The sequence below is a fragment of the Hyperolius riggenbachi genome, chromosome 2 (genome assembly GCF_040937935.1).
Source record: "Hyperolius riggenbachi isolate aHypRig1 chromosome 2, aHypRig1.pri, whole genome shotgun sequence".
In the NCBI taxonomy this organism is placed as follows: Eukaryota; Metazoa; Chordata; class Amphibia; order Anura; family Hyperoliidae; genus Hyperolius; species Hyperolius riggenbachi.
The window spans coordinates 253,030,582-253,150,136 of NC_090647.1; the positions used below are offsets into that span (position 1 = coordinate 253,030,582).

Here is a 119,555-nt window from a genome sequence, read left to right on the forward strand (position 1 = left end):
TGTTTGATATATTGTTAGTAATGGGAAAGAGCAAAACTTTTAAAATTAAAAAGCTTTGTTGTTAAAGGGAACCTGAATTCTGCCTCTTTTCCTAGGGCTGTTGAGCTGTGTGCTCAGCAAGCAGTTACCAGGCAGCACTGGGCAGTAAGAGTTTGAGAGGCATTTTACTGCCTATCAACAGTCCATGGAAAAGAGGCCTTAGGAAGTATATGGAGGCTGCCTTAAAGGGACACTTAAAGGGAACCTGTACTGAGTAAAATTATTTAAAAATAAACACGAGGTAACTTCAAACGAACATTACATAGTTACCTTGCCATCAGTTCCTCTCAGAAGCTCACCATTTTCTTCTGACAATGATCCCTTCCAGTTCTGACAACATTTTGTCAGAACTGAAATATCAGTTGCTGTCAGTTATTTATCAGTTGCTGTCAGTTATAGCTGAGAGGACAACTGCTGTGCCAAGTAATGTCTATGTTTCCCTATGGCTCAAGTGGGTGATGTTCGAGTTTAACAGTGTGCTGACCAGGAAGCAGTTATAGGGTAATGGCCATTTTCAAAATGGTGGACAAAGAATTCCCTTGATCACAGTGGACAAACAGGACGCGGGAAAGGAGAAAGATTGAGGAGTAGACTACACAGGAGGTAAGTATGACTTGTGTAGGTCTGTTTTTACTTTTAATTTTCAGTTCAGGTTTTCTTTAAAGTGAACCTCCGTACTAAAAATCTACTCAGCAGAACTGAAAAGGCTTGGTGTTTCTTTAACAGTTTCACAGCATCAGAACTTTGTTTTTCTTACCAAAGCATCATTTTTAGCTGCATTTTTACCTAAGCTCCACCCATCAAAGAAAAAAAGCCCGGGCTTTTTTTCCCTGATGCTGTGCAAAGCATGATGGGATTTCCTATGTTGTTATTCACATTGCCTAGCAACTGGGAGGGGTGATCAGCACACAGGACAGTTGGAACTATGTCTCATGCTCCGTCACCTCCTCTCAACCAAAAAGATGGCTGCCCTCATGAAATCAAACATTTGCCTGTTCTTTTAAAACAGTGTGGGTAAGAGATTATATTACCTATCTATTTTAATTAACATAACTAATGTAACTTAATGACAGTATGTTTGTTTAGGCTGGAGTTCCTCTTTAAGCCAGAAAAAAAAAAAAAAGACAGTTTTACTCACCTGGGGTGCCCTCGCAGCCACTCGCTAATCCTCTGGTCCCCCACTGCCAGCCAGTTTCGTTTTTGCCGACAGGACTGGCCACGCAAAGCTTTCTCCGTATTCCCGACTGCAATTAGCGCTATTGCGGGGCGCAACGTGTACATTACATGTAGCCGCATATCTATGCGTTGGTAACGCGGCAACGCGTACAGAAATATGCGTTGCCGCATTACCACCGCAAAGATATGCGGCAACGTGTATTTTTGTATGCGTTGCGGCCCACAATAGCACTAATTGCAGTCGGAAATGCGGAGGAAGCTTTGCGTGGCCAGTCCTGTCGGCAAAAACGAAACTGGCAGGCAGCGGGGGACCAGAGGATTAGCGAGTGACTGCAAGGGCACAGGACTGCTGCAGGGGGCTGGTAGAAACCCCAGGTGAGAAACTTTTTTTTTCTGGCTTAAGTGTCCTTTTAATTATTTCCTGTTCTACAATACCAGTTGCCTGGCTGCCCTGATCTATTTGTCTGCAGAAGCGTCTGAATTACACCAGAAACCAGTGTGCAGCTAATCTTTAAAAACAAAAACAACCAAACATGAACGGATTGAATACATTGAGCAGGCTATACATAATTGATAAACGAGTGCATTCAAAACATGTATCTGCTTGTCAGCCACTCCTGTTTATGTGCAGGGCGCTTGCAGCTGGCTTCAAGCAACCAGCATTTGTGGCAATCACTGCATGTGCATCAGAGCCAGCTACTGCCAGCCCTGGACGCAACATGCAGCAATTTTTTTTATCGGCTGCAACTACATAACGTGTCAACCGCCAATATGCTTATGCTTGCAAATACTCCTATTCGATTACATTATTTTGCAACTAGAAGGCGCTTGACCCCGGCATTTAATGCGCGGTTTAGCCATTCGTCTAAAAAAAATCCTAAACCATGTGTTTCAGGCACAGACTCAGCCACTTGTCATTTCCTGCACAGCCTCAGCGGGCAATCCGTTCCAGCTATGCCCAAAGAGAGACACTGTGTGCTCCAACACAACATAAAGAGACTCGGCCAGCCCCAACACAGCATATGGGCTGGAACCCACTGCAAAACGCAATCGCTAGCGTTTTGTATGAGCAGTGATTTCATGAGCAATTTAGGGAGCGTTTTTAAAAAGTGTATCAATTTGCCAGCGGTTGTGTAGCGATTAGCGGTTTCTGATTGGTCATTTCCATTAACATTCATTTTGTTGTTTTGTGTGCAGTAACTTTAAATAGCTAGCAAAATCGCTCCGTGCAGGTTTTGATGAGCGATTATGCCAGCGATGATATACTTAACATTGAAGCGCTAACGCTCTTTTTTTGGTTGGGGGGGGGTTAATGCAATAATAAGAAACATATACTTGCATAAAAGATAACTTAATTTAATTTTAATTTCAATTAAAAATTATTTTTTTTCATACAAATCAGACATTTGCAGTTTGACACTTAAAATATTTATGGAGATTTACACTAAATTTTGGTCTTACCTGAATAAATATATTGGATTCTCACTTTTGGAGCATGCTGTAAATGTGGTTACTTTCTCCCTTACTGGGTACCAGCCAAACAATTTTCACTTTAACCCGGCCACAAAAAGGCAAGTCCAGCAGCTTATCAGAAATATGACATAGTTACCAGCGATAATGTCAGTCAATGTAGTGAGAACCTATAAAAGTTGATAAACAAATCCAACAAAGTTACCCATTATAGTAAAATTCCATATTTTTCGGACCATAAGATGCACCTAGGTTTAGAGGGCAAAAACCAGGGAAAAACAAAATATTCTTAACCTGGTGCGTTTATGGTCCAGGGGCATCTTGTGGATGTTCTCACCCCATTATGGGCTTCTTGTGCCCCCCCTTGTACCTCCCTTTGTCCTCTTCCTATCCCCCTTGTGTCTCCGAGTCCCCATTACCTCCTCAGTTTGTGCCCGTGTCCTCTGCTTGTCCCCGTGTCCTCAGCTTGTCTCCCAGTGTAATTAGCAGCATACGTACAATCTGATTGCCCCCCGCTGTGTAGTTAGAGGCAGCCATGTATAACCCGATAGTCCCCGCAGTGTATTCGCTGCATCAGTACAATGCCATCGCCCCCCGCTGTGTAATTAGCAGCCATGGCACACCCGATCCTAAAAGTCCGCGCTGCTCAGAGACCTCTCCTATGCGTCATTCTTCCCTCTAGTGCTGGCTTTTCATGTTGTGTCATTACAGGCGGCCGGCACTAGGGGAAACAGCCAAAAAGAAAGCAGCGCGGACTTCTAGGATCGGGTAAGCCATGGCTGCAAATTACACAGCAGGGGCGATGGCATTGTACTAATGCGGCGAATACACTGCTGGGACTATCGGGTTATACATGGCTGACACCAACTACATAGCGGGGGCCTAATCGGATTATACCGATACTGCTAATTACACTGTGGGGGGATGGGGTGTTGGGGGACGGCGGTTACACATGGCTGCCACTAACTACACAGCAAGGGGGGGGGGGGCAATCAGATTGTACGTATGCTGCTAATTGCTAATTACACTACGGGGGCGGAAACAAGCAGGGGATACAGGAGGACAACGAGTGGACTGCACAGGGAGTCCCCGACATTGCGGCGGTTCATATCGGTGGGTGTTCGTAAGTCGGGGACTCCCTGTTTTCGGACCATAAGACGCAGTGACCTTTTCCCCCCACTTTTGGGGGAGAAAAAGTGCGTCTTATAGTCCGAAAAATACGGTATGTAGGAATAAAGTAGAAGCCAATTCGTTTTTTTCTTCTACAATCTATAACCGTGATGAATCACAAGGTCATCAAGAGCAGCGAGTACTCCACATAGGCAAGTGCTGAAGAGTTATTCCTCCTGCTTTAATAAGGTCTAAGAGTTGAACCTGTGTTTCCATAGTGACACGCAATGTCAATGTTGTGCAAGGCAGCTTCCATAAAGATTTCATTTACAGCACCTAACTGACTTTGATTCAAGCATGGTGACTCATCCATGGCTGTAAGTAATAACAGTTTAATTGGTTTCCGTCATATGGCTTTAGACAGAACAAGAGGGAGTTCTGGGATTAACTGCTATACAGGAACATGTGAATCTGGCACTCTTACATACGTCAGTGTTACAAAAGTGTTGTATTCTATATTGTATGGTATAATCAGTTCAATATGGGACATGATTCAAGCACAGATTGATGGTATTCTGACAAAACAAAAAGCAGAAGCTAAAAAGATCAATCATTATTTAATCGATGGATAAAAAGAAACAAGGATAGCTATAACATTTCACAGCAAACGATGACAATATAAAACAAACTTAAAGAGAAACTCCAACCAAGAATTGAACTTTATCCCAATCAGTAGCTGATACCCCCTTTTACATGAGAAATAGAATGATTTTCACAAACAGACCATCAGGGGGCGCTGTGTGACTAATTTTGTGCTGAAACCCCTCCTACAAGAGGCTCTGAATACCGCGGTACTCCTGGCAAACTGCCACAATGTAACAATGTTCACAGACAGGAAATGGCTGTTTACAGCTGTCTAACAGCTAGAAACAGCTAAATAACCTGCCCACAGTAACAATGTCACCATGTAATAAATGTCAGAATGTGAATCAGGGAGAGGAAAGATTTTACAATGAGCAAACACTGACTAAATCATTTATACATAATTATTGTAAAAATGAAGCACTTTTTTTATTACATTATTTTCACTGGAGTTCCTCTTTAAGGCTAGTGCACACCAAAAAGCACTAGTGTAATCGCAAATGCTCAGGGCTTTTTTGAATTATTTTTCAGAGCAATTTTTGGTGTAGCTTTTTTTTATTACAGTAGAGCTGGAACTAAACAGCTTATGTAACAAAACCGCTTAGAAAATCGCTCTGTTCTAAAGCTTTTCAGAGCGATTTTCCACTTTCCTATTCTTTACATTGAGGCTGAATCGCCGCAGAAATGCTGCAGGACCCGTGTTTTTGGGAGAAAATCACATCGCTCTGGTGTGGTCTATCCCATTCAAATACATTAGCAAAATGCTTTTCCAAGCGCTGACTTTTTTTTAAAAAGTGTGCACCAGCCCTAAGACAGGAAATGGGAAACAAGTTTCTATGTCCTAGCTCACTAATATAAAAGAACACACAGGTTACAAGTGGAAGCAGGTCATTAGTTTGAGCAAGGCTGTGGAGTCGGAGTTTGAGTCACGGAGTGGGAGCAATTTTGGGTACCTGGAATCGGAGTTGGAAGATTCATAAATTGAGGAGTCGGGAGTCTGATGATTTTTGTACAAAATCCACAGCCCTGGTAAGTATTAGGCTAAGGAGTCTGAGTCGAGGAGTCTGAGCCATTTTCGGTACCTGGAGTCTGAGTCGGTGGTTTCTTAAACTGAGGAGTCGGATGATTTTTGTACCGACTCCACAGCCCTGGGTATGAGCACCAGCAATCAGCTACAAGATAGCCAATGCTGGCGCTAAAGGATTTTTGAATCATGGAGCTTGGCTGTTATATAGTCAGTTTCATTTCAGTCACTGGTTGGATTTGCACCAGGTGAAGATGAAAGGTGAGTTTCACAATGCTTTTGGTCTCATTGAGAAAGGTTAGTACTAGACTGGGTAGGGAAGAAGTTCAGGTTCTGTATCAAAAAAGAAGTTGGGGTGGGAGGGGCTTTATTAAACTTGATAAATAGCCAAATTGAATTTGGCTTTATGATTATCTACAGTAGCAATTTTAGTTTAAATAGGTGAAACCGGAGACTTTTTTGTCTTTAAAATGCATAGAAAATACAAAAATTCCTCAGTAAAAAAAAAAAAGTGTCATAAGCAGTGAAAGTTATCAAAACTGTTCCAGTGCATAATAGGGAAAACAAATCTAGGTGAAAGATGGTTAAACCCACTGAAAGAAAGTGCAAATCTAAAGTGGGGCCGCAACAACCCAATAAAGTAGAAATGTTCTTACACTGGGATCCACTGGGAGGGATTCTGCAGCACTTGTCAATTGCCAAAGTGCTGCAACAGTGAAACCGTATAGGGGTGGTTCTACTGTCCATATGTAGCATCAGTGACTGCAGAGTTAAATCACAATTGCTGCAGGAATCCCGGAGAAATTCAGGAAATTGCAATTTCCAGTAAAGCTCTAGTAGAGGGTCCCTAGCCTTAGGCAAAATTAGCCTATTAATCCTTTGCAAATCTTTAGTAGTTGGTGAGCAGTGTGCTACACACTCTCATAGTCCACATTCTAGAAAAAAAATGATTTTCTTTTTTTTTTTTAGAGGCAACATCCTATATATTTTTATTTCTGTCTAGAAGGAATAAGGGTACTTACCGGTATATACCCACATAAAGTAAATCTATCAATGCCCCAAACACACATAAGGACAATCAATGGATGGGTACATGGTATTTGTAGACTATGCTGGCAGCATTTCATTTGTTCCTTCCATTGCAGAACAGGCTGAGGTTCCCAACATTTAGCTCTGCCCAAGCGTTGGGCAGCCCCATATCTCATAGCTGCAAGAGCTGAGCAGCTCAGTGCAAGTCAAACTGGACAGGTGGTCTGCAGGCCTCAGGTATACACCTAATATATTGGGGAGTCACAGACAGTGGCAAGAGGTACACCACACCTCCAAAAGCAATTTCATGCAGGGCATAAGCATGCACTCTGGGCTCAACCCTTGATCTGGGACTTTATATCTCTGAGCGGTTTTTATTTCTCATAGATGTGGTCATACAACAGATGAAACTATGCTGTATGACTTCAAAGTCCCAGATCGAGTGGGGTTGAGCCCGAATTGGATTGTTTTGGCCAGATTAGTGTAAGCATACCTGTAGTAAGAATGATATGGAGGTTGCCAGATTTATTTTCTTTTAAACAATACTAGTTGCCTGGCATCCTGCTGATCTCCTCTGCCTCTAAAGCCCCATCTACACCATACAATTTTTTGTCCGAATAGGTTTGATTCAATCAGACGTGTCCGATTGGGATTCTATTTGATTCAATTTGCCATTGTTTTGCAATGGCAAATTGAATAAAATCCCGATCGGACATGTCGGATTGAATGGAATCAAATCGGACAAAAAAAAAAAATTGTATGGTGTAGATGGGGCTTAATACATTTAGCCATAGACCCTGAACAAGCATGCTGATCAGAGGTTTCTGACTGGATTAGAAACATATTGATTCCAGGGCCCATATGCAATTCAATTTTTCTCCTAAGTTTTCTCCTTGGAGGATATTTGTTTATCTTCTGTTTAAAATAACTTTTCAGAACCTTGAAGTTGAAAAAGTACCAAAAAGTGTGCGACAAAGTACTATCAAAATTATTTAGAGTATTTTCTTGCATGTTGGCAATTTAAAGGGGAACTGAAGAGAGAGTTCTATGGAGGCTGTCCTGTTTATTTCCTTTTAATCAATACCAGTTGCCTGGCAGCCCTGCTGGTCTATTTCTCTGCAGTAGTATCTGATTAAAACCAGAAACAAGCATGCAGCTAGTCTTGTCAGATCAGACTTATAAGTCTGAACCACTGAAACACCTGATCTGCTGCATGCTTGTTCAGGGGCTATGGCTAATAGTATTAGAGGCAGAGGATCAGCAGGGCTGCCAGGCAACTGGTATTGTCTAAAAGGAAATAAACATAACAGCCTCCATATACCTCTCTCTTCAGTTCCCCTTTAAGATACATTTTATTGACAAGATGTGAAAATATCACCTTGAAGAAAACACCAGAGAAAAAGTTAATTGCATATAGGCCCAGTGTGCGATACAGACGCTACTAATGCTAGAAAAATTAGCATGAAGCCAGGCAACTGTTATTGTTTTAACCTGCTGGGTGTTCTGATTTCTGCGGCCGCGGGAGGGTTTTTTTTCGGCCGATTTTTTTTCCCCATCTCATGTAGCTAGCCTAGCGCTAGCTACATGATTCTCCCCTTCCTGCTCACTCCCTCCCACCCTTCCGATCGCCGTTCTCTGAACGGGATTTCCTTTAGGGCTTCCCCCGTCGCCGTGGCGACGAACGGAGTGACGTCACAGGGATTCCCGTTCCACCCCAAAGCGCAGCCTAGCAGCGATTGGCAAGGCTTGCGCATGGGGTCTGCAGGGGGCCTCTTTCGCGTCGGATCGGTGGCGAGCGTGTAGGACACGTAGCAAGCAAAGTGCTTGCTGCGTGTTTAAAAAAAGAAAAACTATTCAAAATCGGCCCAGCGGGGCCTGAGCGGTGCAGTCTAGCGTCTCTGGACGAGATCAGCTCATCCAGAATGCTAGGGAGGTAAAGGAAATAAATATGGCAGCCTCCATATCAATTTCATTTCAAGAGTCCTTTTTGCAAAGCACTGCTGCATGCATTTTGTGTGGTGCAGACCCAAAATACACAAAAAAACAAAAAACAAACGACAATGCGTGCATAAAAATCCATATGTTATTAGTGTAAACTTAGCTTTACTAGAGCTATCATAATGGTTTGATCAGCCTGTTAAAAAGGTTTTGCCTCCTATCTACTTTTTTGCATACATAAATCAGAGTTTAACCCTTGCAATAAAAAGTGGACACAAGGAAACTTATTACAGATATTATTGAATACTTCTGTCCCACCAGTTTTATCGTAATGCTTGTTTACAGAATATGTAGCATAACTTTATGTAGTGGTTTGCAAGACTAATGTGTTTCTGGTCTGTTTTTTCAGTTCTAAAACATTACTTTATGTATATTGTATAGGCATTTCAGTTTTCTCCCCAGAAACTTTTTCCAGCCGGGTATCATGAAAAAGTAGCTGGGTGGGGGCGCGACAGGGAATGCATGGCTGGCGCAACTCTGCTAACAGCAGAGGAGGAGACAAGCCAAGGACAGCCGGGTGCTAACCAAAATTAGCCGGGTGCAGAAAAAGTACAATTTCCCCTATGCTTACAAATTCTGGAAAGAAAGTCATCAGGATTTCAGTTGGAGAAATTGTATTCACTTTCTGATCCTTTCGCAGTTATTAGAAAAAGCAAGAGGAAATTCTGCCCAACAGGGACATATACAGCAATACTCAACTCAGGGGTACCAAACCTTCTCCATTAGCTACAACTGAAAAAACATGTTTGTGGTGGAGTTAGGCTTTTAACATGTATCGGTAATTAAAAGCCATTTTCTGAAGAGTACCAAAATCAAAATATAAGTGAAATAAGGTATATTTTATGTGTATACAAAAAAGGTGAGCACATCATAGGTCAGTATCATTTAGCTTTGCCTTGGCTTGATTTTTTTGGTCTTAGTTGAACAGGAGTTCTGGAAGTCACATCCAGTGCAAGGTTCTTATGTTTTACATCTATTTCTTTCAGAGATACTTGCAGTCTCTTTGATGTTTGAGCCATGAACACAAAACTCTCCATCAGATCAATGATCCCATGTTCTCTGCAAATTCTGTCCAGTCCGTCAAACCAAGAGAGAACCTTTTCCATTTCCGCCTGCACAGCTTTCTGCTCCTCCAGTTCAGCTAGAAGTGCCTGAGTCACATTTTTCTCTGCCTTGTACTGACTGTGCAATGCCTGTACTTCACCCTGGAGAGCCTCAAACTTCTCTTTACTGTAGGAGTACTTTGCATGCACCACATCCTCAGGCAGCAGAACATTCCTGGGAATCTTTAGCACTAGTTCTAAAAGACATTTTTCCAGCTTCTCAAATAGGTGATTAAAGCGTTCAGTGATGAAGAATAAGTACTTTTTTGTACTCTCTCTGATATCAAAGCGATCTATTCCACACCCTGGGAATTTCTCTTTTTTCTTCAGGATGACACTTTCCACAACAAGCAACATGTCAAATAGATAATCTTGAAATGAAATGTACAAGCGAAGTATGCAGGTTTGTGGTGTGAACCCAAAATACTGAGTTTCATAAAACAATGGAGAAACAGACGTCATTTTCAAACCTATAAGACAAAAAAAAAATAAAATAAAAATAAATATCTGTAAATGCAACAGAAAAAAAAAATTAAAAAAGGAGGAAAAACAGCATATAATTTTAAAACAACTACTACAAATGTAAAATATCAGAATCTCTCAGTGATGTGACTGTTTTGCCCTTCCCTTGGTCCCATCACTAATGCCAATAGACAAAACAAAACACTTTAAGTAGACCTGAACCAAGTAAAATCATTTAAACGGAGGGAATTGCTGGTCATTTGTGACTTGCTTGTGCATGGCTGCAACATGTGGACAGAGGAGCACACTAAGTATTCCTGCAACGCCCAGAGGTTTTGCATATCAGAGTATGAGTAGGGTGCACAGCAGCTTCCACGTCAACTGCAGGCTAGAACAAGATTTTCACTAGTATTTTTTATATAATGTATATTATGGAACTGACATGTATTACACATTAAAAAATCCACTTTAAGTTGTCAAATTTCTATGGCCTCAGAGCTGTAAATTATTAAATTTGTGAAACCCCTGTAGAAACTTCAACTTAAAGTGGATCCGAGATAAAAACTTTTACTCATTGCATAATTGTGTTCCTTTCATATAGTTTATAGGGCATTCCTCAAGCCAAATACTTTTTTGTTTTGTTTCTAATTCCCTATAAACTAAACAAGCCTCGCCCACAGCTTTTCAGAGTGCCTTGCCATTTTCAGACAGTAGCAAGGGCTTATGGGAGCTCAGTCTGGGCAGGAGGAGAAGGTGTTACTAGCCAGAGATTTCAGAGGAAGAGGGAAAGAGGGAGGAGGGGGAATTAGGTTTTCACAGGCTAAGGGCTGGAGATGCATATCAGCTTGCCTGTGTATAATATTTACAAACAGAACATGGCCGCTGTCATTGTATCACAGGAAGAAATAATCATAATCTGCTGAAGCTGTTTGCAGCTAGATTTGCTGTGTAAACTATTATTATTATTATTAATAAGTATTTATATAGCGCCAACATCTTCTGCAGCACTGTACAGAGTATATTGTATTGTCACTAACTGTCCCTCAGAGGAGCTCACAATCTAATCCCTATCATAGTCGTATGTATGTATGTATGTATGTATGTATGTATGTATGTATGTATGTATGTATGTATGTATGTATAGTGGTTGGAAACTTCCTGGTTATAATCAGAGACCATTACCATGTTTACTGCACTTTTTCTTATGTTCTGCCGTCTGCAAACATCTACAAGTTGCATTGCAATATGCATCCTCCCAGTGTACCACACTCCATTTCACCTGCTCTGCTTTCCTCGCCTTACTCAGCTTCTCATGAACTGTTAGCTCTCCTGAAATCTCTCTGCAGGTCACACTCTCGACCTTATATTCACTAAATCCACCACCATTGCAGACCTTGACATCGCACCCTTTCCACCCTCAGACCATCACCTTCAACCTCCTCACGGAAGGCACCTCCAAATTACCCACCCACCCACCCAGTCGATGGCAGCGAGACCTACGCAAGCTCAACCCTAGTGTCCTTGCTGACCCCCTCCATGCCCTCTCCTCCACTCTCCCCACCTAACCTGTCCTAATCTTGCTTCAGCTCAGTATCGCCAAACTCTCTCATCAGCCCTAGAGAAAGCTGCTCCACCAATTTTTCGCCGCAACCGACCCCCTAACCCCCAACCCTGGCGCACTACCCATACTCGCAAACCTCCAGAGGAAAACACGCGCCACTGAACGGAAATGGAGAAAAACTAGACTTAACCAGGATTTCCTACAGTACAAGACCAACCTGCTGCAGTTCCACACTGCCCTTGCTCATGCGAAGCAGGAATACTTTACCAAGCTCATCGGAGCACAAGCTTCCAACCCCCGGCGTCTTTTTTCCACTTTCAACTCCCTGCTTAAACCCACCCCCCCACCCTCCGTTTCCTCCCTCTCTGCCACAGATTTAGCCACCCACTTCACCAACAAAATTGTCTCCATCCGCCAGGAAATATCCAATCTCCAACTCCCACCTCCTCCCAACCAACTCCTCCTCCACCCTATCCTCCCCTCACATCCTTTACTCCTACTACCACCGAGGAAGTCAACCACCTACTGCAGACTTCCCATACCACTACTTCCCCCCCCCCTTGACCCCCATCCCTTCTGATTTACTCCAGCCTCACTTCACGGAATTGGCCCTAGTCCTCACTACCCTGTTCAACCTCTCCCTATTCACAGGCACCTTCCCCTCAGACTTCAAGCAGGCCGCTGTACTACCCCTGCTCAAGAAACCCTCCCTCGACCCCTCGCTACCCTCCAACTACCGTTTTATCTCCCTCCTCCCCTTTGCCTCAAAACTCCTTGAGCGTCTGGTTCACAAACCCCTGACCCAGTACCTCAATGCCAACTCACTGCTAGATCCACTCCAATCTGGATTTCAGCCTGCCCACTCAACCGAAACTGCTCTCACCAAAGTGGTCAACGACCTTGCCTTAGCTAAAGCTGAAGGTAAATACTCCATTCTCCTCCTCCTTGACCTGTCAGCAGCTTTTGACACAGTAGATCATCCCCTACTCCTCCAGTCCTTGGGCATTCACGATCTTGCCCTGTCCTGGCTTTCATCCTACCTCTCCAACCGCTCCTTCACGACCGCCTTCAATGAGTCCTCGTCCACCCCCAACCACCTCTCGGTGGGAGTCCCCCAAGGTTCGGTCCTTGGCCCCCAACTGTTCACCCTATACACATCCTCCATTGGCAAGGTTATCTCCTCCATAGGTTTTAACTATCATCTGTATGCAGATGACACCCAGGTCTACCTCCACACCCCTGACATATCCACCACTACCATGGACAAGGTCTCCTCCTGCCTATCAGCCATCTCCTCCTGGATGTCCACTAGGTTCCTGAAACTAAATCTAGACAAAACGGAATTTATGATCTTCCCACCACGGCCATGCACAAACCTCCTAGATGTGCAGGTCACTGTTAACCACACTACCATTCGCCCTACCTCTCAAGCCCGCTGTCTGGGTGTCACCCTGGACTCCGCACTCTCCTTCACTTCCCACATCCAAAACCTCACAAAGTCCTGCAACTTCCACCTTCGTAACATCTGTAAGATTCGCCCTTTCCTGACTTCTGCCACCACCAAACTCCTCATCCATGCCCTCATAATTTCCCGCCTTGACTACTGCAATGCCCTGCTGTCTGGTCTCCTTATGACCCGAACAGCCCCACTGCAGTCCATCATGAATGTGGCAGCCAGAATTATCCACTGCTCCCATCGCTCCACCACGGCAGATCCCCTCCTAGAATCCCTCCACTGGCTTCCTATCCAGTCCAGAATCAGATTCAAGATACTGTGTCTGACCTACAAATCTGTCCACAAAACCTGTCCAACCTACATTTCCGATCTTACTTAGAGGTACACACTTAGCCGCTCACTCCGCTCTTCCAATGAACTTTGCCTAACCGCCCCCCGCATCACCCAGTCCCATGCACGCCTCCAGGACTTCCTTAAGAGCTTCTCCAACACTATGGAACTCCCTACCTCCACCCATTAGGGCAGCCCCCTCCAACATCTTCAAGAAAGCCCTCAAAACTCACCTTTTCACTCTGGCCTACTACCCCTCACAAGTGCTCTAAACCTACAGCTGAACTCTGGTCCCCTACCATTCGTGTCCTTACCTCTCCCTCTAGATTGTAAGCCTTTGGGCAGGATCCTCCTTTTGTGTCCTACCTGATCTTGCACCTCCATTACTGTGAACCCATGCTATGCATCTGAGTGAACCTAACTTGCCTAATCTCCATGCTCCATCCAGTGACTGACTAAGCATTACCTGGTACTCATACTTTGGTGTGTGATCTGGTTTTCTTGTATTCCTGTATTGTCATATTGCTGTATGTCACCCCTAAATATTGTCTGTTACCTAAATTAATGTTCAGCGCTGCGTAATATGTTGGCGCTTTATAAATTCAATAAATAATAATAATAATAATGTATGGGAAGCCAATTAATTTATTTGTATGTTTTTGGGGTGTGGGAGGAAACTCTGGTGCCCGGAGGAAACCCACGCAGACACGGGGAGAACATACAAACGCCTTGCAGATAGAGCCCTCGCTGCAAGGCGAGAGCGCTAACCTCTACGCCACCGTGCTGCTGCTATCTAATCTTTAGATAAGATATATAGACAAGTTACTTGTTTTAGTTAGTTTTTCATCTCAGATACGCTTTAAAAAAGGCATAGTTTATAGCTAACTAGATTTCTGCAAGAAAGTCAATATAAAATTGCAATACCTTAACACACTAAAAAGCCATCGCACTGATATCTAAAGTCAGTGATGACCCATTTTGGTCAGAAAGAGGCAGACACTACTCAAATAAGCTGTGAGCATTATGTAAACTGGTCTCTGAGCCTTTGCTGCCACCTGCTGGAAGCAAATCATGTATTACTTTGGATTGGATTTCAGGCTAGGCGCTAAACACTTATAAAATAAAGGGTATTTTACTTTGAAACCGCCATGCTACACTTTTTGAATGTACCCATGTGTAGTGTATAGATTCTCATTTGTATAGAGGTTTTGTTCTGCGATGTTGCAACCTTTTTCACTTGTAAAAGAAGTTTTGGAAAACTTGCACATTTTAATCTCTCTTGTACTTAACCACTTTGTCCTTTGCTACAGTATATCTACGTCAGCTGTGGCACCCTCCAAGCCACAGCGACGTAGATATACTGACCTGCTTGCAGCCCTGTTGTGCAGGAACAGGTGCGCTTCAGAGCGCACCTCCTGGCACTAACAGCTGCAATACTAATTGGTGAAAGGGAAAATGTTCCCTTGTAGCCAATTAGTGACCCTACCGCGGATGAACGATCACCGCTGTAGCAAACAGCGTGATCATTCATCTCCCCCCCTCCGTGGTCGGATCTGCTAAAAAAAAAAAAAAATGATAAAGCAGCCCGACTCACCTTTTCCTGTTCCAGCGATCAGCCTGCAGCCCGAGCCTCAGATCCCCGCTCTGCACGCAGCCCTGTGATGCTGAATAGCCGGGTCCCGGCTTGATGACGTCATCAAGCCGGGACCCGGTAACCGGCATCACAGGGCACAGTGCAGAGCGGCGATCGGAGGCTTGGGCTGATCGCTGGAACGAGATAAGGTGAGCCAGGCTGCTTTCTTATTTTTTATAGCGATCTGGCCACCGAGGGGGCTGCCTGGGTGTGTGGGGGGGGGGGGGGCGGCATCTGGCTGGGTCTTATGGGGGTGTGTGGACCCTTGGTGGGGGGTAAAATGTGCAGCTGGGGGGGGGGGGGGATAAAGTATGAGGGGCCACATATTTTTTATTTCAAATGTATAATTTTATACTGGGGGCAGTTCTGGCTATAATGGTGTGGGGGCCCTAATCCTGGGTGCACCTGCAAATCCTGAGGGCGCATCTGGCTATAATGGGGGACCACTATTCCTAGGGACACATGAGGGGCAGCAATCCTGGGGATACATCTATCTATCTATACTAGGAGGTGCCAAACTCAGAGGACACATTGGGCTATACTGGGGGTGACTGATATTGGGGACACATCTGGCTATAAGGGGGGGGGGGGTCTGATACTTGGGACACATTTTGCTATCAATACTGGGAGACATAATACTAGTGACATGTTTTTATCTCCTGTGGTACTTTTTATTTTTAAACTGGAATTGATAAAAACTGAGAAAAAAATGCATTTTTTTCATTTCCCCCCTTTTCTTCCCATTAAAATGCATAGAAAACTTTTTTGGTCTAGGGATAAAATACCCGCCAATGAAAGTCTAGGTTGTCCTGAAAAAAACGATACCTAGATCATTTAGGTGTCACGAGTAAGGCTAAAGTTATGGCTGATTAAATAGGGACATAGCTAAAACGTAAAAATTGCTCTGGTCAATAAGGGGAAAACAAGGTCTGGATGCGAAGTGGTTAAAATACTTCAATAAAATGATTTTGGAATAAAAAATAAAAAAAAAATAGAAACTATATAGTAATAACTGATTCACAATGTGGACACTCAATGCATAAACTGGATAATAGAGAGAGAGAGCAGAGACGCAGTGGTACTTGTGCAAGGTCTAAAGATTCACACACACCTTAGATTAAAGTGAACCCGAGGCGGCCGATAAAAACAAAACAAAAAAATGGGTACTTATCCATTAGCCGGGCGCATCCGGCAGGTGGCGACAAAACTCCACCAGAGTTACATCTTTCCCTACTATCCATGTCGGCCTGGAGGGGGAATAGTAATTAGCGCCACCTGCCGGATGCGCCCGGCTAATGGATAAGTACCAAAAAAATGATATACTCGCCTAGATAGTGTGAAGCCTCTGATAGCCCTGAGGCTTCCCATATCCTCCTCGCCACCACTGTTGCTGTGCACAGACACTGGCCATATCACACAAGAGCTTGTCAGATTTGTTCTTGTGGCTGCGCTCCCCAGAATCCAGAGGCATCCCTCTAAGGCTAGGTTTACAGTGGTCAGTAGCATAATGCAAGTGTTATAATAATGAGTGTGAACTGCGATGGAGACTGAACATAGACAGTAAATCAAAGCCTGCATGCAGCGAATTAGAATAGCGCGATCAGTTACAACACAGTACTATGAAAATGCCCATAGAGTTTATGGTAAGTGAGATGACATGCAGAATTATACTGCAACACAAATAAGCACTGCAAACTAGCCCTTAGGTAAATACTCTACTACATGGAAGTGGCAATACTGGCAAATTAAAATTGGATGTGTGCACAAGCCTCATCTGCAAACCACTACACCAATGGACCCATCTGGGGGCGGTCCCACTTGCAGCATTTTGGGAGCGATCATCGGTAGCGGTGGATAGAGCGCCAAATAGTGGTGAAATCGCTGCACTTCCATGATCCAGGAAATCACAAGCACGTTGCAATTGCCACCAAAACGCTCATAGTGGGTCCCTAACCGTAGGGTTCATTCACACTGTAGCTTGTTTTTAGAACACGTTCAATGTGCAGTGACATTCACTCACAGAAAGCTTAATGCAATGTGATGCACCACGATTCCAATAGTGCTGCATACCGCATTTCTCTCCTTTTGTGCTGTGTCAGGTATGTAAAGCAATAAAACTGCTTTTGCAATGTGCATATAAAATGTAATTTGTGTTTTTCTGTGTATTTTACCTCTAAAATATCTCTTTCACGTGTGAGGACATTTCCAGTATCAGCAGACAGGAACCTCAAGCTGCAGATATTAAAAATAGGCTTCAATGTAATATGTATGAAAACGCATGGGACCTCATTAAAGGAACACTATCGATTCACATATTTTTTTCAATTGACACAGGAATTGTTTGGGAAGTGCTGCTAAGTACTGGTGTATACATTTTAGTAGCAACTTCTTTGTTTACTGTTAGCAAAATACTTTCAATCTTTACTGACCAAAACTGCTGACTGAGCCATGAGGAGAGGGGAAATTCCCCTCATACTTGATCAGTTAACTCTATGGGCCTGATTCACAAAGCGGTGCAAAGTGTTTGCACGCCTGTGAAAAGCCCTTTATCACCACGCCTAAACTCAGTTTAGGCGTGATAAAATGAAACTCGCACGCAAACTTTTGTGCGCGCACTTCGCGCGATGTGCCCATTAAACCCTATGGGCGCTGCGCGCAGAATTGCGAGCGCAAAACTTTGCGCGCGGGACTTTGCGCGCGATAAAGAGCAAAAGCGGTGCTAACTCAGCAGTGCACGGCTTATCACGCCTAAAGTCTTTTAGGCGTGATAACGGAGTTATCACCGCTTTGTGAATCAAGCCCTATGTGTAACTGTGTGTGACAAGAGAGAGAGAGCTCCCAACAGCTGCAGGTTCTGTGTCCTGTGTTTCTGACTGGCCTGTCTGAAGAGAGCAGAGGAAATGTAACTAATTGTAACAGCTTTTCATACGGTTTTTGCTTTCAGTTTGATATTTGCTCTCTGTAGTCTGATATACAACTCTGGCTGTGCATTGAAGCAGACATCCCTTCTGCAATTGATTTGTCCCAATATAGCTAAATCCTACCCTCAATAAATTACAGCTTTTGCCTCTGATATTTAACATGAAAAGTAGGAAAATGTTTACACAGCTACTTAGACATTATTTGCACACTGTCATTTTAGAATACTTGGGTATCGATAGTATTCCTTTAAGTTCCAGAGATGTACAAGGGTGAAAGATGTGAGCAATCCATGTTACTTGTGGAACAGGTGCCTGGCAATCTGACCAAGTTAGAGATGGGCAACAAGATGTGAATAATTCCGGTCTGCATGTAAACTTTAATGTAACGCAAATTGTATGCAGCTTGGAATTAGGCCAACAAAACTATATAGGAAGCGCAATTGATTAGCCCATTTACAGCCAATCTTCACAAATGTAACCAGTGCTCATGGCAAGTCGGATACATTTTAATTATGGATACATAAAATGTAGCGAGCACACAAACAAAGGATGCTTGCTCTTAAAATCCAATATGAAGGGGGGGACTAGCACTGCAACGTACATGGATGAAAGGAACAAAGTAACAACCCAGGTTTTTGAACTGGTATTTCATCTCCCCTTTCAGTTATGCAAGTTCCAGCAGAAGTCCCCTTCTTTACAGCAGCTATAGCAGAACAAGTGTTCTTTGTTTTCTGTGTGTGCTCCTGATAAAACACTATGTTAAAATTGTAGGAATAGTAGTTTGTGCACCAGGCCACTTCTTGAGAAATTGTTTAACCTCTTGAGGACCGCGGTATTAAACCAGGCCATTTTTTAATAGTGCCACTGCAGCTTTAAGGCTATGGATAAAGAAGTTACAGGTGACTGGCACTCGAAGGAGACTGGAGGTGGCAGTCGGAATTTGGTTACCGAGCAGACTGTGCTCTCTACCTGGTAAGATATCACGATGTGTAGCGGAGAAGAAAAGCAGGTCTGGCACCAGTCTCAATGCTTCAGTGAAATTTTATTCCAACAGGTACAGTCTAGTAAGGCACATGGAGGTACAAAAAGACGGCCTGACAGCCGTTTCGCAGGTCCCCCTGCTTCGTCAGAGGCCAATAGTGGGGGGCACATACCTAGCTCCATATATATAACATTGTATAGCCATAAACTCACCCCCGTCTCGCTGCACGTCGCGGCCGTATGGGATCCGCCCCTTCCGGGTACTCCCAGCCGCTGCAGCAGCCAATCGCAGAGGTGAACCCGCCAGCCAAGGCCAAGCTGCAGGGCTGCGCAGCACACACAAGTGATTCCCCCCCCCCCCCCCTTTTCCCCCCACCAACAGAGCTTCCTATTGGTGGGGTCTGATCATCCCCTCCAGTGTTTTGTTTGTTTGTTTTTTAAATAAAAAGGTGTATATATATATTTTTTCTTGTTGAATACCCCGCTCACCCCCCCCCCCCCCCTGCTGGTCAATCATTGTGATCGGCTGTCATAGGTTTCAGCCTATGACAGCGGATCACCGCCGACACTCTGGAGGGGACAGCTGTGTCACACGGCTGTCCCCAGTACAGCGCTGCCTTAGATCGCAGCGCTGTACTGCCCTAACAGACGGCAGTTTTGTCGTTTAACAGTCTCTGAGCGGCGATCGCCGCACGGAGACTGAAGGCGGGGCGGAGCTCTGCCCCCCGAGCAGGAGGTGCGCGCGATCTCCTGCTAGCCCCATAGAAGAGGACCGTTCACGCCAATGGGCGTGGAGCAGTCCTGGGGCTGCCGCACTGCTCACGCCAATTGGCGTGGAGCAGTCGGCAAGTAGTTAAAGGGAACTCTAGGTCAGAGGGATATAGAGGTTGTCATTTATTTCCTTGTAAACATTGCCAGTTGCTTGGCAGTACTGTTGATCTTTTGGCAGTGCGAGTCAAATCCCTGGAAAAAGCACATGGCTAATGCAGCAAAACCTGAGTCAGCTGAGTCAGAGTACCTGATCTGCTGCATGCTTGTCCAGGGTCTATGGCTAAAAGTATTAGAGGCAGAGGATCAGCAGGGCTGCCAGGCAATGTGTATGGTTTAAAAGAAAATAAATATGGCAGCCTCCCTATTCCTCTAACCTCAGGTTCCCTTTAATGCTTTTTAAAAATAAACAATTTCTCTTTGCAAACTACAGGATGGTTTTGTTGTTTTTACCAAGTACCTCCTGCCCCCCCCCCAATGAAACATACTTTATACACTGACAGCAAATTGCTACATTGGCACGCTTTATTAAAATTATCATCCCTGTGCTTATCACAAACTTTGAATTCCATAGTGGAATGCACATGGTTTTATTTCCTATACACATCAATATGCTTGTCGCACCACTTGCGATGACATGGCAGTTTGCTCGCATGCACGGACCACTTCTTGCCCTACAGGGAGTACGTCACTGAGCGGGGGGATGGGTGCATGCGCACTATGGAGGGCCCTGTCACCACACCGTAGCACAGAGTCATATAATTACTGATCTCTACGGTGTGGGGATGCAGCTACAGGCACTGTCACCGCACACGTGTAGAAGGGCCCTTAAAGAGAACCCGAGGCGGTTTTTACTAAAGATTGATTGGACAGAGGCATGTTCTCTGCACAATGACATGACTGTGTCCTATTGCCACTGCTAGTCCCCCCGGGCTCTGCTGTCCTCCCTGCAAAATAGCGCCAGGCTAGAGACAATCTGATTGTCGCTAGCCTTCTGTTTACCTGGAAGCTTGTCAATCAGTGTCCCCCTCCGCCTCTCCTGCATCCTCCATTGAATGGCTCCCTGCCTCTGTCAGCTGCCTCCAAAATAGTACTTCCTGGGTCGTGGCTTAGCTTCCGATTGGAGAAAGCTGAGAGGCGGGGAGCCATTCAGTGGAGGAGGACAATGATTGCCAAGCTGCAAGGTAAACAGAAGGCTAGCGACAATCAGATTGTCGCTAGCCTAGCGCTATTTTTCAGGGGGAACTGGTGGCGGCAACAGAAGGACACAGAGGCATGTCATTGTGCATAGAACTCTCTCTATGTCCTATTATCTTTAGTAAAAACTGCCTTGGGTTCTCTTTAAATAGACTAAAATTATGCTGTGTACACATGCTGAAACTCAGCCAAGGTGGGCGATAATGACCTCCTCTACCGAGAATCCAGTGTACACAGCAACCCCCGTGACGCCTCAGCCAGCGATCAGCTCCGCAGAGAGCATTGTTCTCTCCACTCATCCGCCTCCTGCCAATATGCATTCCTTGTGTGCCCCTCCATCTGTAAAGCCTCTGCCTTGCAATGTCACCTGAGAGGTTGATTTCCAATCCCTGACAGGCTACATGCCTCATACGTTTGTATGAGGCTTTAGGACTTATTTCCACTAGGAGCCGCGACCATTTGATTCAGCTGCGGCTCCTGTTCTGCTGCATTGCCACAGCCTGGATGGAACAGCGACAGCTGACTCAGTCCCAACTCAGACAGGAAGTGACTACAGTGTGACCCTCACTGATAAGAAATTCACCTTTTTATCTCTTTATTGCTCTCAGAAGCCATTTTCTGCTAGGAAAGTGTTTTATAGTTGGAATTTCTTATCAGTGAGGGTCACACTGTAGTCGCTTCCTGTCAGTCAGACGGTGCTGCTGCCACTGTGTGCGTGCCCGCATTCCCGTGCACGTGAAAATAGTGTGGGGGGGGGGGGGGGGAGCACACCATAGAATAAATACACCTTTATTTCCAAATACTATATTGTCACCATACTTTGTACTAGGGACATAATTAAAATCTTATGATAACCAGAACAAATAGGCAGATAAAATGTGTGGGTTTTATGCACAGTAGCAGTGTTTATATTACACTATTTCTCCAATTTCATCCCCTATAGTTTTATTTTTTCCTTGTTTTTCCCTTTAAAATGCATAGAAAAAGTAATAATTATTGAAAACAAATAACCCCAAAAAGCCCAATTGGTGGTGAAAAAAAACAAGATACAGATCATTTAATTGTGATTAGTAGTGACTAAGCTATTGGCAAATGAAAAGAATGAGCACTGAAAGGGGAAGGGAAAAAAAAAAAAAAAAAAAAAAAAAAAAAAAAATCGCTCGTCCATTAGGGTAAAAACCCCTTTATTATTAATTAGATTTATATAGCACCAACATATTACGCAGCGCTGTACAAATAATAGGATTACAGACAATGATAACAGGGGTGACAGAACAATACAGGTAATAGACAACAGATACAACAATACAGGTAATAGCAATAAGATACACAACACAATGCAGACAGTAGTACAATGCCAGATCATAAACTGGAGTGGTAGTGGTAAAAATTACCAGTTCCAAATTCTGGGTAAAGTGCACATAGTCAAGTATGATACACAAGGGGAGAGCGCCCTGCCAAAGGCTTACAATCTAGAGGGAGGGGTTGGGGACACAAAAGGAGGGGGTGTAGCAAGAAGTTATTGGCAGAAAGGATTAAGGCAGTGTTGAGTTGATGTAGGCCTCCTTGAAGAAGTGAGTTTTTAATGCTTTTTTTTTTTTTGACGGTGTTAAGGATGGGAGCGAGCCTGATGGGCAGTGGGAGAGAGTTCCACAGGATGGGGGCAGCTCTAGTGAAGTCCTGCAGTCGTGCATGGGAGTGCGAGATACGTAGGGTGGTTAAAAGGAGGTTGTTGGAGGAGCGAAGTGGACGGCCAGGTGTATATCTGCTGACCAGGTCAGAGATATTAGGTTGGGCAGGACTTGTGTATGGATTTGTATGCCAAACATAGGATCTGGAAACTGATTCTGAAGTGAATTGGAAGCCAATGAAGGGATTTGCTTAACCAGCTGAGCGGTCTGGACGAGCTCAGCTCGTCCAACACCGCCAGCGGCTGCCGCTCAGGCCCTGCTGGGCCGATTTTAATGAAATAAAAAGCAGCACACGCAGCCGGCACTTTGCCAGCCGCGTGTGCTGCCTGATCGCCGCCGGAGCAGCGGCGAAAGAGGGTCCCCCCAGCCGCCTGAGCCCAGCGTAGCCGGAACAAAAAGTTCCGGCCAGCGCTAAGGGCTGGATCGGAGGCGGCTGACGTCAGGACGTCGGCTGACGTCGATGACGTCACTCCGCTCGTCGCTATGGCGACGATATAAGCAAAACAAGGAAGGCCGCTCATTGCGGCCTTCCTTGTTTATTCTGGGCGCCGGAGGCGATCGGAAGATCGCCTCCGGAGCGCCCTCTAGTGGGCTTTCATGCAGCCAACTTTCAGTTGGCTGCATGAAATAGTTTTTTTTTTATTTAAAAAAAACCCTCCCGCAGCCACCCTGGCGATTTAATCAGAACGCCAGGGTGGTTAAGGGAGTAGTGGAGACAGAGCGGTGGGAGGAGCAGATTAGTCTGGCTGCTGCGTTCATGATGGATTGTAGGGGGGTGATGCGGTTTTGAGGAAGGCCTGACAGGAGGGAGTTGCAGTAGTCCAGGCGGGAGATGATGAGGGCATGGACAAGTAGTTTGGCAGTGTCTGGGGTCAGGAAAGGCCGGACCTTTGGGGTGAAGTAGTTAAAACCAAAAACAAATTCCACCCAAAACAGCAATTAAACTGCAGCTTAGGGCTTGCAGAGAGCTGACACACACTGGTACCTTTACTTACAGAAAACTGACTTACTCGTGGGCACCTCCGCCAGATCATGTGCAGTTCACCGCTCAACCGCTTTCAAGTACAACCACCGCTAGTACAAAACGATAGCACTACACCTCAGCATCTATAGACGTAGCCTCGTCCAGCTGTCGTCCATTTTCACCGTGCCGCTATGTAGCTCCTCCCAACACGTTTCATTGTCATAGCAACTCATTATGGGCTACGGAGAGGCGGATACGACATTTACGTCAGTAATTCAACTTAAAAGGTAAAACTAATATTGCACGCAAAGCAATATATTTCAAGCCTGTATTTGTTATAATTTTGATGATCATGGCTTATAGCTTATGAAAACCCCAAAATCAAAATCTCAGACCATTAGACTATTGTGAAAAGGGTCAATATTTTAGGGTTTAAAGTGTCAGACTTTAATCATCTAATTAATCCAAAACACCTGCAAATGGTTCCTAAGCCTTTAAATGGTCTCTGTCTGGTTCAGAATTACTGGCATAAAATGAACCTTTGCATGATATTAAAATTTTGAGTTTCACCTGTATCTCCCTTTACTCACAAGTCTGCTTGCCCTTTACACAAACATTAGAACAGTTACAAGGTAACATAATGACACTGCATATGGGGGGGGGGGGGGGGGGGGGAATATGTGTGTAACAGGTGGGTTTGGGCTTATGCTCCTAAAGGTGGCCATACACTGGTCGATTTGTCATCAGATTCGACCAACAAATAGATCCCTCTCTGATCGAATCTGATCAGAGAGGGATCGTATGGCTGCCTTACTGCAAACAGATTGTGAACCGATTTCAGCCTGAAACCGTTCACAATCTGTGGTGGTGGTGGTGGTGGTGGTGCTGCCGCCGCTCCCCCCCCCCCCCTGCATACATTACCTGTTCCGCCGGCACGGCTCCCCAGGTCTCTGCTGTCTTCTTCTCCGCTCTGGTCTGGTCTCCGGTATGCTTCACTTCTTCCTGCCCGGCAGGAAGTTTAAACAGTAGAGCGCCCTCTACTGTTTAAACTTCCTGCCGGGCAGGAAGAAGTGAAGCATGACGGAGACCAGACCAGAGAGGAGAAGACAGCAGAGACCTGGGGAGCCGCTCCGGCCGGAACAGGTAATGTAAACCCTCTGTATTGCGTCGGTCGTCGGGCATTCGAACGCCACCATCGATGCCGTATATCAGCGGGAAAATCATTAGGTGTATGGGCCCCTTTAGACTATCTAGTATACACTAATCTGTAGCTTCATCTCCCTTTACACACAAAATTATCTCCCTTAATACCAAAATTGCATAATGAGCAGTCGTATAAATAGTAGAAGTATAAATCACTGCATTAGCCATTCCAGTTCCATTGGCGGACTTATTCTGGCCACTGGATCCGGTGAGCTGTGAACTAAAGGGGGCACTCATTGTTGAGAACATTGAGGTTTTGAAGTGCAGACAATTGAGCGCTGTTGATCCCATTATTTATAGTGAATAAAGTATAATTGGTGTGTAGTACATAAATTCTGTATACAACGGGCAGAGCATAGGAAATATAGAATATAGCTAGCTAGATGTAGACAGTATATAGGTGAGGTAGCATGTGGTATCTAATATATGGCATAGTAGTTAGGTACATACCATGTGTCCCCTTAAAGGACTTACGCGCCCAAATCAGTAAAAAAAAAAAAAAAAAGTCTGTACCTGGATGAAGTTTGAAGGCACGGAGGACGCCATCCGGGCAGCTCCGCCGGGTCCCCGCTGCTTATCCTCCCCCCGGCCGGACCCTGACCCCAAGGCCCGGGTTGGGCTCTCCTGCCTCCTCAAATATGGCCGCCGGAGGCCACGGCTGCACAGACCGCATTGACGCGAGTGCGGCTGCGCAGCTCTAGGGCCTCCCCCCCCCGATCAACGCTACGTAGCTCGTAAGTCCTAAAAAAATCCGCCAGGGGGCAGCAAAGTAGTGTTTTTTTTTTTTTTAAAAAATTTCTTCATGTAGTGAGACAGCGGCGGCGATCGGAGATCCCGTTCAAAGAACGGGATCTCCTGGAGGGCTTCCCCCGTCGGCATGGCGACGGGCGGGATGACGTCATCGACGTCAAAGGGGACTCCCATCCACCCCACAGCGCTGCCTGGCACTGATTGGCCAGGCAGCGCACGGGGTCTGGGGGGGCAGCCGCGCCGCAAGGAATAGCGGCGGATCGGCGGCGATCGGATGCTACACGCAGCTAGCAAAGTGCTAGCTGCGTGTAGCAAAAAAAAAAAAAAAATTATGCAAATCGGCCCAGCGGGGCCTGAGCGGTGCCTCCCGGCGGCATAGCCCGTGCTCAGCACGGGCTTACTGCCAGGGAGGTTAAAGGATACCCGAAGTGACATGTGAGATGATGAGATAGACATGTGTATGTACAGTGCCTAGCACACAAATAACTATGCTGTGTTCCTTTTTTTCTTTCTCTGCCTGAAAGAGTTAAATATCAGGTATGCAAGTGGCTGACTCATTCCTGACTCAGACAGGAAGTGTGACCCTCACTGATAAGAAATTCCAAGTATAAAACACTTACCTAGCAGAAAATGGCTTCTGAGAGCAAGAAAGAGATAAAAAGGGGAATTTCTTATCAGTAAGGGTCACACTGTAGTCACTTCCTGTCTGAGTCAGGACTGAGTCAGCCACTTACATACCTGATATTTAACGCTTTCAGGCAGAGAAAGAAAAAAAGGAACACAGCATAGTTATTTGTGTGCTAGGCACTGTACATACACATGTCTATCTCATCATGTCACTTCGGGTATCCTTTAATTCTCCAGATCTCTCTGCCCCTATGACTATTATCACTCATAATGTGAAAGGCCTATATGCCCCTCAGAAGAGACGTCTTGCATGTCAGTATTATAAGAATGCCAAAGCTGATATAATCTTTTTACAGGAAACACACTATGTTCACAAAAAGGAGCCTAAATACTGGCATAAACACTACCCCAGGCTTACTACGCTACCGCCCCTCAGAAGAAGTGTGGTGTGGCCATAATCCTTCATAAGAGACAACTTTGTTGTGCATAAAACTCTCAGAGAACGTGAGGGTCGTTATCGGATTATAGTTGGGGACTCAAATGGGTTACTGCTTACTCTGGTGGCTGTCTATGCCCCCTCTGAAGGGCTTTGCCCCTTCCTCTCTAAATTGACCTCTAAAACCTTATCCAACAGAGCTGGCAAACTCATAATGTCCGGAGACTTTAATGCCTCACTTGATGGAGGCCAAGGTCGCTTTTGACCCCCCCCCCCCCGAAGTGCTTTCTTAGATGACTGTCTGATACGGGTACCTGGGACTTCTGGAGAGCGCTTCACCCTGGGGAGAGAGGGCACAACTTTTAATCTCACCCGCACGACACATACTCACACATAGATTTGGTCCTCATGGATGCGACCCTCCTCTCCAAGGTGGTCAAAGCGGACCATTCCGAGATCTCATAATCAGACCATGCTTACATAAGCGTGCAATCATCCTCCTCGACACCTAGACACAAAAGCACGTGGCACATTAATGAATCTCTACTGGTAGACCAGGAGATTCAACTAAAAATAGCCTCTGAAAGCACCTCTTTATTTAGTATTAATCGTGAAGGGGACGCTTCTCAGGGAATCCGGTGCGCAGTTCACAAAGCCACTATTAGAGGGGAGCTGATCAAAATTTCTTCCACTAAAAGTAGATTAGCGATGGCAAGGATTGTAGAGCTTAAAGAGAACCCGAGGTGGCATTGCATTATGTTACTGGGGCACAGAGGCTGGTTGGGCACACTAACATCAGCCTCTGTTGCCCCATCGTGTGCCTCAAAGACCCCCCTGCTCGCCGCTATACTCCCCGCAGTGCTGGCGACACGCAGGGCGTCGCCAGCACAATGTTTACCCTAGCGCTGTCTGTCAGCGCCGCTCCCCCGCATCGCCGCTACCCGCCCTCGTCCCTTTCCTCCAATCAGCGGGAGGGAAGGGACAAGGGCGGGTAGCGGCGATGTGGAGGAGGCGGCGGAGCGGCGCTGACAGACAGCGCTAGGGTAATCATTGTGCTGGCGACAAGCTGCGCGTCGCCAGCACTGTGGGGATATAGCGGCGAGCAGGGGGGTCTTTGAGGCACACGATGGGGCAACAGAGGCTGGTGTTAGTGTGCCCAACCAGCCTCTGTGCCCCACTAGCATAATGCAATGCCACCTCGGGTTCTCTTTAAAAACGAGATCAGGCGGATGGAGCTTCAGCATGCTAAGGTGATGCTTTCAGTGTCTCTCTCAGAGCTAACCTCACTAAGGACCGAGCTGAAATCACTCCTATTCCAAAAGGCTGATAGAGCCATGCGCCTGACCTCTCAAAAATTTTATTAAAAAGGTGATAACCCAGACACAATGTTAGCTAGGAAGCTGAGTAACCGGCTCACCCTGAACAGACTTCACCCTATTAGAAATAGCTTGGGTACTCTGACCCACGACTCGTCCTCCATAGTTCAGGAAATTCAGAAATATTATGCCGGCTTGTACGATGGCTCCACTACGGATAAACTCCTCACCCCAATAGCAAAGATACAGGAATATTTAAACGACGTCCCTATCCCTAAGATTGCTACTAACAACAGCCTAATCTTAAATCACAACTAAATAGGTCCCATCAGTTATCAAAAAACTCAAGTCATCTAAGGCCCCTGCCCAGATGGATACACCGCTTCATACTACAAAGCCTTTAAACAAGCATTAGCTCCCGAAACTGCTGTCCTTTTATAATAAAATCCTGAGGGGGGGGCTTCTATAGTCGCAATACCTAAACCTGCTAGAGACCCAGCCGAGGTAACTAACTATAGATTTATCTCCCTCATCAATATGGACGTCAAGATCTTCTCCAAGATCTTGTCAAATAGATTAAATCCTCTGCTGCCGAGTGTTATCCATCCGGACCAGACAGGCTTTGTTTCAGGTAGGCAGAAAACAGATAATGTTCGTAGGATCATCGGTCTAGTTGCCAGGATGAAGCACGGTCGAGCGCCTTCTCTGCTCCTCTCTTTGGATGCGGAGAAGGTGTTCGACAGGGTGGACTGGATATATCTCGGACTGATCTTACAAAAATTCTGAATCAGGGGTGAATTTTTTAACGGGATGAGATGTCTTTATACTAATCCCACGACCACAGTATGTAACATCACCTCTTCCTCATTCCCTATTAAGAATGGTACAAGGCAGGGGTGCCCTCTCTCCCCTTAGTTGTTTGCTCTATGTTTTGAGCCACTGGCTATCAGCGTTAGGCGCTCTCCGGACGTTACTGGGGTAGTAGTTGGTAGGTCGGAGTTTAAAACAGCCCTCTTCCTGATGATACCATTTTTACTCTATCTAATCCCCTGATTTTGATCCCGAACTTGTTTATTGAGATTGAACGGTTCTGTGTCCACTCAGGTTTCAAAATTAACAACACTAAATTTTAAAGCGATCCCCTTTGGTCATTCTGAATCACAACAGGCCTCCCCCTCCCACTCCTTTGGCTTTAAATGCAGACCTAACGGCTTGAAATATCTTGGGGTTACGATCTCGCAGGATCTCTGAGACTTCTACAAACTTAATTATGCACCTATGGTTAAGAAACTTCACAGATTACTTGAGGATTGGCAGCAGTACCGCATCTGCTTGCAAGGACGTATTTATGCAGTTAAAATGACATTACTAACTAAAATATTGTATCTTTTTAGAGCCTTGCCTGTTAAGATAATTAGAAGAGATGTGGACATGCTGCAATCTAGAATTACCAATTTCATATGGGAGGGGCGCAGACCCCGTATTAAATATACGAACCTGGCCCGCCACAAACTTCAGGTAGGTCTGGGTGCTTCCAACATCTTATATTACTATTATGCTGCAAGACTATCTCAGCTCTTCCAATGGTCCTCTCCTAGAGGTACAGTCAGATGGGTAGACCTAGAGCAAGAACTCATCTCTCCCTTCCCTATTAAGTATCGTTTATGGACCCATAAACTCTGTTTAGGCCCAAATTCTACCTTCTTCCCAATAAATGAGTCCTTGATGATTAAAAAATTGTTGAATAAGGTGCCAACTCCAAGGGGTTCTTTTTCTATTTTGGAATCTTTGTTTTACAATGAAGACTTTTCACCTGGAGTTTGTGGTCTGGCGGATATGGAGATCTAGGGGGATTCACACTATCAATGACGTGGTGTCTGATGGGGCCTTGATCTCCTGGCCTCAACTCAAAGTTAAGTATGACCTGCCAGACTCATAGGCGTTCAGATTTTTAAAGCGTGCGTGCGTGGTTTTTTTTTTTTTTTTAAGTTGCAGGATTTACACAGCCCAAGTATCATTACAATGCAGCGAGAGCTTTTCTTATTTTTATTTTTTTTTTTTAACATCTAAAAGTGTGAAAGAAGAAAAATACACTATTTTCTGCATGATAATGTCAGTAATCTGTAAATAGACTTATTTTAACTGAGAGGTTCAGGTTCCAAGAAATGTGTCATCCTGCGGCCTTCTGAAGACTATGGGCTGGGTACACAGAAAGCGTTTTTGGTAATGTTTTCAAAACCACTGCCGCCTGTGAAAGCGCTTGGCTAATGTATCTCAATGGGATGGTGCACACCAGTGGCTTGAGGTTTTTAGCAAACCGCAAACGTGGCTCCTGCAGCATTTTTGCGATTTGCAGATGCGTTTCTGCCTCAAAGTATAGGAAAAGCTCAAACCGCTTAGAAAAACGCTAGATCAGAGCGGTTTTCCAGGCGTTTTTGTTACAGAAGCTGTTCAGTAACAGCTTTACTGTAACAATATATGAAATGTGCTACACAAAAACGCTCGGCATGTTTAGAAAACCTCTCTAAACATGCCTAGAATTGCTCTGAAAATCTGCTTCAAAAACCTCTATAGAGTTTTGTGGATGTTAGAGGTTTTTGGTGTGCACTGGGCCTATGTGAGTGAGGCACGGAGGCAACTACGGTAAACAACAAGAAATATTACAAAGAGCTATCCAGCAACCCAATGGAAAAAAAAAACAAGAAAGAATTTGATCACCTATTGGATGAGCCAAGAAGGGTGGTGTTTTCTCATAGAGAAAAACTCATGGTACAAAAGATGGTAACTTGCACCTTTTACCTATTGCCTAAAGTGCATGAAAGTAAAGAACAGCCACCGGGGGGGGAGGGAAACATCGTCTCCAACATTGCGAGCTTAGTTGAAAAAGGGTGCAACTTTATTAATTTGTGTTTTCTTGAAGGAAGACATTTGTTCACTTGATTTCTACATAAAACACTCCTTGAACCTCATAATCAAACTAAATCATGACTGTTACCTCAGGTACTTCACTGATCTAACTTGATGTGAAAACCTTATACACAAATATTAGCCATCAAGACACTTGCAGTGCCACTCGATTCTTCCTTTCGACCACCACAGTGAGATCTGAGTTTATTGAGTTCCTACTGGAAATGTTCAACTTTGTCTCATCTTACAACTACTTTATGCTTGACGGTAGGTTCTATCTTCAAACCCATGGAGTATCAATGGGGTTGCGCAGCACCTGATGCACTGTGTGGCCACGCACACTTACATCTGACGTTTCTTGCATCCAGCTGAATTTTGATTGCATAATCTTACCACTTCTATGTAATATGAGAGAAAGAGAGACTACCTAGCCTTGTGCATGTGTTGCAGATTTGCCTCACCCCGATTTGCTCTCTGTAGATACAATAGGACTACAAAAATTGGTTGAAGTATAAACTAAAAAAAAAAAAAATATGTCCACAAATGGACTCCAGTGACCTATTGTTATTGAAGTCCCGTTGTAACTACTACCACAGGAGTCTATCGAAAGTGGTGAGGAAGAGCAGTGGAGGGAGAGGTGGAACACAGGCTGGATCGTGAATGAAGAAAGTACGAGTCTTTTATATAGAAAGGGTGTGGCTTTCTCTGGCAGGCTTTTTAACAATGCACATAGAGAAGCATCAAATTTAGGCAGCAGTCACACTTATGCCAACAGCAACTACTGTGTATCAGCAGTTACCATTGTGCCAGCAGCAGTGGAGCTAGTCTAGTCGAGGGGACCCAGCGGGAAACCTCACTCTAGGTCCGCTCCCCGCAATAAATCGTGGCAAACCTCACAAATCTGGTCACGACCACCGATTAGTTTGACACTAAAATTGCACACTAGGACTCTTGCCTGCTGCTGTTTTTTGAGCACAGCACTCGCTATAGCTAATGTCTCTGCTTGTGTAACTTTGCTAAATCTATTAGGTTGGTGGCTTGGATAATGTTGCTTGCTGGGTTCCCTCAACTAGATCAGCTCCACAACAGTTACCAATTACCATTGTGCCAGCAGCAGTTACCATTATATGTGCAGCAGTCACCACTGTGCCAGCAGCAGTGACCATTGCACCAGCAGCAGCTGCAAGTTACCATTGAGCCAACAGCAGCAGTTACCATTGTACCAGGAGCAGCAGTTCCCATTGTGTCAACCGCAAAAAAATGTGCCAGAAGCAATTACCATTGTGCCCACAGAAGCAATAACTGTACCAGCAGTATCAGTTACCATTATGTCAACAGCAGCAACCACTGTGCCAACAGCAGAAGCAATCACTGTGCCAGCAGCAGTTACCATAGTACTAGCAGCAGCAGCAATTACCATCGTGCCAACAGCAGCACTTACCGTAGTGCCAAGAGCAATCAATGTGCCAGCAGAAGCAATCACTGTACCAGGAACAGGAGTTACCATTATGCCAATAGCATCAGTAGTCACCATTAATCCAGCAGCAGCAACCGCTGTGCAAAAAGCAGAAGCAATCACAGTGCCAGAAGCAGCAACGGTCACAGACCACCACTGTGTCAGTAACAGCCACCACTGTGTCAGTAACAGCCATCACTGTGCCAGCAACAGCCACTGATTCACAGCAATTACCACTGATAAGTTAGGCCACAGTTACAGAAATTGTCTGCTTCTCATCAGCTGGCCCACTCATTCTCTTCATCAATATTACTGAAAGGTTCTAAAGCCTGCTGCACACTTTCAATTGATTGGACAATCAGTAACCAATTTTACCTCTATTACACTACAAACAGGTGGCAAAATTGGTCAATGATCATCCTAAATTTGACAAGGTATGTGGCATGTGGGTGGATGATGCAGGCTCAGTTGTTCCAAATTCACATATTAACATTAATGTGGCTGATTTTTACCTGTAATTTGTAATCTATGAATACACTACCGTGTCTTAAACAATGACGGCATATAACGTTTACCTGGATTGGTTTCCGTCTTTGATCAATGTATAAATTATGAACTTTCTTTGGTTATGTGCCACGTCTATGATGATGGGCCCTTTGGGTGTGTTCGGGATTGGACTTTTTGTAAATTGACAAATTGTTCAATACAAATTATCTTTAAAAAGAAAAAAAAAAGTCAGCAATTGGCCAATCATAACTGAAAGCGTGTACCAGGCTTTAGCCTCATTTTTAAAGGACACAAAGTGAAAGGTATATGGAGGCTGCCATACATATAATCCCGTGCCAGGCTCTGAGAAAGAAAAAAAAAAAAAAAAAGGAGCGGTAATCCCTAGCCTAGCTCAGGGTAGTCACTAGGAGGTATTAGGAAGCAGAAGGAACGCAGTGGCAGTTGTAACTCACCTCCTATGCAACTAGACACTCTTCCAGATCTTGGAGGCTCTTGATGCCTGGGATGAGATCGCCATTTGTCACATGACTACAGACAGCGATTTCATCATAGAGATAGAGCACCACCCGGAGGACAGGAGGAGAAATTGCAGTGCTGGATCCCGGGGAGGTGTCTTTGTGCAGGGCTGCTACAGATCTCTCTGTTACTATTTTTGTTGCTAGTCTAGTTTAGGGGACCCAGCAGGAACCCGCATAGGGAACACAGCACACTACAGTATGAAGCAGGTTTACTACAACCTATCGCCAATCACATTAGCGGAATTTCCTAAGAGGTTTTCTGCTGGGTCGCCTAAACTTAGACTAGCTCCTGAATTTTCCCTGCTTCTAGGGTCTAAAGGCATATGAAGAAAATTGTTCCGCTTTTAAAAACCTAAAATCAGGGAAGACTCATATCACCAGGGAGGTAACTGATACCAGTTGCCTGTCAGCCCTGCTGATCTATTTGGCTGCAGTAGTGTCTGAATCACACCGGAAACCAGCATGCAGCTAATCCTGGCAGAGTCTCCTCCTTCTGAATTGATGAGGAAGAAGAGGATTCCACACTTTGCACACTAGAAGTACCTGCTTTATCAGAATCACCTGATGCAGGAATTGATTGAACAGTTTGAACTGAGGAAGCTTGAGCAATTAAATTATCTCTCAATACAACATAAGTATTATTGAGTTCTGATTGAAAAGTGTTAAACATCACTTTAAAAGTATCAGCATTTTCCTGATTAACCACAAAAGCAGTACATGAATGGCAAAGGGGTTTCTTATAAGAGGAGGATAATTTATTTTTACAAATACCACACTTGGCAACATGGGGAGTCTTTTCTATGGCTTTTATAGAAACAACCACCTGAAAGACATAACACACAAAAGGAATGGCTATCAGCAACATCCTAAAAAGATATGCATAGGATGGCTACATATAGCCTTTAGACTTACTCCAGATAGTGGTAATGGAGGAAGGTCTGCGCCCTGAGAGGAGAGTTCACTCATGGTCTCTAGAGGCCTCAGTAAGACCATGTGCACTGTGAGGCCTCTGAATTTATAATGGCTTAACGCAGGTACTCCCTCCGGCGTCCTGGTGTACCACACTTCCGACTTCCACTGACGTCACATCCGACGGAAGTGATGCAGATGCGGGCAATCTCCGCCCGCTCCAGGCCAACGAGAATGCCGCCATACTAGGCCCAAACAGCAGGGTCTGGTGGTATGCAGATGGGCGCCTGGCAGCGATACCACACGCCAGACACACGGGCGCCGCTGCCTCACCTGCCTCCCCAGGATACACCGTTCCAGCTGCCCCTGGAGGTGAGACAACAGCTGCACTTACCCTTGGACTACTCGATAGAGCCCAGGAAGACCTGCTTCCTCCTATCCCAAGGGACAGGAAAGCATTGAGAGGTGGGAGTGTCCTTTTTAAACTGATTGTGCTTCCTGTCCCTTGAATAGGCAAGGCAGTTTCATGGTCTCTGTCGTGGAGGATGAGTGGAACCTACCAATATTTTATCTCAGCCACTCTTGATAAATGTTCCCAAAGGGCCCGTTTCCACTAGGAGCAGTGCGATGTGGCTACATAGCCGCATCGCACCGCGGGTGTGCTGAAATACATGCGCGCCAGTGGAAGAGTTTCCACTGCGTGCATGTTGTGTGGTGTGGTGCGGAGCGATCTGAAAATCTGCAGCATGCTGCAGATTTTCGCACGGCCGCAGCTGCGTCCCATCTCTTCAATTCACTTCCGCATTGGGAGATGCGGAAGTGATATGATGCGGCTAGGTAGCTGCATTTGCATCACTTACTAGTGGAAACGGGCCCTAACCCTGTCCTCAATGCCCACCAACACTACTTGTTTTGTATAAAGACACAGAGGTAGTTAATCAGCTCTGCTGCAACACTAATTACCCCACCTGTGATTGTGTGTGGTTTTCTGCAAAACATGTACTGTTGGTGGGCCTTGAGGACAGGGTTGGAGAACTCTGATTAAGCTCGGTTCACATTAGCGTTGTTTTACAGAACCGGACGGATCAGGCCAGCTGGATCCGGTGAAAACTGTCCGTTTTACAGCCAGTGTGTTGTAAAACGTCCGTTTTCATTGGTTCCTATATGCTGCAAAACCTTCCGGTTCCGTTCCGCTGAGCAAAATGGTCCGGAAAATTGGGTCCTGCAGCATTTTTTTTTTGTCCGTTCCGCGGATCCGTACGGCCGGTTCCATTGGCAAACGCTAATGTGAACTGGGCCTTAGGTGACACAGCAAGAAAGACCATAAGGAACAGTTCTCCAACCACAGCAGCGTCTACAACCTAAAGCATTCTAATTGGCCGAATAGTGTGGGTGTATTATTACCACAACCTATCTAAGACCTAGACATTCGAGATGGTACCGTCCACCCAAATCAGTTAGCAGAATTTCCCTATGGACTTTCTCGCTGGGTCATCTAAACCATACTAGCTCCGCAGCCCCTCCATGCACTAAAACTGAGACTAGTTTAGTTTAGGGGACCAACAGGAATCCTCATAGAGAAACCGCTTCCTGCTCGCAGCAGTCTGGTTGCGTCGACTAGTTTATGAGGAATAGGGGACCCAGGGAGCAACACAAAGTCCTTGGTTCATAAAGCATTACCGCATGAGATAATGCAGAAATAAGCTGATTTGACCGAACACTTAGGCTGCATTTTCACTTGTGCGGTGCAAATCGCCGCGGTAAAAATTTGCATGCGGGTCTATGCGAATTTCGCATGCAGGTCTATGCGAATTTTCATGCAAATTCGCATGGATGACGATGTATGCGAAATTAACCATGGCAGTGCTGGTGTGATTTTCCATTGTTTCTATGCGAATTCGCATGAAAATTCGCATACCCAAACCGCATGCGAATTTCCTATTAAATACATTGTATGCGATTCGCATAGTGGTATGCGGTATACGAATTCTGATGACTCTTTCATGCGAATTTTTTCTGCACAGAAAAACGCAAAGGAATCCTGACAAGTGAAAACAGTCCCATTCACTTGTATTGCTATGCGAATTTGCATGCGAAAACCGCATGCGAATTCGCGATAGTGGAAATGGGCCCTCAGGAAAATGTCAATTCATAAAGGCTGTTGCCACATGGAAAGCTGAAATAACCAGCAGTGAGGGTAAATTACCGACTTGTGCAGGAAACACCTCAACACGTCAGTAAATGTCAATTCATAAACACTAGAACATGCAGTAAAGCTCAAAAACATATGCGATAATTACCGGCTGCTCTGGTGTGTCGGAAACAGTGCAGAGACTGTGCGGGAGTTGTGACTCACAGAAGCAGAGAGGTATAACCTATGACTGACAGGAGCAGAAAGCAAATAGAAACAGTCACGGTCTCCTGCAAGTCCCGCTGATCGGATGCCATAGCTTCTCCGGAGGAACAAGCTTTTCTACCCCCCAGGCAGCAGAGGAGAGAGTGCACCGAACAAGAGAGGTTTCCTCTGGAGGCCTTCGGACATTTAACCCTTTAGGTTCCTGTTTGAAGATGCTGAGGAGCTAATGGGGAAATCACCTAAGCATGGTGTGTTAAAGTGACTCTAACAAAAATTACAACGTTTTTTCTACCATCCTACAAGTTCCTAAACCTATTCTAATGTGTTCTGGCTTACTGCAGCTCTTTCTACTATAACCATCTCTGTAATAAATCAATGTATCTTTCCCCTGTCAGACTTGTCGGCCTGTGTCTGGAAGGCTGCCAAGTTCTTCAGTGTTGAACTGTTCTTCTAGGCACACTCCAGTGTGTGTTTTATTTACATAAGCCAGCAGCTTCTCTGCTATTTTATCAGTGATAGAAGAGAGCTGGATAAAAATCCTCCTCTGGAGGCTGTGAAAGGAGCTGGTCTGTCACATACTGAGGAATTAATGACATAGGCAGAGCTGTCTGCAGGAAGCCTGTAATGTTCAGTGCATGAGAGAAGCTGGGGACAGAAGGTAAACACACACAAGTGATCTCTTGAGATTCAGAAGTAAGGCTGTATACAGCCTGCTTGTGTATGGATGTATTTTCTATGTGTGGACATGCTGTACATCAATCTACTTCCTGTTTTGGTGGCCATTTTGTTTGTTTATAAACAAACTTTTTAAAACTGTTTTTGACTACTTTTAATGTGGCGGGAGCGGTGAAATTGTGACAGAGGGTAATAGGAGATGTCCCCTAACACACTGGTATGTTTACTTTTGTGCGATTTTAACAATACAGATTCTCTTTAAATGTTTCTTGGAGTTCATCTAAGCTGTGGCAATAAAATGTTAAGAAAGACTAATAGATTCAGAGGCATCAGAGGCAGTATAACAAATGTACATTCTAAAGGGATGTCAGGGATGCCTCTTACGATTGTAATGGTCTCACTGCAGGGAACAGCATGTAACAAAACAGAAGCAAACCCACACTCTTCTGCTATTACTGCACAGGTTTTTATCAATCGAAGCCCATTTTCTCATTAAATTACCATAAATTAGCACATCTGTGAATATTTAATTATAATTTATCAAACAAAGGTCTAAAATACCAGAATTGTAACGACCTGTTTTTTGTTTTTGTATCGCACAGATTTAAGACCAAAAGCTAAATTTGCATACCAGGACCAACGGCGACAGCGCTTACTTCAGCTACTGCCTCTGGTTGTGCAACTATACTAAACTTATTCCAGTTTATTGTGGTGGCAATAGTGTTTCCTGCGGGGAGGCCTCCTATTCCCCCCCCCCCCCCCCCCCCCCAAAAAATAAAAATGCTCTGCATTCAAATTTTTTCAAGCAGGAAGAGGCTGTGGGTCCCCTAAACTAAATTAGCACAAAAATACTTTACAACATTGATTGTGGGAAAGTGCAATCTATCCCATCAAATCTCTAAAGTGGAGGTGTAGTGAAAAATTTTGCAACCCATCATATTTTGCATCTTGCCATAGAGGACAGTGTAAGACTGTGTAGGCGTGGCTCCTCTCTGTTAACACGCCTGTAATTTTTTGCAACCACAGATCCCATTGAGCTAGAAGGGGGATTGTTCCCTCCAGGGGGGGGGGGGGGGTTATTGAGCAAGAGGGGTGATTGTTCCCTCGGGGGGGTGGGGGGGGTTATTAGTTGAGCAAGAGGGGGGATTGTTCCCTCCAGGGGGGGTTATTAGTTGAGCAAGAGGGAAGGGTTCTGTGTGAGAATAGGGTTTGGTTGGGTTGCATTTTCTGATACAGATAGGTTGAACTCAATGGTTAGGTTGCACTTTCTGATAGCTATAAATAAGTGCAATTGCATGCCCCCCAACCGTCCCGGATTGGTCGGGATTCTCCCGATTTGGGGGGGGGGGGCTCTCCCGCTATCCCGGGAAGCCCCTCTTAAGTCCCGGCTGGCTGGGGAGAGAAGACAGGAAGAAAATGATTGATGCGCCAGCCGCGCTAATAAGGGATGCGGGAGCCTGCTTTATTCCTCCCTCCCTTCCTCTGAATGCCCCCACCTGCTGTGAATGCCCCCCCCCCCCCCGTAGGTAGTGTGTGCGGAGCGGTAGGTCCTCTTACCGCAGATCCATGCGCACCGGCAACTAGTCTCCTGCTTCCTGTTTACCATAACGTCACAGGAAGTAGAGACTAGGGCTATCATTCATAAAGCATTTCCGCATGCGGAAATGCTTAATACCGGTGACTTTACCGAACACAGGTGGCGCTAATTGCTATTCCCCCTCCAGGCCGACATGGATAGTAGGGAAAGCTGTAACTCTGGTGGAGTTTTGTCGCCACCTGCCGGATGCGCCCGGCTAACGGATAAGTACCCTCAGCAAAATCCCCATTCATAAAGGCTCTTTCCGCATGAAAAGCTGACAGAGCGATACATTTCCGCCTTGTGCGGAGTTTTTCTAGATTTATCTAGAAAAAGTTACAAACACGTCCATTCATAAAGATTAGAGCAAGCGGTATGCAGAAGGAAAATACCGCTTGCTCGACAGTAGCGATAGGCGGGCGGATTACGTGTAAATGAATGGGACGGACCTCCCAAGCAGCATCAGACAGAGGAGCGCATGGAGGGAATCGGGCAGCTTTTATGTTTCCGCATGTCTTCCGCCACGCTACCGCCAGGGAGGAATAAAGCCGGCTCCCGCATCCCTTATTAGCGCAGCTGGCGCATCAATCATTTTCTTCCTGTCTTCTCTCCCCAGTGCAATCTCCTCCCCACACACGAGCACCTGCTATCCCACCCACGGGCATTCTCCCCCCCTCCACTGACGACCTCCCTACCCACTGGCACCCTCCTCCCCACCCACTGGCACCACCCTCCCCACCCACTGGCACCACCCTCCCCACCCACTGGCACTATCCTCCTACCCACTGGCACCTTTCTCCCCCACCCAGTGTCACCCTCCTTTCCACCCACAGGTACCCTCCTCCCCACCCAGTGTCACCCTCCTCCTACCCACTGGCACCTTTCTCCTCCACCCAGTGGCACCCTCCTTTCCACCCACAGGTACCCTCCTCCCCACCCAGTGTCACCCTCCTCCTACCCACTGGCACCTTTCTCCCCCACCCAGTGTCACCCTCCTTTCCACCCACAGGTACCCTCCTCCCCACCCAGTGTCACCCTCCTCCTACCCACTGACACCCTCCTCCCCACCCAGTGTCACCCTCCTTTCCACCCACAGGTACCCTCCTCCCCACCCAGTGTCACCCTTCTACCCACTGACATCCTCCTCCTACCCACTAGCACCTTTCTCCCCCACCCAGTGGCACCCTCCTTTCCACCCACAGGTACCCTCCTCCCCACCCAGTGTCACCCTTCTCCTACCCACTGACACCCTCCTCCTACCCACTGACACCCTCCTCCCTACCCAGTGTCACTCTCCTCCCTGCTCACTGGCACCCTCCCCTCTGCCCACTGACACCCTCCTCCTACCCACTGTCACCTTCCTCCCCCACCCACTGGCACCCCCCTTTCCTCCCAGTGTCACCCTCTCCCACCCACTGGCACCCTCCTCCGCAAACTCATTCCTCCCATTGTCACCCTCCTGCAATAGCAGGGGTGTGGCTTAAAGAGAACCCGAGGTGTGTTTAAAGAAGGTTATCTGCATACAGAGGCTGGATCTGCCTATACAGCCCAGCCTCTGTTGCTATCCCAAACCCCACTAAGGTCCCCCTGCACTCTGCAATTCCTCATAAATCACAGCTGTGCTGTGAGGCTGTATTTACATCTGTAGTGTCAGTCTCAGCTGCTCCCCCGCCTCCTGCATAGCTCCGGTCCCTGCCCCCGTCCCTTCCCTCCAATCAGCAGGGAGGGAAGGGATGCAGGAGGGGACTGGAGTTCTGCAGGAGGCGGGAAGAGCAACAGACTGACACTATAGAGATAAACACAGCCAGCTCTGACAAGCTGTTTGTCAGCAGCGTGGCTGTGATTTATGAGGGATTGCAGAGTGCAGGGGGATCTTAGGGGGGTTTGGGATAGCAACAGAGGCTGGGCTGTATAGGCAGATCCAGCCTCTGTATGCAGATAATATTCTTCAAACCCACCTCGGGTTCTCTTTAAGCCCGAACAGGGGTCGTGGCTTAAGTGTCCCTCTTTCCCATCTTCAAATGTTGGGAGGTATGCAATTGGTTGCAAAATCTGATAAAGTTGCAAAAAATTTCACCACAGGGGCATTACCCAGGAGACTCTGGCACACACTTTAGATTTCTACTATGTAATCTTCACCTACATAAGTTTATTTGCACCATTGTCCACAAAACCGCACCACCCATTATCCCGCAGTCCCAAATTGCGGAAACAGGTGTTCTGACTTTTCAGCATACTTATCCAGCCAGCATACATTTTCTGACACCGGTACAAAAATAAACTTACCAGTCTAAACAGTTTCACCTCACAGAACACCATCCACACTCCCCGGCCACTAGCCCGTTCTCTAACTGGCGCTTCTTTCCTACCAATGAAACCAACCAGCTGACAGACGTCAGAGGGGCGGCTGGAAACTATGAATCGACCATCTTTACGCAGGGCAAACTATCCCTAGAGCATCACAAAATACGCAGCCCAGACCCAAATGCCTCCCATTCGCGGTTTACCTGTATCCCACTTGCAGTTCCTATTTCCTAGTTCCTACGGGGGAAAAAACCGATGCCGTGTTTAGGCATTACCTCTAAACTGCCGGGTGGAATCTGAACCAATCGGAGGAGAGGCGCAACCAATACGCGGACCAATAGCACGTAGACATGACACGATACACTCACTAGAAGGGAGCGACAGTACGTATCACCAATCACACTCCAGTTGTAATGATAGGCGCATGCTGATTGGGCAGGAGAGGTGTAGGCATTTGAATGTGGCCGTGTGATGTGCTAGTCTGGACGAGGTGGAGATGAGAGCTGGGGAACGGTGGGTGGCAGCAAGATGGCGTACCAGACTTTCCGACAGGAGTATATGCAGATACCACCGGTGACCCGAGCTTACACCACGGCCTGTGTGCTCACCACCGCTGTAGTGGTAAGTGCTGGCTCTGCAGTTGCTATGCCTTTTCCTAGCTACACAGTGTACCTCCTACTCTGCCTGCAGCCCACTGTGTGTCCCCTGTACAGCAGCACTGTAGGCTGCTTTCCGTTTACACTCACCTGTGTGCATTGCCTGCCTCTGACAGCTCGCTTGCTATTCTCCCCAGCTAGGGTACAGGTACACTGGGCCAGTTCTTCTGTTATTAGCTTGGTTATTGTAATTAGAAGGAACTTCAAAGAGCTTGCCATGAGCTGAGCTGACCAATGGGACACGTCAGTCTAGACTCGGGAACTGTCACTTCTTACTGAAAGATAACATTTTTTCCTCATATGTCATGGCAAACCACAACCAGCAGGATTTTGAAAGGTAGTAAAAGAACTAGTTCTGTGCAGGGATCCAATTTAAACCCTGCCTGATTCTGGTTCCCAAAGATGAATATAAATCTCTATCCACTATCCAGTACTAAGGCTGCTGTGTGAGAAGTGGGCTGTTTGGAAGAAGTTGGAGGTGTTAGGAAACCTATACTGAGAGCTTTGGATAATTGGTATGGAAGACATTTAGGTCTTGTTCACATTAAAAATTGCAAGCAGTCAGCGATTTATACTGTGATTTTTGAAGAGATTTTCCCTGTGATTTAAGCTTAGAAAAGCGCTTTTCTAAGCGATTTTGCTCAGCGATTATTTTTTTTCACTTCCTGACATCAGTAAGGAAGTGAACTCTTAAACCCGGAAATGAATAAATACAATGTATTCATTCATAAAAGCGCTCAGGAAATTTCTCTATACCTTCCATTGAGCCAAAGCGCTCAGAAAATGGTACATGTAGCGTGTTTGCAATTTCAATAAAATCAAAATGCTTACATGTGAACACTCATAGGACATCATTACACAAGCGTTTTCAGCGCTTAAAAAAAAAATCAGCAAACTCTGATAGTGTGAACAAGCCCTTAAAGGACCGCTATCGTGTGAAATTTAAAATACATACTGTGCAACTAAGAAATATGTCTCTTCCAGAGTAAAATGAGCCATTAATTATTTTTTTCCTATGTTGCTGTCACTTACAGTTAGTAGTAGAAATCTGACAGAATCAATAGGTTTTGGACTAGCCCATCGCCTCATGGGGATTCTCATGGTTTTATTTTCGTTTCAAAAGCATTTAGTGAATGGCAGTTTCTCTGTCCAACTGCCAAAAAACTGTGCAGCGAGGCTGGCCAGCATCATTGGGCTCTATTCTCAAAGAGCCAAATTTTCCGCAAAATTTTACCGCTATATTCCCGCCAGCGGTAAACTCCGCATTTTTTCCACATTCACTAATATTTTCCGCATGTTTTCCGCATGCGAGAAAAAGATGCAGAAACAGCCATTATTCATGCGGGAATCATGCGGTAAAAAGGTTGCATGAAAAAGTGTTTAAAAAAAAAAAGTTAACCACTTGAGGACCCACCCTTTACCCCCCTTAAGGACCAGCGCTGTTTGATGGGATCTGTGCTGGGTGGGCTCTGCAGCGGATTATTTACGCTTGTGTTTACATTTAGCCTGCGAGCCGCCATCGGCGGCCCGCAGGCTATTCACGGAGCCCCCCGCCGTGAATTGACAGGAAGCAGCCGCTCGCGCGAGCTTCCTGATTAATCAGCCTGCAGCTGGCGACGCTGTACTGCGTCGCTGGTCCTGCAGCTGCCACTTTGCCGACGCACGGTATAAGCGTGCGGTCGGCAAGTGGTTAAAGTCCAGCAAGCACAGCTCTTAAGCCTCCACACTTCATTAAAGTAAATGGGATGCGGAATATATCACCTACTACTTGTAGGTGATAAAAAATCGGTAATTAACGACGAAATGATGCGCCTGAACATTTTTGAGAATTGATCTTTTATTGCGGAAAATACCGACTTTTGCGGAAATTTTTCCGCATGAATCCCGCACTTTTATCACACTTTTTCCACATGCGGAAAAAACATGCGGAACATTTTGAGAATTCCAACTTGACGGTATTTTGGGTGCAAACTTCCCGCATGTACTTTACCGCATGCAGGAAGTCTTTGAGAATAGAGCCCATTGTGTAAATCCTTTTCAGGGAATGTCTTTATAAAGAATAAAAGCTTTGCTAAGAATCCTCCATGAGGAGATGGGCTAGTCCAAAACATGTCGGTTCTGTCAGATTTCTACTTCCTTCATATACTGTAAGTGATAGCAACATGGGAGAAAAGTAATTTATGGCTCCTTTTACTCAGGAAGAAATGTAATTCTTTTTTGAATTTGTTTACATGTATTTTAGATTTTAAGATTTTGGCGATAGTGGTTCTTTAACCACTTGCCGACCGCCCCCAGCCGATGGGCGGCGGCAAAGACCGGTCCCAAACGACCGCAATACGCCCATCGGCGGGGGCGGCTGCGGGAGTGGCTATGCGGCGATCGCGTCATTCGTGACGCGATCAGCCGCCGGGGACTGGCTCCGCCCCCCGTTCGCCGTAACCCGCCGGCCGTTCGGAAGCGCCGGCGGGTTACTGGCATCCGGATCGCCGCTGCAACAGTGTATAATAGGCTTTGTAATGTATACAAAGCCTATTATACTGGCTGCCTCCTGCCCTGGTGGTCCCAGTGTCCGAGGGACCACCAGGGCAGGCTGCAGCCACCCTAGTCTGCACCCAAGCACACTGATTTCCCCCCCCCTGCCCCCTGATCGCCCACAGCACCCCTCAGACCCCCCCCTGCCCACCCCCTAGACCACTGTTTGCACCCAGTCACCCTCCTAATCACCCATCAATCACTCCCTGTCACTATCTGTCAACGCTATTTTTTTTTTAAGTCCCTAATCTGCCCCCTACTCCCTCCTGATCACCCCCCCACCCCTCAGATTCTCCCCAGACCCCCCCCAGACCCCCCCCCCCCCCGTGTACTGTATGCATCTATCCCCCCTGATCACCTGTCAATCACCTGTCAATCACCTGTCAATCACCTGTCAATCACCCGTCAATCACCCCCTGTCACTGCCACCCATCAATCAGCCCCTGATCTGCCCCTTGCGGGCAATCTGATCACCCCCCCACACCAATAGATCGCCCGCAGATCCGACATCAGATCACCTCCCAAATCCATTGTTTACATCTATTCTCTCCTCTAAACACCCACTAATTACCCATCAATCACCCCCTATCACCACCTGTCACTGTTACCCATCAGATTAGACCCTAATCTGCCCCTTGCGGGCACCCAATCACCTGCCCACACGCTCAATTGCCCTCAGACCCCCCCCTTATCAATTCGCCCGTGCAATATTTACATCTGTTCTCCCCTGTAATAACCCACTGATTACCTGTCAATCACCCATCAATCACCCCCTGTCACTGCCACCCATCAATCACCCCCTGTCACTGCCACCCATCAATCAGCCCCTAACCTGCCCCTTGCGGGCAATCTGATCACCCACCCACACCAATAGATCGCCCGCAGATCCGACATCAGATCACCTCCCAAATCCATTGTTTACATCTATTCTCTCCTCTAAACACCCACTAATTACCCATCAATCACCCCCTATCACCACCTGTCACTGTTACCCATCAGATTAGACCCTAATCTGCCCCTTGCGGGCACCCAATCACCTGCCCACACGCTCAGATTGCCCTCAGACCCCCCCCTTATCAATTCGCCCGTGCAATATTTACATCTGTTCTCCCCTGTAATAACCCACTGATTACCTGTCAATCACCCATCAATCACCCCCTGTCACTGCCACCCATCAATCACCCCCTGTCACTGCCACCCATCAATCAGCCCCTAACCTGCCCCTTGCGGGCAATCTGATCACCCACCCACACCAATAGATCGCCCGCAGATCCGACATCAGATCACCTCCCAAATCAATTGTTTACATCTATTCTCTCCTCTAAACACCCACTAATTACCCATCAATCACCCCCTATCACCACCTGTCACTGTTACCCATCAGATTAGACCCTAATCTGCCCCTTGCGGGCACCCAATCACCCGCCCACACGCTCAGATTGCCCTCAGACCCCCCCCCCTTATCAATTTGCCCGTGCAATATTTACATCTGTTATTCCGGGTAATAACCCACTGATCACCTGTCAATCACCCATCAATCACCCCCTGTCACTGCCACCCATCAATCACCCCCTGTCACTGCCACCCATCAATCAGCCCCTAACCTGCCCCTTGCGGGCAATCTGATCACCCACCCACACCAATAGATCGCCCGCAGATCCGACATCAGATCACCTCCCAAATCCATTGTTTACATCTATTCTCTCCTCTAAACACCCACTAATTACCCATCAATCACCCCCTATCACCACCTGTCACTGTTACCCATCAGATTAGACCCTAATCTGCCCCTTGCGGGCACCCAATCACCCGCCCACACCTCAGAACGCCCTCAGACCCCAGCCCTGATCACCTCGCCAGTGCATTGCTTGCATCTATTTCCCCCCTCTAATCACACCTTGAGACACCCATCAATCACCTCCTGTCACCCCCTAGCACACCTACCCATCAGATCAGGCCCTAATTTGCCCCGTGTGGGCTCCTGATCACTCGGCCAAACCCTCAGATCCCCCTCAGACCCCCTTCCGATCACCTCCCCAGTGCATTGATTGCATCTATTTTCCCCTCTAACCGCCCCCTGAGACACCCATCAATCACCTCCTGTCACCCCCCTAGCACTCCTATCCATCAGATCAGGCCCAATACATCCTGTCATCTAAGAGGCCACCCTGCTTATGACCGATTCCACAAAATTTGCCCCCTCATAGACCACCTGTCATCAAAATTTGCAGATGCTTATACCCCTGAACAGTCATTTTGAGAAATTTGGTTTCCAGACTACTCACAGTTTTGGGCCCGTAAAATGCCAGGGCAGTATAGGAACCCCACAAGTGACCCCATTTTAGAAAGAAGACACCCCAAGGTATTCTGTTAGGTGTATGATGAGTTCATAGAATATTTTATTTTTTGTCAAAAGTTAGCGGAAATTGGATTGTTATTGTTTTTTTCACAAAGTGTCATTTTTCACTAACTTGTGAGAAAAAATAAAATCTTCTATGAACTCACCATACCCCTAACGGAATACCTTGGGGTGTCTTCTTTCTAAAATGGGGTCACTTGTGGGGTTCCTATACTGCCCTGGCATTTTAGGGGCCCTAAACCGTGAGGAGTAGTCTAGAAAACAAATGCCTCAAAATGACCTGTGAATAGGACGTTGGGCCCCTTAGCGCACCTAGGCTGCAAAAAAGTGTCACACATGTGGTATCGCCATACTCAGGAGAAGTAGTATAATGTGTTTTGTGGTGTATTTTTACACATACCCATGCTGGGTGGGAGAAATCTCTCTGTAAATGGACAATTGTGTGTAAAAAAAATCAAAAATGTGTCATTTACAGAGATATTTCTCCCACCCAGCATGGTTATATGTAAAAATACACCACAAAACACATTATACTACTTCTTCTGAGTACGGCGATACCACATGTGTGACACTTTTTTGCAGCCTAACTGTGCTAAGGGGCCCAAAGTCCAATGAGTACCTTTAGGATTTCACAGGTCATTTTGAGACATTTGGGTTCAAGACTACTCCTCACGGTTTAGGGCCCCTAAAATGCCAGGGCAGTATAGGAACCCCACAAGTGACCCCATTTTAGAAAGAAGACACCCCAAGGTATTCTTTTAGGTGTATGATGAGTTCATAGAAGATTTTATTTTTTGTCACAAGTTAGCGGAAATTGATATGTATTGTTTTTTTTTTCACAAAGTGTCATTTTCCGCTAACTTGTGACAAAAAAAAAATCTTCTATGAACTCACCATACTCCTAACAGAATACCTTGGGGTGTCTTCTTTCTAAAATGGGGTCACTTGTGGGGTTCCTATACTGCCCTGGCATTTTAGGGGCCCTAAACCGTGAGGAGTAGTCTAGAATCCAAATGCCTCAAAATGACCTGTGAATAGGACGTTAGGCCCCTTAGCGCACCTAGGTTGCAAAAAAGTGTCACACATGTGGTATCGCCGTACTCAGAAGAAGTAGTATAATGTGTTTTGGGGTGTATTTTTATACATACCCATGCTGGGTGGGAGAAATCTCTCTGTAAATGGACAATTGTGTGTAAAAAAAATCAAATAATTGTCATTTACAGAGATATTTCTCCCACCCAGCATGGGTATGTGTAAAAATACACCCCAAAACACATTATACTACTTCTCCTGAGTACGGCGGTACCACATGTGTGGCACTTTTTTGCACCCTAAGTGCGCTAAGGGGCCCAAAGTCCAATGAGTACCTTTAGGATTTCACAGGTCATTTTGCCACATTTGGTTTCAAGACTACTCCTCACGGTTTAGGGCCCCTAAAATGCCAGGGCAGTATAGGAACCCCACAAATGACTCCATTTTAGAAAGAAGACACCCCAAGGTATTCCGTTAGGAGAATGGCGAGTTCATAGAAGATTTTATTTTTTGTCACAAGTTAGCGGAAAATGACACTTTGTGAAAAAAAACAATTACAATCAATTTCCGCTAACTTGTGACAAAAAAAAAAAATCTTCTATGAACTCACCATACATCTAACGGAATACCTTGGGGTGTCTTCTTTCTAAAATGGGGTAATTTGTGGGGTTCCTATACTGTCCTGGCATTTTAGGGGCCCTAAACCGTGAGGAGTAGTCTTGAAACGAAATGTCTCAAAATGACCTGTGAAATCCTAAAGGTACTCATTGGACTTTGGGCCCCTTAGCGCAGTTAGGGTGCAAAAAAGTGCCACACATGTGGTATCGCCGTACTCAGGAGAAGTAGTATAATGTGTTTTGGGGTGTATTTTTCCACATACCCATGCTGAGTGGGAGAAATATCTCTATAAATAGACAATTGTGTGTAAAAAAAATAAAAAAATTGTCATTTACGGAGATATTTCTCCCACCCAGCATGTGTATGTGTAAAAATACACCCCAAAACACATTATACTACTTTTCCTGAGTACGGCAATACCACATGTGTGGCACTTTTTTGCGGCCTAACTGCGCTAAGGGGCCCAAAGTCCAATGAGCATCTTTAGGCTTTACAGGGGTGCTTACAATTAGGCACCCCCCAAATGCCAGGACAGTAAACACACCCCACAAATGACCCCATTCTGGAAAGTAGACACTTCAAGGTATTCAGAGAGGAGCATAGTGAGTCCGTGGCAGATTTCATTTTTTTTTGTCGCAAGTTAGAAGAAATGGAAACTTTTTTTTTTTTTTTTTTTGTCACAAACTGTCATTTTCCGCTAACTTGTGACAAAAAATAAAATCTTCTATGAACTCACCATGCCTCTCACTGAATACTTTGGGATGTCTTCTTTCCAAAATGGGGTCATTTGGGGGGTATTTGTACTATCCTGGAATTTTAGCCCCTCATGAAACATGACAGGTGCGCAGAAAAGTCAGAGATGCTTGAAAATGGGAAAATTCACTTTTGGCACCATAGTTTGTAAACGCTATAACTTTTACCCAATCCAATAAATATACACTGAATGTTTTTTTTTTTATCAAAGACATGTAGCAGAATAACTTTCGCGCTCAAATGTATAGGAAATTTTACTTTATTTGAAAAATGTCAGCACAGAAAGTTAAAAAAGTCATTTTTTTGACAAAATTCATGTCTTTTTTGATGAATATAATAAAAAGTAAAACTCGCAGCAGCAATCAAATAGCATCAAAAGAAAGCTGTATTAGTGACAAGAAAAGGAGGTAAAATTCATTTAGGTGGTAGGTTGTATGACCGAGCAATAAACCGTGAAAGCTGCAGTGGTCTGAATGGAGAAAAAGGCTCTGGTCCTTAAGGGGCGAAAAGACTGTGGTCCCGAAGTGGTTAAGGTATCTATTAACAGTACAATATTTTCCTCCGATGCAATCATTTAATCAGATTTTTACATTCTCTGCCCCTGTGGCCGCGCCGTGATTCCACAGAACAGGAGCGTGCTTGCTCCCCCCACGTCTCCAATCAGCGCTCGCGCCGTGACATCACTACTCCACCACAGGGGAGCAGAACAGTCATACTGCGCATGCATGGCGCAGTATGTCCGGGCTTGAAGTCGCCTAGGAGAACGGGACTGACTGGAGAAGAGCTGCGGGGGGCGGAGGTGAACGGGAGGTGCAGTGAGTATTTGATTATTGCCCCCTACCCAGTATAGCTTCAGTTTTTACCAGAGCCTTTTGGCTTTGGTATCCATCTGGTTCTTCATCTCTAAACAAAATAAATAATTAGCTTTGTGCTTCTCGACACTCTGGTGCTCTAAGGACAAAAATGTTCAGAATTGGAATGCTCATCGCTAATTATTGCTACTAAACATACAATTAATGCTCTTTTTAGTGTATTTACAGTTCAGATTTGCTTTAAAGGATACCGGAGCCCAAATGAATATGAGAAACGGGGGAGCAGGCATGTATGGTGCGCTGCCTTGATGCTCACCGCTCCCTCCATTTTCCAATCTGCCCCTCCGATCCTCCTAAGTGCCCCCCGGCACCCTCTTCCTGGACAGCCATGTCAGGCATGCCTGTGCTGGCGCGGCCGGGAGTCACAATGACGTCATGCGCCTGCGCGGAGCGCTCGTGGTTGCGTGCTGTAGGACGCGCACTGCCGGGCCAGCGCAGGTGCAGTGATACCTGGCCGTCCAGCAAGGGGGTGCTGGGAGGCATTTAGGAGGATCGGAGGGGCAGATTGGAGAGCGGAGGGAGCGTTGGACAGCTCCGCATACATGCCTGCTCCCCCGTTTCTCATATTCATTTGGGCTCTGGTATCCTTTAGGCTGGTTTCACACCAGGACGTTGCATTTTAGGGGACGTTATGGTCGCATAACGTGCCCCTAACACAACGCCTGGTGCTCCCTGCTTTGGACGTCAGAGTGAGCCGCGTTGTGCAGCTCACTCTGGCGTCCGTGATGCCGTGGTGCGTACTCTTGTGCGCATGCGGCATCATGTGGTCCCGCCGGCCAATCGCCGCACAGAGAGGCCGTTCCAGGAAGTAAACACTGCACGTCACTGAGTGCAGTGAATATTAATTAGCCATGTGCCTGGCCGCTCTCCGCTCCTCCCCAACGTCACTGAGCATGTGCAAACAGTCTAACGCGGCTCTGCCGCTTACAAAGTACTGCATGCAGTACGTTGTCTAATGGCGCAGCGTTACTGTGTAACGCAACGTGGGCACTGTGAACAGCCCATTGATTTTTCATTGCTGTGCGGTGGGGTGCGTTACAGGCTGCTCTAACGTGCGCCTGTAACGTCCCACTGTGAAACCAGCCTTAAAGGATACAAAGGGGAAAAGGGTTGGAGAAATGTGGGGAGTAGGCATTAAGGGGAGCTCTCCTGATGGCCACCACTCCTCCCATTAACAGACAAAGTATATCGGTATGCTTGTATTCCATTGTTCTGCATATTGCAAAGAGACAATTCAGTCTGTCACACGTAAGGCCCATACACACTCTCAACTAATGTCAGCTCACTGGGATCAGTAACTGATCCCTTGGGTAGCATTGCAGGGCAGAGGCTGTGCAGATGCATTGTTCACATGTAAGCGAGCAAAGTGTTCTGCTCTATGCAGGCAGGCGGGTACTTGGGGGAGAACAATGTTACCTCCCGTCGCTTAGCCAAAATGATTTGCCAGGTCAGATCGCAGGCCAAGAGGTCAGGTAGCATTGGAGGCTGCCATACACACACTGGATGTGGTGGTCGTTATCTGCTGCCTCAGCCAAGTTTCATCTGGTGTGTGTATGGGTCTTAATTATTTTCTGATGCCCCAGGGATCTTGGTCCCATAAATGTACCTCTATTTCATCCAGTGCCTCACAGGTACATGTAAGGGATCGTATAAAAAAAAAAAACTCTTGGAAAATGCCAAGACAATGTAAAAACAGTTGTATTTAATGTAGGTAGTTTGTAAAACCAGTGCAGTGCTGGCCAGCTTTGCTAAAATCCTGCTGTAGGTATTTTGGTGAGGCTGACTTGAGATTTGACCTTTATAGAAGACAATGAAAAATGCCTGCCCAAAGTAAAATCACTAGCAATCCATCAATGCCAGGCAAGCCTGGAAAGTACCTGCTGCAAGTGCCAGTCCTAAGCAGAAACTGTAGTCAGTCTGTACCCTCTCTGTGCTTCATAGTAACTGCAGATCTGTAACAGATCCATACATCATTTGAGCTAGGCATACATTATGCAGTTTTTAAAAATGTATTAAGAAAGTGTAGCAGATTTCATGGAGCAGAATGTGACCAGCTTGGTCAGACTATAGATTTGTAAGGGTGCATACACACATCAGACTATAGTCTTTGGAACATGAAAGATCACAGCCCAATCTTACCACCCTTCATGTAGTATGAGAGCATTTCTACACAGTCTATTCTATGGAGCTGAACTCCCAATCAGAAAAAAATCTTTGCAAGATGCTGCACACAAACATGCTGTACAGACACAAAAGATCAGTATCTGCAAAAGATCTGTTCCTGCCAAAGATCCGTTCCTGCAAATTGCATTCATAGTCTATGAGATCTGCAGATCATCATACACACATGATTTGACTGACATTCATCTGCAGATCAGATCCACCTGGATGGATTTTCAGATCTGCAGATGAATGTCAGTTAAACAAGGTGTGTATGATGATCTTCAGATCTCATAGACTATGAATGCAATTTGCAGGAACGGATCTTTTGCAGATACTGATCTTTTGTGTCTGTACAGCATCGTTGTGTGCAGCATCTTGCAAAGATTTTTTTTCTGATGGGGAGTTCAGCTCCATAGAAAAGACTGTGAAGGTATGGCTCTCATACTACATGAAGGGTGGTAAGATTGGGCTGTGATCTTTCATTTTCCAAAGACTATAGTCTGATGTGTGTATGAGCCTTTAGGCTCTGATTTGCTTTGAGCACTTCCTGCTTTAGGCTACACTGGAAACAGAAACAACACAAACTGAGCAACAAATAAGAGCCTTTCAGATATTTCACCTAATCAAACTGACTCTCCACGAGTCCTGCTACACACCAGAGACTCTACTGACAGTTTAGGATGCTACATACAGTATATCTTGCTGCTTTATTTAGTACCTTCAGCCACTGTCCTTTGGCAACTGCAGTAACAAAAGTGAAAAAAAAATATGAGACCGGTGATACAGCCCTCTTCTACTATTCTATCTCTGCTTTATGAATAGATGGGGCAGCAGTAAGTGAAAAGACCAATAAAACTGGAAAGGTGTGCTTTTTTTTTTTTTTTAATGAATAGACAGCCAAAAGAATTGACTTCTACTTGATCATTTGTATATGAAATATCTTGCTAGAGAAAAATGTCTGTTCATCTCCTAGCAACTATTCAGGCATAGAGAATGTTCAACAATTGGACACGTCATATGTGCCAGAGCATATGTTTTCTCATCAGAACAACACCGTAAACAGTACAGCTCAATTTAATGTTCTTCCTGCCTACAATGCACCTGTTGAGTCTCATCTTATTTTATTTTACAAGCGAAGACTATTAGGAAGAGTGTTAGTACATTTTTTTTTTGTTTTGTTTTGTTTGTGGAATATGGTGGTTTTTTTTTGTTTTGTTTTTTAACCACTTAACAACCTCTGCCACGCTTATCTACGCCCCTTTAAAATTCACCTGAGTCACAGGGGCGTAGATAGGCAATTCCTGTTTATTTTCCTGCTGTGAGCGATCGCGTTCGCGTGCACGCGGACGTGCATACGCGTCGGGCACCCGCTGGTCTGTGATTGGCTGATGTGAACATGTGTTCACAAAGCCAATGACAGTGCTTATTCATGCAGAATGTGTGTAAACATTGTATCAGTCACTATGCTGTTACAGTCACTGAGATCACTCGTGAGAGGATCTCAGATAACTAACACAGCATTAGTGACTGATCAGCATCAGTGAGTTTTTTTTTAAATAAATTATACCCCCATTAAGCCCATTAACCCTTGCCTCCCTTAAATGTGAAAATTGCTGTGGTTTTTAGGTGAAAAACCCCGTGGTAGAGAAGTGGTTAAAGCAACTTACTTCCTGCAATAATTAAACTGAATGCATTATTGTTCACTTTAATTGTACTAAAAGCGTGTTTGTCTCTCTTGCAGCAATTAGAACTCATAACACCATTTCAACTGTACTTTAACCCAGAACTGATATTCAGACATTACCAGGTAACTACGTTCATAGATATTTGTCACTGTAGTGTAAATGTTTTGAAATCCAGGTTATGGTGAAATATATATATAGTGTGAAAGAAGTCTTTGCTTCTAGATTATGCAAATGTTTTCATCTAGAAATATAATCTAAATATAAATTTCAATATAACATCTGTCAGAAAAGAATTGCAGACAAAACACGGAATTTCTACTTTTTCTAAATTAGGTAAAGTTATACGGTTAAGCTTTTTCAAAAATGTATTGTGAAAGGTTTACTGGTTATTGTAAATGTTCCTTTTGTAACTAAAGAACTTCAAAATATTATCATTTCTTTTCTTTCCTTTTTTTTTTTTTTTTTTTTTTTTCTTATGCAGGTATGGCGACTAGTTACAAACTTCTTGTTTTTTGGACCAGTTGGATTCAACTTTTTATTTAATATGATTTTTTTGTATCCTTTTAAAAATCTTACGAGATGCGTGGCATGGTTATAAATATAACTAAAAAAAATATTCTTTTTGTTAGTTTCACACAATTCACACAAAGCTATAGCTGCAGTCCTCATTCTCTAAAAAAAAAAATCCTTCTTCCTCTCATTAGGTCATCACCTGCTTTTTTTTAACACGCCAGGCCTGAAAACACCTCTTCCAACTGTCCTCTTCCCCCCCCCCCCCCCCCCTCTGCTAAGGACTTATTTTCTCATGACCTCTTCCATCTCCTGTCTCTAATTAGTTGAGTTATACATCTGCTCTGGTTGCTGATATATTGAGAATGTTTCCTTGACTGTTCATTTACCCCAGATATAGATACTGCCGAATGCTTGAAGAAGGATCTTTCCGAGGTCGCACTGCGGATTTTGTATTTATGTTTCTTTTTGGTGGTCTTTTGATGGCTGTATCCTTTGTAACATTTACTTTTTTTTTTTTTTTTTTGGCACAGAATACAAAAATAATGAAAAATACAAAATGCTACTGTAAAGGTGCTCATATGTCAGACAATATGGGCAGATCGACCAAGAGGCAGATCTCTAATATCTGATTGGAGATAGAGATCTGTTGCCTGCCCATACACCACAGGTCGATTCCCGATCAATTTCATGCTGAAATTGAGCCAAAATCGGCCTTGTGATTGCCCCCCCCCCCCCCCCCCGTAATGTTTAACCCCAGTGCACTATACATTACCTGTCCAAATTCGCTGCTTGCTTCGGGCGCAGTTCTCCATCCACACGCGCCCCACGTGGTTGCTGCAGTAACTTGGATGCATGTGTGACATCACACGCGCCCTTTTGGATGCATGTGTGACATCACATGCGCCCTTATGTACGTTGGCAACCATCTGGGGAGCATGTGTGGACAGAGGGCAGCACCCGGAGCCTGCTGCAGACAATGTATAGTGCACCGGGGAGGCACATTGAACATCAGGGGGTACAGCGTCGGGTTTCGTCGCTCATCCCAATATCGCTCGCCGTTATCGAGGTGCACCCGACCAACCACGATGGCCCGATGCCTTTTCTACGTGTCTAATCGACATGCTTGGCCCAAATTTGCTTGCATCGATCTGGCATGCACTTGGCAGCATAAATTTTCATCCAATTCGATAATAATCATTGAATCGGATGGTCAGTCGGCTGCCAAGTCACTAGATGTATAGTGACCTTTAGAGTATTTAACAAAATCCTTCATCAAATAGCTTGGCTGTTTTCTCTGAGAAGAGGGGAGGCAGGGCCAGGCGCTGAAAGTTAAGTGATATGGGGTCTTTGGGACGGCTCCGTGGGACAAGGCTGCTAAGGTAACTATATATTTTTTGGGTTTTTTTTTTTTTCTTTTCTAGGAGGCTGCAGGATTTTGTTATAGTCTAGATTTAAGAAATAGCACAAGACAGATTGAATAGCTCTATGCTTATAGCTTTGTAATTGGGTGGAGGAGCATATTGTAGAATATACCCTTTTTTTTTTTTTTTTTTATCACAGACAATAGCTTGAATTGGATCGTCACAGTTGTCAATTTCTGCAGGTGCTATATGTGCTAGGAAAATTTCTATCATTTACATTGGACAAAGGGCTCTATTCATAAAACTTTACCACAAGTTTTCCGCTCAAAACAGCGGACTTTCTCGACCATTTAGCAAAGTGGGCATTCATAAAAGCTGTTCCCGCATGAAAATCTACAATCCCCCAGCAGAGCGAGAAATTTCCGCCTTCTGCAGTGTTTTTCTAGATTTATCTAGAAAAAAGTAACAAAATGGCCATTCATAAAGATTAGAGGAAGCGGTATGTGGACAGGAAATACCGCTTCCTCTGATGTAGCGAGAAGCCTGCGGATTACATACAAGTCAATGGGACAGACCTCCCAGAGAGAGCAGCGCACGGAGGGACTCTGCCGGTGTTCCAACAGCTTAAGTGTTTCCGCATGCCTTCCGACAGCTTACCGCCAGCCTTCAGCGGGAGAGCTCCGCTCTGCTATCCCAGCTGCCAACATTTTTATGAATGCCCACCCAGAAGTCTAAAATACCGACGCGGTATTTTCCCTCCACGAGTTTTTACGGTCCAAAGTATTTTAAGTGCGGTTTGTGTATTGTTCTGCAACCTGCAAGTTATATACCACTCTGTACACTCACGCCATTTATACGATCTTTTAGTCACACACACAGTTTATCGTGGAATTGATAACATTATACAGTATACTAGTTTTGCCTAGTGTCATTACAGTTGTGTATATGAATGTTTACAGAACTCTGCATACAGTTTTAATGACTACTTCATAAAACAAGTAATGTTCCTTAATGAATTTCTTCAGATCTTTGGGTTGTTTGTCAATCTGGTGTTCCTTGGCCAAGCTTTCACGATAATGCTTGTGTATGTGTGGAGTAGGAGGAATCCATATGTTCGAATGAACTTTTTTGGGCTTCTGAATTTCCAGGCCCCATTCCTGCCATGGGTTCTAATGGGCTTTTCTTTGCTGCTGGGAAATTCCATTATTGTGGATCTCTTGGGTAAGCTTTGCTGTGCTTCCTGACATCTAGTAAGGAAGGTTCCACCCAAGAATTTTAGCCTTAGATGGGTTTAACTGCAAGCATGTGTAATGATTCTGTTACTGACCTTTGTCATTTGGCCCTAGGATTTATGGTATTACAGATGCGTATGCAGTGCTGTAATGACAGCTATGTAGTTTTGCGTCAGTTGTGTGATAAGTGCCTGTACTGTAGTATTTTCATGTGTAACGGTCTGTAGAAAATGTGGTTTCATATACAGTAATCTCCTTTTTTGGCAGCGCACCATTCTTGAAGGTTTATCTATGGCCCATTTATTCTTACATGTTTATCTAAAGCTTTAAAACTTGGCAGTCACGTTCGAGATACAACAGATAACAGGTTTATGAACGCCACAAGGTTTAAAGCGATATTTTAGGACTATGTCAACAAATGTGTGTTCATTTATGTATTCAGTATAATCTTGATTTAAAGGACAACTGAAGCGAAAGGGATAATATGGAGACTGCCATACTTATTTCCTTTTGAGCAATACCAGTTGCCTGGCTGTCCTGCTGATCCTCTGCCTCTTAATACTTGTAGTCATGGACCCTGAACAAACATGCAGCAGATCAGGTGTTTCTGATAAGATTAGCTGCATGCTTGATTCAGACACTACTGTAGCCAAAAAGATCGGCAGGACAGCCAGGCAACTGGTATTGTTTAAAAGGAAATAACAATTGCACTCTCCATATCCCTCTCACTTCAGTTGTCCTTTAAAGGAGTGATCCAAGCAGAAAAAAAAATAAATAAACAGATCCACTTACCTGGGGCTTCCTTCAGCCCGTGGCAGCCATCCTGTGCCCTCGCCGCAGCTCCGGTGGCTCCCGCTAAGTGGATTTTTTAAAATATTTTTTTTAAAGCCTGGATGTATCCTTTAAGGCTCGGTTCACAGTGGTCAGTTGCTGTGTGTGTGTGTGTGTGTGTGTGTGTGTGTGTGTGTGTGTGTGTGTGTGTGTGTGTGTGTGTGTGTGTGTGTGTGTGTGTGTGTGTGTGTGTGTGTGTGTGTGTGTGTGTGTGTGTGTGTGTGTGTGTGTGTGTGTGTGTGTGTGTGTGTGTGTGTGTGTGTGTGTGTGTGTGTGTGTGTGTGTGTGTGTGTGTGTGTGTGTGTGTGTGTGTGTGTGTGTGTACTGGACATCGACTTTAAAAGACAACCGAGGTGACATGATAAGATAGACATGTGTATGCACAGTGCCAAGCGCACAAATAACTAGGCTGTGTTCCTTTTTTTTTTCCTTTATGCCTGAAAGAGTTAAACATCAGGTATGCAAGTGACAGTTTCTGTCTGGGTAGGGACTGGGTCAGACTAGCATAACCCTTACTGACCAGTAATTACAGCCATACAACACTTTCCTGTCAGTAAATGGCTTCTGAGAGCAGAAAAGACATAAAAAGGGTCAATAATTCATAGATTTGAGCTCTGGCATACTTTCTTGAAGGTGTCATTGAGCAGAGACAATGAAACAGTAAAAACTTAAAAACTAGATTTAAATATAAAATAAAACTGTGGGATATCTAAAAGTCATTTGTTAGGAGAAGGAGAATAGATACAATTGTTTTTTCTCATCAGTTTATTTTCACCTCGGATGTCCTTTAATACAAACCCTGTATACAGTGAGTTAGAGTAACGCAATCAGGTACAACACAGTACTGTGAACAGCCCCATAGTATTGTATGGGCAGTGAGTTCACATGCAGAATTATTCTGCACTGCAACTGAGCACTGTGAACTAGACCTAAAGCCCTAGTTCAGCCTCCCTTTTTTTTTTTTTTTAATGCACACAATGGTAAATTTGCATTAAAACTCCTCTCTGCTATAAAAGATACACAACAGCATAATAACCTTTAAACAAAAAATAATTTCTTTGTTACAGCTGATATAAATCTGCAGTTTCTACTTCCTGATTCACCTGCTTATCTGCCATAGGCAGTCATGAGACAGCGGGGGTAATCAAATTACAAAATTACAACTAGTGATAAGATACAAATGAGGGGAATTGCACAGGCTGAACTCTTTTTTTAAAGAGAACCTGAACTGACAACAAGTCAAAATAACCATACCCAGGTCATACTTACCTACTGTGTAGTCTACTCCTCAATCTCTTTCTCCTCTCATGCGTCCCATTTGTCCACTGTGATCAATGGATTTCACCGTCCTCCATTTTTGAAATTGCAATTACCCCATAACAGCTTCCTGGTCAGCACACTGTTAAACTGTAATATCACCCACTTGAGCCATAGGGAAACATGGACATTACCTTGCACATTCAGTTGTAACTGACAGCTGCTGATATATAACTGACAGCAACTGGTATATTTCAGTTCTGACAAAATATTGTCAGAACCGGGAGGTATCACTGTAAGAAGAAAATGGTTAGTTTTTGATAGGAACTGACGGTGAGGTTAGTATGTAATATTCATTTGCAGCTATGTCATGTGTTTATTTTGAATAATATTCCTCGCTTCAGGTTCCCTTTAAACACATACAGGGTGCATTTCTGTTATGTTTTTCTTGTGTCCTATGCAAGAGTTCAGGTCCGCTTTAATTGGCAATGTACTGTATAGTGTTTTGTGCATTTCGCCATCTGTACTTTTGCAATGACTATATTTTAAATTGGCTGTCTGGAGCCTGTTGTCCCATTTCATGTTGCGACAGCAGTGCTACTTTATTGGAGAGAAAGTGGTCAGGACTTCCCCATCCCATTTGTCCCTTACATGAGGGGGAACAAGCCTGTTTTTCCAGACCCTGTTCCCTTTATCCATCTACTGGCAAAAGATTTAAGGTGCCCAATAATGATGCGGTATTATTAATTTTTTTTTTTTTTTTTTTTGCTGAATGATTGTATTTTCAATAACGTCATTCAGATCATATTTATAATCAAGCCACAGCATGAAAGAACCAAAACTACTGGTATTCCTGACTTTAAAACCAGTGGTAATCATAACCATGACAAAAAGCCACCATGCTGATTGACCAATTCTTTATGAAAACGATTGATAAAATGCGATCGGTCAGGATCTATTGGGCCCACCAGCTTCTCTGTTTTTATAATACTGTATATGATTTTAATAATGTGATTGAAAATGTGATCATCCACTAATATTGTATCATTAAATCGGACCTGGACACCCCCCCCCCCCCCCCCCCACCCGTTGTTCTAGGTAAAGTTGGAGGGTCGGCATATACTCGGATCGGCTTATACTCGAGTATATACGGTACATTCTTGGTGCTTTTGCCAGGGCAGACATCCAGTGTCTTTTTTTTTTTTTTTTTTTTTTTTTTTTTTTTTTTGCTGCTTCCTCCTAACCTGAATAGTGGGAAGAGCATTTGACCACTCCCATCTTTGCAGTAGTGCCTCCCTATAGACAGAAATCCCATGCAGGCTATACTTGCAAGCACCACCTACTTGTCATGAGTAAGAGCTAGGACTTCCAGAAATAGCTGTGCCTTGGCCCTAGCAAACATTGGAGACCTCTGATATTGCAAAGGAAGACTCCACTACTTTTCCTATAAAAAATAAAGTACTGGCCCTCTAAGGATCCTTTTACACTTAACCTCCCTGGCATTGATTATTTCCAGATTTAGGGTCTAAAAGCTGTACTTTTTTTTTTTTTTTTTTTTTCATTTTTTTTATTTTAATTTTTTTTTTTTTACAAGCTTTTGGACCCTAAAAACAAGAAAAAAATACCACAGAGAGATCTTCAGCAGCTCCTGCTTTTAACTCACTCGATTACCGCTCTGAGCTGCGGATTTCCATCCCGAGCCTGACTCAGGATTACCGCTAAGGAGGTTAAAGCGGATCCAAACCAAACTTTTTTTAATTCAAAATATTTAGTTGCACCACTTTGACACATACAAAGATAAATAAACACTTCTTCAAGCCTATGAGCATTTCAATGCATGCTTTTCACCCTTCTCTTTTCATAACTAGGGTTATACAGGTGGCAGCCATTAGCAATTTCTCCATTGCCGGACACCACCTATTCCAGCATTTTGCCGGATTCTGTCCCGGCAATATGAAAGGAAGGGAGGGGTTTATCCAATAAGTGTAAAATATTTTATATTTGTCATCATGCAGCTGAAAAAAGGCTGCTATTTATTATAATTTAGAACATAGATTTTATTCTTGAAATCTTGTATTTTTAATTAGGGTCCACTTTAAGGCTGGTTTCACAGTGGGAAGTTAAAGTCCCACGTTACAGCAGCCAGTAACGCAGCCTAACTCACAGCACTGTAAAATCAATGTACTGTTCACAGTGCACGCGTTGCGTTACACAGTAACGCAGCACGTTTAAACAAAGTGCTGCATACTGTACGTTATACTGGGCTAAACCACGTTAGACTGTTTGCACATGCTCAGTAATGTTGGAGGAGGAGGTCTCCCCTCCTCCTCCGCAGCCAACCACATGGCTCACTGCACCGTGGTGACTCGTGTTGAGACTGTAGTGTTGTCCGGATCATGAACGAATTGTTCATTCGATTCGGATCTTTTTTGTGAGTCGAATCATCACAATGAAAGATTCTGTTCACAGTGGATGTCTGTCTGGAAGAAACAGGAACATACAGAATGCACAGTGCAGGGAAAGTCCTGTCCTGGTAGTCATTTCACCCAGTCTGCTTCCCTAGTAAAATGATTCAAATGATTTGGTTCAAAGATCTGGATCTTTTCAATGATCCGATTCAAATGATCTGAATCCTTAAAAAGATCCTGACTTCCTATCACTAACCTGGAGCGGCTGCTTTGAGAGCTGCATAACGCAGCTCAATCTGACGTCCAACTTCAACACCACCATGCGTTGCGTTAGGGGCACGTTATGCGACCATAAAGTCCCCTAAAACGCAACGTCTTGTTGTGAAAGTAGCCTAAAGGACCACTATCGCAAAAAAAGTATGCAGTTAAAACCTGACAGAACCGACAGGTTTTGGGCCAGTCCATCTCCTCATGGAGGATTCTCAGGGTTTTCTTTGTTTTCAACAGCATTTCCTGAACAGCAGTTGCAAAGTCTGACAAAATAGTGTGCAAGTGATTAGGGAGGCCGGCTGGCATCTTACTATTTTGGCAGCTAACCTGCTGTTCAGGAAATGCTGTTGAAAACAAAACCCTGAGGCAGGGGACACACTTGTCGGCTTTCTGTGCGTTTTCTGCACAGAAAAACTGATTTTAACTGAGAACTCATATTAATCAATGGACTAGGTCACACTTGAATGCAGATTTCCTGCACCGAAAAAAACGGATATCTTGTGCATATTTGTCAGTTTTCTCTATACATTACATTAGCTGCTGTAAGGCAGGGGTCACACTTGTCTTTCAGTTTTCTGAAAAGTGTAGAAAACTGAAAGACAAGTGTGTCCCCTGCTTCTGAATCCCCCATGAGGGGATGGACTGGCCCAAAACCTGTCGGTTCTGTTAGATTTTAATTGCTAAGTTGTGCTTACAGCACTGTTCTATGATTTGATGTCCTCATGCAGAGATTGCAGGTCATTCCTAGGATAACGGACAGCCAACTCACATCCCTCAGTTTAACATCGTCAATAAAATGACAGCTATAGGGATATCTCTCTTGCCATGAAAATTTGATGTTTTGTGAATGGACATGCTTATAGTTGTAAGCTTCTGCATCATATGCCTGAAGGTTTTTGAAACAAACAAGTGTGAAATTACAAAAATTCTCTATAAGCATGTGAATTGTTTTTCATAAACTGTTCTTTATTTCAGGTATTGCTGTTGGTCACATCTACTTCTTTTTGGAAGATGTGTTTCCAAACCAGCCTGGAGGAGGAAGAATTTTAAAGACACCTTATATTTTGTGAGTAAATTACTTCACATTTCTTCCAAACTTCAGTCTAGCTTTCAACTGTACGAATATCACATAATATGCTTTGTGGAGTTTTTTTGCGAGCTGTCAAGAATTATAAGACACTTTCCTGAAATCATTTATGCACCAGCAATCTATACACATAATGAGATTTTCAAAATGAAATTGCAGCTACTATTTGAAATGGGTTGTATCAATATGCAAAATAATGTTAGTGACAAAAGTGAATTGTTACTAAGATGATCAGTGTTAGTGGTTTCCTTTCTAATTGATCCCTACACTAACCCTGTGCTGGAAGAAAACTGCTAACTATTTAATGCATTATACCTAATTATAACCCCCCAGCTGTACAGAGTTGTCCCTTGTATCTTTATAATACTCCATGATAATGTATCTAAATATAATGAGGCGGCTAAATTACTTAGCCTAGGTTTCCGCTTGTGTGTTTTGTGTCACATTTTCCTCTTTCGAATATTTGCATTGATTTGGCAACTAATGGTAGTGAATGGGGCTGTTTCCATTCAATGCATATTTTTGTATGTGTTCATACGCATGAACAAAATCTGAGGTCTTGCATAATTTTTTCGGACTTGTTATTTGGGCAAAAATTCGCATTAGATCCATGGTTACAGGAAGTTGTCAGCAGTCATGACTAAGCTGTTACTAAGCAGATTGTTATATTTTACTAATGCAAATTTCCGCGTATGAAAATTTGCATAAATGCGTAAAAATGTACATGCAAATTTTCACCAAGCAGAAAAATCTTAAACTAATTTTTTTTTTTTTTTTTTTTTAGTGCAGGCAAAAAGTTCAGGCTACAGTGAAAACGTAGCCTTAAAGTAAACCAAGCATAATTTTTAACACCCAGGGCCAGCTCTATAACATATTCGCATATAAGACACTCTCTCTCTCTCTCAGTGACTTCAAGATTGTACTGGAGATTTACCGTGCCTAACAAGTTGTGCCTGTCATCAGCCCAGTAATGTCCCTCGACTGCCAGCATATTTTTTATTTTTCAGTAGTCCAGGAGCCCTCTAGCCTCCATGCCTCTCACACTGTCAAACTTTTCAGATGTGGACACTCGCCTTATGCAGGGCCCCGAGTGGAGTGTGCAGCAGAGTTGAGTAAATGTCATCTAGTGCAGCCGGGTTGAGTGGATACAGAGCGGGCAGGTTTTGACGATCCTGGATTACTGTGGCATGTGCAGCGCCGATCCCTAATGCAGTGATGAGTGGCCTGTAAGAGAGTAGACAGAGTGGGCAGGTTTTGTAGGACACCTGGAGTTAGAGCAACTGTAGCGCTGCACAGTTTTGCTGCAATGAGCGGAGGAAGAGCGGGTGGATTTTGCATAGCAAGTCTGGTGATCTCTAATGTGCAGCGCTATGATGATCCGGAGAGAGCGTGGTGTGTGACGTCAGCTCTGTCTGATCCCTATGACACCCTCTAGCGGCGTCTTGAGACTCTCACAATGAGTCTCAAGACGCTGCTAGAGGGCGTAATAGAGATAAGACACAGAGCTGACGTCATGCCAGCAAAACCTGCCCGCTCTGTCTCCACTCAACCCGGCTGCACTAGATGACATTTACTCCACTCTGTTGGCTGCGCACTCCACTCGGGGCCCTGCATAAGGTGAGTGTCCACATCTGAAAAGTTTATGACTCGCATATAAGCCGACTGGGACTTTTTTGTGCTAAAAATTTGGCTTATATGCGAGTATATACGGTACATTAAAAATGCATTCTAAAAATGTGGTTTATTATAAAAAAATAAACCAAACAAACAAAAAAAAAAACCCTTTCATTTTACCTCATCTTTTTACATTTAAAGAGAACCCGAGGTGGGTTCTAAGAATCCTAATAGCAGACAGAGGCTGGGTCTGCATATACTGCCCAGCCTCTGTTGCTATACAGCGTCCCTCTAGGGACCCCCTGCGCTCTGCTCCCCCATAAATCACACGCCACTGTTTACCTCTGCCTATCAATCTCGCCTCCTCTAGGTCACCGCTTCCCGCCCGCGTCCCTTCCCTCCAACCAGCGGGGAGGGAAGGGATGCGGGCGGGGAGAGGCGACCTAGAGGAGGCGGGGGAGCGGCGAGATTGATAGGCAGAGGTAAACAGCCGGCTGGCACAACTGCGTGTCGCCAGTACTGCGTGTGATTTATGGGGGGCAGAGCGCAGGGGGGGGGGGGCCCTGGAGGGACGCTGTATAGCAACAGAGGCTGGGCAGTATACGCAGACCCAGCCTCTGTCTGCTATTAGGATTCTTAGAACTCACCTCGGGTTCTCTTTAAGGGTTAAAATAGGCACCTCTTCCTTCCGTGAAAGGACTTGGGGATGCAGAGCAAGAGATGATGGAAGGCAGATAAATCACCTTATTAGACTTAATTGACCACAGTCTTCCCCCCCCCCCCCCCCCCCCCCACTGTACTTAAAACAGAAAACATTAGTCACACTTGAAGAATTTCACACCTAGCCTGGATAATGGCAGTGGAAAAGTAGCAGGGGGTTGAACTTCTCAAACATGACAGCCCTTTCAGCTATTTGAAGCCAGGAGCTGCTTAGATCCCTTGACCTTGCAACCTCCTGCTTACAAGGCAGTGGCTCCTTCCTTGTACTATTCCTTCTGTCTCATCAGAAAGTCTTCCTGAGCCTTTAGGCGAAGCTCCATTGACTTTGTTGGTGCTGTTGGTCTGCCCTGTACCTCTGAAGGGCAGAACGTTACTGCTTAGGGAGTCTGTCCTCCAGAGGTAGAATACAGCCTGCAACACTAACCATGTTAATTGTACCTCACCTCACACCTCAAGATATAGTAAAAGGGTAGAGTGCAATACAGGCTCATTTGCATGCACTAAATTGATTTCACCGTGTTTATAAACTAGGCATTAGCTACATAGATGGTAAATTTTTTTTAAAAGCCTCCTGCCCTCCTGTTTTTTTTTAGTGTTGCTTACAATCACTTTGCTAAATTCTGCTAAATGTTTAACATATATACAATACAATCTCTTCACTCTGTGGTATGGATTGAATGTTTTGTTTTGTTTTTTTCTTACAGAAAAGCAATATTTGACACTCAAGAAGAAGATCCAAATTATAACCCACTGCCTGAAGACCGTCCTGGAGGTTTTGCTTGGGGTGAAGGACAGCGACTTGGAGGTTAATGAATATAATGGCAACTAGGAGGCGAACTTTTGTCACACCTTCTGGAATGCACATTATCCCTGTTTCAGAGATTGTGTTACAGTTCTTTAGAACAGGAAGCACTTTATAATCCACTGACTGACCCAAGCAGACCTTCTATTCCCCGCCAGTGCCTCTCTGAGGTTTTGTTTGCATTGGTACTTCAAGCTCTTGGAACCACAAACAAACTGGAACCTTACATTCAGCAAGAGCATTCAGACTTGTTCAATGCTTTTTAATAGCCAATTTATATTTTTTCTTTGATTCTTTAATAAAGAAGTTGTGTATGCGTGACTTTGGGACACAGAAGGAATGTTATGATTTTTGTGAACACATATATTATGTGAAGTTTATTAAACTTGTAACCCTGTAAAATCAGTATAGGGTGGACTGAGCAAAGGAAAAGAGAGAGTGGAATAAAATGGCCATTTCTCCACTGTCATTTGGAAAATATGCCAATAGCTTTGTGACTTTACCTTTTTATTATATAAACTTACATTATATTGTTAAAATGGTGATGTATAAAGTCTGAAGTGCTTTCTGATTTATAGGTTATACTATTTATTGGGGTTCTACACAACGCAAAAACCTTTAGTTTGTTTTGGTTTTGCATTCATCACTCTATCAACCTATTTATCAACACCCTATAAAACATTGGAGGTTATTATTACAGGATTGTGTTCTGTTAATTATGTAAATTTTGCATGCATATTTATGATTTACTATGAAGAGATTTATTTGGTTTTTTTTTTTTAAACTGTATAAATTTGCATACAAATTTGGCATAATCTTCTGTCAATGGCTATCAATACCAATACTGAAAAACCTGAAATGTTTTAAAGGGAACTCAAGGCAGATGCTAACAAAGATATGTGTGCTGTACCCATATGAGTACAGCTATGTCTCCCCAGGCGTGGCCATACTTGCACAGGCGCAGCGTGGCTACACATGGTGGGGAGCATGGCCACAATACCATCTGACAAGGTCTTGTTAGATATGTTCCACCGTGTCCATGCACGGCAATGGTGGGGAGGGCATGGGCAGCCTCTGGAGGATCCAGATGTTTCCCTCTTTGTAGGGAAGTACCTATTTTTGTTTCAATCTGCCTTGGGTACACTGGAACTCTAAACAAAAATATACTTAACTTAAACCAGAGAGCCGTGTTATGCCAAGATTGTTTACTTACCCGGGGCTTCCTCCAGCCCCATAAGCATGGATGCGGCCCTTGCCATCCTCCTGCGGTCTGCCGTTCAGCCGCAATCAGCCCTGGTAACTGGCTCAGTCGCATCAGTCCGGGTCTACTGCGCATGCGCAGAAGACTCAGACTGGACCCGACTGAGCCAGTTACCTGGGATGTTTGCAGACGAACGGAGGGACGTGTGGGGCTGGAGAAAGCCCCAGGTAAGTAAAAAAAAAAATTCCATAGCCAGGTCTCTGGTACACTTTAGGGCTCAAACCCACTAGAAGACTTTTTCTAAGCGCTAGTGATTTGAAAAAGCTCTTGCTTATGCAATGCTATGGGGGCTTTTTATTAAATCACATCGCTCAAGTGGGATCACAACTACAACTATAACATTACATTAGCAAGAGCTTTTCAAATCACAAAGTGCTCGTAGTGGGTTTCAGGCCTTAACCTTTTAAATGTAGACTCTGTTTATATTATTCTTCCTTCTAGTAGTGTGTAGTGCTGGAACAGATAATCAGCAGTGCTTATGTTGCCCTGAGGCTGTTATTTTTTCCCCATGGCTGATATGTGTGTGCCCTAGTTCAAGTGTCTGACCACCATATGAAGGCTTGTGATGCTGAGAAGAATCTGACGAATTTTCATAGGCCCAATTTTCATAGGCCCATCTAGAAAGGTTTAACCTTTTACATACTTCACCAAACTAAGCTTGATTTATGAAGGAATCATCAGACCTGGTATCATAAATTATCCAAAACAAAGGGTCTCACTTTATTATTATTGTGCTTAGAATTTGCCTCCATTGTATCAGACCATTGTGAGTTGTTTTTTTCCTCAAGGTTTACTTAAACTGACCCTATAGTGAGGGGGTTATAAGGCCTTTGCATTTAAAATCCTGCGTTCACTGTAAGAATTGTTTTTGTTTTGAATTTTATTAAATTGGGACTGCTCTGAATGTTAAATGCCAAACCATAGATTCCCTAGCAAATCAGGCACAAAGTGTTAACAAGGATTGATGTATTACATGCTTCTTTTTTGTACATACGAGGTATGTCACCCACAGAGATCTGGAATTGATCCCTTGGGCAATAGTTCAGGGCCAAGTGCTGTACAGATGTGTCGCTAGCCTTCAGGTGAAGTGTTCTGTTGCTATGGGAATGGGCAGATTCACAACAGAACAGGTTGGGAGAGTAAGAGAACAATGGCCTTGGGCTCTATTCCCAAAGGGCAGTTCAGTACAATCATTTTATTCGGTAAAATACCTCCATTTGGTATTTTACACTTCCCCCCCCCCAAATTCACTAGAGTTTTTCCACATGAGTCACAAGTTAGGTAATTTACCGAACAACCATGCCCCACTTCAGTAAACCCTGCTCAGTAATTTTCAATTACCAGCCATCTAGCAGGGCAGCGGGCAGGCAGGGAGCTGCATGTATGACTTGGAGGTTTTCTCTGCACTGTATCATGTCATCCATTTAGGGCTCGTTTCCACTATTGCGGTGCAGAATCGCCTGGATTCCACCGCTGTTGAAATTGTATGAAATAGCATGCGGATGCGAATTTTTGCGCGTTTTTTGCCGCGAATTCGCATAGGTGAGGGTATATGCGAATTTAACCATGTCACTGCCTGTTTGAAGTTACAGTGGTACCTATGCGAATTCGCATGAAAATTCGCATACCATAGCCGCATGCGAATTTCCTATTAAATACATTAGCGGCGATTCGCATGCATTCCACTCGCAGGCGAATTCGTTGGCTCTTTTGTGCGTTTTTTTACCGCTGAAAAAACGCACCTCAACAACGCTACAGTGGAAACAAGCCCATCCACTTGCATTACATGTGCGAATCAGCATGCGTTGGACGCATGCGGATTCGCGATAGTGGAAACGAGCCCTTAGATGTAGTTAGATAGGAAATTTTAGCACAGGTTTGTACTTCGCATGCAGGGCAATGTAAATTTTAGAGTAGGACAATAAGACACTGCACTGGCAGCCCAGACCTCTTGCCGACGCATTGGGGTCACCATACGCTTGCTTCATTTTTGGTTAATGCAGCTGCCACAGCCGAGCACTGTCTAGCATTTGTACACACACTTAGTGTAGCAACTTTCTTTATTTCTTACCTAATAGATGTTCTGGACACAAATGGCAGAAATCATTTAGTGAAGCTGGACCAGAACAGCAGAAACCTAGAGTCTAGATAATTGGTCTGCTACTGTTCACCAGTAGACATAAGACAAGATTTAAGCAGACATTTTGCCTACGGATGCTCACAATGCTGCAGCCACTAATTTAGAACTTCCTGATGCAATATAAACCTTTGAAAATGTGGCTGACATACTGCTGCTGTCTGTGACCCCTGCACTCCTGGTCAAGAAAAAAGTCTGATTGATGTTCAGTTGATGTTTTGATTATGTTATGAATTGTGAATGCCAGAGTTTTAATAGTAATTTTTTATGTTTTATATTAAAAATATCTTAATGGTGTACTGTATGCCTACCATAGGGTTGGGCTAGAGCAGCAGCAGTCAGCTTGATAAAGTGCGGAGGTCTTCCAGAAGCATTGCTCTAACTATGCTCTACCATGTTTTCTGAGCTTTGTACATTGGCTGTTTTTTTCTGAATTAAGAAATAGCTAATTGTGACAGTGCTGGATCACCTTCTTAGGATCAGATGAAGCTGGGCAGAGGCCATCTGGTGAGGTTGGACAGGAGTTGTCTGGTACAGGAGCAGAAATTGCCTGGAGAGGCTGAGCAGGAGTCATCTGTTCAGGAACTGCAAGAGTCAATTGCAGTGGGGTGAACTTGGAAGCCAGAGAATGTGGATGTAGGAACTCAAGCCAGAGAATTGGGATGTGTGGATTCTGATGCTGGATGATTAGGATGCAAAGACTCCAGCCTTGTACACACCATGCAATTTCCCATCAGATAGATGGGTCTAATAGATAATTTCTGACAAATGCGATCTGATTTCTGATCGATTTGCATAGAAGTGATCAGAAAATCGATCAGAAAAACATTTAGAAATCTGAGCGGATTTGTCGGAAATTATCTATCGACCCATCTATCTGATGGGAAATTGCATGGTGTGTACCAGGCATAAAGCTGGAAGAGCAGAGGTTCAGAACTCTGCAGCCTAGCCATATACCATTTCTCCAATGTCAGACTGGAATTCAGCAGTGTTCTCCCTGTGTCTGCGTGTGGTTGCTCTGAGCACTCTGGCTTCCTCCACATCCCAAAAACATACAGATAAGTTAATTAGCTTCTCGCTAAAATTGGCCCTAGTCTATGATGACTCTATGGTAGGGATTACAGTCAGGCCCATAAATATTGGGACATGGACATAGTTCTAAATTTTTGGCTCTATACACAACCACAATGGATTTGAAATGAAACAAACATGATGTGCTTTAACTGCAGAATGTCGGCTTTAATTTGAGTACTTACATCACAATCAAGTGAATGGTGTAGGAATTACAACAGTTTGCATATGTGCCTCCCACTTGTTAAAGCCAATGGGAATCCCTGTTTAAATAAAAGTCAGATACTCACCTAAGGAGAGGGAAGGCTCTGGTCCTAATGAGCCTTATCTCTCCTCTCCCGGTGCTGCGCTGAGTCCCCCGTTCAAATCCCCCACCGGGGGACTTCGAGAGCCAAGTCCTTCCGAAGACAGGCGGCTCCATACTGCGCATGTGCGAGTGCGCAGTGTAGAGTGGCCCACCTTCGGGAGCACTCGGGGACCGGGAGAGGAGATGGAATGCTCTATGGGACCCAGAGCCTCCCTCTCCTTAAGTATCTGACTTTTTTTTATTTAAATATTGGTTTCCATTCACTTTAAAGAGACTCTGTAACTATAAAAATTGCCTCTGGATCCTAATAAACCTTCCCCGTCCTCCATTCCACGGTGGTCTCGCTGTGCCCCTCGTAAGCCACAGGCAACAATTTGTGCAGTATTTACCTATTTGTGCAATATTTACCTTCCCCGGCTCCAGTGCAGGTGCAGTAGCAGTAGCGGCTCTTGGCTCCGGATCAGGTGGAAATAGCCGACCTGATTCTGAGCCGTTCCTGCGCTGGAGCCTGGATGGTAAATATTTACATGGCCGATGTTCGGAGCGGCCAAGCGAGACCACCATGGGACAGAGCAGGTCGGGGGAAGCCTCAACAGGGGCTTCCCCCTCCCGAGGTAAGTACCTCCCAGGGGAACTTTTTAAAATTACACATTCTCTTTTAGGATCCTATTAGCACACAGAGGCTGGGTCTGCATATAATGCCCAGCCTCTGTTGCTATACTGTCTCCTTCCAGGCCCCTCCCCCCCTGCGCTCTGCTGTCCCCCATAAATCACACAGCTGTGCTAGCGACACGCAGCGTGTCGATAGCCGGCTGTTTACATCTACACTGTCACTCTCGCCGCTCCCCCGCCTCCTCTATATCGCCGCTATCCGCCTGCGTCCCTTCCCTCCAATCAGCAGGGAGGGAAGGGATGCAGGCGGGGAGCGGTGAGCGTGACAGTGGAGATGTAAACAGCCGGCTAGTGATGTCGCTAGCACGGCTGTGTGATTTATGGGGGACAGTAGAGCGCAGGGGGGGCCTGGAGGGAAACAGTATAGCAACAGAGGCTGGGCATTATATGCAGACCCAGCCTCTGTGTGCTAATAGGATTCTTAGAACCCACCTCAGGTTCTCTTTAAGGGGCTTCTTCACACTAAGGGCGTTGTTTTTTTTTTTAAGCACCGTCGATTTTCAATATCGCCGTAAAAGCACTTGTGCAATGATTCCCTATGAGAGTGTTCACATCTGAGCAGTTTGATTCTGATACGCTCACCAAAGCGCTACCTGTACTATTTTTGGGATGATTTGCCTCAATGGAAGGTATAGAAAAATTGCAAAGCGCTTGAAAAAGCACTTTATATACCGATTTCCCGAGCTCTTACATAAATAAATACATTGTATTTATTCATTACTGGGTGAAAGAGTTCACTTCCTGACTGACATCAGGAAGTGAATAAACGAATAGCTCTGCAAAAGCGCATAGAAAAGCACTTTACAAAAAATAGGTACTGCGCAGGTAAGTGCTGGGAGGCGCCAAAAAAATTGCACACAAAATCACAAAACGCGATTTATGATGTGAACAAGACCTTAAAGGGGAACTGAAGAGAGAGGTATATGGAGGCTGTCCTGTGTATTTCCTTTTAATCAATACCAGTTGCCTGGCAGCCCTGCTGGTCTATTTCTCTGCAGTAATATCTGAATAACACCAGAAACAAGCATGCAGCTAGTCTTGTCAGATCAGACTTTAAAGTCTGAACCACTGAAACACATGATCTGTTGTATGCTTGTTCAGGGGCTATGGCTAATAGTATTAGAGGCAGAGGATCAGCAGGGCTGCCAGGCAACTGGTATTGCTTAAAAGGAAATAAACATGACAGCCTCCATACACCTCTCTCTTCAGTTCCCCTTTAAGGAGCAAATGTAATGGAACAATATTTCCTAATGCCTCCATGGCAGCACCTATGGGTAATGGCCCCGCCCCTTACCCCTATAGAACAGGTATCTAGTTAAATTTAAGGTAGGCTGACTCCACCCTGTCTATGTTTTTCGTCCTTGCCTCACAGGATATCTAGTCAGTGTGCATCCTACCTTTTTTCCTTGGTGCTAGGTTCAGCCTCTCCTGGTACTGCCTTCAGACTCTAAAAGAGCCTTAGTGCTGCCCCGTTCTGCTGATCTTGGGGGCTATAAGGCGTCACTTGCTGCGGGCTGTCAGGTGGGAGGATAAATGCTTCCCTGTATGAATGTGAGCCATTTTTCGCTAGACTGGCGAATAGCTGGTGAGGGCCAGTCATTTCTGTGCCTGTGTACCGCACGGCAGCCGGGATTTGGCCAAGCAGTAGTGTCTGACGTCATTTCCAGTTGCGTTCCACGCAACCGCAAGTAGGAAGTCTTTGCATGCAACGACTAGGTCACTGCGTTCCTAGCCTCACAGGTGACTGGGGGAGGCGGAACTGCTTTGAGGAGAGGCCCAGAAAGCCTATTAAAGCAGTTAAGATGGCAGGGGTTGGCGTCCTTTGCCACTTTCGTGCGTGGACGCTGTATGGGAGATTTTCTGCCACTTGGAACGCTTTGACAGAGCGGTTTTTCCGTGGAAGGTTACAATGTTCCATTCCACTCTGTTTTCCCATTGCCTCCTTTTGTATAGATGCTCATGATGTTATCATCTCTGTGATCTGTCATCTCTCTTCAGTATGTCACAAGCAGAAATGGACCTTGTTGCGCCCAACATAGATCAGCCTCAATTGGTCTCTTGGATGTACTAGCTCCGTCCAGGACCCTCTTGGATGTACTAGCTACGTCCAGGAGGCCATGTGCGCTCCCGGCTACGGATCGTTAGCCCAGGAAACAATGAATCGGGCTATGGTGCCCAATCACTGATTCCTCTCCCTCGCAGAAAAAGCTACTGCTTCTCTCGGACGCTTCGCTTTTTCTGACTCCTATGTCCCCCTACGTCGCTCTAAGCATACATGTTACGCTTAGAGTGACGTCATGTAAACAAACTCATGGCTGCCATCTTGTGGCCAAAAAGTAAAACTACAACTAAATGTAAAAATAAAAAAAATCAACACATTTACAAAAAATTACTGTTTACATCCCACCCTCCTAAAAATACCCAAATAAAATGTTAAATAATAAAAAAAAAAATTACAATAAAAAAAAAACATGTAAATATTTACTTAAAGGATACCACAGCCCAAAGGCTGTGGTAAAATCAAAGTTGCAATGTGGAGGGAAAGAAAGATACATACTTACCGCTTCCCTCGTTCCCTGCCGATGGGTCCCGCTCATCTGTTACAGCTCCCGGTACCGACCCGACTCTCCTGACCCTTCACCCCGGACATACTGTGCTGCGCATGCGCAGTATGTCACTATACTCTTCGCTTCTGCCGTCGCATCGTGACGGCAGAAGTACGGACACTCCCCCGCCTCCTCCTCTCCCAGCGTGTGCGCTCCAATCTAAAGCTAGCGTGACATGCTAGCTGGAGTTCGCACTGGGACAATCGATGTGGAGAGAGCGGAGGGGGAATAAGTTAAAAAAAACCACACTGCCAGCTGGAGGGAGGGAGCGAGTGAGGGAGGGAGCGAGTGAGTGGGCGGACACTCCCCCGCCTCCTCCTCTCCCAGCGTGTGCGCTCCAATCTAAAGCTAGCGTGACATGCTAGCTGGAGTTTGCACTGGGACAATCGATGTGGAGAGAGCGGAGGGGGGAATAAGTTAAAAAAAAAACACACTGCCGGCTGGAGGGAGCGAGTGAGTGGGCGGGCAGGCAGCGAGTGGGCGGCGAGCAGGCAGCGGCAGTACAGCCCAAGCATTCTGTACATAGATGCAATGACATCTATGGTACAGCAAGAAAATTATCCCCACATTTATCTCTGCATATGTGCATGTATATACATGTATATACACACATGTATATACATGCACATATGCAGAGATAAATGTGGGGATAATTTTCTTGCTGTACCATAGATGTCATTGCATCTATGTACAGAATGCTTGGGCTGTACTGCCGCTGCCTGCTCGCCGCCCACTCGCTGCCTGCCCGCCCACTCACTCGCTCCCTCCCTCACTCGCTCCCTCCCACCAGCTGGCAGTGCGACGGCAGAAGCGAAGAGTATAGTGACATACTGCGCATGCGCAGCACAGTATGTCCGGGTGAAGGGTCAGGAGAGTCGGGTCGGTACCGGGAGCTGTAACAGATGAGCGGGACCCATCGGCAGGGAACGAGGGAAGCGGTAAGTATGTATCTTTCTTTCCCTCCACATTGCAACTTTGATTTTACCACAGCCTTTGGGCTGTGGTATCCTTTAAGGGTCTAAACTTTTTAAATATCAATGTAAAGATGAAATATTTCTTTTTTTTTCTTTTTCTTTTTTTTTTATTATTATAAGCTTGTAAATAGTGATGGATGCAAAACGGAAAAAATGCACTTTTATTTCCAAACAAAATATTGTCACCATACATTGTGATAGGGACATAATTTAAATGGTGTAATAACCGGGACAAATGGGCAAATACAATACGTGAGTTTTAATTATGGAGGCATGTATTATTTTAAAACTATAATGGACGAAAACTGACAAATAATGAATTTTTTCAGTTTTTTTCTTATTCTTCGTGTTAAAATGCATTTACAGTAAAGTGGCTCTTAGCAAAATGTACCACTCGAAGAAAGCCTAATTCGTGGCGGAAAAAACAAGATATAGATCAGTTCATTGTGATAAGTAGTGATAAAGTTATAGGCTAATGAATGGGGGGTGAACATTGCTCGGATGCATAAAGTGAAAACGACTGAAGGCTGAAGTGGTTAAAGGATACTGCAGCCGAAAGGCTGCAGAGAGATAAAACCTGCATTGTGTAGGTAAAGAAAAGCACATACTCACCGCTCCCCTCGCTCCCTGCCGTCGGGTCCCGCTCGTCAGCCACAGCTCCCTAGCATGTAGCTTTATAGTGAAGCCGCTGGAGCGCACACGCAGGAGGCGGAGGAGTGTCCGTACTTCTGGCGTTATGATGCGACGCCAGAAGCGAAGATTACAGGACATACTGCGCATGTGCGGCGCAGTATGTCCGGGTCAGGGGTCAGGAGAGTCGGCCAGTACCGGGAGCTGTGGCTGACGAGCGGGACCCGACGGCAGGGAGCGAGGGGAGCGGTGAGTATGTACTTTTCTTTACCTACACAATGCAGGTTTTATCTCTCTGCAGCCTTTCGGCTGCAGTATCCTTTAAGGTAGGCTTTTTTTTCCTTTAGCAAAAGAGTGTGAAGATCTTAATGATATGTTTCATGTCTCCTGACAGCCCTAAAACAATCTCTTCTGATCAGCAATCAAGGTCACGCTCACCTCATGGCTCAGGTTCAGTGAAAAAGAAGAAGGGCTTCAAAAGTCGCTCACCAAAAAAGAATAGACAACCTCCAAAGCACTCCTGGGCATGCAGGGAGGACACGCTTCCGGGAAAGCTTGTATGCGGCGGATGCTTCGGTAAAATGTCCAGAGAAGATCAACAACCAGTGGAGGTCTCACATCTTATTAATCAAGCAGTTCAAGAGTCAATGGCGGAATATATTGCCAATCTACTGCAAACGTCACTACAGACGGAACCTACCCCATCTACCTCACGTCAAGATTCCAATAGTCTAGTGGAAGACTCTGAAGTTGGTTTCAACTTTTCATTAGTGGAACCGTATGTAAACGCAGTCAGACAAGCCATTGAGTGGGAGTCGACTCGGAGGATGAGTCAACCAAAGATAGAAAGAGGAAGCGTACTTACTACAAACACTTAAAGAAATCTTGCACTCCTTTCCCTTTCATGGATGAAATTCAAGAAGTCATACATGAAGAATGGCAAAAGACAGAAAAAAGAATTCCTTTTAATAACAGACTAACCAAACTTTATCCTCTTCCAGAAAAGAAATCAGATCCATTGGATAATGCCCCAGTGGTGGATGCATCTATTACCAGGCTGGCTAAACACCTTACACTGCCCCTAGAAGATGCCATCTCTTTTCGTGATGTTATAGACAGGAAGATGGATACGTACCTCAAGAAATCGTATACTCTGGGGGAGCAATAAAACCAGCGGTCGCACTTACATCTGTTGCTAAGGCCATACGCTCCTGGACAGATAACCTGGAAGTCGCGATAACTGAGGACACTGACAAGGAAACGTTAATAAATTCGCTCCAAGACTAAAGATTAACAGCGGATTTCGTAGGGGAGGCATCGGTGGATATAATCCGTTGTACCGCAAGATCGATGCTTTCTGCTGTGACTGCCAGACGCGCACTATGGTTGAGGTCATGGTCCGCGGATGTGAATCCGAAACAAAACTGGTGTAAAATTCCCTTTGATGGGAAGAATCTGTTTGGGGAACGTATGGTTAAAGGCATCACAAGAGTTACAGGAGGAAATTGGGGCTGATTCCCCATGACCGAAAACCAAAGAGGCCATTCATTCCTTAACAGAATAAGGAACAGCAATCATGATACAGGAACGCAAGATTGTATCGACCAGGAAGAGACTACCGTAAGACCTGGCAGGGGGGGTCAAGCAACTTTCAGCACGTTGAACAAACAGAAAACTACTAGCACCCCAACTACTGCCCCAAAAGGTTTTTGATGGTGCGTCCGCCCAGGTAGGTCCGGTGGGTGGAAGACTACAAAGGTTCAGACATATTTGGGCGGAAAACTGTTGCAACCACTGGGTGCTGAAGACTATCCAAAAGGGACACAAGTGGACCTTCAAACAAAAACCTCCGAACTCTCATTTTGTACCAACAAAGATTTCGACCTCGACAGAAAGAAAGAAAATACTGATGACATGTGAACGACTTGATAATAAAGAAGGCAGTGGAACCGTTTCCAGCACAGGAAAGAATTCAGGGACTTTACTTTCCACTGTTTTTTGTAGTCAAAAAGACAGGGGATCTAAGATCAGTTTTGGACTTAACAACATTGAACGAGCTGATAAGCCTCCCGTAGTTCAAGATGGAGTCCCTACAATCCATAATTCTGGCAACTCAAGTCTCGGATTGGCTTTTGTCTGTGGACTTAGAAGATGCATATTTGCATATCCCTATCCATCAACGATATCAAGGATTTCTACAGTTTGCCATCGGGAACTTGCACCTACAATTCACGTGCCTGCCATTTGGGATCAGTATGGCGCCGAGAACATTCACAAAGGTGTTAGTCCAGATAGTGGCCCTACTACATCTAGAAGGCCTAATACTCTATCAGTATCTGGACGACATCATCCTACTAGCGCAAGATCAGCAAGTGATACTGAGACAGAGAGATCAACTACTGCAGGTCCTCCAACAATTTGGCTGGTTGATAAGTTGGCGAAAGAGTTAGTTGTCTCCAACAAAAGATATGATATTCTTAGGAGCCAGGTTCCGGACAGCCTTGAATGCAATCTCTGTACCCCAGGAGAAGAAACAAAACATCATCAGGAAAGTTCAATACACACAAGAGAAGTCTCATCTACAGGCACAACAATGCCTAAGTCTCCTGGGTACCCTAACTGCGACAATCCCGATAATACCATGGTCTCAGTGACACCCCAGGCCCTTTCAGTGGGGTTTCCTAGCACAATGGAGCAAAAAAGATATGTGTCAATGGATTCAAGTGGATCCCACCATGAAGAACAGTTTGATCTGGTGGCTGGACTCGAACAACCTCAACCGACCGAGACCAATTCAAATACAGAAACAGTTGGTAATCATGACCGATGCAAGCTCCAAAGGCTGGGGAACCCACTTGGAAAGTCATGTTGCACAGGGAACATGGGACCAAACAACAACGTCGGAACCGGCGAACATATTAGAGTTGAAGGCGATTTTTCAAGCACTAAACCATTTCCAGCCATTAATAATCAACAAGTCAATTCTTATCAGAACCGACAACAGGACTGCAGCAGCCTATGTCAACAAACATGGAGGCAAACAGTAGTTTGACCCAGCACTTTAATTGGAGACCAGCGTGCTATAGCTGATTAGAACTTGTTGCTCATCAAGTTCAAAAATAGCAAAAAAGAAGTATCAACAGCACCGCTAAAGTGAAAAAGATAGCTCTTTTATTTGTGCAATAAAATCACATAACAAAATTGAGCTGAAGGCAACTACAGCCCGCTGTTTCGAAGCGACATGCTTATGAGCGACATGCATTATGCATTATGAGCTTGCAACTTGAAGAAGAAGCGCGTCGCTTCGAAACAGCGGGCTGTAGTTGCCTTCAGCTCAATTTTGTTATGTGATTTTATTGCACAAATAAAAGAGCTATCTTTTTCACTTTAGCGGTGCTGCTGATACTTCCTTTTTTAACAAACAGGGAGGAACACGTAGCTTGAGGCTCCTTCAACAAACAGCCCCAATCATGCACTTTGCTGAGATTCATCTAGAGAGTCTGAATGCAGTGTATATTCCGGGCTACTCCAATGTGAAGGCGGACTATCTCAGCAGACACTACGTAGACAACAACGAGTGGACACTGGATCAGAGTACATTTCAGATGATCTGCAAAAAATGGGGTACACCAGACCTGGACCTAATGGCGACCAAACGGAACAGGAAATGCAAACGCTTTATCTCCAGAGTATACTGTCCCCTAGCAGAGGCGCCAGATGTTATAATAGCGGACTGGAATTGCAAGTTGGGTTATATCTTCCCTCCTACTCCATTGATTGATTGAGTCCTCAGGAGATTATCATGGGAGAAATTGACAGTAATTGCCATCATACCGTTCTGGAGCCATCGGCCGTGGTTTCCTCTATTGTGGGAGTTGAAAATAAAAGCCCCCTGGAAACTACCGTTAATCCCTCAACTTCTAACACAAGGACCGGTTTATCATCCAGACCTTCAGAGACTTCATTTGACGGCCTGGCTTTTGAAGGGGAAAGGCTGAGAGAGGCAGGTTGTTCAGAAGAGGTCATTGGTACCCTTCTCAAGTCTTATCATCGCATACGGAACAGGTTCATCGAGTACGCTAGGGAAAATGAGTTTGATTTCCAGAAACCACAGGCTTGTAATATCTTATCATTTCTACAAAGTGGCCTTCAGAAAGATCTCAGTTATGCGGCACTAAAGGTCCAGGTCACAGCCCTGTCAGCTCTGACTAAAGTTAGATGGGCTTTCGATCCTTTAGTCATACAATTTCTGAAAGGAGTGATCAAGCTGAAACCCCAGAGGAAGACAGTATTCCCAAAATGGGACCTACCAGTGGTACTCGAATCGCTAAGAGGACCCCCTTTTGAACCCTTAGAAACATGCTCACTTTGGAATCTAACCATTAAGACTGCTGTTCTAACAGCAGTTTCGTCTGCCAGAAGAGTTTCTGAACTGCAGGCAATTGGCATAAATGAACCTTATTTGTCTTTTTTTCCAGACCGGGCTGTCATCAGACCTATACAACACTTTATACCCAAAGTGGCAACGCTATATCATTTCATTCAGCACTGGACACTACCTACCTTTCAGGAAGAAGAGACACAACTACCACACACGTTAGATGTGGGCCGCATGCTAAGGAAGTACTTGGGAGGTAACATCCTCCCTTAGGAAAACCGAGAGGTCCTTTGTAATCTCAGCTGGTTATAGAAAGGGAGAAGCAGCCTCTTCCAGGACGATAGCCTCGTGGATTACGAAAGCTATTCAAGCTGCTTACAGGGCTGCCAATCTTGAGCTCCCGATACATGTAACGGCGCATTCCACAAGGTCCGTATCAACATCATGGGTGGCATATGGCAAGATATCTGCAGATCAGATTTGCCAGGCAGCAAACTGGAAATCTATTCATACTTTCACTATAGAGTTGACCCTGCTGCAAACTCAACTTTAAACTTTGGAAAAACTGTATTATTTGTTCACACCTAAAGTTACTGGTTCTTTAAAGAGTAACTGTCAGGCTGCAGAAGCTAATTTAAACCTCTATTCTCCTGTGTTAAACAGTTTAGAAGGAAGCCAAAAAGGCATTAGTGAAGATAAAAATCTCTCTTACCTTTGATGTGTGCTTATCAGCAAAGCTGTTAGACCCAAGAGGACGCAAGCCGCATACTATACTGCAAAGCATTCTGGGGCCCTCCCCTCGGCTGCTAATGAGACGTTACAGCAGCTTGTAATCAGTCCAGCGCGTAGCACTGATAAATCTCCGGGCAGAGTACACTGCAGGAGTCAGCTATTGTTCCTAGCCACATGGCTTATTAATATTCACTGCACACTGTGTTATTCAGTACGAGCTTTTCTGTGATCAGGAAGCAGGCAGGACATGACGACACATTTGACAGAAAAACATGGAGCCTGCCATGAGCTGTCAGGAGCATCTATCTCTGCATATACTATATACAAATTCTGTGAAATCCAAACGTGGACAGTGAAATGCATATGTAATGTAAGTACAGCCAATCTTTAGCTACTGATAAATGTGTTTATTTTCTCTGAGACCTTATACCTAACAGCTCCTCTTTAAAGAGAATACATTTTTTGGGGTTGCACTTGCAGTCCGTCTCCCTCCCTATTTCTTTCATTAGCTGGTCAAATCCCATAGGTGCTGCCATGTACAGTGGGTTGCAAAAGTATTCAGCCCCCTTGAAGTTTTCCACATTTTGTCACATTACTGCCACAAACATGCATCAATTTTATTGGAATTCCACGTGAAAGACCAATACAAAGTGGTGTACAAGTGAGAAGTGGAACGGAAATCATACATCATTCCAAACATGTTTTACAAATCAATAACTGCAAAGTGGGGTGTGCGTAATTATTCAGCCCCCTGAGTCAATACTTTGTAGAACCACCTTTTGCTGCAATTACAGGTGCCAGTCTTTTAGGGTATGTCTCTACCAGCTTTGCACATCTAGTGACTGAAATCCTTGCCCATTCTTCTTTGCAAAACAGCTCCAGCTCAGTCAGCGTTTGTGAACAGCAGTTTTCAGATCTTGCCACAGATTCTCGATTGGATTTATATCTGGACTTTGACTCGGCCATTCTAACACATAGATATGTTTTGTTTTAAACCATTCCATTGTTGCCCTGGGTTTATGTTTAGGGTCATTGTCCTGCTGGAATGTAAACCTCCGCCCCAGTCTCAAGTCTTTTGCAGTCTTTTGCAGTCTCCAAGAGGTTTTCTTCCAAGTTTGCCGTGTAATTGGCTCCATCCATCTTCCCATCAACTCTGACCAGCTTCCCTGTCCCTGCTGAAGAGATGTACCCCCGAGCATGATGCTGCCACTACCATATTTGACAGTGGGGAGTGATGTGCAGTGTTAGTTTTCCGCCATACATAGCGTTTTGCATTTTGGCCAAAAAGTTCTATTTTGGTCTCATCTGACCAGAGCATCTTCTTCCACATGGTTGCTGTGTCCCCCACATGGCTTGTGGCAAACTGCAAACGGGACTTCTTATTATTATTATTATTTATTTATAAAGCGCCAACATATTCCGTGGCGCTGTACAATGTAAGAAAACAAACAAGGGATACATAATGATACAGACAATGATATACATCAAATATGAGCACTGATACAAAATACAGCACTGCTGATTACAATTTGATTTAACATGATGACTAAAATGTATAAATGTCTAACAGTGTGCAAGCAATTAAATTAATAACAGTCCATGACACAAAAGGATGGGAGCCCTGCCCTTGCGAGCTTACAATCTAAAGGAATGGGGTGGAAACAAGAGGTGGGGATGTATACAGTATATGTACAGGCAGTGCGCAATTAGGTTATTTAGTGGGTGCATGGCCTAAGCTAGAGAATATGCTTGTCGGAAAAGGTGGGTTTTGAGGGAGCGTTTAAAAATTTCAAAGGTGGGAGAGTGGCGAATGTGTTGTGGAAGGGCATTCCAGAGGAGGGGTGAGGCACGTGAGAAGTCTTGTACACGTGAATGTGAGGAGGTAATTGTAGAAGAGGATAGAAGAAGCTCGTGTGCAGATCTGAGATTGCGGTTGGGTTGGTATATGGAGACTAGTGAGGAGATGTACAGGGGAGAGAGATTGTGGAGAGCTTTGTAGGTTAGGGTTAAGAGTTTGAACTGAATCCTCTCATTAATTGGTAGCCAGTGAAGAGCTTGACAGAGAGGGTCAGCAGAGGAAGAGCGAGAGGAGAGATGAATGAGTCGAGCAGCAGAGTTCAGTACAGAATTGAGCAGTGTTAGTCGGTTAGTTGGAAGTCCACCAAGCAATATATTGCAATAGTCCAATCGAGATATAATAAGAGCATGTACTAACATTTTGGTTGTGTCAGGGGAGAGAAAAGGTCGGATACGTGCTATGTTTTTCAGTTGGAAATGGCAGGAGCTGGTTAGGGAGTTAATGTGAGGAGTAAATGAGAGAGAAGAATCAAATATTACCCCCAAGCACCGTGCTTTGGGAACTGATGTTATAGACGTGTTGTTAACATTTATTGTAATATCAGGCAAAGGGGTGGACAGGGATCGTGGAAAGACTATTAGTTCAGTTTTATTCATATTAAGTTTTAAGAAGCGAGAGGACATGAAAGAGGAAATAGCGGCAAGGCAGTCGGGAACCCGTGTGAGGAGGGAGTTAAGGTCTGGGGCCGATAGGTACAGTTGTGTATCGTCTGCATATAGGTGGTATTGGAAACCAAATGAGCTGATTAAGTTACCAAGACCATGCATGTAGATGGAGAAGAGGAGGGGACCGAGGACAGAGCCTTGAGGTACCCCTACAGACAGAGGATGTGAAGAGGAGGCCTGATCTGAATAAGAAACAGTGAAAGACCTTCCAGAGAGGTAGGAAGATATCCAGGAGAGAGCGAGGTCCTTTATTCCTATAGATGAAAGGATCTGTAGGAGTAGAGTGTGGTCGACAGTGTCGAATGCTGATGACAGATCTAGAAGGATGAGTATGGAATAATAGCCTTTGGATTTAGCTGTGAGGAGATCATTAGCTACTTTGGTGAGGGCTGTTTCTGTGGAGTGGTTTGGCCGGAAGCCAGATTGGAACTGATCAAGCAAGGAATTTGCAGATAAATACTGACTTAGTTCAGCATGAATGTGGCGTTCAAGTAATTTAGATGCAAATGGAAGAAGTGACACTGGGCGGTAGTTAGCAAGTTCGGTGGGGTCTAGAGATGGTTTTTTAAGTAGTGGTGTTACAACAGCCCTCTTGAGTGAGGATGGAAAAATTCCGGTGTAGAGGGATAGGTTAAACAGCGATGTTAGGGAAGGGATGAGGGATGTGGATAGCTGTGGAATGAGATGTGATGGGATAGGATCCAACAAACAGGTGGTTAGATGGGATTCTTATGCTTTCTGTTAACAATGCCTTTCTTCTTGCCACTCTTCCATAAAGGCCAACTTTGTACAGTGCATGACTAATAGTTGTCCTGTGGACAGAGTCTCCCACCTGAGCTGTAAATCTCTGCAGCTCGTCCAGAGTCACCATGGGCCTCTTGACTGCATTTCTGATCAGCGCTCTCCTTGTTCGGCCTGTGAGTTTAGGTGAATGGCCTTGTCTTGGTAGGTTTACAGTTGTGCCATACTCCTTCCATTTCTGAATGATCGCTTGAACAGTGCTCCGTGGGATGTTCAAGGCTTTGGAAATCTTTTTGTAGCCTAAGCCTGCTTTAAAGGGAACCAGAGAGGAAAAAAAGCTTTTATACATACCTGGGGCTTCCTCCAGCCCCATACGCCTGGATCGCTCCCACGCCGCCGTCCTCCGCTGCCTGTATCCGCCGCCACTGGGTCCCGTCATTGCCGCGAGTCGGCCAGTCGGCCGGCGCACGCGGCCAATTCTCTGCATCACAGGGGGCTCCCTCCATACAGGTACGCATGTGGCTGCTTACTGCGCAGCCGCATGCGTACTGGTATGGAGGGAGCCCCTGTGATGCGGACAATTGGCCGCGTCCGCCGGAAGTGACGGACCCGGTACCGACGGATCCAGGAAGCGGAGGATGGCGGCGTGGGAGTGATCCAGGCTTATGGGGCTGAAAGAAGCCCCAGGTATGTATAAAAGCCTTTTTCTATTTTACACAACCATTCCTCTCTGGTTCCCTTTAAATTTCTCAATAACTTTATCCCTGACCTGTCTCGTGTGTTCTTTGGACTTCATGGTGTTGTTGCTCCCAATATTCTCTTAGACAACCTCTGAGGTCCTCACAGAGCAGCTGAATTTATACTGACAGTAGATTACAAACAGGTGCACTCTATTTAGTCATAAGCACTCATCAGGCAATGTCTATAGGCAACTGACTGCACTCAGATCAAAGGGGGCCGAATAATTACGCACACCCCACTTTGCAGTTATTGATTTGTAAAAAATGTTTGGAATCATGTATGATGTTCGTTCCACTTCTCATGTGTACACTACTTTGTGTTGGTCTTTCATGTGGAATTCCAATAAAATTGATGCATGTTTGTGGCAGTAATGTGACAAAATGTGGAAAGCTTGAAGGGGGCCAAATACTTTTGCAACCCACTGTAGGCATTAGGAAAACGGAAAATTGTATACTTACCTTTGGTAATTTTCCTTTCCTGATGCATCCATGGCAGCACATAGGACCCACCCGGGTCTCGGCAAGTCTGAAATGTATAGACAGGGTGGAGTCAGCCTACCTTGAATTTAACTAGATACCTGTCCTATAGGGGTAAGGGGTGAGGCCATTACCCATAGGTGCTGCAATGGATGCATTAGGAAAGGAAAATTACCGAAGGTAAGTATACAATTTTCTGTTTATTGGACCTAACTAGATTGTAAGCCCCTCCTCAGGACAGTTAGTGGCAAAACTATGTATACTGTGCAAAGTGCTGTGAAAGATGTCAGTGCTTTATAGACAATATTTGACTCAATAGGCTGGGACATAGCAAAATCTAACTGTGCAGCAGGTTGGAATTTAGCAGTTGGAAATAAACAGTCTGGCTGGACAAAAGCCTGAAGCCCGAAGCATCTGCTAGCGATTTGTGATATTGTTTTGCCATGGAAATGCTCCCAAAATGCTGCATGTCCTGTGATTTCCTTAATAACCACCCTGGCGTTCTGATTAAATCGCCAGGGTGGCTGCGGGAGGGTTTTTTTTAAATAAAAAAAAAACTATTTCATGCAGCCAACTGAAAGTTGGCTGCATGAAAGCCCACTAGAGGGCGCTCCGGAGGCGATCTTCCGATCGCCTCCGGCGGCAAGAGATAACACGGAAGGCCGCAATGAGCGGCCCTCCGTGTTTCGCTTCCCTCGTCGCCATGGCGACGAGCGGAGTGACGTCATGGACGTCAGCCGACGTCTTGACGTCAGCCGCCTCCGATCCAGCCCTTAGCGCTGGCCGGAACTGTTTGTTCCGGCTACGCTGGGCTCGGGCGGCTGGGGGGACCCTCTTTCGCCGCTGCACGCGGCGGATCGCCGCGCTGCAGCGGCGATCAGGCAGCACACGCGGCTGGCAAAGTGCCGGCTGCGTGTGCTGCTTTTTATTTGGTGCAAATCGGCCCAGCAGGGCCTGAGCGGCAGCCTCTGGCGGTGTTGGACGAGCTGAGCTCGTCCAGACCGCTCAGCAGGTTAAAGTGAACCTAAAGTCGGGAAGAAAAAATGAGTTTAACTCACCTGGGGCTTCCCTCAGCCCCCTGAAGCTGATCGGTGCCCACGCTGACTCCATCAGATGTCCCTGGACCGGCCGGCGGCGACTTCCGGTTTCGCCGTCACCGGCCGACAGGCTGGGAACGCGAGTGATTCTTCGCGTTCCCAGCCAGAATATCGCCCCCTATGCTGCTATTGCAGCATAGGGAGGCCGCAATAGCAGCATAGGGGGCGCTATTCTGGCTGGGAACGCAAACAATGTCTGTTAAACAAGGTGTGTATGAGATCTGCAGATATCATAGACCATGAATGCATTTTGCAGGAACAGATCTTTTGCAGATACTGATCTTTTGAATGTGTACAGCATCTTTGTGTACAGCATCTTGCAAAGATTTTTATCTGATGGGGAGTTCAGCTCAATATAATAGACTGTGTAGAGTATGCTCTCATACTACATAGAAGATGGTAAAATTGGTCTGATATCTTTCATTAATCTTTCAAGTGTGTACACAGCTTTAGACACCATAGAGTCTGGCTGGATAGAAGTCCCTCAAGGGATGAATAGAGCCAGGCTGGACTCCCGGACACTGGCAAACAAAAATAATCTAGCTGCGCGCAGGCACAAAAGTACGGCGCACCCGGCCATGCGCTCACGTAGAGGCCACTGCTAGGGAAGGGACACCAGGAGATCGGCATGGAGCAGAGCTGTGGTGAGGAACACATTGGCTTCCAGGGGCTGGAGGAAGCCCCAGGTAAGTAAATCTGATTATTTATTTTCTTTAATTCCCAGATGTATCCATGGCTCCCTGTGTGAACCTACAAACTCCCACCAAACTGCACCTCAAGTGTGCTGGCTGACCCAGCTATCACTCCTCTCCTTCCCTTGCCCAGCATAGGTAGCTACAGGTGCCAATTTGTATTAGGTAGCCAAAGGTACCCTCAGTATTAAATAGCTAGAGGAACCTCAGTATTAACCCTCTGGGCGATACAATTACATCGCCCAGGAGGGAACGCAGCACTTTTATAAAAAAAAAATATTTTTTAAATCATGTAGCGAGCCCTGGGCTCGCTACATGATAGCCGCTGCGCAGCAGCATCCCCCCACCCACTCCGATCGCCTTCGGCGATGAGAGTAAGCAGCAAATCCCGTTCAGAACGGGATTTCCTGCTGGGCTTCCCCGGTCCACCCCTCAGCGATGCCTGGCACTGATTGGCCAGGCTGCGCAAGGGGTCGGGGGGGGGGCTGCGCGGCACGGCGGGTAGTGGCGGCGATCGGAAGTTACACGCAGCTAGCAAAGTGCTAGCTGCGTGTAACAAAAAAAAATTATGCAAATCGGCCCACCAGGGCCTGAGAAATCCTCCTGCGCGATATACCTCGAGCTCAGCTCGGGATTATCGCCCAGGAGGTTAAGTAGATAGAGGTGCCCTGACTGATGGGTGATTTTGTTAGTGGCATGCCAAGAGCTGGGTGAGTAACCTCTCATTTACACTCTTATCAAGACTGCATAGGGAGGGAGGCGTTTAGAGAAGGGAGTGAGACGCCTTTTCATCATCAGGTGCTTGTAGGCATGTGCCTACAGTGCCTTATGGTAAATCCAGCCCTGGCAGCTGCAGATGTTCAAAGTTGTAGGGCAGCTGTGGAAAATGATGGCAATAGGGCAGATGATAGTAATGCTGGATTCATGGAACCCACCAGTAACACTGGATGTGGGAGACAAGCCTGCTGCAAGTCTGGAAAATATACCTTTATTCTACAATTAAATATTGTAGTGATGCTTTGTAGTAACAACACATTTTAGTTTTATGATAAATGGAATAAAGAGACGGATTTAACTTGTGTTTTTTATCTACAGTAGCATTTTTTATTTTTGGGGTAAAATGCATAGAAAGTAAAAAATAATTTCTGGGAGAAAAACACCCAAAGAAAGCGTCATAAGCGGGGTGTCTGTCTCTAAGGCCCCGTTCACACTGCACGCGTTTCCAGCCGCGTTTTGGAAACGCGTGCAGGTGGCCGACACGCACGACATCAGACATTGCATAGAGTGCAATGTATGCAATGTCTGATGTTCACACTGCATGCGTTCCGGACCTGTGCGGTCCGGGAACGCATGCTGCATGCATTTTTTGTAAAAACGCGTGGCTGTCCCAATCACTTTTCAGTGATGGGATCAGCCACGCAACGCACACAAACGCGGATGGCGTGCGTTCGCATGCGTGGCCATCCGCGTTTGTAATGTGAACGGGGCCTAAAGGTATATACACACGGGCTACAACTGTTGCCGCAACCACGTGGCACGTACGTGTTGCGGCGACAGGTCGCCCATGTGTATGAGGCGCGCACCCTGAACCGTCGCTACTCAGAGCTGTTGCCAGGCGATTGGCGTAGCCAATTGCCGGCAACAGCTGTCGCTGCAACTGTCGCTAGTCCGCCACGCTTACCGCGTGTATATAGACCAGAGACAGCAACCCCATACACAATGTATGGAGCATCCGGCGGAGGGGGGGGGGGGAGGAACCTTTGGCGACAGCTTCCAACGCATCTCTGTCCCTCTGTGTGCTGTGTGTACGGCTGTTGCTCAGAGGGACCTGGTGATGAACTGTCGCTGCCTTTTTTTTGTACCCAGCATTAGATGAGCACAGTTCCTGCCAGACACACAGCTGTAAGCTTGGAAGCAGCTTATGGCTTGGAAATTGCGGTTCTTGCTCCGGAGAGATCACGTACGCCCCCTAGCGGCTGTTCCCGCAATGGCAATACTGGCAGCGGAAGCACGTGTGGCGGTCAGGCAGTGCTGCGGCTCGATATGCTGATTCTGGGCTATGTTTACGTTTTCGGGATCTACATGAAGCTCTCCAGCGACTGATGAGAGCCTGGAATGGTATATGGTACTATGTCTCAGGACTCTTACCTCCCCCCGGCCAAGAAGTTCAAGCCGGGAACCCCTCAATCCAGCTACATCCGGAAAGGGGCCATGCAGCTTGGGCCCAGGAAGCATCCGGTGCCCATCGAGCAGCAGCGGCGGAATCTTCCCATCTACCAGGCCCGAGCTCAGATCATAGGACAGCTCCGACAGCTGGACAGCGCCATCGTCATCGGTGAGCTGGGCATGCATGCAGAGTGCGGTACTGCAGCAGGCTGTGTACTCACTGCAAGCACAGCAGCTGTTATATCACAGGACCAGGCTGCTACTGCTGTATTGTGCTGCAGTGATGAGCAGCACGACCTCATAGCAGAGTTTGTTATTAATCCTCATAGAAAACAGGAACTGTAGGATGGTTGGGTGTTAGATATAGAGCAATCTTGCCTTTTTCTGTCTGCAAAATTCAGTCCCCTTTTAGTGAATATGAGAAAGACAGAAATCTGAACTGATAGAAATATTTGTCATTTTTCATTTCAAGATAGTTGTCTGGCTGTCCTGCTGATCTTTAGGATTTGTAGTGTGTATAAATAGCTTGTGCTTGAAATGATCATTATTGAGTGTTTTGGGTGACAGTTTAGGTACAGACTTGCTATTGGTGTCACTGCCAAGCAGGGTGATCTATTCCATGAAGAAGGGAGGAGGATAGGATGGATTACAGTCGCAATGCTGTAGGGAGAACACAATAATAATAATAGCATCTGTATTTAGTTGTCTTTCACAAGTGATGATTAATGACATTAAATGCCTAAGACATTAGTGACATACTTTTTAGCCTACAGTTTAAGTTTTAGGGTCTTTCACACTGCGTCTGTTGCATTCCACTGCAACAAACAGTATAATAACAATGCAGTTATATCTATATGGTATGTTCACATTGTGTGTGGTGTGTCAGGTTCTGTCAGATCGAGGGCCACTGCACACCAAGAGCTTCTGAGTGCTTTTAAAAAACGCTAGTGCTTGGTTAATGTATTTGAATGGGATGAATCACACCAGAGCGATGTGATTTTCTCCCAAACGCAAACTCAGGTCCTGCAGCATTTCTGCGCTTTTCTGAGGCGATTCAGCCTCAATGTAAAGTATAGGAAATTCGCTCTGAAAAACACTAGAACCGAGCAATTTTCCAAGTGTTTTTGTCACAGAAGCTGTCCAGTTCCAGCTCTACTGTACCCAAAAATAAAAAACTGCTACACCAAAACTCTCCAAAAAAATCGCTAGGCACATGCCTAGAATCGCTCTGAAAAAATCACTTCAAAAAGCGCTGAGCAATTGCGCTAGCTCTTTTTTAGTGTGCACTGGTCCTAACACACAGCATGCTTGGTGCTTACTGGACAATTTTGCGTTTACAGTTGCAATGAAGCATATTTGCAATGTACTGTATACTTCACATCACACTTCTAAGGCCCAACGCAAGCAGGATCACTGTTCTCACGTGCTAATGTTGTGAAGCTATCATGCTTGCTCCCTTGCGTGGAGAATACTCACACTATGTGGCATGTGTACATTTTTGATTTGCTATCTCAATAAACACCTGTGAAATTAAAGTTAAATGCAACTTTTCACCACTGCTGTGCTGCGATCTTATCACAATTTGTATAGTGTGAAAGGAACCTTAACCTAATTTCTGTGACTTCAAGTGTACCTGAGATCAGAAGAAATAAAAAAAAAATTATACATACCTGGGGTTTCCTCCAGCCCCCTTCAGGCGTTTCGGTCCCTTGACATCCACTGCCTCCTGCATTATCCGCAATTAATGCCGGTAATTAGGCCAATCGCCACAGTCCGCCTGCGCGCACTCCAGTTGCCGCAGAATGCTCACCCCTCCCCCCGACTGGCTGAATTACCGGGGCCAATTGTGGATGATGTAGGCTAGAGAGGAGGATGGTGAGGGGTCGATGAGCCTGAAAGGGGCTGGAGAAAGCCGTTTTGCTAAATCAGCGTCTTCAGAGGCAGTGTGGCCTCACTGCCTCTGAAGATGCTGATCTAGTGAAACGACCTTTAGGGCTCGTTCCCACTATCGCGAATCTGCATGCGTCCAACGCATGCAGATCCGCACATGTAATGCAAGTGGATGGGCCTGTTTCCACTGTAGCGTTGTTGAGGTGCGTTTTTTTCAGCGTGAAAAAAACGCACAAAAGAGCCAACGATTTCGCCTGCGTCGGGAATCCGTGCGAATCGCCGCTAATGTATTTAATAGTAAAAACGCATGCGTTTGTTACATGCGTTTTTACCCGCGATTTCGCGTGCTATTTCGCACTTTTTTCAATTTTATTTAGCCCTGGCAGTGTCATGGTTAATTTCGCATGGCACCCTGCCATGCGAAATCGCATGCGAAATCGCGGGTAAAAACGCATGCGGAAACTCATCCGCATGCGTTTTTACAAGCGTCGGAATGCGGCCGAAATCGCGTCGCAACAGTGGAAACAAGCCCTAAGGAGGGATTTGGGGGCAAATTGAGACCTGGGCGGTATATAGGCTGGGTGATAGGCTGGGAGAGCCCAAAGATATATGTATAGAGTAGAAGTGTTTATAGGCCAGGATGTGCTACATCTAAAGCCTTGTACGCACTTAGATGGTTCTCAGCATTTCCTGAACGACATTTTAACTGCCAAAATAGGAAGACACCAGCCAGCCGCTCTACTTACTTACCCACGATTTTGTCAGTTAGACTTCACAACTTCCGTTCAGGAAATGCTTTGGAGAACAATGATAACCCTGAGAATCCCCCATGAGTAGATGGACTGGCCCAAAACCTGTCGGTTCTGTCAGATTTTAACTGTTTACTTTTTTCGCTGGAGTGGTCCTTTAAGTTGTTCAAACTTTTATCATTAATGTGTAAGTGGGGTTTTGATTTCCTCATTGGCTAAATTTTTTTCCCTACCTATACAGGTGAGACCGGATCTGGCAAAACAACGCAGATTCCACAGTATCTCTATGAAGCCAGCATAGGTCGGCAAGGTGTCATCGCCATAACTCAGCCTCGTAGGGTGGCTGCTATATCTCTAGCAAGCAGAGTGTCAGAAGAGAGGAAAGCTGAGCTTGGTAAACTGGTAAGGCTTTTCCTGCATTTGCATCACTAAGGTTACTGGATTCATGTTATATATTGAAACCATATTGTACTATTAATTCACGGGTATTTTTATATTTGGGAATCTAAATGTATTCATTTTCTACAGTTCAAGGAACAGTGACAAGTTAAGTAACCTTTAGAGGCCTTTCACACTGGTGCGGTGCGGCATTTTGCCGAAGCCTAAAGCTAGGGCAATGAAAGTCTATGGGGTTGTTCACATGGCATGTGATGCGCTGCGCTGGAAGTACCCTATCTAACATGAGCGCATACCTATGTTACCGTGCGGCGGAATCGAAGTCTATGGCGAGGTGCTTTTTAAAATGACCGCTGCAAGTTTTATGCATCACACATGCACAGAAGTTCAGGAAATGCTGAGAACCATCTAAGTGCGTACAAGGCTTTAGACTTTAGCAACACGCTTCCGTGCACGTCATCGATTCGGCCACAGGAAGTGAGTGTCTTTTCCTGCTTGGACTGCTGTCAGACGGGGATAACCACATACTAACGCAGTAATCCCCAAAGGCCTGTTTTTGCTGGTGCTACCGCCAATATGCAGTGTGAAACCGTTCTGAGGGTATTCCTATGTAAGGTACCTTGGTCAACCAAACGGGGTAGATATTGGCAATTTTGGTGGACCATTTGCAGCATGAAAACTCCTTTCCCAGGTCATCTTCTTGGACAGCATTAGCAGGAAAGATAACTGGATCTGCTTCTTGAGGAAACACAAGCCACTAAGAGGTTAAAGTTATGTAATCAAGTCAATTTGTCCTTTAAATCATCAGAATGAGTACAGGCTGGAAATGTCACCCCTTGGGGAACTGGTGACATCTTAAAGAAGGCCCTATGGAGGCTGGTGCATTTAGCAATAAATGAATTGCAACAGATCAGATTATCTCCCCAGTTCTGAAGACTCAAGAAGTCAGAGGTTTTTATTCCTACGACTTCATACGTTCCTCTGCACTGTTATTCAACTTTGTTTTGGCTTTTTATTTCCCCTTTTGTTGGAATTCTTCATATTCTTCTAAAAAAAAGTGATTGCCAAGGAAGGTGGGTAAGGTTTTGTAATCTCTGGTTGGTTTGTTTTTCTCTAGATGTTCTCGCCAGCCATCTTTCCAGTCATACTGTCCTGGAAGATTGCCTAGAAACACCACTAAGTCTGACGCTGAGGGATTGTGCTTTTACCAATTAAATTGATTATTCAAATTGTGCAGCTTTTGCTGCAATGAACTTCCACAATTGTCAACGTGTGTATTCTGCTTTTCTTGCTTTTTATTTATGCAATTGTGCTATTCTGAGGATAATTGAAAGATATCTGCGATATCATTTTTCAGGTTGGATACACCGTGCGCTTTGAAGATGTTACATCAGAGGAGACCAAGGTTAAATTCCTCACTGATGGTATGCTGTTACGTGAGGCGATTGGTGACCCACTTCTGCGCAGATATAGTGTCATCATCCTGGATGAAGCTCATGAGAGGACAGTGCACACTGATGTACTCTTTGGGGTTGTAAAAATGGCACAAAAGAAGAGAAAAGAGCTTGGAAAGCTGCCACTGAAGGTACATTTTTAATCTTGGAGATCTGTTGGCTCCTAGTCTTGTTGAGTAACTGTGAAACATTTTCGATAAATACTTTACAATTTGTAAGCTGGTTAAGTTTATTTTAGAAGATTACTCTGTATTCCTGCTACTGATAGAGAAGTCAGAGGTTTTTCTGTAGGTTATTCATGTCCCTCTTGATGGACTTCAGCTTGAAGCAGTTAATTTGGTATCTGGCACTTTATCTTAACTTCTAGAGGACTGCAGGGCTAAACCCCCCTAGTGACCAGGCAATTTTTAGTAAAAAAGGCCACTGCAGCTTTAAGGCCAAGCTGCAGGGCCGCACAACATAGCACACAAGTGATTTCCCCCCCCCCCCCCCTTTTCTCCCCACCAATAGAGCTCTCTGTTGGTGGGGTCTGATCGCTCCCCCCCATGTTCATTTTATTTTCTTATCAATATTTTTGTTTGTGTTTAAAAAAAGAAAAACTGTTGCTTTAAACCCCTTCCCTCCCTCCCCCCAGCCAGCCAATCATAGCGATCAGCTCTCATAGGCTTCACCCTATGAGAGCCGATCGCTCTCTTGTCCCCCAGGGGGACAGCCGTGTCACACGGCTGTCCCCAGTGCAGCGTTGCTGCTGATCGCAGCGCTGCACCATATAAATAGACGGCGACCATGCCGTCTAACAGTCTCCCGAGCGGCAATAGCCGCTCAGAGACTGAAGGCGGGGCGGAGATCCGCCCCCCAAGCAGGAGATCTGCGCTTGATCTCCTGCAAAACAGAGCCCCAGGACTTTACACCAATTGGCGTTAGCCGCGGCCACGCCCATCGGCGTGACGCGGTCGGCAAGAGGTTAAAGAGAATCTGTACTGTAAAATTCTTACAATAAAAAGCATACCATTCTATTCATTATGTTCTCCTGGGCCCCTCTGTGCTTTTTCTGCCACTCCCTGCTGCAATCCTGGCTTGTAATTGCCATTTTTATGCAGTGTTTACAAACAAAAGACATAGCAAGTGATACACTGAGAGTAGCTCAGTGTGTGAGTCATACAGAGTGTGCAGGGGGCCTGGAGAGGGTGTGTATAGCTTCTATCCAATCACAAGCAGCACAGCACATTCCAGCCTGAATGCCTCAGCCCGACAGAGGAGAGAAGATTAGATCATATAACAGAGATAATACAGCCACTGTGCAAATAGGAAAGGCTGCAGTAAGACATAGGACATTAGAACAGCTATAGGAACATATAGGATAGAAGAAATAAGGCTCAAAATTTTGTTACAGAGTCTCTTTAAATTGTGTGGTGCCGTATGGCCTAATGCAAAACTGTGGCTTAGTGGTGGTGAGGGCTTAAATTTGGGCACCTCCTATTAGTTTTGGTGAATGAAGTTGATGCCTGAGTAGCAAAGTGCTAGTGATCAAATCAACCAACTGATTAGTAAAACTGCAGAAGGAATCAGTTAGGGTTAGGCATCATATTAGGACGGGGTTGTTTTTGCACTACATCTGTTGCTGTCAGTTATAACTGAATGGACAGCTGATGTGCAAGGTACCATTCATGTTTCTCTATGGCTCAGTTCATATTATTCGTTTTAACTAAAGGCGTTGTCACAATGCACTGCTATGGAAGTTTTAAATGTATCTGTTTTTCAGAGTATAGTGTAAAAGTGTTAGGGTGTAGTGTTAAGGGATAGGGTAAGAGTAAAAAGTCAGAGTTAACATTTAGGGTCAAGAGGTCAGGCGATAGGAAACACTGTACAATAGGTGAGGGGATTATGCTTTAAAGGGATACTTAAGTCAAAAATAAAAAATGATTTTTACTCACCTGGGGCATCCCTCAGCCCCCTGAAGCTGTATGGTGCCCTTGCAGCCTCGCTCCGATCCTCCTGTCCCTGCCGGCGGCTACTTCCGGGTTCGGCGACAGCCGCTGACAGGCTGGGAACGCGAGTGATTCTCCGCGTTCCTAGCCGCTATATCACCCTCTATGCTGCTATAGCGTATATGTTATACGCTATAGCAACATAGAGTGTGATATAGCGGCTGGGAACGCGGAGAATCACTCGCGTTCCCAGCCTGTCAGCGGCTGTTGCCGAACCCGGAAGTAGCCGCCAGCGGGGACAGGAGGATCGGAGCGAGGCTGCAAGGGCACCATACAGCTTCAGGGGCTGAGGGATGCCCCAGGTGATTTTTGACTTCAGTATCCCTTTAACATCAGAAATAAAGATGGTTAAGGATAAGATGCTTTACACCTAGCACCTAGAATACAAAGCTTACGAGTGGAACATACGCCCTCTGGACTTCTGTTTTTAATGGGTAGAAATTCCTTGGGGTATATCAGCTGTAATATGTAAACGTTCCCTACCCTCTTAGCATAGAACTGCCATTGCTGGGGATATCTATTGCTATTAGAGATGGTCAATAAGATGCTTATTCAAATTAGCTAATTAATTCAGCTTGGAATTGGACCAATCAGATGCAGTAGCTGTTAATTTCCAACCTGCATAGGAGGGCCCTTTTACAGTTAATACATTTTAATGTGTTGCTATTTGTTGCATTTTAATGTGGGTTTTTTTTCCTCCATAGCAGTACATTGTGAAAAAGCTTTAGTTTTTCAGCATATAGTGTGAAAGAGACCACAGGGAAACATGGACACATAAACATAACATTAATGTGAAATTATTAGATCATTTTCATCTCGTATTGGCTAGATTCACTTTGGAATATAATCTTATATACAGAAATGTACTGAATACTAGATCCTAGTGCAATAACTTTAACCACTAGTGTATATGAGGTTTCAGAGTTTCTAAATCTGTTTTTGTATCTTCCCCTAGGTCATTATTATGTCTGCCACAATGGATGTGGATCTGTTTTCAGAGTACTTCAATGGAGCCCCAGTACTTTATCTGGAAGGACGACAACATCCAATCCAGATCTTCTACACCAAACAGTCTCAGAGTGATTACCTTCAAGCTGCATTGGTCACAGTCTTCCAAATCCATCAGGTAACCTGATAAAATCTTGTTCATTCCTGTGTTAAAGTCAAGCATCTGTTATTCCATGACCATGTGTTCAGCAAATGCTGGCCACCAAAATGTCCATGGGAAAATTACTGCCAGAAGCAGATATACTGTACATATGCTCTCACATCGTTTTAAGCTAGCAAATTGGTGTTGCATGAGACAGAATGTCATAAAGTAAGCTTCTATAAAGGACACCAGAACCGAGAAGGATATGGAGGCTGCCATATTTATTTCCTTTTAAGCAATACCAGTTGCCTGACAGTCCTAATTATCATTTTGACTGCAGTAGGGTCTGAATCAAACACCTGAAACAAGCTTGCATCTAATCTTGATGTTTTTGTCAAAAACTGTTGATCTGCATGCTTTAGTGTTTAAGGCTTAATGTATTAGAGGCAGAGGATCAGCAGGATGGCCAGACAACTGGTATTGTTTAACCACTTGTCGACCGCCCACAGCCGATGGGCAGCGGCAAAGTGGACGCCGAAAGGGCCGCAATACGCCGAACGGCGGCGGCTCCTTTCGGCTTGTAGGGGCAGCGATCGCGTCACTGGTGACACACGCTGCCCTGCCAACAGGCTCCGCCCACCCGCGACGTCATTTAGATAGTAGGTTGTATGACCGAGCAATAAACCGTGAAAGCTGCAGTGGTCTGAATGGAAAAAAAGGCTCTGGTCCTTAAAGGGAAGGTCCAAGCAAAATAAAAAAGAGTTTCACTTACCTGGGGCTTCTACCAACCCCATGCAGCCATCCTGTGCCCTCGTAGTCACTCACTGCTGCTCCAGTCCCCCGCTGGCAGCTTGCCGTCCTCGGAGGTCGGCGTGCCGTATTGCGTACATTTTTACGCATTCCCGTTAGTGGAGGAACATTAACACATACATTTTTACGCGTTAGTGGTTTAATGCATAAAAATTTACGCATTGAACCACCAACGCGTAAAAATGTATGTGTTAATGTTCCTGCACTAGCGGGAATGCGTAAAAATGTACGCAATGCAGCCCGCCAACCTAGTTAGGCAAGCTGCCAGCGGGGGACTGGAGCAGCAGTGAGTGACTACGAGGGCACAGGATAGCTGCATGGGGTTGGTAGGAGCCCCAGGTAAGTGAAACACTTTTTTTATTTTGCTTGGACCTTCCCTTTAAGGGGTAGAAAGACTGTGGTCCTCAAGTGGTTAAAGACAAGCTGTAAACTTACAATGTCCCCTGGGGGGGTATTCACCTTGGGAGGGGGAAGCCTTTAGATCCTAATGAGGCTTTCCCGATTCTCCTCTGTCCCGCAGTGGCAGCACTAGAATCACCTGAATGTTGGCCATGTAAATATTTACCTGCTCCAGCGCAGACGCAGTAGTGGCTCTCCGCTCAGGGGGAAATAGACTAACCCGATTGGATTCGCTTTACTGTGCAGCGCTGCCACCGTGGGACAGAGGAGGATTAGAGAAGCTTTCTTAGGATCCAGAGGCCTCCCCCTCTTAAGGTAAGTCGCCACCAGGGGACGTTTTTGAATTTACAGTGTCTTTTTTTCAAAAAGGAAACAAATATGGCAGCCACCATATATTTCAGGTGTGCTTTAAAGGGAACCTTAACTGAACGGGGGGTAAAGAGTTTCACTTACCTGAGGCTATTACCAGCCCCCTGCAGCAGTCCTGTCCCCTCAGAGCCGCTCTGGAATCCTCCGGTCCCCCGCTGTCACTTAGTTTCGTTTTTGACGACTCACCAGTCGGCCGGCCGTCATGCGTATTATTGGACGCATTCCCTACTGCAATTAGCACTGTTGCGGACCGCAACGTGTACAATACGTTGCCGCATTCCGCACGCGTAGATATGCGTATTTTTGTACGCGTTGCAGTCCGCAACAGCACTAATTCTAGTAGGGAATGCGTCCAATAATACGCATGGCGGCCAACCGACTGGTGAGTCGTCAAAAATGAAACTAAGTGACAGCGGGGGACCGGAGGATCCCAGAGCGGCTCTGAGGGCACAGGACTGCTGCAGGGGGCTGGTAATAGCCTCAGGTAAGTGAAACGCTTTACCCCCCGTTCAGTTAAGGTTCCCTTTAAGGTAAACCTGTCTTAAAGGCGCACTATGGCCTTTACCAGTTATGTAACAGGGAGAGCATGAATTTCTCAATGATATGGAAAGTCAGCTACTGCTGGCAGGTTTTCTACTGCTCAGATGGACTGAGCTTAGTTGTCATGTCTCTTCACCTCTCTGTCTGCACAGATATCACTGTGTAACTGAAGCTGTCTTCTACTCGCAACTCAGTGTCAGCTGTCCTTTGTAGCTGAATTACATTTACATGTACCTATAGCAGGCAAAAAATACCAAAATTGAACTCACAAGCTCTAGCATACAAGGCCACCAGTGGCATTACTGCTCAAAAAGTTTCCTTAGCTTTTCATTAAGATGAGACACAGAGCATTTATATCGCTGACTTACTGAACAGGAAGAGCCGAGATTCGACCCCAGGTCTCTGGTGTCAGATCCAGAGCCCTTAACCAGTACACTATCCAGCCATAGGTATGGTAGTTTTACAGTTCTGACTTCTACCTTTAGAGAAAAAGAGAGAACACCAAGAGCCCAATATAGTGTAGTATGTACTGGTAATGTATAATTGGAAGAGTAATAATATTTAATACTCACATACCAGGGTTACCAATTAGGCAACCACTTGTCAAAGCAGGTGGGGAGATTGTCCTGACCCCACTCAGGATTAAAAAGTCGCTCTCTGTAGTAGAAGGAAGGGTACAACCCTCCACCAAGGGTGGACTTGATTTAGATAATAGGACAACAGAGGCGCCAACAGGATAAAAAACACTAAAAGAACTTAAAAACCCATCTTGGTAATAGAGGAGGTAGTAGTGGACTTACCTCCTCCAAGCAGAACATACGACTGTGGATTTTCAGTCAAAACAATTTTCTTGGATACTCCAAATAAAGTGCAACGCGTTTTGTGGGTTACAGACCCGCTTCATCAGGCAATAACAGGAGTAAACAGCATTTGCCAGTATCAACACTGAGCGCCTCTGTCTCTGTCATAGACGCTCAGTGTTGATGATACTGGCAGATGCTGTTTACTCCTATCTGTTAATGCCTGATGAAGCAGGTCTGTACCTGGCAAAACGCATTGCACTTTATTTGGCGTATCCAATAAAATTGTTTTGACTGAAAATCCACAGTCGTATGTTCTGCTTGGAGGATGTAAGTCCACCACTACCTCCTCTATTACCAAGATGGGTTTTTAAGTCTTTCTACCTTTAGAGGGCCCTCCAGAGGTAGGCATCAGAATAGTCAAATTAGCTACACAAATAGTGTTGTGGCTGATTGGATAAGGGAAAAGAAACCTAAAAAAGTCAGCACTGTAAATGCACAATAATAACTGTAATTAAGCCTATAGAAATGCTGTAGACCAGTGTCTTACAGAGGTTAACAGAAATGATTTACTTGGCTTTACCCTCTGTTCTGAGCAGAAATGAAACAATCTTCCATGTCACTAAAGGGATCATATACAATTTAATTTCTGTTTTAAGAAGGCAAACTGTGCTGAAATGCAAAACGTTCCTGTTACTATAGGAAAGTTTTGCAGGTTAGCACAGTTTGCCTTCTTAAAGAGACACTGAAGCGAAAAAAAATTATGATATGATTTGTATGTGTAGTACAGCTAAGAAATAAAACATTAAGATCAGATACATCAGTCTAAAGGTGCCCATACACTCGTCAGATTGGCAGCAGATAGATAAGAAATGCATCTGATGATCTATCTGATGCGTTTTTAGAACATTTTTTACCAGGATAGAATTCCAATAGATTTCAGTTTGAAATCTATTGAAATTCGATCTGATGGCATTTTTTTGCCATCAGATTTCCATTAAGGTCAATGCAAAATGATAAGCAATCTCATCAGATCGACCTAAATTTTCCATCCTGCCAGTTCGACAGAAATCCATCGAAATCGGCCATCGATTGGTCGATTGGCCAACCGATTTTCAATCGATCGATCGATCTGGATCGATCGGCCAGAAAATCGGCTCAGTGTATGGGCCCCTTAATTGTTTCCAGTACAGGAAGAGTTGAGAAACTCCAGTTGTTATCTCTATGCAAAAAAGCTATTAAGCTCTCCGACTAAGTTAGTCCTGGAGAGGGCTGTTTTCTGACTTTTATTATCTCAACTGTAATTTAACTGTTTACTTTTCCTCTGCCAGAGGAGAGTTCATTACTTCACAGACTGCTCTGAAAGACTCATTTTGAATGCTGAGTGTTGTGTAATCTGCACATATTATAGAATAATGCAATGTTAGAAAAAACACTATATACCTGAAAATAAAAGTATGAGAATATTTTCTTTGCTGCTAATCTTCTAGTAATTATTCATAGTACACAACCAATTCATTATATCATATTTTTTTTTTCGCTTCAGTGTCTCTTTAAGGCACTTGTATAGTATACACAGTAATACAGTATGCTGCACTTTTATATTTTATATTAATAGTTCCCATTCTCATGTTGTATACAGTAATATGTAAAAGGCTTTCTGTACTACTGAGGAAATATTTTTTAATAGATCTTGACAGATAAGTTTTAGCATGTAAATTATTTTTACAGGAAGCACCATCTTCCCATGACATTTTAGTGTTCCTGACTGGACAAGAAGAAATAGAGGCAATGACTAAGACCTGCAGAGACATAGCAAAGCACCTTCCAGATGGCTGCTCTCAGATGACAGTGATGCCTCTCTATGCTTCTTTACCACACTCCCAACAGTTCAGGGTTTTTCAGAATGCACCCAAGGTAAGGATCTGTTATAGCCTATAGGCTAAGTTGTGATAGCATTCTGTGCATGTGTATCTAATGCTATCTAAACATATGCTTGTTAAGTGTTTTCTTCATGTTTTTCAGGACCATCGCAAGGTTATACTTTCAACTAATATTGCTGAGACATCCATCACCATAACAGGAATCAAATATGTTGTAGATACAGGCATGGTGAAAGCAAAGAAGTATAACCCAGGTATACAATTCTGTTTATGCATTCATTATATCTGAAATACAAATTGGAGAAAATCCCTTTATCATGCTATAGGATTCTTTATCAGCACTAAAACTATTCCACAAATGTTAATTTGTAAAAGTGCTTGATGCCAAAAAAAAACGATTACACTTGGGCCAGCAAGTGATGAGTCTCAAGAAAAACACCAGTATAGGTAGCCAGAGAAGGCACACATCCCCAAGCAGAGTGTGCGGCGAAGGGGTGAACAACTCGCCTCTACAGGATCCGACAGACACGCTACCTATCTTCAACCTCTCCTCCAAGGTGCTCCATCTCTATGGAGCGAGTGCTAAGAAGATGAAGACCAGACTTGTGTAGCCAGATCATGGAGAGGTGATGTAACGATTGTGGAACTTTCTCCGTGATCAGCGCACAACGCGTGCGCTGACACGGCGGAAATCCTCCACAAGCGTATATTTGCAGGCACCCAGCAAAAGGTGCTACACACCCATAGAGGGAAAATTCCTGTCGGCAGATGGCGCTGGGGAGTGCAGAGGAACCAATCCTCTGTACCTCCACAAATGCCAGACAGGAATTGTACGAAGTGCAGAACGCAATCGAGGCGATTGCGAATGAGAACGAGCAAAGGGACAGATTGTATGTGTGTGCGCCAATCTAGTCGCCACCCCGCGACCGCGCACACACAACAGCAGATATGAAATAGGAACGCGAGAGGTGCGATCGCCAGACGTGACACAAGGCAGATCAGAACAGAATACGAGGTTAGCAAAGGCACAGCAAATAATACAATGAGAATAACAAGGAAAATAACAAACGCTAGCTAACCGCGGACACCGCACTCATTCGCAACAGTGCACGCGATTATGCGCGGTCTCCACGTGATAAGCACAATAGAGACAAGCACGCCTAACCTAACCATTGACAGACAAACATGAAACAGAGGACGCGTACGCTTGCTTAACGGTTACCTCACCGAGCCTCCAGCAAGCGTCCGTTGCAGACAAGACAGACACACGAAAACAGGGACAAGCGAGAGATAGGATCCACAGCACTAGCGAGAAGCGAGTGCGATCCAGGTACAGAGTAGCAGAACAGAAGGATCCACAGCACTAGCGAAAAGTGGCTAGCGCGATCCCAGGAGACAGAACAGAAGGATCCCCAGCGCTAGCGAAAAGTGGCTAGCGCGATCCCAGGAGACAGAACAGAAGGATCCCCAGCGCTAGCGAAAAGTGGCTAGCGCGATCCCAGGAGACAGAACAGAAGGATCCCCAGCGCTAGCGAAATGTGGCTAGCGCGATCCCAGGAGACAGAACAGAAGAGATAGCTGGTAGCAACCGCTGCACCAGCTATACTCCAAGAACAGAGATCAGAACCATTTCCTGTCGACCACCGTTGGGACAGGAAAATGGCAACAGAACAAACAAACAGATAAACAATCCTAACTGCACTAGGGAAAACCTGCCTAGCGCAGATTCAGGAATTACTCTAAGCTGATCTTCAAACAAAGAGCATGGCTGACACTCCCGGCAGGAGTGTTACACAGGACAAAATCCTTATGAACAGCAAAGCATTGTGGGACACACCTAGTACTTATAGTACACGCCTCCAATGAATGTGGCCAGGCAATTTGCATGACAACGTATGCAAATTCCTCAGCAAGCACAAGCTGCAGAACTGACAGAAGCTCTTCTTTCCAGAGTCCTGCAGCATGCAAATCTAAACAATGGTCAAAAAGCTGCCTGCCTGCACAGGCAGCTGAGCAAATCATCACAGGTGAGTTGTTCACCCCTTCACTGCCCACCCTGCATATGGCCCCATCCGCCCGGTTCTCAGAGTTTGGCTCAAGGTTGCCACTTTTGGTACTTTTTAATTAACCCAGAGGCATATTTGGGCTTACCACCAGGGAAGTTACTTTATGCTTGAATTTTAACCACTTCCCAACTGAGGGGTTTTTCCCCTTGACCACCAGAGCAATTTTCACCTTTCAGCGCTCCTTCCATTCATTCGTCTATAATTTTATCATTACTTATCGCAATGAAATGAACTATATCTTGTTTTTTTCGCCACCAATTAGGCTTTCTTTAGGTGGGATATTATGCCAAGAATAATTTTATTCTAAATGTGTTTTAATGGGAAAATAGGAAAAAATGTGGGAAAAAATTTATTATTTTTCAGTTTTCGCCCTTTATAGTTTTTAAATAATGCATGCTACTGTAATTAAAACCCATTAAATGTATATGCCTATTTATCCCGGTTATAAAACCGTTTAAATTATGTCCCTATCACAATGTTTGCCGCCAATATTTTAGTTGGAAATAAAGGTGCATTTTTTTTCAGTTTTGCGTCCATCCCTAATTATAAGCCCATAGTTTATAAAGTAACAGTGTTATACCCTCTTGACATAAATATTTAAAAAGTTCAGTCCCTAAGGTAACTATTTATGTTTTTTTTTTATTGTAAATTTTTTATTTATTTTTTAATTACAAAAAAAAAAAAATTGGGGAGTGTGGGAGGTAAGGAGTTAATTTTTTGTGTAAAACAAGTTTATTTGTGTGTAGAAAATGGTTAGGGTGTAGTTTTACTATTTGGCCACAAGATGGCAACATTACCAATTTGTTTCATGCTACCTGCAAGCGTCCTTCCGGACTCTTGCAGGAAGTAGAAAGAGGCTGGGACTTTGTTATTTTTTCACAATGATCGCGCTGCTCAGCCGAGCGGCAGCAGGTCATTGCGGGGCTTAGATCAACGAACGGGAATGGATTTTCCCGTTCGTTGATCTCTGGGCGAGCGGGCGGCGGCGTGTTTACTAGCGGCGGGCGGCGTGTTTACGAGCGGGAACGCGGACAGCGGCGGGAGTGCGCAAAGTACGGATTTCTCCGTCCCTGGGGGTGAAAGGATGGAAAAAGGGGCGGAGAAATCCGTACACAGTTAACACAGTTAAAGACTGTGTCACTGGCTTTTTTTTTTTTAATGACTTTAACAAAATGTTTCTGGTCACACAGACAGTGGTCTTGAAGTGCTGGCAGTGCAGAAGATCTCAAAGGCCCAGGCTTGGCAACGCACAGGGAGGGCAGGCAGAGAAGACAGTGGGATATGCTATAGACTCTATACAGAGGACGAGTTTGAGAAGTTTGAGAAGATGACAATTCCAGAAATACAGAGGTAAACTTTGAAGTCATATATTACCAGACTACATAAAAAGGATGACTTGGTTATTTAAAGAAAAGCACTATGAATTGTATTTTGGATAAAACTATTTTAAACTTTTTTTCTTCTTTAGCTTATAGCAGCCTACAGCATTTATTGGCATATTCACAAGTTAGGGCCCATTCACAAATAAAAGCGCAAAACGGTAGCTCTTAGCGCTACCATTTTGCACAGGTGATTTTTTTTTCCGTGATTTAACCCGGAAAAATCACTGGACAAATACGCATTCTTGGCGTGATCGTGATTAGCGATTTTATAGCATGCTAATCACGATCACTCCTGAATCGCCAAAAAAAGCTGCAGGTAACGCGTTTGGCTATTGCCGCTAATCGCAAATCGCCCACGATCAGCTGCAATAGCAGCAGTGAGATCACTGCCCTATACTTACTATTGTGCTAGCACTTTCAAAAGCCCCTGCTAATCTCCCTAGTGTGAATGGGCTTTTATAAGTGGTCATGTGATTGTATAACATTGAGCCAATGTCTGCCAGTATTGTTTTAGTTTTCATAGGCATAGAAAATAAAATGCATACAAATCCACAGCGCTTGGTACTCAAATCAGCATCTGCAGTAACCCCACAGTGCTCAAAAGCATATTTCCACAGTGACCATCACCAGAAATAAATCGAGAAAGGTCACTTCTCCATCCAAAAATCACATAAACATTTATTAGAAGCTGAATCTACATCACATATACAATGACTTACTTTCAGGGTCCTTTTGACAGGGACCTTTAGTAGTTAAAAGCATATAGTGTAAACCAGTACACATTTAGCAGAACTGGAGACTGGGCAACTTATATGAGATCGTTTTTTGGATTTTAATTGTGTACTGGGTTACACTATATGCTTTTAACTACTAAGGGTCCCTGTCAAAAGGACCCTGGAAGTAAATCATTGTATATGTGATGAAGATTCAGCTTCTAATAAATGTTTATGTGATTTTTGGATGGAGAAGTGACCTTTCTCGATTTATTTCTGGTGATGGTCACTGTGGAAATATGCTTTTGAGCACTGTGGGGTTACTGCATATGCCGATTTGAGTACCAAGCGTTGTGGATTTGTATGCATTTTCCTTGAAACCGATTGTGGATGTGGTTGATCCTGAGCAGCTGGTGGAACATACACATGAGATAAAGTTTGGATCAGCGCCTGTATATACTACAAAATAGAAAATAAAATGTGGAAACAATAAGGTTGTGAATTTTATTTTTTTTTATTTATTTTTTTTTATGACTAGACTGTGTGTGTTTTGTGCAGGTGCAATTTGGCCAGTGTGATGTTGCAACTTCTTGTCCTGCGAGTTCCAAATGTTTTTACATTTGACTTCATGTCCAAACCTTCACCAGGTGTGTGCAAAGCATGTTATACTTTTCATTATACTAAAAATGATTGTGAAGCTCCAAAAGCATCTGTCCAAAATAATGGTACTGAATACATAAACTTGGATCTAGTTTTCTTTGCTTGACTGTCTAAAGATAAGAGTACTAACAGTTTAGCATGACATAGCATGTTTCAGATTGCTATATTAATTGAATCCTGCTCATCTATGAAAGGTGCAAGCAAAATGTACTTGTGGAATTGTCTTTGTGATGAGAACACTCTCATAGCTTTTTTGTATGCTATGTTCAGGTTCACTTTAATAAATATTTTTTAAGGACAACTGTAGTAAGAAGAATATGGAGGCTGCCATATTTATTCAAACAATACCAGTTACCTGATAGCCCTGCTGATCTATTTGGCTGCAGTAGTGTCTGAACAACACCAGAAACAAGCATGCAGCTAATCTTGTCATATCTGACAATAATGTCAGAAACACCTAATCTGTTGCATGCTTGTTCAGGGTCTATGGCTACAAGTATTAGTGGCAAAGGATCAGCAGGATAGCCAGGTAACTGGTATTGCTTAAAAGGAAATAAATATGGCAGCCTCCATAAAGTTGTCCTTTAAACTGCGCTGTTATAGTAGGCCAGAGCATATCTAATCATTAGATCCTCATCTAAGCCAGTGCAGGTGTTTATTTGCTTAGCAATGTCTTTTTAATTTTGTAAAAACCAGGAAACTAGTCTGGTGTCTCCATTTACTTACATTGCATCTCCTTTGCAGAGATGGTAAGTTTGTTTTCAATAAACGCTCTACAATGTTTCTAGTTCTGTAAAACTGTGAATTAAGCAACAAACAGAGAAAGTATTACACTCGGATCTACCGTCCTATCTCTCTCCTTCCCTTTGCCTTAAAACTCCTTGAGCGTCTGGTTCACAAACGCCTGACCCAGTACCTCAATGCCGACTCACTGCTAGACCCACTGCAATCTGGATTCTGGCCTGCCCACCAGGGCTGTGGAGTCGGAGTCGTGGAGTCGGGCAATTTTGGGTGCCTGGAGTCGGAGTCGGGGAAAAAATGCACCGACTCCGACTCCTAATGAATTTGTAACTGTAATTAAAATAGAAAATATGATAAAATGTTCTATTTCTCAGATAATAGTCATTAAAAATAATGTATATATACAGTAATAGCTGTGCTTAGTCCACAAAAATGAAATAAACCAATCAAAATTAGTTACTTGTGCTGCTTCAATAAAGCAGTCCCCGTATTTTTAAGGTCAGATATACATATCTGATTGTGACTGTATATATGATGTGTACACAGGAATCTCTTATATATACTAAATAACATCTATGCTGTAAGAATAAAGCCTGATGTGTAGCCGTGTCACTAATAGAGATGGTCAATGCGATGGAAATAATTCTGCATTGATGCTGATTTATGCAAATGTATGCACTCCCTTTGCTGATGAAATCAAATAATTTGATATGTTGTTAAAATTTGGTTTGGTGACTACAAATTAAAGAGTAACTGAGACGGATGAAAAGTAAAGTTTTATACATACCTGGGGCTTCCTCCAGCCCCCTTCAGGCTAATCAGTCCCTCGCTGTCCTCCACCACCCGGATCTTCTGCTATGAGTCCTGGTAATTCAGCCAGTCAACGATGTCCGGCTGCATGCCGCTCCCACAGCCAGGAACATTCTGCACCTGCGCAATAGTGCTGCACAGGTGTAGTATGCTCCTGGCGGCGGAGTGTGTGCATGCGCACTACGCCCGACTGGCTCAAGTACCTGGACTCATAGCAGAAGATCCAGGTGGTGGAGGAGGACAACAAGGGACTGATTATCCTGAAGGCGGCTGGGGGAAGCCCCAGGTATGTATAAAACTTTAATTTCATCTGTCTCAGGTTTACTTTGTTACACAGTAGTACTATACTCTACATATGCACTCCCCACAGAGCTGCAGGGAATCCACTGAGAATGCTGTGCACATTGAACACAGAGGTGTTGTCTGTTTACAATCTCCTCATTCACCTGCAGAGTACCTGCACATCATTCTTACATGTATCCACACTTACATTGCCTAGGGCCTGATAGATGTTCTTTGTTCCGGTTTGTTCCTTTTACAAGTACTCTTACCAAGGACTAGTTTTAGTCTAAAGGGAATAAATATAGTAGTCTACATATCCTTCTCACTTCAGTTGTCTTGCAAAATTCCTAAGCGTTGGCAGTTAAGAGACGAATTTCATGTTACATACTTTTAATCAACAAAATTGTAATATGCAAATGAGGAGTCGGAGTCGAGGAGTCGGTGGAATCCTAAACTTCGGAGTCGGTGGATTTTTGGACCGACTCCACAGCCCTGCTGCCCACTCAACCGAAACTGCTCTCACCAAAGTGGTCAATGACCTTGCCTTAGCTAAAGCTGAAGGTAAATACTCCATTCTCCTCCTTGACCCTTCAGCAGCTTTTGACACAGTAGATCATCCCCTACTCCTCCAGTCCATGGGCATTCACAATCTCGCCCTGTCCTGGCTTTCGTCGTACCTCTCCAACCGCTCCTTCACGACTGCCTTCAATGAGTCCTCGTCCACCCCAAACCACCTCTCGGTGGGAGTCCCCCAAGGTTCGGTCCTTCGCCCCCTACTGTTCACCCTATACACATCCTCCATTGGCAAGGTTATCTCCTCCATGGGATTTAACTATCATCTGTATGCAGATGATACCCAGGTCTACCTCCACACCTCTGACATATCCACCACTACCATGGACAAGGTCTCCTCCTGCCTATCAGCCATCTCCTCCTGGATGTCCGCTAGGTTCCTGAAACTAAATCTAGACAAAAACGGAATTTATGATCTTCCCACCCCGGCCATCCATGAAACTCCCAGATGTGCATGTCACTGTTAACCACAATACCATTCGCCCTACCTCTCAAGCCTGCTGTCTAGGTGTCACCCTGGACTCCGCACTCTCCTTCACTCCCCACATCCAAAACCTCACAAAGTCCTGCAACTTCCACCTTCGTAACATCTGTAAGATTCGCCCTTTCCTGACCTCTGCCACCACCAAACTCCTCATCCATGCCCTCATAATTTCCCGCCTTGACTACTGCAATTCCCTGCTGTCTGGTCTCCCTATGACCTGAACAGCCCCACTGCAGTCCATCATAAATTCTTGACTGCTCCCATCGCTCCACCACGGCGGATCCACTCCTTGAATCCCTCCACTGGCTTCCTATCCAGTCCAGAATCAGATTCAAGATACTGTGTCTGACCTACAAATCTGTCCACAAAACCTGTCCAACCTACATTTCCGATCTTACTAAGAGGTACACACTTAGCCGCTCACTCCGCTCTTCCAATGAACTTTGCCTAACCGCCCCCCGCATCACCCAGTCCCATGCACGCCTCCAGGACTTCCTTAAGAGCTTCTCCAACACTATGGAACTCCCTACCTCCACCCATTAGGGCAGCCCCCTCCTTCAACATCAAGAAGGCCCTCAAAACTCACCTTTTCACTCTGGCCTACTACCCCTCACAAGTGCTCTAAACCCACAGCTGAACTCTGGTCCCCTACCTTTTGTGTCCTTACCTCTCCCTCTAGATTGTAAGCCATTGGGCAGGGACCTCCTCCTTTTGTGTCCTCAGCAGACAAAGTAGCAAAGTAGAATCCGGGCAACAATAAGCTGCAGAATCCACGTTTATTTCATCCCAACATATAGACAGACAAGGGTGCACAGGGCTGGTCTAACAGCCATTTCACAAGCACAAAAACACTTGCTTCCTCCACTGAGGAAGCAAGTGTTTTTGTGCTTTTGAAACAGCTGTCAGATCAGCCCTGTGCACCCTTGTCTGTCTGTATGTGGGGATGAAATAAACGTGGATTCTGCAGCTTATTGGTGCCCGGATTCTACTTTGCTACTTTGTCTGCTGCATACACCTGCTATTGTCCGGAGACACACTAAGCCTTTTGCCACTGACCCCCACTAAGGCTGCTATTAGCAACTAGTGCCGCCTCCCCCTTTTCTTCATTGACTGACCTTTTTGTGTCCTACCTGATCATGCACCTCCATTACTGTGCACCAATGCTATGCATCTGAGTGAACCTAACTTGCCTAATCTCCATGCTCCCATCCAGTGACTGACTAAGCATTACCTGGTACTCATACTGTGCTGCGTGATCTGGTCCTTCTTGTATTCATGTATTGTCATTTTGCTGTATGTCACCCCTAAATATTGTCTGTAACCTAAACTAATGTCCAGCGCTGCGTAATATGTTGGCGCTTTATAAATACAATAAATATAAATAAATAATCTACTTTATTTTTGGTAGGAGGCCTTGCATTGCTAAAGTTTACTTGTCTGTGTAGCTTCAGTCTGAGGTTCTTTTATTTTGATAGATTGTTTATAAAGATGGTCATCTGCATTTCACCAGAAAGGTGTCATTATTTCTGCAGATTGATCACCACCCTAAAGAAACGACATCCTCCACTTTCCTTGTGACCAGTACCATATAGTTCAGTATAGCAGAGGTGGTCAAACAACCCTGTTTACCATTATTGCTGTAGATTGCCAGTTTAGGAAGTGGCCATATGCAGCCCACTGTCTAGCACTGAAGTCATTTCCAGTCCTTCTATTTTTTCCAACGAGAAGTAAAGATTGCGACTGATGACCCATTACGCCATTCAAGTGACTGGAGCTGCAGATCACCAGTTTAGCTCAATTGTAGGAAACCAAAATATAATCTTAGGTAATTGCTTTTTTGTAAGTCAGTCATTATAAAAGTGGTGATTGTATTTTTTAAATATGGAGAACAAAAAATGGGTAGCTATGTTGTCATTGTATTCCTGTTACCTGTCTCTGGAAGATTCACCATTGAATAAAGGGAGCCAATACACAACACGTGGAGAATGGGTGGAGGCAAAAATCAATGTGGCAGATTTTTCACTAAGGTTGAAGAACTAATTTTGATCTATGATGCTTTGTAAGCTGAATATACTTCCCCTTTAACTAAGTTAGGCCAGAAACCCACTAGGAGCGATTTTCTGAGCGCTTTGTGATTTGAAAGCTCTTGCTAATGTAATGCTATGGGTGTGATCCCACTTGAGCGATGTGATTTTATAAAAAATCCCCCATAGCATTGCATTAGCCAGAGCTTTTTCAAATCACTAGCGATTAGAAATCGCTCCTAGTGGGTTTCTAGCCTAACTAGTTTTGAACAAATTTCCACTTCACCTTTGAATTTGCTTTCTTTAACTATTGTCAAAAAAAAGAGTCATTGTGTGACACAAAGGTGAACACTACTGTGAAATTGAACATCCCTTAAAAACTGCTTTACTGCAGATTTGTTGTTTATTTTTATTTTTTTGTCAGACTCCATACGTGCTGCTGTTGATCAGCTGGACCTCCTTGGAGCTATAGAGAGAAGAGAAGACCAGGTCATCCTCACACCACTTGGCAGAAAGATGGCTTCTTTTCCTCTGGAGCCCAGGTTTTCTAAGGTAACTTAAATGCATCACTATAACCTTCTCTCCTGCATTGCTAATGAAATTACAGTGGTCTGAAAATGTATTTGTCTTTTCCTGATTTTAATTTGTATTACATATTTGACACTCTGAATTAATGGTTTCTGATTTTAACAAGATGCAATATAGGAATTAACCATATTACAGTTTTTGCAATTATTCCATCATTTATTTAAGGAACCAACTTGTGCTTCTTTTGTATCACCCATGTAAATAAATAAAATCAATAGACTAACCTTGCTATTGATCAGTACTGTCAAGTCCTTCTATAGAATTTTGTAGCGTTTAATGTATAAAGGATACAGTTTTTACCTCAATTCTAGAGGCATAACATCATATTCTTCAACATTTACTATAAATGGTGATAAATGCTACTTTCTAATCACCTCTCTTCACTGCACATTATTTTTCATTTTTTTGCTGTATTTATAACATAATAGAAACTAAATTGGGATTGCAATGTCCATTAAAATTGAGTTCCATAAGTTAGAGTCCAGGTTTAATATAGGAGTAGTTTGAAGTTTGCAGGGTTGTATTGGTCTCCCTGGCCTCTGGCATTATCATTTAGAGGCCAAGCTGGGTCAGCTATTGGATTGGGGTTTGTCTACCTCCCCTCTTCCTTGGTGGAGATTTTCTACTGACAAGATGCTTGTCGGTTGATATGCAGGGGACACGGAGTGTGTCTCGAAGGGGATACAGAAGTATGACATTAGGCAGTGAACATGCCTCTGTGTTCCATTTAACTAAAAAGTATTTGCCTCAGGTAAACTTTAAGAATGTCTGCGATAGACGGTGAGAAATGTGACTTGTTCAATGCTGTCATTTTCACCCCAGTCTGGATCCAACAACAGAGCAGGGGTCTCTGCGGGTCAGCGTGGATGGGGACACGGCTCTCCATGTGGGTTTGGCGACTGCACAGGTCCTGTGGGCAACAGGGACACTTGGCATACACTCTTCTCTTAACCAGGAAGTGGTTGACTTGTGCTGAGTCAATCACTAGAGACAGGTCTGGCTTTCCATTGGCTGGCAGCAGTTGTTAGACTTCCTCATTGACTGTTGTAAGTATTCAAGTGAGGATGGCACAGTTGTTGGTTGCCTGTGATAGCATTAAGTCGCTAGAGCTAGCTGCTGGGCTTCTCTTGCTGTTGCCTCCTGTTATTTACACTGACTATTGCCTGCTGCCTGGACTTACACTTGTCTGTATGACAACTCTATCTACTCCTGTTCTTGTCTCACATATGTGTATGACTCCTGGCTTGCTGACTTTGAGATTGCCTACAATTAGGATTCACTACCATCTGAAACATGTATATGACCTTTGGCTTGCTGACTTTGAGAGTGCTTATAATTATAATCGACTGTCATTTGATATCTGTGTATGACTCAGAACTGTGTAACTATATTTGTTGGCTCAATCATTGTTTAGTGGGAACTGGTAGTACCATTACCTTATGGCCTTCAGTCCTTGCGCATTAAGGCCTGGGTATAACTGAAGACGGGCAGACCGTACTTGTCTCCCATTCAACCAGGGACATGCCACACAGGGTGAAGATTGAGGAGGCAGATTGGGGCATAGGGACTTATATAAGGCAACAAATGCACTCCGAAATGCTCTGCATAAGATGCTGGCGCTATATAAATAGTAAAAAAAATAATAATAATAATTTCAACTACAAAAAGAGACTATAAAATGTCTTATTTTCTTTCAGACCATCCTCCTTTCTCCAAAATTTCATTGTACTGAAGAGATCCTAACTATTGTGGCTCTACTTTCGGTGGACAGTGTTCTCCACAATCCTCCTGCTAAACGAGATGAGGTGCAGGCAGCTCGCAAGAAGTTCATATCTAGTGAGGGAGACCACATCACTTTGCTTAATGTCTATCGTGCATTCAAAAGCTTGGGGAAAAACAAGGCAAGTGTCTCTCCAAAACGTCCTCCATATCATACTGTCTTTATTAATGAACAATAAAACATACCCTCAGCTGGTAAGAAGAAGTGTTGGACATTTTAAAAGCAACTTGCACCTGAAAGTGGTCTTTTAATGCTCCTTTATCAAGAAAACATTTTTATGTGCAGATAACATTCAGTACAGCAAGCAAAAACAAATGAATTACATGTATATCTGGTAACATTGCTTCATGAGTGTACTTCAATTTTAACAATACCAGTTGCCTGGCAATCCTGTTGATCCTCTGCCTCTAATACTTTTAGCAATAGACTCTGAATAAGCCTACGCAGATCAGGTGCTTCTTACATAGATCTGACAAGATTAGCTGCATGCTTGTTTCATGTTTGTGATTGTGACACTACTGTAGCCAAAGAGATCAGCAGGACTGCTAGGCAACTGGTATTGCTTAAAGGATACCTTAGCACAAAGTGAAATTGAAAACGGGGGCAGTCAGCCGCCACCACCCCGACCAGGAAGTAAGTTTGGGGGTCGTTAGGCTGTACTGGAAGGGAGGCGGTGGAGAACGGAGGGAGCGGTGGGCATGAGGAGGGCCCACTAAACCTGCCTGCTCCCCCTGTTTTTAATTTTATTTTGTGCTAAGGTATCCTTTAAAAGGGCATAAATATGACTACTTCCATATCCCCCTTACTTCAGGTTCCCTTTAAAGAGTGACTCTTTAGGGATGCTTTACCATAGGATATGTGAAGTAAAGGTGTCTTTGTTTCAAACATATTACATGTGGGGTATCTTTCCTCGTGGTTGTATGTTTAAAATGAGCGTTTCTTCACTTAACTGGCCACTCGGCCTTCCTTATTACTATCGCTGTTTCACTGCAGTATTATTTTCCAAAAGAAGATGTGTTTTTTAATTGCATAATTAACATAAGACTTTACATTCTATTTTAGGAGTGGTGTCGTGAAAATTTCATAAATGGCAGAAATATGATGTTGGTTTCAGAGGTTCGTTCTCAGCTGAGAGATATTTGTATAAAGGTATGTCTCCCTTCTTGTTGAGTCTACCATTATTACACTAGTGTTCCTAAATATAATGATGGTTAGTTCTCTGTGCATAAATACAGAAGTAGCACCATCTTCCAAAGTTTAAACATTCCACTAGTTTCTTTTTCTCCCGTTTTGCATGACTGTCTCCAGTACACAAGTGCCAAATGCTAATTTACATAATCAATGTTATAACGCTTTAGAAAATCAGCAGTAAACAGTCTTCACAAAGGAGTCTTCCTCCTCTTGTTATTGTCAGGAGGACTGAACAGTTCTTAAATGAAACCTTGGATGGGTTATAGTGCAATATTTTTACTTACCTGGGGCTTCCTCCAGCCCCATGTTGTCTGTGGGCTCCATTGTCGTTCTCCATGGCCACTCGGGTGACTTGTGGTCACCTCAGGTAATTTGGACAGTCACACTCTTCTGCGCATGCGCAGAATAGCACGACTGGCCGAACTACCAGATGTGACCACGGGACAACGGAGGGGCAGGGGAGGATGGTGATGGAGCCCACAGACTACATGGGGTTGGAGGAAATAAAGGTAAGTATAAATAATTCATTTTACCACATCGCAGGTACACTTTAAAGCTTTATTAAACATAAAAAACAGGCTAGCATTTACTAGTTCAGCACTGCCCTTTATTTCTTACAGTTGACGATGTCCTTTTCCATGTGTAGTTGTCTGAGCAGCCCTGTCAGGCTTCTCTCCGTTGCATCTTCTTGCTTGGACTTCAATTTAATTAATTAACTGGATGACGCATGTGCATTAAAAATGTATCCGTTCATGTCAAGGTACTCTGTGCGCTGCAAGTCTCTCTGTCTCTCTCTCACTTGAGGATTTGCTGCTGAAAACTACATTCTTCAGAGGGTTAAGCTCCTTTATGACCTCAAACTTTTATAATAGTGTCTCCATGGGTAAAAGTTTTACTTTTTTTTTTTTTTCCTTCCCCCTACCATGATGACAATTAGAGGTACTTTGAGCAAGACCTCTGTTCCCTCTCCCTGTATTGTCATTTTTGTATATTTTTTTGGAGATAGCATTACAAACTCATTTCTAGGAATACAGAGAGAATCCAAGCTATTAAGGTCAGCTGAAATTTCAGCTTAAAGCAGGGCCCCATACCGTCCTGGAACATACGTTAGGGAACTTGCTTTGGCAGAGACACAGCAGTAAAGGTGCGTACACATGCACAATTACTGTCACCCACAGGGACCGTAACACTATCCCTCTGGCAACAGTTCGGTGTCAACTCCTGCAGGCTAGCTTTGTGTTCCAAATCTATGGATGGAGAGTAGGGGGCAACAGGGCAGCACGTGACAAGAGAGGGCAGGATGACTAGGTCTAAGTACAAGGTCGGCCTGCGCTTAGTCAAAATGATCCGCCAGTCTGGATCTCTTTGTGACTGATCTGGGGCCACCATACACATGCTAGTTTCTTATCAAAGGTGACTTCTTCGGGCCGATAATCATGTACATTGTGTGCAGAGCTTAAAGAGAACCTGTAACAAAAAAAAGTTCCCCTGGGGGGTACTCGCCTTGGGAGGGGGAAGCATCAGGGTCCCAATGAGGCTTCCCCCACTCCTGTAGCTGTAGGCAGTCCAGCGCTGGCTCCCCCAAAGTGTCCCGGAATCCTCCCTCGACAAGCCTGATAAGTGCTGATTTATTTACCTTTCCTGGCTCCAGCGGGGGCGCTGTTGCGGCTCTCCGCACGGAGATAGGCGAAAATAGCCGATCTCTGTCGGGTCCGCTCTACTGCGCAGGTGCAGGAGACTTGCGCCTGCGCAGTAGAGCGGCCCGACAGCGATCGGCTATTTCCGCCTATCTCCGAGTGGAGAGCCGATACTGCACTGGAGCCGGGAAGGTAAAGGGAGCTTTATTGCCGCCGCCGTGGGACCAAGGAGGACGGGGGAAGCCTCAATAGGATCCGGAGGCTTCCCCCACCCGAGGTGAGTACGCCCCAGGGGAGGTTTTTTTCGTTACAGGTTTTCTTTAACACCTAACAGATTCTTCCTCTCCACCACTCTAATCCTAACTGGAGCTTCAGTATACTAAACAATATTTTATTTAAGTCTACGAGGGACATGTTAGGTAACTATGTAAGCAAAGCTAATTCTAGTATTTATTTTGCAGACCTCCCCAGTAGACCATCCATATTTGACAATTTTTCCTTTTGTTCTTTCTCTTTTAACATGCAGATGTCCATGCCAATAGAGTCCTCCAGAACAGACACCCGTAATATTCGGCAGTGCTTGGCCCATGGCCTCTTCATGAATGCAGCTGAGCTGCAGCCAGATGGAACATACACCACTGTGGAGACCCATCAGCCTGTGGCTATTCATCCATCCTCTGTACTCTTCCACTGCAAACCCGCCTGTGTCATTTACAATGAACTCCTCCACACATCAAAGTGCTATATGAGGGACCTGTGTGTGGTAGATGCAGACTGGCTATTTGAAGCAGCCCCTGAATATTTCAGAAGAAAGTTAAAATCTTCTAAAAATTAGTTTTTTTTTTTTTTTTTCCTCCTTGGTTTCCATCGGATGGTTTACACTAAACTGGTGAACATTTATCCAAACAAACTTAATATCACACAATTTACAGAGCTAACAATTATGATGAAGTCATTGTGTGCTCTAATAAGGAAGACTGGATTGTTCTATCAATGCTGTTAAGTTTGTGTTTGCTGAAGTGACATGCCAAGCTTGGCAAAGAACAATGTAAAAAAATAATAATTTGATCTTATTATATAATGTATGTACATTATTCCTGTTTTTGTGTTGATATGCCAGCTAATTTATGATCTTCTCATTATAACCACTTCTGAACAGTAGGCATGCAACCAAGGCTTATTGTATAGCCACTATACATAACAACCCGTAAGTAGCAGTTGTATTACGACAAAACTTGACAGTTCCCTAATCAATTGCTACACGTCCAATGTAATAAGGCAACGATATAGCCATAGTGATTGATTTATCAATCAGATCACATGACTACAGTACCTTTTTGTTCTTAATTTAAAAAACACCATCTAATTTGAGGCACCTTGTGTACAGCTATCAGGCATCCGCATCAGGCTCAGAATGGGGTGAAGATTTCTGGCTGCTGCCTTCTGTCAATCACAATAGTGATTTTTTTTTTTTGAGTGAAATTGCTTCACTCTGAGTAATGCAGAACCACCCACTATTGTCTAGATCAGCGTTTTTCAACCGGTGTTCCGCGGCACACTAGTGTGCCGCGGGATGTTGCCTGGTGTGCCGTTCAGGTCTGGCCTCTCGATCCTCCCCGCGGCTGCGGCTCCTGTCACCTTATCATGAGCGGGCGGCCGCTTGTCCGCTCGGCGGCTGCTGTGATGACCAGGAAGCGGTACAGCGGTTTCCATGGTAACGGCGATGCATATCGCCGCTACAGGAAGCCGCTGTACCGCTTCCTGCTCATCACAGCAGCCGCCGAGCACGCGTTGCTGTAATAGATGCCACAGAGGAGAGCGGCTGCTACGGGGGAATCTAATCGGACAAGCGGCCGCCCGCTCATGATAAGGTAACTATACTAGGCACTTTACTGGCTATACTGGGGCACTACCTACCCATACTGGGCACTATACTGGGGCACTACCTATCCATACTGGGACTATACTAGCTATACTGGGGCACTATACTAGCTATACTGGGGCACTATACTGGGGTAACTATACTAGCCATACTGGGGCAACTAAACTCCCTATACTGGGGCAACTATGCTAGCTATGCAGCCGCACCCCAGCCCCCCCCCCCCCCATAGCCTGCTGCGCACGGCACTGTCCACTAGGTCGCGCAAACACCCGCGCCGCCCCCGTCCCCCCTCCCCGCCGTTCCCCGGAGAAAAATTTGGTCAGAAAGTGTTCCCCGGGCCGGAAAAGGTTGGGAACCACTGGTCTAGATACCCATCTCCCATCGTAATGTAATGCATAGCAACAGCAAGTCTAAGCACTATTATAGTAAATTCAGCAGCTGTTAATTACTGGCGTCAGAAGTGTGAAGACTTAGACTGGATGACAGTTGACAAATTGGGAAAACCTCATTACATTTATTGTGAGGAACTTACTTAATATCTTCGACTAAAAGTAAAAAAAGTGGGTCTTATTTGCTAAAGGAAAATATAGGGGTTGACTTATGGACGAATCAAACCTAAATTTCTGACTTCTAGTCTTCCTTTATAACCTTATGTTAATAGCGGAGAGATGCAGCTAAGCTCATATACCTATTCCAGCAACGGGCCCTTGCATCTTCACTGCATCTGGCTAGCATACACCAACATCCCTCCATAGGCTTCCAATGTCACACAGTATGCATTGGGAGCCAGTGGGGTGCTGGTGGATGCTAACCGGCTGAGAAGAGATCTTGGTGCTGGAGTAGGTATATGTAGGGATACACTGATTGGAAACTATGCCTGTGTCATTCTTACCTTGTGCCGTATGCAGGTACTGGGAAGGGCACCAAATGCTCCTCTGTTGAGCTTTATTGAGCCCTGTGCTACAGGTTAGTTTGCCTACCGGCAGCTTTTCTCCGTTCAGGGCAAACCAGCTGAAGGAGAATAACAGTATCTACTGCATTCTTATTACATAAATGGGGTGAATAATGTTAAGAATTGCTTGTTCAACTTCTGGGAGGCTGTGTTCTTGCACCCCAAGGCTTGCATTTTAAAGTTTCAGCACACTTCATGTGTGCTTTATTTATAGGGCTGATTTGTTATGTGGATGGCCATAGGTATACTTAAAGCGGAATATAACCCTGCATTTCAACTTTGCTCTAAAACATTATTTACAGTATATTATATGCAACCAGCATTTTTTTTTTTACTAGACCAGCATTGGAAGGGTTAC

At 44.8% G+C, this 119,555-nt stretch overlaps 3 protein-coding genes across 9 annotated transcripts; 2 read left to right on the forward strand and 1 right to left on the reverse strand.

Moving 5' to 3' along the window:
• Window positions 1–9,308: 9,308 nt before the first annotated feature.
• MIS12 (MIS12 kinetochore complex component) lies at window positions 9,309–41,379 on the reverse strand. 7 transcript variants are annotated; one of them, XM_068268519.1, is made up of 4 exons: window positions 41,299–41,379; window positions 26,963–27,079; window positions 23,602–23,794; window positions 9,309–10,061 (listed from the first exon to the last, which is right to left on the reverse strand). In XM_068268519.1, exon 4 carries the CDS (start codon window positions 10,051–10,053, stop codon window positions 9,370–9,372), a length of 684 nt encoding a protein of 227 aa, XP_068124620.1. In that variant the 5' UTR covers window positions 10,054–10,061; window positions 23,602–23,794; window positions 26,963–27,079; window positions 41,299–41,379; the 3' UTR covers window positions 9,309–9,369. The 7 variants fall into 7 exon arrangements, with proteins under 7 accessions (XP_068124620.1, XP_068124621.1, XP_068124618.1 ...); XM_068268520.1 differs by having other exon boundaries at window positions 23,587–23,794; XM_068268517.1 differs by lacking the exon at window positions 23,602–23,794.
• Window positions 41,380–41,390: 11 nt separating this feature from the next.
• DERL2 (derlin 2) lies at window positions 41,391–66,399 on the forward strand. Its single transcript, XM_068268516.1, has 7 exons — window positions 41,391–41,716; window positions 53,822–53,887; window positions 54,247–54,320; window positions 54,670–54,763; window positions 56,665–56,860; window positions 62,613–62,703; window positions 65,763–66,399. The coding sequence occupies exons 1-7, from the start codon at window positions 41,624–41,626 to the stop codon at window positions 65,866–65,868; spliced, it is 720 nt and encodes a 239-aa protein (XP_068124617.1). The 5' UTR covers window positions 41,391–41,623; the 3' UTR covers window positions 65,869–66,399.
• A 22,388-nt stretch (window positions 66,400–88,787) lies between these two features.
• DHX33 (DEAH-box helicase 33) lies at window positions 88,788–118,090 on the forward strand. The gene is made up of 12 exons (XM_068268524.1): window positions 88,788–89,233; window positions 91,945–92,105; window positions 93,457–93,684; window positions 96,497–96,667; window positions 101,281–101,466; window positions 101,575–101,686; window positions 104,689–104,848; window positions 106,152–106,240; window positions 111,592–111,719; window positions 113,453–113,656; window positions 114,598–114,684; window positions 116,890–118,090. The coding sequence occupies exons 1-12, from the start codon at window positions 89,014–89,016 to the stop codon at window positions 117,196–117,198; spliced, it is 2,055 nt and encodes a 684-aa protein (XP_068124625.1). The 5' UTR covers window positions 88,788–89,013; the 3' UTR covers window positions 117,199–118,090.
• Window positions 118,091–119,555: the final 1,465 nt, after the last annotated feature.

What these genes read in the sequence shown, in the direction of transcription:
- DERL2 (XM_068268516.1), top strand. Translation starts at nt 41,624, where the DNA reads ATGGCGTACCAGACTTTCCGACAGGAGTATATGCAGATACCACCGGTG. An exon ending in TGCTCACCACCGCTGTAGTG is followed by an intron (nt 41,717 to 53,821) that starts GTAAGTGCTGGC and finishes TCTCTCTTGCAG; the next exon opens with CAATTAGAACTCATAACACC. An exon ending in CATTATTGTGGATCTCTTGG is followed by an intron (nt 56,861 to 62,612) that starts GTAAGCTTTGCT and finishes TCTTTATTTCAG; the next exon opens with GTATTGCTGTTGGTCACATC.
- DHX33 (XM_068268524.1), top strand. Translation starts at nt 89,014, where the DNA reads ATGGTATATGGTACTATGTCTCAGGACTCTTACCTCCCCCCGGCCAAG. An exon ending in AAAGCTTGGGGAAAAACAAG is followed by an intron (nt 113,657 to 114,597) that starts GCAAGTGTCTCT and finishes ATTCTATTTTAG; the next exon opens with GAGTGGTGTCGTGAAAATTT. An exon ending in TGAGAGATATTTGTATAAAG is followed by an intron (nt 114,685 to 116,889) that starts GTATGTCTCCCT and finishes TTTAACATGCAG; the next exon opens with ATGTCCATGCCAATAGAGTC.